Source organism: Podarcis vaucheri (genome assembly GCF_965113315.1).
Source record: "Podarcis vaucheri genome assembly, chromosome: 7".
NCBI lineage: Eukaryota > Metazoa > Chordata > Lepidosauria > Squamata > Lacertidae > Podarcis > Podarcis vaucheri.
The window spans coordinates 46,773,554-46,917,732 of NC_138765.1; positions in this window are offsets into that span (position 1 = coordinate 46,773,554).

Below are 144,179 nucleotides of genomic sequence, written 5' to 3' on the forward strand. Positions count from 1 at the left end.
CATTCCCCTTAATATTAAGTACCTTAGTGAATGTGATTCAGGTAGGTAGCTATGTTGGTCTGACACAGTCAAAATAAATAAAAATTGTCCAGTAGCACCTTTGAGACCAACTAAGTTTGTTCTGGGTACTGTATACCGTAAGCTTTCATGTGCATGCACACGAAATCTTATACCCAGAACAAACTTAGTTGGTCTCTAAGGTGTTACTGGACAATTTTTATTTTTTTATTAGTGAATGTGAGTGAGACAAACACTGTTCAGTAGATCACAGGTCTAAAGGACCTCCATATCTCTATGCAATAGCAAAAGGACCCAAAATTCTGAGTGAGGAGGTGCATCTTAAACAACCAGGGAAACTGGAACATTGAAGATGCCTGATGTAACTCCAGAAGCAGAGAGTTCCACAAAGAAGGTGTCACAGACCCTAGCTTGGATCAGCACCCTATGATCAGAACCCAGAAGCAAGACCGAAAGAAGGACTGCCTCTGAAAATCTCACCTCTTGGGCTGGCCCATACCAGGGGCAATACTACATCACACCATGTTCTTGATCCTGCATAGGAGACACCAAGAGGGCTGTCTATGCTGATTTCAAGGCATGGTTGAAGATGTTCTGAATGTACCAAGTCACATATACTGACTTATAACATTCAGTTTTATGGTCTTTCTTGCCGTGAATTTCTATGGTTAATAGTGACTACCTTTAGATTTTGATAAACTATCAGTGTTTAAATTCAGTGATTAATGCCTCTTCATAAGAAAGGGGGGACTTGAGATGCCTGCATTCCATAACTTTCAGCAGATATATATTTCCAAATTGTTTGGGGCCAGTCATTATGAGACATGCTCACTGCCTTCCCTCCTCTCTATCACTGTGTTGGTCTCAGTGGGCATAATTAATAGCAAAGCTGTTTTTAACAAGAATACTTTTATACCTCTCAAAGCACTTTTCTAATTAATAATTCCTTTTCAAAAATAGAGAGAAAATTATAATATAATGATATTTTTCTCTTCCCAAATGACTGGAAGGCAGCTGTCAAATACACTCCCCCCCCATGCTTTCCCTAAGTTTCACAGCACTGTCTTCTTCATTGAAACCCCACTGAGATCCAGGGTTGCATCTGTTTGTAACAGTTTTGAATCTGACCTGCATTTTTTAAAGGACATTTCAAATATGGATGAAGCAGAACAAAATCATTGTTCCTGTTGCTGTTGATTTATTTTTATTTTTTATTCCCCCTCTTTGGTCCCCTCTCCCCATGCCTCTGGAAGCCTTGATTACCCTAAACAATAAGCTCAGGACCACCCCTTGGAGTATTTTAGTTTAAATACATTTCAACTGTCCCTGTTTGCCACCAATAGTCTCCGTTTCCTGAACATGTGCTCCTGATAGGAATGCTGGAGAAAGTTTGCTTTTAAACATGCATGTGCTTTCTTAAGTTTTTCAGTATCCACTACCCACCCATTTCATCACAGTTAGTATATCCTACTTCCAGAGGAAATAAAAAAAAGCTTGACTTAGGAAAAGGGGTAAACTGTACTGGAGGACAGCACAATGAGCCAGGAGATGATGATGATGATGATGATGATGATGATGATGATGATAATAATAATAATAATAATAATAATAATAATAATAATAATATTTGTACACCGTCACTCTGGGCAGCTTCCAGCAAAGATTAAAAATACATTAAAAACTTCCCTGAACAGAGCTGCCTTCAGATGTCTTCTAAATGTCAGGTAGTTGTTTATCTCTTTGACATCTGATGGGAGGGCATTCCACAGGGCGGGCGCCACTACCGAGAATGCCCTCTGCCTGGTTCCCTGTAGCTTTGCTTCTTGCAATGAGGGAACCGCCAGAAGGCCCTCGGTGCTGGACCTCAGCATCCGGGCAAACAGCTGCATCTCAGTTCAAAATGATGCTCCATGCATCATTTATTGCCAGGATCACAAGTACTGATTACAAGCCAGTAATCTCTGCCTAAAGTGATAAGCAGAGCATGTCAACGGACCTCTTCAGTCTTGCAATCATCTTGTTGACCAGTCTGATTGCCTCATCTCTTTAGGTGACATTGGCTTATCTTCTCTGATGTTAAAGTAAGCCTGTGTTGGTTGCAAGGTCACAGCCCCTCTGGCTGCCAGGCTAACTAGCTCAGACTTTCCCAGTGTGTTGCTCTTCAGATGTTGCCCTACAGATGTACTACAACTTCCACCATCCCTGTCCACTGGCTATGATAGAACGGGGTTGATGGGAGTTGCAGTAAAAAGCATCTAGAACATACCAGGCTAGAGAAAGATGGCTTAGGTGCTTTGAACCATGATGATTTGAACCATGCGGTTGAGTGTCAAGTGTGAATGGGGACCCAACAATCTGAATTCAGCATTTAGAAAATTAACCACATAAATCTTATGTGCCAACCACAGGCTTTTGGCATGGTTCAAATCACTGAAAACTTCTGGATCATTGGTGTGTGCATTTGTAGCATGGTACTGCTACTTGTGGTATGTTTCCTTTAACTGGTAATAAGAAATAAAAGCCATGAGGATATCATGTCATCCCTAATGGATGAACGTATTTATTATATTTTGGATGAATGGATGTATTTATTACATTTACACCCCCCCCCCCAATAATTGAAATAAGTGTAGTGTTTGTGCATCTTCCCAAGTAGTCTCCCATCCATGCAGTGTTTAGCCTCTGGCTCATCTTTGGGATCTCTGCCAACTAGGATAAAGTAGATGGCAAGCAGAGAAAGGTGCTTCTCAGTCATGGCACCACATTTATGGAACTGCTTAGTCAAATACATTTGCTTGGAGCCAGCTGTCTTTCCAAAACCATGTGAATAAATTATCCCCAACAGGCTTTTTAATGCATTTCTATTTCAACAAGCTGCGATTTGCTGATTTAGCTTGATTTTTGTATTTTATTTTGTCTACTGATCTGGAAGTGCAGCTTAAGGGTGCTTCCTATATATCTACTTCAGGGATAGGGTATCTCAGCACAGGGGGTTGCAATTAGGTCTATGTATGTCCCCTATGAAATGATTTGGGGCCCAATCTGGTATTCTGAAGTGGTCCCAATTTGGGATGGTCCAACCTCGATCTAGGCCCCAAATCAATTTGGCAACCTTGTGTGGTCAGGAGGTGGGAGAAGGATATACACACAGGCTGCCAGTGTGCATCTTCCACTTCCCTCCTTGTCACCAGACAACTCTTCTCTGAGAGCCCCAGATCACCCTAGGTGAACCAAAACTGACCTGGGGCAATCGAGAGCTCCTTAATTTGGTCTGATCAAATGCTAGGCCAACCTGAATTGGCTGGATTGTTTGGGATCCAGGATTCAGCTGAAACTGGTGCAGAGCCCTACTTGCATCAGCTAATTACAGCAGCAGCAACAACAACAACAACAACAACAACAACAACAACAACAACAACAACAACACATCTTAATAAGAATACATAATGTAGTAAGAACAGCCCTGCAGGGCCATTGTAACTGATCAAGAATCTGAAAGACATCAAAGTCCTTATGTTAAGTCTCAACAACAGACTATAATTGCAGAATGAAATAGCATTTAAAATGGAGGGGAAATGTGAAGGTTGGCTATAATAACAAAAAACCTTAGTCTTGCATGAACTCACAACTGGAAAATATTTACTGAGTACGTTTAACAAAATGATTTTTAAGTGCACCTAATCTATTTACAACCATAATCTGGTAAACTGAGCTCATTGTTTGAATGCCTGTTTTTGCAATCGAACTGTAATCATGTGTAAACTATGTGCAATCATGTGCAGCTCATCTGCAATTACTAACAAAACAGTTCTCACAAACTCCAATTGTATCTCTAGGGATAATGAACTTCAGTGGAGAGGAGTTTGGAGAACATCTTTAAAATGCACATGAAAGGGATAAAATAATTCACCTTTGCATTCTAGAAATGTTACTAGGGCATATTGCTACAGTCAATGAATCAGTTTTGGTATGCAGGTGCTAGGGATGTTTAAGGACTTCAGTTTTTGTATGTAATTCTAAAACAAGCTGACCTTATCTGCACCTCCCAGACTAACATGTTCACGTGCCCAATCTATTCTGTTTTCAGCTAGGAATGTATAAGGTCTGTAGTCATAGCTGCTTCTGCGAAGTAGCACACTAGATTGTCTCCATTTTCAGTCCCCCTCAGAGTATACCTATTGAAAATAATGTCAATGGGGAGCTCATAAGAAACAACTGCCTTTGATTTCCTGAATTTCAGCTTCCTTCCCAGCAATGCATATTTTGCTTCCAGAGCTTCATGACTGCATCACCCCACATCACTGATCCTGAAGTGCACAATGACTGCTGACTCCTCTGCAGCACTATCAACCAGTATATCTGGGTGAAGTATGGTATCTGCTACCTTCACACTATGCATGTGGTCTATATGCCCATCACAAACCCATCACTCTCTGTTTCTAATTATTGAACTGCCAAATACCAGGAGCCCTTTGCCCCCAGAGGCATGTTTTTGGTGTGAGAGATTACCTGTTACTCCCCACAAGGAATGGATCCCTTCCTCTCCTTAGAGCAATTCTTTCTTTTCCTGAGACATTCATTCTCCCTGACAGAAGAACTGTCATCCTATCACATCCTTGAAGGGTTCAGCCACACATATCTCTACTTCTCTGAGTCTTGCTCCCTTGGCCTCATGGTACTGGGGACAGTTGCCCATTGGCCCTTGTAGGGTGGAAGTCAGGGAGACCAACAGTTGATGAAGAGAGAACCAATGACAGGCAGAGCCAATTTATTTTGGCTTTGTCATTCTTACTGCTGAGCTCCACAATGGCAAAAATTGGAGAACTGGGTGCAAGTTTAACTAAATATATTTCAATAGGGAGAAGTAGAAGTTTCTGCACTTACGCAAGAAGAACCAGATGCACAAATATAGGATGGGGGACACCTGGCTTACTAGCTGTACCTGTGAAAGGGATCTAGGGGTCTTGGTAGTTCACAAGCTTAACATGAGTCAACAGTGCAATGCAGCAGCAAAAAAAAAAAAAAAAAAGGCTAATGCTATTCTAGGCTGCATCAACAGAAGTATAGTGTCCAGATCAAACGAAGTAATAGTAACATTCTATTATGCCTTGGTTAGAGCACACCTGGAATACTGTGTCCAGTTCTGGGCACCACAAGTTAAGAAGGATGTGAACAAGCTGGAATGTGTGCAGCGGAGGGCAACCAAGATGATCAAGGGTCTGGAAACTAAGCCTTATGAGGAGTGCTGGAAGGAGCTCAGTATGTTTAGCCTGGAAAAGAGGAGACTGAGAGATGATAGCAATCTTCAAATATCTTAAGGGCTGTCACATGGAAGAGGGAGCAAGCTTTTTCCCCTCCTGCTCTAAAGGGTAGGACTCAAACCAATGGATTCAAGGTACAAGACAGGAGATTCCAACTAAACATTTGAAAAAAACATTCTGACAGTAAGAACTGGAGGAAAAAGAGGAGCCACAGCAAACGAGCTCACCCCCCCCTCAAACATCTGCTGCTTAAACTTCTGATCCTGTGGTCTCTGTTCTTCCTTCCCCTTCCAAGAAGTTGCTGACTTGGTAACATGGGAGAGTTGGGATTTGCATTGTACTAGTGTGATGATGCTGTTAAGGTGCTACACTCAATATGCCAGCAAGTTTGGAAAACTCAGCAGTGGCCAGAGGATTGGAGAGGATCAGTCTACATCCCAATCCCAAAGAAAGGCAGTGCCAAAGAATGCTCCAACTACCGCACAATTTCACTCATTTCACATGCTAGCAAGGTTATGCTTAAAATTCTACAAGGAAGGCTCAAGCAGTATGTGGACCGAGAACTCCCAGAAGTGCAAGCTGGATTTAGAAGAGGCAGAGGAACCAGAGACCAAATTGCAAACATGCGCTGGATTATGGAGAAAGCTAGAGAGTTCCAGAAAGACATCTACTTCTGCTTCATTGACTATGCAAAGGCCTTTGACTGTGTAGACCACAGCAAACTATGGCAAGTTCTTAAAGAAATGGGAGTGCCTGGTCACCTCATCTGTCTCCTGCGAAATCTCTATGTGGGACAAGAAGCTACAGTTAGAACTGGATATGGAACAACTGATTGGTTCCAAATTGGGAAAGGAGTATGGCAAGGCTGTATATTGTCTCCCTGCTTATTTAACTTATATGCAGAATTCATCATGCGAAAGGCTGGGCTGGATGAATCCCAAGCCGGAATTAAGATTGCCGGAAGAAATATCAACAACCTCAGATATGCAGATGACACAACCTTGATGGCAGAAAGTGAAGAGGAATTAAAGAACCTTTTAATGAGGGTGAAAGAGGAGAGCGCAAAATATGGTCTGAAGCTCAACATCAAAAAAACGAAGATCATGGCCACTGGGCCCATCACCTCCTGGCAAATAGATGGGGAAGAAATGGAGGCAGTGAGAGATTTTACTTTCTTGGGCTCCATGATCAGTGCAGATGGTGACAGCAGTCACGAAATTAAAAGACGCCTGCTCCTTGGGAGAAAGGCGATGGCAAACCTAGACAACATCTTAAAAAGCAGAGACATCACCTTGCCAACAAAGGTCCGTATAGTAAAAGCCATGGTTTTCCCAGTAGTGATGTATGGAAGTGAGAGCTGGACCATAAAGAAGGCTGATCGCCGAAGAATTGATGCTTTTGAATTATGGTGCTGGAGGAGACTCTTGAGAGTCCCATGGACTGCAAGAAGATCAAACCTCTCCATTCTGAAGGAAATCAGCCCTGAATGCTCACTGGAAGGACGGATCCTGAAGCTGAGGCTCCAATACTTTGGCCACCTCATGAGAAGAGAAGACTCCCTGGAAAAGACCCTGATGTTGGGAAAGATGGAGGGCACAAGGAGAAGGGGACGACAGAGAATGAGATGGTTGGATGGTGTTCTTGAAGCTACTAGCATGAGTTTGATCAAACTGCGGGAGGCAGTGGAGGACAGAAGTGCCTGGCGTGCTCTGGTCCATGGGGTCACGAAGAGTCGGACACGACTAAACGACTAAACAACAACAACAACAAGTGTGCTGCCCAAGTTTTCTGTGGTTGTTAGGGGGGTTGTTTTGTTTTTATGGTATAATGTATCCATGTTAATGCTTCATATGTGTTGTAAATCATTTGGAGACTTCTGAATAACAAGCAATTAACTACCCAGAATAACATCACCCCCAGCACCATTTAGACTGTTTATTTCTGCATTTTCATTTGGAAGTAGTTTGTTGGGGGGAGGCTTTGGTGCTGAAAGCTATGGTGGGTCTGTCACCAAATAAATAAATCATTTTGTCTGAGGAAAGCGCAGGCAACGCTCCCAATCTTGTTGCTCTTTATAGGCTGCGAAGTGGACGGCAGGGGAAGGCAATGAAAGTTTAACATGAATGCCATTTTATTTCAAGGTTTTCTCTGTAAAGCACGTAACAATAAAACTTCATAAGCTGATGGCATGCTACAACAGTTTTACTGGTTTTCACTTAGCATGACCCAAATAAATCAGTTCGAGCTTCGCTGCATGTGTGGCATATAATCAGCTCCCCTGTTCCCCAATAAAAGTTTTATGCCGAATCACACTTTTTATGTAGTCTCTCTCCTCCTCTTTTGCACAGCTGTGTTCTGGCCCACTGAGCTGCACAGCTACCACACATACCATCTGCAAAATGGTATGCAAACCTACTGAATAATCCATCCCTTTTCATGCTAGCAGAAGTGGTCATTCTCACATGCCTTATCCAGGTGTTCAGTTTCCCCACACAATTTGAATCATGCAGGAGAACACAGGAACACACAGTTTTGCCTCTCTCCAGCCTATCTACCATGTCCCCATGCCCAGCTCAACACTCTGCATGGATTGGAGGGTAAATGGGTGCAGTTGGGATGGGTGAACCTGCCAATTTCAGTTTCTCCTATTCTTCCAATCTTAGCTTCAGTGTTCTACATTTCCATATCGGTTTGGATTTTTTTTTTTTTTTAGTCCTTATGAAAATCCACAATTTCTCCTAATATACACAGTTTTGTATGCGGTTTTTGACCAATGTTATGCAGTTTGCATAATGCAATACGTTATTACGTAATATTCACCGATGTATGTATTTGGTTTGCACATTTTTCCATGTTTATATGTATTTTTGTACATATTGATTGGAAAACTGCATCACAAAATTTGAAGAAATGTGAACTTCGGAGGACAGCTCTATTTTGGTTTACATATTTGTGAACCAAGCATGAATTGCATAATATCTCATTAAAATGAGAACAAAATCTAATATCTCTGCCATCCTTAGATATTTCATTGTAACTAAATAACTTACTATCACACACAGAATTTGGAAGAGGAGAGTTAAACCAAAGGCCTCACTTCAGTCAATCTATATTGTCCCTAAGCTGGACTTTTCTCTCTTTTTTTGGGGGGGGGTGTATGTGTGTTCCTGTTCTGCTCCTTCTCCCCTGAACAAGTAATTAGGAGTTGTTTCTTGTGAATGGAGAATGTTACAGTGCAGTGGTCGATTCTATTTTTTAAAAATGTCAAGGTATAAAGCAGCCATGTATCAAATCTGAGCTCTGAAGTGGGTGGGGGGAATCAAAGGGGAAGTTATTCATCAAATATTATATCCTTCTATTACAAAGGCTTTATATTTCTATACTGTTGTGTGATTGATGGGGTCTACATGTAATCATTCTTTTCATGTACTAGGGTATCAATTGCTCACTGTAGCATTGTTAAATAGTTGCCTTTTGATTAACTTCAGCTAGAGTGTTTTGTGTGTTGGCTGAGCAGGGAAGATGATTTCCCCTTCTCATGCTAATCGGATACACACACAAACACACACAATATGTTTACAAATAAATCAAGGCCCCTCATAGCTATAAAAAGAGGCCTTCATAGCTAGATGGTTTCTAACATAGCCAAAGTGGGGGAGGGGGCACAGAGGTGTGCTGAGATCAGCAGAGGGGGCCATCTTGATAGCTTCTTAGCCCTCAGAGGCTTGCGGGTTAGCAACCCAAGAGAGGGCATTTTCTGTGCTGGTCTCTAAACTATGGAACTCCCTCCCCACAGAGGGGCACCTGGCTTCCAGAGAATGCTGAAGATGTACTGATTTATCTTGACGTTTGCCACTTCAGGTGTATGTTTTTAGAACCAGCCTTATTTTTATGATTTTAAGTTGTTTTACGTTGTTTTAAATATTGTGTTAATGTTGTAGCACCCTGGGTGTTAGTCTAGGAGTGAGGAGGTCTGGGCTGGATTCAATTGCTCTCTCAGTTATGGAACTCCTGTGTCACAGGCTCCATCTGCAATATTAAAGCAGGATTCTAGCACATCAAACAGCCATACCCTAACCCTCACCCCTCCCAAGAAATCATGGGAACTCTAGTTTGTTAAGGGGGGTGAGAATGGTTAGGAGACCCCTATTCCTCCCACAGAGTTACAATTCTCAGAGATCCCTGTGAGCCATGGCTGATAAGTTTCAAAGCAAATGAACAGGTTAAAATTACATGCCTAGTAGGTTTGCTAAACAAAAAAAGTTTTTAGCAGGCATTGACAACAGTACAATTTGTTGTTGTTGTTGTTGTTGTTGTTAAAAATCTGAAAAAATAAATATAATACAAAACGCTTATCATACCCTATAATGCAGTTATACAAGAATCATCTATATCACATAATAACATTTTAAAGAGCTTACCATATTTAACTCATTGAAATACTCTACATTTAAATAAATATTTCTCTGTTTCATTGAATACTAAAACACGGTGGCAAAAGGAGAGAGAAAAGCAAGCAACATGCTGAATGTAACTAAGGAAGATACTAAATGCATTTATATCTTTATAATTTTTGTACCCTTCTGTACAGTGAAGGGACTTGCCTAAAATCAATAGTCAGGAAATTCCAGAGAATAGGATCTGTCATGCTAAAAGGTTGGTTTCTTGGAAGTGTGGAGCAATCATTGCATGAAACTTAGGAAAGTGTGGAACATGTGAATATGCCAGTTCCATGGAATGAAGTGTTTGCATTTGCACATATGAGAACATGCTAATCAAATAAACTGGTCCAAACATGCTCCGAATGGCTAAAACACTGAACAAAAGCATTTTCTTGCATGTAACACCTTCAGACTTTTCAGACCCAGGTTCCACCTTCAAGTCCAACATGCATTTGGGGACCCATTTCTTAACCTTTTATCATATATATGTTGTCACCCACCTTGGATCAGGTCACAGTCCACTAGTGGGTCTTGACCCACCAGCTGAAGATCAGTGCCCTAGAAACATTTTTCATGGCTTCTCAAACATAATTATTGGCTAGTTGGTGAGTGCCATGCCATAAATACTGACAGATATGCAAAGTATTTGTAAATTGTCAGTCTCTGCCGAGTTATTACATTCTCCTGTCTTTGTTTTTTAAAAAGTGAACAGGACAAGGAGTCACGCAGCTGCATTTGTTTTATATTCTGTAGCAACAATATTATGCTGAAATGTCAGTTTTGTGTTATTCATTGAATCACACAAGCCTACTTTTTAATTATTTTTAATCACTAGGTGCAAAAGCGGTGTGTTTGTGTATATTGGCAGATATTTTATCTCTTAACATTAGAGTCACCTGTGTGATTAAATTGAAGGGAATAGCTGTTGTTCTGTGAGAAACAAAGATAATTATTTGTTTGTTCCCCACAAACATACACAATGCACACCTCCTCATTTCATATTCTTATATCAGCAGTGGTGGCTGCTTCCTGTTGGACCCAGTAGGCCAGAAAAAACGTCTGTAGGTGGAACCAAAGCCAATAATTTGTCTGAACCAAATAATTCTTGCTCTGTTCCCATCCTCCTCCCTGCTCAGTTCTATCAGGGCAACTCTGAGACAAAGGGGGAGGAGGAAGTCAATAGGCAATGCTACACTCTGGACTGGTTATAAGCAAGAAGGCAAACAAAGAGGTGAGGGCTGTCTGAGGGCAAACTGAGGTTGGTGGGTCAGCGCACCATTTGCCCTAATGGATGAGCCTCCACTTCATGTCATTCCACTTTGTGATGAAGTCTTTTAAAAAATTTAATCTTTATTGATTTTCACTTTGCACTGAATATCCAGATACCAGAAAGACAGAAAGACATACTTAAAACAAAACAAAACAAAACAGAAAACAACTCCCACTGCTAAAAGGACAAGGAAAATCATAACAATAATTCTTTTTAAAATATAAAATAAAATATATTTTCATTGGTTTTTCCATGTATACATCCCCTAACAATATCTCTCTAACAATTTCCCATTTTATTATCCATATTAAATATGGATAATATAACAATAATTATTTAGAATCTTAGCTGTGAGTCCTGGAAGACCCACCCATTGCCTTTAAGGCCTTTTCCCACCTAGCCTGGGAGGGCAGGGCCCATACTGACTCCAGCTACAAGAAGCTGAGGCTGCTGAAGAGGCCGGATACCATCTTGGCTGCTCCTTAGTGGAGACCCATATTATCGAGCTTGAGCTTACACAGCTGCTACCTGCTATGAACCACCAGTGGCAGCAACAGCAGCAGCAGATATGTTCAATACTTATGATAATATTTTATTCTCTTGTTGATGGGTATGATCCCATTAATGATGCTGCTTTGACTGTCTAGTTCATATTTGACGTTCATCAGTAATGTTTTGTTCTTGATTTTTTTAATTTGATGTATTAATATGTTCTAAACCACTCTGAGATTTTCCCCCCTGAAAAATATAAAGCAGTATAGATATGAAAGGGATAATAATGATAATTTTAATGTGCATTTTTCCTAATTTACACAGTTTTGTATATGATCTTGCCAAATATACACATTTTTGTAAAGCAGTTTCCCCATACATAATACACATTACTTAACTGGAGAGTCGGAGAACTGCGTTGCAAAATTCAGAGAAATGAGAATTTCAAAAGACTGCAATGTTTGAGTTCATGTACTGTTTTAGAAAATGTGAATTAGGTTAGTTCACCTTTAGATGGAAATTTATTTAAATTTCTCCCTGATCCCTATAGTTAGGACTCAGGAAAGTCTATTATTATTATAGAGGTTTTTTTAAAAAAAAAATGTTTTAGATGTACTTAAAGTTCTCAATGTTTTTTACTTACTGTATTTTAAATTCTGATGTATTAACACTATGTTGTTTGCTGCCCTGGACTCTTCGTGAAAGAAGGAATGAAGGAAGAACAGAAATTTAATAAACTGGGAGGAAAGTAGGATAGAAATTAAATAAAACAAACAAATAAATTTGTGTTGGATATTACACAGGAGAAAATAAAATTAGTGTCTGTTGCCCTCAAAGGAGAAACACAGATAATCATTATTAGCAACTGATTGCTGTCACAAAATATGAACAATGAATAACTTCCTGTTACATGCTAAAATCCCAAACAAAATGACAACAATATCATGGCACCCTCATATTAATTATTTCACAGTAAGAAATATAATCTTCCAGTTCCATTAGCTTTTTTCTTTATTTTTGTCCCCCTGCCCCACCTTAATTTTTTACTTAATGCCCAGGGAGTCGTACCACAAAGTTACAAGCTCTCTTTTGATTATCTGGATGATTGAGAGACATTTGCTCATTAGCAGCTAATTTGCTAGCCCAGATTCATAGCATCACTCCTAACTATGCAAATCTTGCCAGGAGCATCAAGTCAGCTGGTGCCACTTCTGAGTATTTGTTGTATTGTTCGAGCCACAGCAGGGGAGTTACCTGGTATTATAGAGAAAAGAAATCCAAGTGCCATGCCCATGAGGACTGTGGCTTAATTAAGATGAAGTCCCTTATTGTCAGTGGAAAGTAGTGTCATAAAAAGACTGCATCAGTTTCTTAGCAGCAGCAAATCAAGGTATTTCTCCATGACCTACATGTTTTGTAAGCATCAATTTAGGCTTCAATTTAATAGTTTAGATAGATGCTGTTAATGTAATTTTGATAATCTCTCTTTGAGGCATATGATATGTGTGTCTGTATGTGTCCTGTGGTCTTCTTTTTGGTTGGAAATTGCTGGGGGGGGGTTTTGGGGGGGAATTGATGTTTGTGAATGTCTACACACTTTTAAATTATATTCCTTTGATGTGGGGACTAACAGATGGACAATGAAAGTGAAACCTGTGAGCTCTTCTGCTGGCAAGGAGATTTATACTTCAGGGTTGGAAGAATAATCACCAATCATTCATTACCCAGTGGACTGAAGTTCTCACTGCTGTTTCTGGGTGTGTGCATATCTTCAAACTGGTTTGGACATCTATTTTGACATATGGAGTGCTTATATTATCTATGTTTTAATTTAGGTTAATGGATTTTTCTTATTGTTAGTGTGAGCTGAAATCTTTTTTTTTCTTTGCACACACGTAGATACCCCGCACATTTTGGAACTTAACCCTTCTGCCCTGTACTGCGCCCCCAAGAAACAAAATCCTTGCCATTGACAATATGTAGGGATTCATAATGTGTCTATTGCACAGATGTCAGAAAAGTGAGATGTGGTACAAATAGTTCTGGGCTTTTAACAAAGCTATTTGTTATTATCATGTATTGCACGTATTTGATCATGCACCATACAGTGGTGACAACTGTTTCATTGGATTCAAAATGCCTTCTCTAGCCAGGGATTTTCCTTTTATTACCATTAAATTTAGCATCGCCATATGCTAAATCTGTTTTCTCAGTGGAAAGCACATGCCCAGCTTTTGATAAAGAAAACTGTTAAAGTAGCTCCCATAACAAGAAGTACAAAGAATTGTAGATGTAGCTTGCTATCAAGAGTTAGAACGCTGCAGGAGCTTTCTAAAAGCAAGGATCAGTATCACTGGGATCCTGACCCTTCAAGAGAACTTCTGTCTACCACTGGTACCTTTGGGCCTTGACGCTCTTCTTCCTCAGTGCTGTATTTGACTACCACAGGAAGCTGCTTTATACTGTGTCTGACCTTTGGTCCATTTATCTCAGTACTATCTGCTCTGAAGGGCAGCAGCTATCCAGAGTTTGAGGCAGGAGCTTTTTCCACCCATAGTTGGCTATGCCAGAAATCAATCCTGGGACTTTCTGCATGCAGAGAAAAAATTCCACAACTTAGTTATTGCCTTTTCCAAGCATGCAACAGTGAGGAGATGGAAAACAACATTTACTTTCCTTGCACTTGAAATCCGGACGATTTTATGGATTAGTTTGAAAGGGAGAGGTCTTGATTTGTACAGCCCTAAACAGCTTGGGATCCAGGTATGCTAAGGGTAACCTTCTTCCATATCTTCCTTCTCAAATATTTTATTAAATGTCAGGGATCTTCCTGAAGTTCCCTTGGATATATGAGGTGCAGCAGGCAGTTACTAGGAATAAATATTTCTCCATAGTCTTGTGGAATGCTCTCCCAGGTGGGATCTGTCAAAGCGTATGAACATATTATTTCAGGAAATTGCTTAAGAAGGCTTTTAGTTGAGTACTTTCTTATTGGTTTGTTATACCAATTCTGTTATTAGAATTAAGAGTACAATAAACACACGAGGGGTCAATGGGAACAAACATACTAGCTGGCATCATATGGTATCCAAACATAGCCCCAAACCCATTCCTTCATCTTGGGAACCATCCTGCTGAATTGGATGTGAAATTGTTTGCTCCAGCATCTTAATTCAAAGCAGCATCTTACATCATCCAAACATAGGCCAAAGCCCACTCCTCACTCTCTGAAACTATGACTTTTGGTCTTCCATTTTGATTTAAAATGGCAGCTGGCGTCCAAATGTAGATGAAAACTAGTACAGTGGTACCTCAGGTTAAGTACTTAATTTGTTCCGGAGGTCCATTCTTAACCTGAAACTGTTCTTAACTTGAAGCAGCACTTTAGCTAATGGGGCCTCCTGCTGCTGCCGTGCCGCCACAGCACAATTTCTGTTCTCATCCTGAAGCAAAGTTCTTAACCCAAATTACTATTTCTGGGTTAGCAGAGTCTCTTAACCTGAAGCGTATGTAACCTGAAACGTATGTAACCCGAGGTGCCACTGTAGCTCCATCTCTGAAACAATCATGCCAAATTGTGCAGCAATATCATGATAGAGAACAGAGAGACAGACAAACCACTTTCCACAATATATCCAAAATATATCCCGAATATATATTACACTGAACAATCTAGACAAAGATAAGCACTTCGTAATTCTGTCAATTTCAGTTGGAAAGGTTAAAGCCTGTATGACTGCTCTGTTTGAATCAATTCTTTAATTGTACCCACAATGAATACAACAGTGATATAGACAGTATGAATCAAACTGCTGAAGAACTTTCTGAACATTTAAGGCTTCCATAGCCCTTAACCAGGAAGTTGACCCTTTGTAGATATAAAAGGATGCTCTTTTGCAATTTTTTGTGCTAAGAATGCTTTATCCAAAGCTAGTATGGGAGCTTTCCATTAAATGTTTTCTCTTTGGCTTTTTAAAAACAGTACTCAGATGTCTGTTATGATGATCCTAATCCTACCAATGGTAAATCATTCTTTGTATTGATTGCATGGCATTTTGATATTAAGATGCATAAAATCTGCCAACACTCTTGAAATGAAGCACGAGCAAAGAGGATTATTGGTCTCCCGAAATAATAATGCACCCATTAAGAGGATAACATTTTCCAATTGCAATTACATGCCTTCATTTTAAAGAAGCAATCATTTACAATAATTTGGCAGATTCAGTCCATATTTCTTTCACAAATTTATTTCTTCATTATGCTTCCAAACAAATATATGGCACATTTACGTTGTGGGAGATAATTTGCTTAGTTTATTGTGAATGGGAATCAGTAATTACACAATCCCATTTTCTAGTGACATAAAGTTAATTCATGGTGGTAATTTTACACAGAATATTAGCTTGGGTTAGTTATGATGAAAATGTTGCTGTGGCAAAGGCTCTGTTACAGCATCATTTCCTTGGACTTGATGAAAAGGGAAATATTGGTTTGCTCATAACACTCAGGTTATTTCGTGGATACATTGTACCCTATGGACAAAGGATAGTTACCTGCATAAAAAACCATAATAAACATTCCTAGTATCCAAAGTCAGTTTGGGAAGTACTGACAATCTGAAACAGTGGCTACAGTCTGTTTCTTTTTATAACGCATAGATGGGTTAGCTTGCAGTGGTTATGCAGGCTACACCTATTTAAAATTCCTGTTGAGTTGAGTCCATCATCTCCACCCCAAGACATACCACTTGTTTCATGAAAACTATTTTTGCTTCTACCATGTGGTTAACTCTAAAGATGACTCTAGTCCCAGGTCTTATAAAGACTGCACATTGTATAGACAGTTTCTTCACCATCCCAACAGGACATGCCATGATAGATTTCATCCACAACAAAAGGGACAAAACAAGATGGCAGAGGAAGAACTAGTTGTCAAAAGGATCTAAGGGAAAAAGAACAAAATAACAAAAGGTTGATGCATCAGGCCAATGACCTATCTAATTTAGTACAGTGGAACCTCGGTTTTTGAATGTAATCCATCCCAGAAGACCGTTCAAGTTCTGAAACGTTCAAAAACTGAAAACTCAATAGCCGACAGCTAAGCCTCAGGATCTTGCACTCAGTGGAAGCCGTGTGGCATGTTCGACTTCTGAGGCATGTTTGAAAACCGAAGCATTTACTTCTGGGTTTACGGCGTTCGAAAACTGAAATGATCATCAACGGAGGCATTCGAAAACCAAGGTACCACTGTATTCTGTTTCCACAGTGACCAATCAGATGCCCATGGGAAGCCTGGAAGCAGGACCTCAGCACAACTGCACTCTTCCCTTCTGTGGTTTCCAACAGATGGTATCCAGAAGCATGCTGCTATTGACAGGGGAGGTAGATTATAGATTACATGACTAGTAGCCACAGATAACCTTTACTAATCCTTCATGAATTTTTCTAAATAGGAATTGGTGTCTCTCTGTGTATCTGATGGGCACTGAAATATAGAACTAAGGGAGAAAGATCCATCAGTCATGAAAGTGGTCCCTCTTGCAGTAGTTTTTTTAAGGGATCACGTTCACACCAAAATAGAGCAGAAGAGTCTACCAAGGGCAATTGGCTACTGATTGGGGGTATCAGACATATAATCAGACAAAAAAACAACAATCCTAAAACACCATTGCCATTGCTGTCCATGAGCTTTCTTTTCTCTCAGTGGAATCATATTGTCAGATCATTTTTAACAAGCTAGGTTTATTAACAAGGAGAAATAGCAGAGTTGGGCACAACGCAGAAACTAAAATAAAAAGCCAGCAGAACCTTTCCCAACTCTCTTCTTGCTATATTCAAATACTGTTTTATACTGCCACCACCTCCCACCAATGTCATCCCTTGTTCACTCTAATCAAACCTCTCCTGTTGTTTAAAATCATCACTTTTCCTCTCTCTGTTTTTCCATTCCTGCTTTATTCAATCTTCTGTTGTTGTTTAAAATCACATTTTACCGTTCAGATGCCTTCAGCTCCACTTTACTGTACTCAAACTTCTGCTGTTAAGCCACCACTTTCCCCCAGTCGCTGTCCTTCCATGTCATGGCCACTGGTGTTTGACAACCTGCCATCTCTTTTACTCCACTCTCCCAACTTTGTGCAAATCCAGCACTGTGATACAGCACTATAAATCCTTCAATAGATGACAGCCTTACATTTTGATATATATAGAAGGATATATGAATTGTTCATTACTATGCAGAACTGGGTGTACCTAACCTTTTGAAATCAACATGTTTTATCCCCCCACTGTCACTAATGCAATAACGGCTTCACAAAACCCATGATGTTTAAATTGATGAAAACTGAAGTCTTCCATTTCATTTATTTCTGCATTAAAGACTGTTTACAGCATAGTGGAATGAAAAGCTATCAGCTAGCTAACTTCCATGGGGAATTTGGGTAACCCTACCCTGTCATAAAGATGCACTTACAAGGAAGGGAAAAACTCATGTTCTCCCAAGTAAACAGAAGGATCACAAACCTGTCATTAGTCTTTTATATCACAATGTCTTAGTGTTGTGTGTGTGTGTATGCGCGCGCGCGCGCACACACACACACACACACACACACACACAAAATAAATGAGCTTTGGTGAATTCTTGTTTAGAAACAGGCCATTACAAAGCATTTAAACTGTTAAGATTGAATTACTTGTGGGATGCTTAAGGAGAAATGCTTGACCTCAAGGAATATCATGGAAATTATACTACTTAATCTATTGATTGCTACTTTACAATCTTAGTGGAAATATTTATTATACAGTTAGGATTATGTGTTGTTTAAAGCCAAGGAAGCACATGGGACATCAGCAAACTGGAATACTTTGATTTCAAGAGAGGCCAGAAAGCTATAAAAATAATTATTTCATAATTAACAAGATCTGATATGGGGCTGCACATTTTATATCAATTATCCTCACAACAAGCCTAAAAGATAGACCATTATTATTGTCCAACTGTTGCATGAGCTAGGTGGGCTAAAGCTGAGAGCCAAAAGTTTGACAGAGCATACTTGGAAGGTCCATGGTCACATGGAAACATCTGCAGTCCTGACCCCATCCAGCGTTTTCTGGATTCCCAGCTTAATTTTTAGTTTTAAGGTATAGGGTTGTTGTTTTTTAATGACCCTTTTATTAAGGGGGGGGGGAGACACAGCCTCACATAATTCCTCTGCTAATTCTAGGTTGGAAAAGAAGCAACATTGCTAGACTTCCTCAGCTAGCTTTATGGAGAGGATCACTGAAGTGACTTCAAATGCATCAGGAAGAAGTTCAGGACCATAGACAGCAACCCTGCAAAATGGGGCAGTTTGTTCCAGTGCTGATTTGCTGCCACTGTCAGAGCTTTATAGTCTTACAAGGAGTTTCAGCATTCTGAATGTTGCAGTATGCCAGTTAAAGGGCCATTGTCCTTTGGTTCAATAGTAGGGTTTTTTTTTCAGTTCAAGGGCAGTTGTGCAGGGATCCAGAGGCAAAATTGGGCAGAGCAGTGAGTATGAATTTTTTCCTGGTGAATTTTACACATGTGAAGGACTCTGTTTCCGCCCTTGTTCAAAATCTTGGTGATATGAAGTTGCCTCCTGAAAGGCGTAATAAAATTAAAAAGATAGTTAAAGTATTATGTAAATCAGCATTTCTCAAGGGGAAGATGAAAGCAACTGCTGATTGTAGTGTGGTATCCAAGAATAACTCTGTGTTGCTATTAACTGAAAATTAACTCACAAGCAAGCATTACTTTGAAAAAAAATATTAATTTGAAATTATAATGCTAATGGGCCACAATGGTTATGTGGACTTTAAGAATGGAACCAGTCTGTGTTTTTTTTTTTAAAAAAGTTATAATAAAAACCCATCAGCATTTTAGGGTGAATTTATCCTACTATGCACATTTTTGTTTGCAATTCTGCTTAATATACACATTTTGCTAATTAATTTCCCCTATTACATTTCTGTATGAGATTTTCACCAATAAAGTCATTGTTATGCACACTTTTCTCCTGCATATGCATATTTATAGATATTTCTTGGCTGCAGAACTGCATTGCTAAATTTGGTGAAAGTGCATGTTTTGAAAGATAATAATAATAATATAGCAACAACAACAACAACAACACCTTTATTGTCAATGTACAACCTGTGTACAATGAAATGCATGTGTTTGGGTTCATAGCTGCTTCAGAAAGTTCAGATTTGGTCCATCTTTAAATATGAACTGAACTGTACTCCCCCTTCCCACCTGCATCCCTAGACTCAGCCTATGTGACCTAAACAGGAAGCAATTCAAACCCAAAGCTGCATTCTATCTGCATTCTATTCTTAATATTTGCGATATTGGATCTAATCTATCTACCTAAATACCTTTTAAAAAATTAAGCAGCAGTCCTAAGCCCATGATACTCAGAAGGCAGTCACATTGAAGCCTTTCTTTCAAAATAAGCATGCATAGGATTGGGCTGCAGTTTTGTCAAGGCTATTTCCATAGTAGGCCTAGATTAGGAAGTTAACTACAACTTACCTACCAAGCATAGCTGCTGCAGGTCACACTGCTCTTTGCTTCCTGTCAGCTATAGAAGTTTTATAAAGACAGGCTTTTTACTGTATAAAGATTCACTCTTCCCCCTGCTTTGAGGTCTAGCATCCCTCCTCCTTAATTTTAAGTGTTTTGTTTTCATTGATCCTATCCATTTTAGAACTATGTAGCCTCTATGATATTTCTCTCTCTCTTTTTTCTGGCAGTGAGGAATTCTGTGCCACAGTATAGACCTTGGACTATGTTCTGGGTTTTCAGATCAATGGAATAATGCATCTCAGTGTGCTACCTGTGAGGCTCCCATGAGAAGCAAGAGCTCAGTAACTTTGCTCTCCATTTGAACCAAGTAAAAAAATGTATTCCACCACCAAGAGAAGAAGAAGATATATTTGAAGTCTCTCACAGAAACTACCGTAAAAGGAACAATCCTCTTTTAGTCAAGAAGAGCAAGCTCTACTTAGTCCTCCAATAGTAACAAACTTCGCCAATAATAATAAAAAACAAGACTCTTCAGATGTGGAATGAAAAAGGAGAAGATCAACAAAAGATTCTATGTTCCCTTTCAGCCATATTGATCTACAAGAGCTCCAAGACATCAATGACACAATGGTGTAAGGAAATATTGAGAGTATAAGACACTGTGCACCATCCAGTGAAAGGTTTAAGCTGCACTGAAATCAATGGAAGTTTAATGTCAAGTGAGCTGCATAAAGCTGAAATCCTAAATGCAAATAACATAGAGGTAAATCCCATTGAAACAATAATAATTGTTTCCAAGAAAACATGGCTGGAATTGGGATGCTGTTGGCATAGTTGGCTTCAGTCTGTCTTGGCAGACAATGGAGGGGTGCACCTTTGTGGGTGAAGTTAAACTGCTGTAAGGTTACAGTGCCTGCTGTGGCTGTAGAGACAGATATGGGAGAGATGTTTTGCTTTATCTGCTGGGCCAGATAAAGGTGCCTGGTTGTTTTGATGCAGCTGCACCATGGTGCTTCGTCTCTCTGCACTCCTCCCAGATGGAAGTCCCATTTACAGCAACTGAACTATTTCATTCTCCAAGGAAGGTATTTACAACCCTGTCACTCCTAACAATGCTTTCATTTTATGAAGAAGGCAGAAATCTTAAGGCCCCCAAAGATCAGCAAAGTAATATATATGTTTCTTGGGTGAAATGGAGAAAATAAAGAATCATGTTTTACATTCTTCCTTCTTCGATGGTCCCAGAGCAAAATGTATTCCTGCATTCCTCACTTTCTAGAGATCCTGGTCTGACAAGGACCAGCTCTACCATTAGGAAGAGTGAGATGCTGCCTCTGGTGGCAACATATTAGAGGAAATAGTTCATTTGCCCTGAGCTAGAAAAGAAAGTTTTGACCCATCACCCATATCAGAGTGAGAGTAACAATTCAGTTCAGGTGCTTTTTATACAGAAAATGTGAGGGATATCTCAGGGGTGTCCTTATTCTCAGCTAGCAAAACATATGCGTCAGCCCTGAGGAAGATTGGGAACCAGTAGGTCTTGCTATTTATTATATCCAGAGATGACAACAGCAGTTAGGAAAAGATAAAGTTAATATGTGCAGTGCAGATCTGAATTGCTGAGTATAGAAATTAGTAATTTATTTAGTAGTATGATAGATACCCTCATTGTCATGTGGCATATTTTTATATATTAACTGCTATTCATTTTTTAATGGAGTGAACTTTAGGAGTCTCTTTATTCCTGTCTTAAAATTATGTAGTTATCACAAGGCAAGATATCATATCAAGCCTCATCCGTCATCCCTTTTACAAATAAAGGAAGAAGAGGGAACCATTGGCATGGAGTTGGCTATGCTCTACCACAGCACAGGACCATAGCTCAGTGGTATAGAATCCACTTTGCATGAAGAAGGTCCAGTTCCTGGCATATCCAGGTAGGGCTTGGAGAGACTCCTAGTCTGAAACCCCGGAAAGCCACTGACAATCAGTGTAGACAATACAGTGGTGCCCCGCAAGATGAAATTAATTCGTTCCGCAATTTTTGCCGTCTAACGAATTTTTCTTCTTGCAAAGCACGGTTTAAACGGTTTAACAAAGTCGCAAGACGTTTTCGTCTTGCGAAGCAAGCGCATAGGGGAATTCGTCTTGCGAGGCAAATCGCGAATGAAAAAACCTTTCGTCTAGCGAGTTTTTTGTCTTGCGAGGCATTCGTCTTGCGGGGCACCACTGTACTGAGCTAGATGAACCACCAAAAAAACAGATTATTACATTATTATGCTACATTTGTAGGGGACACTTACAGGAGTGTCTTTATTCTATTTACGCAACATAAAAAGCAAAGGTAGGCACGTTAGTCCATAACGAAAGCTCAAAATTCACTGCTGAGCAGTACCTTCACTAGGACTAGTATAGCTGCCCCATCCCACAAATGTCATTGCTGAACTGTGGACTTGAGGAGTGGAAGGTGTCTTATTTTACTGCCATTGCACATAGAGCAAGTAGAACTTCTTTGCATCATATTTCCCCTTTCTTTCTCTTTGATGCAGTTGCTGCCTTTGTCCCAAGCACTAGCCATAGCAGTCCTGGACATTGTCAAGTGAGAATTTCTCCAAGTTCATTTTTGTTTCAGGGGGCTGCATTGGTTTTTGTAGCGCAAGAAGGGTCAGGTCTGTTCTACTTTGCTCTTGATAAAACTGTTCCTTTAATCTCTCTCTCCCCACCGAAATTCAATAATACTCCCCTCTTCTCCCACACCAGGCAATTAAATGGAAAATATGCTTCATTTTGAAAAATAAGCAGCCAGTAACTTGCTTTTTAGCTGATGCTGCATTCACAGTTTGGTCTAAGCGGGGAAATAAACACCATCCCCACTTTTTTTCCACTGCATCCAGTGCAGTTAAGTATTTAAAATGCACCATCACTAGCTATAGAGTTAGATGGAATGTGCTTTTTTTAATTCAGATGTTCTCTTGTGTGTATTATATTCCCCACTCCAGCAATTCAGCTAAATAGTTTAGTTGCACTAAACATGTAAACACCCATAAAAGCATTTAAAGAGACAGCATCAGGAGAGATAAGAAAAGCAGAAGTTACAGAATATTTTAAATTCATTCATATGTACTCACAACTCACAGGAAATCACAGTAGCTGTTAGGAATATATTAATTTCCATGCCACTTTCCTGTCTTCCCAACTGAAATACTCAAGAGGTAAATTGAATGAAACAATAGTAAAAGCACAATGAAACAGGGTTGAATGAAACAAAGCACACCCCTACACCAATCTATTAAAAGCAAAGGTTAGCCATAAAGATGATGGTGATTATAGTAGCAAGACATTTTTATTGAGAAAAATTACAAAAAAAGACTATAGATAGATGGATGGACAGATACACACATAATAAGTATTCTAACATCTATTATGCTTAATTAGAAAGCAAATATTAGAACACAATATGTTAATACTTTAATATTAATCACATTCATATAACAACTTTTATTTTATTTGAAGAGACCATAATAATATTTTTTCCCCCAATTCATTTTACCTACTTGATCAGTGCTCCCAAATTTTAAAAATATCCCATCAAAGAGTACAATGCCACCACATCTTGCAGTTTGGTTATTCTGTTAAGAAATAAACAAATTCCAATTCTGAGTAAAAGTATTTTCCCATTGTCTACCCCTTTGCACTCTACATAGATTTCTTAATTGCATCACTTACATCCTCTATAGTTTGAATAAGGAGCAGCAATGCATTTCCATTTTGGATATATTGCCATACTACTTACTGGCAGCAGGTGGAAGTCCTAGTACATTTGTTATTATTTGTGTTTTCTTTTTTAAGATCCCACCTTTCCTCCAAGGAGCTGACAGTGATGTACATGGTTCTCTCACTCTTTCTCGGTTTTATCCTCTGCTTATTTCCTTCACGTCTGAAGGAAGGGTGTTCCACAGGGTGGGTGCCACTACCAAGAAGGCCTTTGTCTGGTTCCCTGTAACCTCACTTCTTGCAATGATTGAACCGCCATAAGGCCCTCAGCGCTGGATCTCAGTGTCCGGGCTGAACGATGGGGGTGGAGACGCTCCTTCAGGTATACAGGACCGAGGCCGTTTAGGGCTTTAAAGGTCAGCACCAACACTTTGAATTGTGCTCGGAAACGTACTGGGAGCCAATGCAGATCTCTCTCTGTTATGTGGTCCTAGCAGCCACTCCCAGTCTAGCTGCCACATTCTGGATTAATTGCGGTTTCCGGGTCACCTTCAAAGGTAGCCCCACGTAGAGCACATTGCAGTAGTCCAAGCAGGAGATAACTAGAGCATGCACCACTCTGGCGAGACAGTCTGTAGGCAGGTAGGGTCTTAGCCTGCGTATCAGGTGGAGCTGGTAGACAGCCACCCTGGGCACAGAATTAACCTGCGCCTCCATGGACAGCTGTGAGTCTAAAATGACTCCCAGGCTATGCGCCTGGTCCTTCAGGGGCACAGTTACCCCATTCAGGACCAGGGAATCCCCCACACCACCCGCCCCCTGTCCCCCCACAAACAGTACTTCTGTCTTGTCAGGATTCAACCTCAATCTGTTAGCCGCCATCCATCCTCCAACTGCCTCCAGGAACTCACACAGGACCTTCACCGCCTTCACTGGTTCTGATTTAAAAGAGAGGTAGAACCCTCTCGTGTTAACCAATATATGCATTTCATGCACATTTGACTCTATCAATGCATTTTTTATATATTACTTGGCTGAGCACCTGCACTACAAAATTCAGAGAAGAGCCAATGTCAAAGGATCACTTTGCGTATTAATTCAGGAAGTAAAAAAATATGTAAGTTTGGCTTTAAATATGAGCTGAACTGAATTCCTCCTCTAATCTTAGTTGCAGCCCAACAACATCAGGCTTAAACTATTCATAAAAGTTATATATTTCCTTATATCATTTTTCTCAGATTGATTAGGTAAGTCATTTTTGTATACAATTGTCATTGTTGTAATTCTATACTTGTTTGTATATTTATTTTGTTTTTGGTACTCTTTTGTTTGTTTCCCAGTAATAAAACACTCCCCCCCCCCAAACCCAGCAATCTCCCTAACAAAGGAATGCTTGGCCATAGTCATAACAATATTTAAGTTATCTAGTAGTTTGTCTTATTCTCCCTCTCTGGATGCAAAATTCCAGTATTCTCAAACAAAGTGAAGATATATATTTTCAATTAAGATGGTGATGCTTCTGTTTGCAAATGTCTCTGCTGGTGCTTAATATTACATCTGAAGAAAAAGCAACTGGCATAAATACTGGAAACCTTTTCTACTCTGGAAACAGTGGGGCAAATAAATTCTGTTTAGGTAACATAAATATGTTGCTTTTCCTCTATGACACTGAAGTAAGTGGAGGTTTTCATATCACTGAAATAAAAAGGGGTGGCGGCTAAGAATTGAAAACAGTAAATTCAGTTTGTTTCATTAAAAGGAATTGGGCCCCTAATTCAGGGGTTGCCAAGGGGGGTGGGGACTGAACAGCACCTGGGCCAGAGCTCCAGTAAACAGACAGTGACCAGACCAGAAGGAAGTTACTTCTCAGGTCCACTCCAAACATACTTCTTCCTCCCCTGTGACACCTGGTTTAAGCTGAGTAGACAAAGGGAAGTAATCTGGAGTCATCTGAATGGAAAAAAACCTGTCACAAGACACATATAGCAATGCAAATAACTATATAAAAATATTTATGTGCTAATACATATAAAATTATGCTGTAGAAATATAGTGCCTTATAACATACACATTTTTGTGTGTATAATTTTGCAAGGATGCATGAGCAACTCGGCCATAAGCAGACACTTGATGCAAGAGGTAGTCCTGTGTGGACAAAACTCAGTCTGCTTGGAACTGCCAAATTGTCTGTGCTAATCTGTTTAAAGCAGATTCCTCCTCCATTCCTAATGTCCAGAATCTAGTGGGTTCTTCTAAGAATAGTTTAAATCAATTAAAGAGCAGTTTGAAACTCCTAAAGACAACATCTACTCTCAAACTAATAATTTCAGGGTTGCCAGGGACAGAACTTTCAGCCATCAAATGCCTGAGTAAACAGGATTTTTTTTTTTTGAGGGGAGGAGTAACTTCTCCTCATAATTAATAGTCAGGGATACTGACACACCTCACTAGGGAAGGCATTCCACAAATATAATGCCACAGAGAAGGCCCTGTTAGGGGGGTCACCACCAAACAGGCAATGGACAAGGCAGTGATAAAGATAAATAAATGCAATACGCATCCCCAAAGTCTGCCTGCTGTTGCTCAGATTATTTCATTGGAGGTGCCTGATTATCAGGAGAAATTCCAGAGTTAGCTGTTCTGATGAACTTTGTCTCCAATGAAATCTTGAATTTCCTCTATAGATGCTTTACAGCCCACAATACAATCAGCAAACAGCCAGGTGGGATGTTTTGCCATAAAACCTGACTGTTATTAAGCAATAAATATTATTTAACATCTCAATAACAATGAAAAGTTCAGTCACTGAGCTGTCTTTTCAGATTCATGCAACGAATCCTTGCCAATAATTTGCTGACATGCCCATTATTATAACACGTAAGGGGGGCACAAAACTCCCCCCTTTTTTTGTTTAACCATCAACATCATACCAAAGCCTTGCCAGCAGTACTGGGAAAGAATCCAGAACTCATGGAGCAGCAGGAAAGCATTCTGAACTGAGAATAAATTACTGCCTTAGTGAAAGCATTCATGAGTAGGTAAATTACAGTTCTTTTCAGGAACAAAAGGACATCTCTTTCTGCAACAATTTGGGCATAGATATATTAGTTCAAGGGAACTTGCCCAACGATAATAATAATAATAATAAACCCATCACACAATGACATCCAATGTTAGAGTTACAAAAAATTATCAAAACAACTTTTCCTGGCCTGAACTATTTCAGCGGTGTGGGGTGGGTAGCATTTTCTAATGCTTCCAATATTCCTTGTGCATCACCACCATGCTTAAAACATCATGGGGAGGGCAGAGGGAAGCAAACAAATTCAGATATGCAAATGTTTCAGCACATCAGTGGAAAGGATAGAAGGTTTCACTTCCCTGACACACTAAGGACCCATCAGCACATGTAAATCACATGTAAACTGGCATGGCTTCCCCCACGGAACCCTGTGAACTGTAGTTTATTAGGGATGCTGCGAAATATTAGGAAAACACTGTTCCCCTCACGGAACTACAATTCCCATAATTCCTTGGGAGGAGTGATTGACTGTTAAACCATTTTTTTGAGAATTGTAGCTCTATGAGAGAAATACATAATTTTCTCATATTCCGAACTTAAATTCACTTCTAAACATTTCAGCACTATTTTGTGATTCCACCCCCCCCATATACCCATTTTGTCTGCAGTTTTGACTAAAATAGATATTTTTGCAAGCATTTTGCCTATTATAATGCATTTTGATGTTATTTCCTTAATATAAGTATTTTGTACACTTTCTGACATTATTTGATTAGGTAATTGCTTTGAAAATTTGGAGAAATGCAGATTTCAAAGGATAACCTGTTTCAGTTTGTGTATCTAGAAGTTTGAAATCGTAGAATCATAGAATTGTAGAGTTGGAAGGGACCCTGGGGGTCATCTAGTCCAGCCCCCTCAATGCAGGAATCTCAGTTAAAGCATCCACGTTGAGCTAATGAGAAAACAAGTAGTTTCTCATTAAAATGCAAACAGAGTTGTATTTCTGCACTGTTCCTATGTTGATCACCAGACAGGGAAATGCTTCTTTAAAGACTCAAAAAACAAATGAGATGAAACCTAAAATGAAGTCTCCAGAATTCAAAATGGAAATCTATGCAACCATAATTAAATTTAGGAGGAAAATCTATGGAAAATCCAACGAAAAAGTTCCAGAACTTTCAGTTCTCTCCCACCACTGTAGGCAGTTGGTACATATGATGCCGAAGCTTCCTTGGGTCATAGTTTCTGTGGAACCTTTCAGCATATTTTTCTTTATAAAGTCTAACGCAACTGGCCAATTGATCCCGAACATAAAACTAAGAAGCAGAACAACCGCGAGCCTTTGTGCTCATTACAATAACAGCATGGTTTTGTTCAACAGCTAGGCAGGACATTTGAAATTGAACTTGCAACTAACTGTGTGTATTACAGGAATTACGTTACATTTAGGCTGTCACTGTAACTAATGTTTGCACACCCTCGGCTAGTGGGTAACTTTTGACTTGTTTCCAGGGGTGACTGAAGGGTTTCGTTACAAACAGTAAATGGATGCCCCAGGTAGCTTTCGGGAGGGTGTTACAAATGAAGACAGATTTTGCCTTGGAAATAGCTTCTTCACTTTTCTTTTTTTTTTTAAAAAAAGGTGCATAGTGGTCACAATTGTTATTAACCTACAGAAGGGATTATTTCCTAGTAAAACAAAACACAGTGTGAAAAAGTGTCTTGCACTTAGTACAAATTATGCATATTCTCTATGATGTAGAAACACTGAAAAGCACAGAATGGACTGATTTTACACAAATGAAGCCGCTCTCTCCATTGACTAATAGACTGCATGCTGATATCAGATGCACTTTGGGGCATCTCCCAAGGCTTAAACTGCAGCAGGGATCAGCGGCGTAGCGTGAGTTGTCAGCACCCGGGGCAAGGCACGTAATTTGCGCCCCCCCAACCCCTAACCTGCAAGTTGCCGCTGGCGCTGCCGCCCAAACGACGGCGCTTGCCCGGAGGAGGAGGGGGGCAGAGAGGCGAGGAAAATGCAACGGCCCAGCAGCTGCAGCAGCACCGGCGGAGGCGGGGCTGTGAGGAGGGGCTGCCTGGCGCGTCCTCCGCGGCGAGCGCGGAGAGCCGCTGCCTGCCGGGTGCCTTCAGCCCGGACGCGCGCAGAGCTCGTCAGTTCCGCGAGACATGCGGCTCCACTACAGCCTGCGCCCGAGGCTCTTCGGCGACTCCGGAGGCAGCGAGCGCGCCCCCCCAGATGTTGCGCCCGGTGCAGCCAGCACCCCTGGCACCCCCCACGCTACGCCACTGGCAGGGATAGCATTTCCAACCCCCAAAGCTCCTTGACCATGCCACTTCTCCTGCTGCAGTACACCTGCCATATGCAATTTATTTATTTAATTTCTATCCCACCTTTTCTCTGGGGAGATCAAGGTGACATTCATGGTTCTCCCTCTCCTCATTTAATCCTCACAACATCCTTGTGAGATGGGTTAGGGCTGAGAGTGAGTTACTGGCACAAGGCCATCCAGTGGCTGAGTGGGGATTGAAACCCTGGTCTCCCAGGTCATAGTCCAGCACTCTTGCAACATCATGATTGCTTGCTCTGATTCTGTTCAGAAGCATTTGAATGAGGTGCTCAGGGTTTACTCATGGCACCCCTGATTATTGCCCTCCTACCTCATCAGCTGCACATGTAGACTGGGACTCAATGGAAAAAATCTACTCCCACAGAGGTTTGTCCATATCTGCTGCCCCATGGGCTCAGGTGGGCGGGATAAGTATAAGTAGTGCTCAGGAACCACTTGTAAGATTTGTTGTGATGGGGCACATGGAACAAGCACATCTGAGACCTATTTTTTATTTTTTTATTAAAAAATATTCACAGAAATATGGTAAATCAGTATTTGGAAACCCTTCATGTCTGGATCAAGCAGCCCAGTTAAGGGCAGCCTGAGGGTATTCCAGACTCATGGGACTGGAGGCTTTCCAGCTCACTGTGAAGCAGATCAAGGAGAGTTCTAACCTTCTGCTGCTGCTTAATTCACATTAGCAATTCTTTGAATCTACCGGGGAACTTAGCAAAAACATTATCCTTTCCAATTCACTCAGCGTGAGTGAAGCGCAAGCACAGGGCCTGGGATGAAAGCATTTTCATGTTGTGATTCAGTAACATTTGCATAGGTGTGCAAACAATTTATTAGCATAACATGAAAACATCTCCTAAGAGCCTGGGTTTCCTATTTCTATAGGCCAATTCAACCTTCATAGGGCATTGCAGGGCAAAAATACGGTAGTCGGTCTCCACCAGACAAAAATTAAGTCATCACACTTTATGCCAGATGTGAGCTGATTCAGTGCACAACTCCTTATATTTCTATTTCATCACCGCGAAGTGGAATAAACCATCTCTTGCATTAAGAGAGAGAAATCCCCCTCAGCATCTTTATTTTAGGCACAGCCACACAGAGAGGAATATAAGGCTCAAGTGTTATCCGGCATTAGCATCACTATGCTGTGGATTCATATCAAGCCCAGATGCTGCAATGCTTTTATGCTCCCTAATGTTGCTTTTTCTTGCTTTTGCGTGGCATATTGTGTGCTTTCCCCCCTCTCCCTCCCAAATGTGCACATCTGTTGTAACTTCTTCAAATAGGCCTCCTTTACTGCAATTAGGCCTTCTGAAGATTTGTCCAGCCATAAATCAGATCCATTGTAAAAGGAAAGGATAAAGTTTGTTTGTGTAGCTAATCAGCATCCTTTCAAAGATGGGAAGTTCTCTTGTACAAAGCTGGGAAACGGGTGGCTTTGGAAAAAGAAACTCTGTTCCCTTAACTCAGGGATAGCAGGCATGTACACAACTAGCCAGAGCAATTTCACTCAGGAAAAGATTTGGGGATTGGGGGTGGTCCTTGAGAAAAGTCGCCTCCATGGCCCTCTCCCATACCAATGGCCCTCCCTTCTCAAACTCAGAAGATGGGAAATAGCTGTAACTCAGTGGCAGACCAGCATATCCATGTAGAGCTGAAAAAAGATTTCAGTATGAAGCTCTGAGAGTCACTGCCAGTCAGTGTTGATTGAACAAGATGGACCAATGGTCTAGCCTGATGTAAGGCAACGTCATATGCTCCCATCTTCCTATCCAAAAGAGAAGACAACAGCCACAACAGTGAGAGTCTTAATTATTAGGGTGCTATTGCCTAACCATTAGTCCTAATGATGAAACATCAACTGATCGGTGTGATCAGTGTGGACATTTAACCCACAGCCTTTCTTTTGTTACTACCATATGTGGTGGAAGTTTTCCCAAGTGTGGGAGATTATGGTAAATGGTAACTAATAAACAAGGGAAGGGCAAATTGCAGCCCTCCAGATATTGGTGGACTGCATCTCCCATAACACCTCACCATTGACTATGCTACTGGGGATAACAGCTTACCAGTGATAAATGAGCATTTTCAAACTAGAATAATGATTAACCTATTAATTACTATTTTATGTATACCTAAACTATGTCAGATGCAGGGATTGTACATGTAGTGAGTACCTTTTACTCCTTCCTTTCCACAACTGTCAGTCTTGGTAGGCCAGTATGGCAAGAATCTTGATGGCAACAGAGAATTGTTGCTGTTATAGAAAGATTGGATTGTTTTTAAGATGTAGATTTCAAGAAAAAGAAGTGCATCTTAGTCTAACTTTCATGTGCACTGCTGTCACTATTCTAAATTTTATGAGAATCTATATGTACATATGCATAGTTGTAATGCTAAGGACAGAAGTCATTGTTTTGATTTTTTCTCCACCCAATTCTACCATCAGTCCAATGTTATCCTGCTGAGTCAAATCTGCACTTCCAGAAGTAGTGCCTCTGGAGAGAACAGCAAGAGGCACCTCTATCAGAGTGGAATGAGTCATTTCTGCACAGTGGGGATGAGACAGATTAACACCAGCCTGAGAAGGAACCAGGGAAGAGAGGCTGGTGGTGTCCTTTAGAACAGGAAAATTATAGCACAAAAGACAAAGTATCTAGGTAGATTTATTTCTCACTCTGCTGCAAAAGGATGAGGGTTAGTTGCAATTTGAATTGCTGTGAATTTCACCTAAAGTGAAATGGGGAGACCCCTGGCAAATAACCGAGATGCTGTGGGAAATGCCCCCTCCCCAAAAAGAGATTTAAGTAAAATGAGCTGAAATTTGTCCTGGTGGTCCACACACCATTATATTTCTGATGAGATTCCATAAAAATGAATTCTCAGGTTGAATCTGGCAGTTCCCATTTGGTCAAAACATCACGAGCAAGTTGAGGGAAATGAAAATAGTTTCCACAACACTTCCAAATTCTTGGAAGGGTAGAAGAGAATGTCTGCACACATTTTTGTCCTCATTTTAACAATTGGATAGATTGAGAAAAGAGTTGTGCTGTGCTCAGCTCTGCACTCAACCTCCACCACCTCAACATTGAGGAGGCCGAAGACACCTCTGCTCCGTAGAATTGGTGCTCCTGCTGTTAGGTGTTGTGGTCCATCATCATCTGGAGAGAACCCCACTGACTACTCTAGCTACAGGTATTGCCACCGAATTTTCCACTAGGCAAATCTGCTTGGGCTAAATACCCAAGTTTATTTCATTATTATTTTTAAAAAATGCTTCAATGAATCACTGGCAATATTTCTCAAGAAGAAGAGTTTCCATGATTCTGTTCATGTGCTCTTAGCGGGTACGGTAAGCAGCATCTCAATGTATACTGCAAAATTAGCACTTTCCTGACAATCTCCATGGTTATCCTCCAGAGACATTTGGCATATCACCTGCTACATTCCCTGCAAATCAATACCATGGTGTCTCTTTGGGCAGCTGCCTATTGATGGAAAGTGGAATTAGCATGAAAGAGCAGCCACGGACTGTGCAAGATAATCTGTCTTTATTTATTTTTTTGCCTTCTCTTCCTGGACTCTCTCTCTGTTATGCTTATGTTATTACCAGGGAAAATTGCTTCCCTTTTCACTGCCCTTTTGGAATTTCAAACAAATTACTATCACGCATAATTGAAATGTTAGCCTTCCTGGTGGTGCCGAGATTAAACTTGAATGCTGTCAAACTCATAGCAGTTACTGCAACAAACAACCACAAAAAAGCAGTTACTGGGGAGGTGTGCGGGGAGAGGCATGCTGAATTAATCAAATGTGTTCCTTTCAAGAACTTACAATTCCAGAGGGAGATGCATAGTGTGACAAGGGGGAACTGAAAGCTTTTAAAGCTCTCAGGCATGCAAAAGACTGCCACCTACTGGCCTGTAAAAAATGCAGCTCAAAGCAAACGTTTCAGTTCCAATTCAACATGACGAAGCCAGGAATACATGTTCAAAGTAGCAATAATATCCTGATACATGTAAAATATGAATGAAAGGAACTTGGATTTCCCAAGCACAGACAAATGTCCCTCACTGCTACAAGAAAACTCTCTAAAGGGCTCACTTTCAGTTATCCCCCTCCAATAATCCAGGTGTCTAGTAATTCTAAATTTCTAGACATATGGAATTCTGATTCTGCACAAGTCCTTCATTTCTTAGTCTCTCTCTCTCTCTCTCTCTCTCTCTCTCTCTCCTTGCCTTCTGCAAGCACAGATGCAAGTTTCTAGCTGCTAATGGAAGCACACCCTCCCCAAAATCTTAGTCTGAAGTGGAAATGGGGACTTCCACAGCCCAATATTCATCTCATATGCAGCATGGTTTATCCTATACTTCAGGGACACCCAACGCCCAAGAGACTGCGATCTACTCCGGGGGGGGGGGCGACAGTGATCTACCCATTATTGGGGGGGTGGCGGCAGATCAAAGTTGTTGACCTTTCTTAAACATTAAATGTGCAGAATTAAGAGAAATCGCTCAACAACAACACAGCCACTAACAGACAAATGCAGCACGACAGAAGACAACAAAGGAACGCACACTAAACGCGACACAGGGAGAGACCGAAGAAGAAGAAGAAGAGAAGAGTTTGGATTTGATATCCCGCCTTTCACTCCCCTTCAGGAGTCTCAAAGCAGCTAACATTCTCCTTTCCCTTCCTCCCCCACAACAAACACTCTGTGAGGTGAGTGGGGCTGAGAGACTTCACAGAAGTGTGACTGGCCCAAGGTCACCCAGCAGCTGCATGTGGAGGAGCGGAGACACGAACCCGGTTTCCCAGATTACGTGACTACCGCTCTTAACCACTACACCACACTGGCTCTCTAGGGGGGAACGGGTGGCAGAGGCATGATTCTAAACAACGCGAGCAATAATGATCCTGTGATTGACCATGATCGACCACGATCATCCGGGGATCGACCTGTCAATCACGGTTGACCAGTTGGACACCCCTGCTATACTGGAATGCAGCATGTTTGGTCAGCAAGAAGCAAACATGCCCCATGTTCAGACTTTACTAATAGTTAGTGAGTTGTATCCAGTTGGTGCCCTTGCTTGAGGTTGTTGAGTTGTTGTTGTTGTTTTTAATCCAGTGGGAAATTGCACTAATTGACTTTTTATTATTATTAGTTGTATGGTGTAAAGGAAACCCCGTGCACCATAATTTTGTATTTCAAGGAGATAGGTCAGTTGCTTTGTACAATTCTTTCTCCTTGCTTATTGGCACATCCCAAAGTGTTAAACCTAATGAGACTGTCAGGGGGTTTTGGTTTGCTTTATTGTTTAGATTTACGGGTTGTGCTCCAGTGATGAATATGAGCAGAATGTGGGAAGATCCACTTGTGGGCCAGGTGTAGGCTGAGTTCCTGCCAGCAGTAGTGCAGCTTCAGGCTTAATTAACTATACTGGCCCCTGTATATTGGCATAGCTTAACAGGAGGGAGCAATTTAGATATTAGTCCAGCAAGCATATAGACACTAAGGGTTTAAAGTATATAAATCTCTCAGATTGGGGGCTGACCTTGGAGCTTTGAGACTAGCTCTGCCCAGGAGGGTGCTGCATACTGGCCAGCTGTAGGCTCTCAATTATCAGTCCCTAGAGCTCCCAATAACTGAAGGGGGAAGTAGTTTGTCTTCCTTATGCCTTGTTATTCTACATAAAGACTGTTCTCCTGCTTTTTATTCTGTATTCAAGCCTGCTACTTAATAGAAGCACTGAACTTCACTCCACCAGTGTTGTTACTGCCACTGAATCAAAAAATAATAATAATCCTTGCTAGACATATGGCTACAGGTTAGACTTCTGAGGCAAGTGAAGTTAAAAAGTCTTGGCTATTCTTTCTACCAAGGAGACACTCTTTGCTTTTTTGCTTCTGTTCTGTTGAAGAGCATGAACTCTTGTAATATAAGCAGTGGCTTAAAAATGGTAATTTGCTAATAGAGGATTAGTGTCTAAAGCCCTAAGTGACTCAGGCTTCAAATATCTGGCCCCAATTATCCAGTGGATGCCTGGGTGGAGCCTAGGATGTCACATGGATGGAGCTTAGGACGTCACAAGGGTAGAACCCAGGAAGTTGATCATTTTGAGGTCACCATCCTCTTCCCTTGCTATCTATCTTCTGAGAAGAGAAAGAGAGAGAGAGCAAGCAGAAGAATAGGACAAAAATATTTCTGCCTTACCTCCCTAGCTTTTTCTATGTGAGATAATTGCTTGGGTCTTTTAAAACTGTTTCCACACCTTGAAATCAGGTGATGGAATCTACTGGCTGTGGTTTTTTTATGACTGGCTAATCAGAAAAGATGGACGGAAGCATCTTAGCAAGGGTGGCACAAGATGTTTTGATGCCTGAGGCAAAATGTCCCGTTTATATCCCTGCGATGGGAGAGGCGAAGCTCTGAAAGAGGTTTGCCGCCAGTCCCTCTCCGTCGCTAGGGGTGGGATGGCAGAATGCCTCCCCTCTTGCCTAGTTGGAGAAAGTGACAAAGCTGGGTAGTGGAATGCTGTGCCCCTCTGTAGCCACTCCTCCCTTACCTGTGTGGCTTCTTTGCAGCTGGGGGAAGTGGTGGGGTGGGCAGGGTGCCTGTGGGGGCACCACCTCTTGTTCCCACCAGGATGTTCCCACCATCCTGCCTCATGGGTGACACAAAACATATCAAAATCCCAATGAGTGCCTTGCATTTAAGGGGAAGTGATATTGCTTTGGTGTAATCTGTGCTCAAGAGGAAAGTGTGTCACTGAGTCAGAAGATTTCAGAGAGCCTCTGTGGTCTACTGGCTACAGTGTTGAGAAATCAGGGTTCACATCCCCCAACATGGCCATGAAGCTCACTGGGTGACTTTGGCCACTCATTGTCTCTCAGTCTAACTAACTTCACAGGGTTGTTGTGGGGATTAAATGAGGAGCTAGAGAACCACATTGTTACATGCCACACCAATCGAGAGTTCCAGGAGTGGTTACCTGTCTGTGTTTCCTTTTAGAAAATGAGGCATAGCTTGCTCCATCTTCCATGTGACAGCCCTTTAGATATTTGAAGATGGCTATCATATTTCCTCTGTCTCCTCTTTTCCAGCCTAAACATACCCGGCTTCCTCAATCGTTCCTCATAAGGCTTGGTTTCCAGACCCTTGATCATATTGGCTGCCCTCTGCACACATTCCAGCTCATCAATATCCTTCTTAAACTACAGTGGTACCATTTTAGCTAATGGGGCCTCCTGCTGCTGCCACGCCGCCGGAGCATGATTTCTGTTCTCATCCTGAAGCAAAGTTCTTAACCTGAGGTATTATTTCTGGGTTAGAGGAGTCTGTAACCTGAAGCGTATGTAACCCGAGGTACCACTGTATAGCACCCAGAACTGGATACAGTACTCCAGGTGTTGTCTGACCAAGGCCAAATAGAGTGATACTGTTAGTTCCCTTGACCTGGACACTATACTTTTGTTGATGCAGCCTAGAATGGCATTTTATTATTATTATTTTTTTGCTGCTGCATCATGCCATTGACTCACGTTAAGCTTGTGGTCTAAATAGTTTCCTGCATAGTTCTTTTGTTTTGGAATTTCAAAGAGTTTTCAGTTCAAGAATATCAACATCCACCTCAGGGCTCAAATCACAGCTTCAGTCTTTTTGGAACCCTTTGATTTTGCTTTGGCCTCTCCTCTGGTCGTGGATCAGAGGCTCCAAAATCACATTCCAGTCCCAAATGGTCCCTGTAGCTGTAAGCAAGGCATCATAAAGACACAACTCAAGGAACACATCTGCTTCCTCAATGGCACATTGTGGAGGCCCTTCATTTTTATTCCGCTTGCTGGCCTTGGGCCAGTCCACTTTATCCCCTGCCTTAAACTGCAAATCAAAGTCTTGCTCCAAGTCCTTATCTGCAGGCACCTTTTTCAGAATCAGCTGGCCCAGTCTCCCCAAGTTGGCAAGCCAGGAATTCCCCTCTCCACTTACTCCCAAAATCTCTCGAACACTTCAAGGATGTAAACAAAGACAGGTAAGCTTCCCAGTGGCTCTTGCCCAAAAAACCCATAGGACCATGAGTGACCCCGGCTGCTGGAGCCTGCTTAAGGGCTACACCCTGTGTAGGCTTGAGGCACTAAAGGGGGGAGGTCATTGTTTTGTTTTGGTCTCACCCAATTCAGCAGGAGCTGGCTGCTCTTCTCCTTTCTCTGCTGCAATGCACACAGGAAAACACCACCTTTTCTGTGGGCTCTGTGTGCCCACAGGCACCTCTAAGGCCTCCTGCTCCCCCTTTTATGCAGTGGGCTTCCAAGGGTAGGATAAAACACTTAGAAACAGCTCCTCATTTCCAGGCAGCCAGCCCATCTCCAAAGCACCTTCCTCCTACACCTCTTTTTCCACAGCAGGCTCCTTAGAGAGAGAAAGAGTGTAATACAATTAAATAATAAATGCGATACAATTAAAAAACAAAAGATATGTGTGTGCAGGCAAGATTACACACATGCATGCCCCCACATCTTACACATGCACGCACACACACACATACACACACAGACAGGGAAGAGGAGATGGAAGGGGGGGACATAAACATCAAGCAAACTTCAGTTGTCACTTGTTGGGATCATTAACTAGGCATGTCCAAAATAAAATGCTGAGTGCAAAAGGACATGTCATGCATTCTATAAATTATGTGGCCAGTGAACCTATTAAAGCTGACAGTGAAGGGGGCTCTGAATTGGTGAAGAGTCTGATTACACCTCATTCTTTATTCCCTATTGACTTTGGATATGCCATACCTTTCCATTTCCTGGAGAAATAAATTAAAAGTCAGAAGTAATTTGCCTGATGGAGGGTGCAGGTAGGATTCTTTTCTCTTTTTTACACTTTGGAACATTTGCACACTGAGAAATCCAATTTAACCCCTAGATGGGGGATAGCTTATTTTCTTTTGTTGACAGCTTTGTGGCAGCTAAAATAGGAACCTGATTAAACGGAGACAGTGAGAGATTGAGGTCTTGTTCTAACAGGAGGAGGATCAAGGCCTCTAATCTCATCTCCCTCTACACAGAGATGAACTGCAGGTGCTGGCAGTGAGATAAGCCTCGCCTCTTTCAAACTATCAAAAGACCGCTCAGCACCCACCCACGCCATGAAGTGTTGAGTGAAGGAAATACTTTTTTCGGTAAAGAGGCATGGACATAATATCGCTTACATCAATTCATGGTTCTCCAGGTACAAAAACCCAGCATGGTGCTATGGAGCACAATTGGATCTAGGTTAAAATCCCCGCTTAGCTCTGAGGCTTAAAAGGTGCCTTTGGACAAGTCATGAAATAGGATCGTAGAATTATAGAGTTGGAAGGGACTGCCAACCGTCATCTAGTCCAACCCCCTGAGATACAGGAATCTCAATTAAAACATGCACATCAGATGGCCATCCAACCTCTGCTTTAAAACCTCCAAAGAAGGAGAGTCCACCACCTCTTGTGGGAGTCTGATCCACTGCCAAAGAGCTCTTACTGTCAGAAAGTTCTTCCTGATTTATAATTTTCTTTCTTGTAACTTGAAGCCGTTAGTTCAGATCCTGGCCTCTGGAGCAGGAGAAAACATGTGATAGCCCTTTAGATATTTGAAGCTGCCAATCATATCTCCTCTCAGTCTTCTCTTTTCCTGGCTAAACATACCCAACTCCCTCAACCACTCCTCATAAGGCTTGGTTTGTAGATCCTTGATCATTTTGTGTGTTTGTGTTTGTGTGCACTGGAGGAAATTCTTCCTTCATATCCTTGATTTCATTATGAAAAACCTCTGAAAAGTTACTGGTGTCAATTCAAGCCTTCAAGGATTTGAGTAAATTTATTTTCCCCTCGTGTTAGGCCTGGACCTTTTTGCACAGTGAAAATGTGGATCTGTTAGCTAAGGATCCATAGGAACACAGAAAGGTACCAAATAATGAGTCAGACCACTGAGCCATCTAGCTCAGTATTGTCTACACCAGTGTTTCCCAACCTTTTTTGGGCAACGGCACACCTGTTTAATGAAAAAAATCTCGCGGCACACCACCATTACAGCCCCGTGACGTCAGCGTGCAGCGTCACGCCGGGAGGGACGCACGAAAGTGAAAGTTTTCAATTTTTTTCCCTCCCCCTTTCTGGGGAACCTAGAGGCTTTGGGGTGGGGGGGGGAAGGAGGCAGCAGAGCAACGGACTGAGGGACGGCAGCAGCTGAGGCGGCGGCGGCTGTTGTGGTGGTGGCGGCGATAGCGGGCGGAGGAGGGGCGGCGGCGGGGCCGAGGTGGCCGGCGGGGGAGGCGGCGGCGGGTGGAGCAGGAAGGCGGCCGAGGCCGGTGAGGGAGTAGGGTTGCCCGGGGCTTGAGGAGCCGTCGCCGGGAGTTGCTGCTGCTGTTGTTGCTGCTGCTGCCCGGACATGCCGGCCTCCTCCTCGTCCGCTGTCTCGCGCTCCTCCCTTTTGCACGCGCTGCCCCGCCGCCGCCCCATTGGCTGGGTCCTGTCAGCTGATCCTGTGTTATTTCCTGTGTGTGTGTGTGAGGGGAGAATGGAGAGAGAAACCTCGGCACCACCACCGCGGAGCTGCCCCCGGCTCGACGCGGATCCTCGCCGCCGCCGCCTCTCACCGCCCGACTCGCCCGCCTCCCTCCCACGGCACACCAGCCAATGTCTCACGGCACACTAGTGTGCCGCGGAACACCGGTTGGGAAACACTGGTCTACACAGACAGGCAGTGGCTGTCTTAGGGATTCAGGCACAGGTCTCTCCTAGCCCATCCAGGGATTGAACCTGGGACCTTGTGCATCCAAAGCAGTTGTTCTACTACTGAGCTACAGAGCTTTCTTACTTTGTGTCTTGCATGCCAAATAATGCATCTTGGGGATGTGATTTATCTTATTCATTGACAGAATAATTACCTGGCAAGAGTCTAAATCTAGGATAAATTTCATCAGAGGAAAGCCATTCTTAAATCTAATTAATGCATGAAGGGGTTAAAATAATAAAATAAACTGTTCCACCAGGCTTGACTCTCCATGGGAGGGAATAGGTAATCCAGCCTTTGTTTCCTCAGTATACCTGAGAAGCTCAACATGTGAGGAGGTCTAGACCGGTAGCTCCAAGCTCAGACCGCATGGCTCTCACAAGGCACTAATGAGTTCCTATAACAATAATTTAGGAACTTTCACCACCGTAACAAAGCCAAGTTTTATTGCCTGTGTAACTTTTTCTTAATGCTGTATGGAGAAGCACATGAATCTAACCTTTGGAGAATTTGTAAGTAAACATTTTTTAAACTTACCAAACAAGTGGTCTTTTTCTATGCTAGAGGAAGAGTTTGGAACTCATAAGGGGCAATCTTAAAGGTCTAACAGCCTATCCATCCAGACTTTACTTTGCTTAGTATTTTGTAGTTTTAAATCTCTGCTGGGGCTTTCTCACCAAAGTGTGAGAGGAATTCTCCTTTTATAAGTCCCCCCCCCCCGAACCAACAAAAAGTGGGCTTAGTAGTTGCATGAGAAGGGAAGGGAAAGCCTGAGGGGGTTTATGTGGATAGAGTAGAGGTTCCCAAGCAGAATGAGCAGGGAGGCAGAGACCACCTAATATTACAAATTATCATTAAAACCATAAAATCTATCCAATAACCAAGTTAATGAAACAGCACTTCAGAACAGCTATGCAGTAGCATTAAGAAATTGAATACAATGCTGAAATTTCATTTCATGATCCACAATGGGTGAAACTACCATAATTATGAAATTAATCATTTAACTAATTTCAGTGCATCTCAGTGGAAGTAAAATGTCAAACACAATGTAGAAAATAACAATTATTTATGTAACATTTGCACTTAAAAAAATAACAACAACCAAACAATGGCACTCATATTCACTTGCTCGGATTCTTATTCTGACCTCTGACAAAAATGCAAATTGTGGCACTTTCTGGTCCCATTTCTGTTTGTTTGCAATGGAGTTCTCTGCCTTGCCTAACATAAAGAAGCATGAATTAGGCAGTACAATCTGGGACATTTTTCAGAGCTGTTGTGGTAATGCTATCTGCTGGAAGCACCAGGATAACTGAAGGACCTTTCTTGCTCTGACAAGTAAAGGAGGTAACAACTGAGATTTTTACACTGCAGTTATGTCTGTTAACTTTCAACATATCTGCTCAGAAATAGTTAAGAATTTTTTAAAAAAACGGCTTTTAACAAAGAGAGTTCAAACTAACCAAAGAATCATAACTGATAAGATAAATCAGCTAGTTAAAAAGTTTGCGTGTTTGTGTTTTGTGTGTGTGTGTGTATTTAGAGCATTAGTGACTGGTTTCTTTTATTGGTAATAGATTTCTTTCCAAGGGAGAGAAAGTGGAATATTTGTTTGTTTGTTTACAAACAAGTATTTATATAGCACCATCTCATAAAATATCAGGGCAATGTGCAGAAATAGAAAAACAAAATATTGATTAATTTATCAATAATACATTCTTTTTACACTCCACCTTTCCTCCAGCATCTTTTTCTACCTATGGCACTGAAGAAGGGAACAGTATAAATGTAACCTTCTTAGCAATGTTCATTTGTTCCTGCACCCCTCTCTACCTGTCTTTCCCTTCAAAGAATGAACACAAGAAAGAAATCTTGTTAGGAATTCAGAGTAAGATTAGAGGAGACATTTCAAAGGACATACTTGTAGATATTTATCTAATATACCCTGAGGATAATTATATCAAAAATCCACATAGGACTAAAACTAAGCTGATTATGTTCAAGTAATGGAGCAGTAATTTTCCTCTGCCCAAACTACAGCAATGTTTATTGCCTTATTATTTCAGAAATGGCATGATTATCATAAAACACCCAAATAATCAAGTTTAGAAAAAAGTGCACCCCCATCTCCAGCATAGCTACATTATTTATTTCATGTATGGGGCTGTTTGTTGAGGGGGAGGGGTAATTACCAAAATGCTTTCTTGTTTTATTTTGGGAAGTAGGATGGATGGAAACACATTTGTCAACTTCTAAGCTTAAGGGAAATGTGGATATTGCTCCTACAGATTAATATTAATTACTGACTTCTGCCCTCCCCCTTTGATAAGCATCTGATTGATATTGGGTACATGTACATGAAACCCATTAAACTTTAAAGTAATGCAAGTCTTCAGGTTGAATGCAGAAACCTATGAGGTGGCACTGGAAATGTGACAGCCTTCACCATAATCAGAATTTGGGTGCCTAGTTAAAACTATGGAATTCACTACCATAAGGTAGGGAGGGCCACCAATTTGGGTGACTTTAAAAGAGGATTAGGCAAATTTATGGTGGATAAGACTATCCATGGCTACTAGACACGATGGCAGTATTGCACCCACACTGTCAGTGCCGCTGGGTGCCACTTGTATAGAGATCTGGTTGGCCACTGTGAAAACAGGATCCTGGACTAAATAGGGCTTTGGCCTGATCTGGCAGGGCTCTTCTTATGCTCTTAACCCATATGAAATTATATCAAGGTGAAGCTATGAAATTAGACCGAGAGCCATATGCATCCCTAGGCCCATATGTGGTTGATCCATATGCTGCAGTCACTTATGAGGAACAAGCCTTGTGAGAAATGGTTGAGGGAGCTGGAGATGTTTAACCTGGAGAATACTGAGAGATTATATGATAGTCCCTTTCAACTATCTGAAGGGCTGTCGCATGGAAGATGGACTGAGCTTGTTTTCTGCTGCTCCAGGAGGTGGGACGTGAGCAAATGGATTCAAACTGCAAGAAAGGAGATTCCAAATAAAGATTAGGAACAGCTTCCTGTCAGTAAGAGCTGTCTGACAGTGGAGAAGACTACCTTGGAAGATGGTGAACTCTCCTTTGGGTCCCTTCCAACCATACAATTTTGTGATCTTAGGACTTTTCAGCCCTGCCTTGGACTGAATGAAGAAATGAGAGAATGAACTTTGTGTGCAATACTCAAATATCACTCTTCTGAGCATCACTTTAGAAAGCAACCTACCCCCCCCCCAATTTCTCAAGAAAGAAAGTTTGCCAAACAGCAGTTTGTACCAACTAACCAGCATGGTAGAAGTCTACTGAGTGCCTCCAATTGATGTCTATTAAAAGTGCAAATCTGTTCATCTCTGATCTGACTCCCCATGAAGAACCTACAAAGGAACTTGAGTCCATTAATTCAGCAGCCAGCTGCTTCCACACCACTTAAAATTAAGCAAGGTTTGACCAGATTTTGATAGCATAACTCAGTGGTAGCTATTGAAAACCAATTAAAAAATACGTATGTACTTAGTTTTAAATATTCATGTTATTGAACCATTTCCACTAATGGCACAAATGACAACATAATATCTGACTGTAACAGTTGGTGGAAGCCATTCTCAAGTAGCAGTTGAACAAACAAAGATGAATTTTAATTTGCAATGCCGGCTGAGCTGTAATAAAAAGTTATATTCCAACTGTGGGGGGAAAATGCAGCACAGCTTGCTGTAGAATTATTTACAGATGTGTATCTGATTTTTTCACCCCGTCTTGTCCTTATCCACACCAGATACACACATGCTATCTGTAGTTCTGTGGAATTTTATTTATGTCTTTTATCTTCCATTTCACAAATGATAACTGTTTGTGGGTAGCACTGGAAATCTGAAGTTATGCCTGAGACATCTTCATTTTATGAATCCTGCAGTTGGGCCTGCTGAGAGATATAATATTCCTCTGCCCCACAATCCTCCAGTCCATGTATTCTGACCATAATCCCAATTTCCTTTCTAATGGCTATATCTAACATTCCCTTGAGCTAATGGATGGCAGAGTTTGAAGGCTGCACAAGAAAGGAATCCAATGCAGCTGTTGCACCAGTGGAAACTTGTGCAACATCTGTTTTTTATTGTTCAATCTGATCCACTGTACAACAACCTTTGGTAATGTACTTGTGTTTTCTCTTGTGCAAAGACCTTCTGCTGGTGTGGAACAATCCACAGATGGGGACAACCCACAGTATCTCTTCATCGGTGAATTGATGCTTTCCTCTCCTTTCTTGGATAATCACACCTTTCTTCAGGGTCATCCAAAACATTAGGTAGAGTGAGGTGGCTGCCACATCAGACAGCAGAAACTGAGGTGTGTGTGAGGGCCAACAGTGGTGGTCCACTAACCCTCCTTGAGTCGCCTGGCTTTTCCCTTTGCTGCAAGGCAGAACCATGTATGTGCCACATAATCTTTCCTGTGCCCACTAAGCTTGCCTGCTGCCTTAAGGCACACTGGAGGGTGCTAGCAGAGGCGGATGTAGGGCAGGGTGGCCAGTTCCACCACACTGGGCACTGAGCCTAGGGGGTGCCACAGAGTTGCAGCTATGATATAGTGAATTGAGCAAAATGGAAGGCAAGAGGTATGGGGGGAGGCACAGGGCTCTGCTGACATTTTAAGGACCAAAGTCTGCCTCTGATTCTGCCCTGTTGTCAGTAAGCACAACTTCCATATGTTTATAGTGCTGTAGCGCTCTCTCTCCCTCTGCTCCTCTCTCTCCCCCTCATTCATTCATTGGTAGAACTTTGTGCCCTATCTCATGTATGGGCAGAATTTAAACTGGAATCTGCTGGTAGATCTCCAGGTACTTTGCAATAGATCAGCATAGGTTAAACTGCATTTTCAATCTAGTGTACTGCATTTCTAAAGTGAAAGGTGGGTCATGGCAACTTTTTACCTTAGGGGACATAAAAAGGTAAAGGACCCCTGGCAGTTAAGTCCAGTTGCGAACGACTCTGGGGTTGCGGCGCTCATCTCGCTTTACTGGCCAAGGGAGCCGATGTTTGTAAGCAGACAGTTTTTCTGGGTCATGCGGCCAGCATGACTAAGCTGCTTCTGGCTAAACCAGAGCACACAGAAACACCGTTTACTTTCCTGCCAGAGTGGTACCTATTTATCTACTTGCATTTTGACGTGCTTTCGAACTGCTAGGTTGGCAGCAGCTGGGACCAAGCAAAGGGAGCTCATCCCGTCACGGGGATTCGAATCGCCAACCTTCCGATCGGCAAGCCCTAGGCTCAGTGGTTTAGAGCATAGCGCCACCCGCGTCCCTTAGGGGACATAGATAATCACATTATTACAGAATGTATGCAGAGCTGTATGGATAGATCATGATGATATATGCAAACTTGAAAATCTTGTTGTTGTTGCCGTAATGGATCCATCATCTCAAAATGACCTGGCAACAATTCCTCAGTGAGGAATTCCTGCTCACAAAACCCTGGTTGGGCAGGTTCTTAATGCCACCAATTACAGAGTAACAACGGAGGCTGGGAGTTACTAACTTGCCCTTTGAATGCTTATCTACCCCACAGATAGACTAGGAGTAGGAGTCCAATTTTTAAGCAGCCTAATACTTCAAACCCAGAATTATTCAGTGGCTACGTTTTAATTCCCCTATTCTGTGTCCCACCAACCAGCCTCAAATACATACATTTTGCTGTAATGCCCCTTTTTTATTCCTTTTAAAAAATGTATTTAGTAGCAGACACTGTTGCTGCTCCTCAAATCGTTTAATTTCTCAAAGTGATATCCGTGTGTTTCTCTGAAGATGACATTGTGATGCAGAGAGACCTGAAGTGAGAGGTAATGGAAGGTAATGAAAAAGTCAGCGATAGATGAGATGATGCTATGATGTGAGGACAGGCAAAACAAAACATTTAATAGAAGTCTGTGGAATTAGCCACTGTGAAAGAATGAGCTGCATATGTCAGGGAAGCAATAATCTCATTGTCACTGTGTGAGCGAGTGGAGGGAGACTGCCAATGTGGTGAACATCTCTGACTTTGCCAGCTCCTTTCACACCTTGGGAGGGATGGTACTGAAGCTATGAAAGATGAGTGGGCTTTTTTGGCATGTGTATGAACAATGAAACAAAGCATTACTCAGGGAGTCAGACCATTGAGCCAGCTTGTACAGATCTGATCTACACTGACTGGCAGCAGCTCTGAATGGTTTCAGACAGGGGACATTCCCTGCTGTACCAGTATATGCCAGGATTTTCTGCATGCAAGACAGGTCTACCACTGAGCTACAGCCCTTCCCAGCAAAAACAAACAAACTCAGAATAAATGCTCTGTGCTGCATATAAGAGATGGTGAGCAAATTTCCTCCAGTCTATTCAGGGATCCCATAAATTAAATGCAAGTGTTGAGAAGGGATGGTTGGTGAATGCTACCTAATTCTGAGTGCATTTTTACACCTGTTCACTTAATGGCAAATAATAAAGCTATCAGTCATCTCATTTAATATCGTTGGAATAAGTTACGAACTTAATTCGTTCCGGAGGTCCGTTCTTAACCTGAAACTGTTCTTAACTAGAGACGTGCTTTCTCTAATGGGGCCTCTTGCTGCCGCTGTGCTGCCGGCACATGATTTCCGTTCTCATCCTGGGGCAAAGTTCTGAACTCGAGGTAACTCTTCGAGGTTAGCAGAGTTTGTAACCTGAGGCATTTGTAACTTGGGGTACCACTGTACTTGATTACATACACTTTACACAGATCTCAAATATAGATATTGTGTGTGATTTTTGCTGCCTAAAATAAACCAAATCACAAGTATTCACAGGATCCCCAATCATGAGAAACTCTACACCCCTCTTCAGTTGTTATTGAGCTCTACCTTAAGTAAGGTTCAGGACTGTGCACACCATTTCCACACTCTCAGTCCCCAACTTACATAATTTTGCCACAGCATAAAAGGTAAAGGTAAAGGGACCCCTGACCATTAGGTCCAGTCGTGGCCAACTCTGGGGTTGCGATGCTCATCTCGCTTTATTGGCCGAGGGAGCCAATATAGCTTCCAGGTCATGTGGCCAGCATGACTAAGCTGCTTCTGGCGAACCAGAGCAGCGCATGGAAACACTGTTTACCTTCCCACCAGAGTGGTATCTATTTATCTACTTGCGCTTTGATGTACTTTCGAACTGTACATGATGAATACAGGGTGGAGTGGAAATTGATGCCTTCTTATATCCCTACTTAAAAACCCTTTCAGACCTTCTCACGCAATAGAGGAAGCTTCAGAGTAGAGAGGGTGGGATCGCCACACATAACCTTATTCCATCTCCATGAATACGACTTATGAGTGCCTGAAGGTGACTTACCATCTTGCTATATACTATATAATTATCAATGTGAGCAGAATTATTCCAGAATACCAGATTCTTTCTGGCGTTGAACCTGTATTTGGGAAGTAATTTAAAATAATTGAAGTGGCAGGGAAAGGAATGGACTTTCTTCTAGACTGATTATTATTGCTATTGTTATTACTACTACCACCACCAAATGAAAAGAAAAATCTTCCAGCAACCATTTCTTCTTTCTCTTTCTTCCCGGAGTTCTTCATTTGAAAAGAATGTTATATGTTCCAACTTTCCTCCTGTGTCAAAGGGTCACCAGCATGTATTTGTGAAGCCTCATGGGTGTCCTTTCAGTGTAATAGAGTTAAAATGCATTCAGAAGGTTAAAGCCAAGAGGGGACAAAAGAGAGAGAGAAAATGCCTTTCAAAAGAGAGAAATGTTGTGTACCACAGAAAGAACTGCCTGGGCTCTTAATGCACTTCTAAACATCATAAAATAGCTCTGTTGGCCCTCTCTACAGGGGTTCAATGAGTGGTAAACTAATAATAGAGGATAAAGTTAAAACAATTTGGTGACTAAAAAGTCATTTTCTTTTCTTATTTGATTTTTATCCCTTGTATTTAAAATATCAAATGCAAGGAATGTGAATTATAAATATAAGATATGGATAAATGCAAAATGCAAAAATAAATGCATATCAGACTGAAATCTAATAGAGTATTTACTTAATTAGTATATTTTAATCCTTCAAAGAGCTACACTCTTCCCCCATTCTTTATGCTCACAGGATCTGCTATAGGTTGATTACAGCATTTCAGTGACAACTAAATATGAATTATGCCAGGGGGCTTTTATCTCTCTGTACTAAAAGAGTAGCAAGAGTAGTGGCATCAACAGGGGGAAGACAAAGGGGAGACTTTACCCCCTTGTTGCCCTTCTCCCACCACTAGCAATGGGGACAGAGTGAGCGTGGGAAGGCTTGCAAAGCCTGCCCCGTGCACTTCACTTCACTTCACTTCACTTTCCTCCTCTTCACTTCCCTGCTCAGCCAAACCATGGTCCAGGCAAGCCACAGAGGGAGAGCCAGGGCAGCTCCCCAAAAGCCATCCTGCTCTGTTGAAGCTTCTGTCCTGTATGTTACAGAGGCAGAAACAGCAGCATCAGTGTGATGTGTGCAGTGACAACATAGCAGAATGGTTGCTAGAGAACTGCCCTAGCTTGCCTGGGCTCTTCCTCTGTTGCGTACCTGGGCTGCCACCACCTGCATCACTCCCCTGGGCTGCTCACTCTCTTGCCTAACTGCTTGGGTTTCCCAGTTGCTGTTCTGTTGTCATGTAGTAGTTTACGTGGTCACCTATTGGATGATGCATGATGACATTCTTATAATCTTATTATATATATTTCAAAGGCTTCTAAAAAGACCTGTAACATTTCTGCCTTACTTTATTAAACTCTTCCAAATAAATAAATAAAAATCCACATTTTCCTTTCCATTTAGAACCCATGTAATACTTGGCATATGGAACATAAGAATATATGAGAGATAATAGTTTCTTGAAAGAGGGATTGCCCCTACAGAAGCCACGCTGGTTCTGCTTCAGCAAAGCTTGTTCTTCTATATACAGTGGGTGCTTGGGTTGAGAACGTGATCAGTGCGGGAAGCACATTTGCAACCCGCAGCATCCACAACCCGCAGCGTCATGTCTGCACACACACAGGTCGCAATTCGGCGCTTCTGAACATGCACAAGTGCCAAAACCCAGAAGTAACCCATTCTGGTACTTCTGGGTTCGGCGCAGTGCGCAACCCGAAATCGCACAACCCAAAGCGTCTGTAACACAAGGTATGACTGAACTTGTTAAATTTATCTTTAACAATACTTTCCACCAGTTTTCTTGGGGCAGACACTACCCTGTAATTTCCAATATTCCCCTGGATCCCCATTTTCCAGTTCTCAGGTATGGAGGATGATTTGGGAGACAAGCTACATATTTTTGTTGGAATATCAGAAATTTCACATTTGAGATCTTTGATAACTTGAGTGGATGACATACAGACCTCGTGATTTGTCAATTTTTATTTCACTGTTAGACCTAGAACATCATCTTTTGTCACCAATATCTGCTTCAGTTTAGCAGATTCCCTTCCTGAAAAAGATAGACTGAGCTCTCCCCACTGGCGGAGGAAGGGGGGGAAGCGGCCTGCTCTGGGTGCTATGCTGGGTGGGGTACCATTGCAGTCGCCTCCCCGATGCGCACTGCATACTGCGCACCGCCGGGACATGCACCGCGCACTCCGCACCTCCGTGCCATGCACCATGTATCATGCCCCCACGGGTAGCATGCCACACCCCCAGGACATATGCCACGCCCCCGGGATGCACACCAGCCATGCCCCCGCCTGTTCTCTGCCCCTGATGCTGGAGCATGCAGCTCCACCACTGACTCTCCCCTATAACTTCTGTTGTGGAGGCAGAAGCAAATGATTAATTCAGCTTTTCTTCCAGTCGACCGGGTCCTGGGATGTCCATCAAAAATATGCCAAAGAAAAAGCAGCTCAAAGCATTAAGATGCTGTCGCGCTTCTTTTACACGAAGGGGGGCAGATATATCCCAGCAGCCTTTGAAGTCTTTCAGGCAAAACCTCTGGCGCAGTTACTGTATGGGGCACAAATATGGACGGGGAACCACTGCTTAAGTCTTGAAACTGTTCAGTCTAAATTCCTAAGGCAGATATTCGGTGTCCCCTCCTGTGTCCCAAACGCAGCTTTACGACTCGAGGCCTGCCTCCCATCTGTAGAAACTCAGACCTGGCAAAGAACACTCAACTACTGGCTTCGCCTTAATCTAAATCCACCCGGTCTACTGCCTCTAGTAATGCAAGACCCTCATAAAAGCATGTGGTTCAAAACTGTGCATCAAAAACTCCTTACATGCGGTCTGCATTCGCAATCCCTACTATCAGTGGGCCTTAGTAAAGCAAAGAGCCTAATAGGCCAGCGCCTGAAAGACATTGAACGGCAAAACAACCTGACCATTCTAAAGAAAATGTGTCCATGGTATACTTACTTTCCCCCTGCCCACTTTGACTTCCCAGCTTCATATTTGTCTAAATTAACCATCCCAAAATACAGACGCGCCTTTACATTGGCTAGATGGGATGTTCTTCCCTCTGCCGTACTCGAAGGTCGTTACCAAAAGACTCCATTTGAAAAACGACTCTGCCCATGCAGAGATGGTAACACGGAAACAGTGTCCCACGTCCTTCTATCCTGCCCCCTTTATAAAGACCTAAGGAATGAGATTATTACTCCACTCATTCTCCCCAACCCCGGCCGTCCACAAGACATTATACTGTTCTTTCTCTTATCTGATACAGACAGTCAGACAACAGAGAAGGTCGCAAGGTACATCGAGAGAGCTGTGAAACTAAGGGCCACCATCTGAGTGACAGACGTGTTCACCTGACGGACCTCCTTTTGTTTGTTTTTATCCCCTCTTTATGTTTATTTTATTTTATTTTTTAATTCTTGTATAGCTGTGGCCTGTTGGCTTTGCTAATAAAGTTCTGATTCTTCTGATTCAGCTTTTCTGCAAGTTCCTTATCCTCCTTTAGCTGACATTTGACTCCCCTGTTGACACCCCTTGTCATCCAACGATGCAACCACAATCTCCTGCTGCTAATGTATTTAAATAGCTTCTCATTGGTCTTAACGCTTTTTAGCAATGTTCTTCTTTAATTCTTTTTTAGATCCCTCACTGCAAAAAAAATGTGTTCCTTTTCATCCTTTTTATTTGGAGAAGGCTTCATTTGGAGAAGGCCTGATTAGCTCTTGTAGCTTCTTTGACTCTGCTCATTAACCACACTGGAATCCTCTTAACCCTCATGATCCCTTGCTTGATCTGCAGAATACACCCCACTTGACCTTGTTATTTTGTGTTTTTAAACAACTCCCAAGCATTTTTAAGTCCTCATATTTGCTCTCTATTTATTCACTTTTGTTTAAAATAAAGAAAATAATTGTTATTGGCGGTGGTAGTAGTGTCTCTGCGCACAGTTGACTGTTCAGGTGTTGGAGTTACATGCAATCCTGTAGTTCCACTTCCACAACAGGCTCCCACTTGCCAAACAGAGCTTCTCCTTCTCTCCTTTCTGTTGTAGCCTGAGCTGCAGATCCTCTGGAGCAGATTTTGGGGGCATGAAGGAAGAGGAGAGGAATGGTAATTTTTGATGTATGAGTTGAGCTCCATGCCAAGCTGCATCCCTTGATCTTTAAATACATTAAAAGACATAGGAACATCTGAAGATGCAATATACTATGTCAGGCCATCTAGAACAGTATTATCCATGGTGACCAGCAGCAGCTCTCCTGACCAAGAATCTTCCCAGCCCTATTTGGAGATGCCGGGGACTGAACTAGGGACCTTCTGCATGCAAATCAGATGCTCTGCCACTGAACCTTCCTCATACCGGCACTTTGAATTGTGCCCAAAAACAAATGGTGATAGCAGAAGCACAAGCAGCTTTCACCTGTATGCTTGTTTTGGAAATGAGAAGCAGGAGCCAAGTGTACAGGATGAAATGAAAGCCAGCTTTTTGTCTCCTTTCAATTAGATTTTGCATCTCTTACGGAGCAAATTGCAATAGTCCATCAGGCTCTAACGCAGGTGGGGGAGATATACAAACTGTTCATTAAGATGTTACTCTCTTTTTTTAATTGCTTCATAAAGTCATTCCATCCTAAGATAAATATAGGACAGAAAACATGTCTGTTTTAATTTTAGATCCATCACTGTGTTCAAGGTGTTTGAAAATCATGCAAAGGACACAACAGCAAACTTTCACGCTTATAAGAACTTCAGAAGGAGAAGAGAGAATTTAGGGACAATTGGCTCAAAAATATGTCTGATATTTTTCCTTTGGGATTGTTGTAATGGAAACCAATCCTGGCCTGGGTACACTGGCTGCCAATTAGTTTTCATGCCCAATTCAAAGTGCTGGTTTTGACCTATAGAACCTTAAACAGCTTAGGGTGGCAATACTTAAGTACCGCCCCTCCTCATATGAACCAACCCGGACCCTGCAATCATCACATCTTTGTGTGCCTCTTCCACAAGAGGTCCAGAGGGTGGCAACATGAGAACGGGCCTTTTCTGCAGCAACCCCCCAGTTATGGAATGCTCTACCCAGGGAGGCTTGCCTGGCACCTTCATTATACATCTTTAGACAACAAGTGAAAATGTTCCTCTTCAACCAGACTTTTGGTAATCAACATCCTATGTCCTATTAAGTGTGTTTGTGGGAGGAGGGTTATTGTTTTGCTCTGTTATTGTTTTTACTATGTATTTTGTGCTTGTATTTTGTATTTTTAAGCTGTAAACCACACTGAGATCTTTGGGTGAAGAGTGGTATACAAATTTTAATACTGATAATAATAGGCACTGGCTTTCTTTACTCCTTACTTACCTAGGGGGCAGTGGGTTGCCATGCCCCTTTGCAGTATGAAAAACAGCAACTAAGTTAGCTTTACTCTCACTTTCATATGCTTTGATTGAATATGTAGTGGAGGAACTGTTGTCACACCTGCTGGCTCCATCCTTGCCTTCCTCTTGTACAATGGGAAATTTGAAAGGGGCTTTACACAGTGGAGCAAATGGAACACTGCCTCATCAAGCACAGTCTGCCTCAGGCCAGCCCCCAACTTGTCTGCCTGCTTCTTTGATTTCAGAATGACACTGGCTGTTAGCTGCCTCTTCAATCACAGCGTTGCCTTTGTAGAATTCAGCCAGGAGTAGAATTTGGACAAACCAGCATTTGTTGGCTTTGCCAATTACTGCCTCTGCCTCTGCCTATTACTGGATCTGGTACCACCTTCAGTTGGACTCTCTACCTTCTGTCCAACCAGTCCTGATGGACACTGGTGGCTGAGTGGGGATTTGAACCATCATCTCCCAAGTCCTTGTTCAACAGTTTAGCCACTATACCACACAGGCTCTCTGTACATACCATATGAGTGTCAACCAGTGTATCATGCTCTTTTGATGAGTTCTACAGTATGAGCATATCACAGAAAACACATTTTGCATATGCGCTTAACTTGCAGCCCTCTCTGCTGAAAACACAGACTTCTGCACTTTGAGATAAATTACAGTTATTACGAGCTCATCCAATAGAGGAATGTAGAATCACTCTGGAACTACTGCTTTCATTAGATTAGCTTGTACAGGAGCAATCTGTATGATTGTGAAGATCTATGCCATTCTGTTGCTGAAGGGGATCACTTTATTATTCTCCTCTTCCTGCTGCTGTAAACATGCAGTAAACTACACCTTTGGGTTCCTTATAAAGATTTTCTGGTAAGGTGTGTGGGGTGGGGGGAATCCCTATTCTATTAATACAGATACTAGAGATTTCCTAACAGGAATGGGAAACAGAGATTAATAATGGCTTAGTATTAACAGCACTGACATGTTCCAGGGGAAAATAATGAAATAATGCCCTGCTAGACTACTGAAGTGCTGGGTACTTGGCATATAATATTTCCACATCACTCTTGCAGTGATAGCCAGCCTTTCTGGCAATTATTGCCACAAGTCAGGGTGGGGAACCATATTCCTTTCTAGGCATCCTCTGAGGTCTAAATGCCAGTGATGGGCAGATCCAAAAACAAGAGCGGGTGGAGCAATGAATGTACCCCTGCTTTTGTACAATAGGCTTGTTTACACACACACTCACACATCCCTCCCTATCCTCCCTGAGTGGCATGTGATCAGTGGATTAGGGGGCTAGTCTAGTCCCCTAAATGCCCCCCTACTGCCTCCTTCCCAAAGCCTGGGAAGCTTCTGTTCAGCTTAGGGAAGGAGGCATGATGCTCACACGTGCAATGTCAGGACATCAAGATGTCACACATGTGACATCCCCCCCATCGCCCTCACAAGCTGGCACCTTTAGCCCTAACTGTTCCCCTGTTTCATCACATGCCATTGTCCTTCACCCAGGCATTATCAGGGTTCAAGAACACATTGCAGTCAACAGTAAATATCCTAGGAGGGTGTGAAGCAAGGCGGGTGAGTGGTGTGGCCTGATGAGAGAGATGTGGATGAAATCCCAAGAGCTGTATAGAAAGACCTGGAGGGCTGCATTTGACCCCCATGCCTGAGATTCTCCAAATCAAAAGTATAAGATTGTAGCATTAATTAGCTTCACTTGCCCTCAGTACTATTAATGTGGCCATGTGGTTAAAATTTGATTGACTGTGTGACTTGTTCCTAAGAGAAAGAAGACCTATTTGAAATGAAAGCAGGGGGCATCACAGAACCAGCAACTGTGACTTGACAGATGCTGAAGGGGGAGAATGAGGCAACATAGGTTTTGTTGTTGTTGTTGTTGTTTTTAAAAAATAATATTTATTAGTTTTACAACAAATTAAACACAACACTACAAAACATCAAAAAAGAAAAACATATAATACAATACAAAAAAACAAACAAACAAAGCAAAACAAAACAAAAACCATTTAAAACACAATCCAATTTCAACATCTTATCTTTCTTTCCCTTATTTCCTCGACCTCCTCACACCTCCCTTTTTGTATTCCACTTCTGTTAATTGTTTCAGCAATTCCTTTCCATCTTCCTCTGTTTTCTAACCTATAATTGTCTTAACACATTCTAACCATATTTTCCCCTTTAAAACTCTATTAATCTATTTATACTTAATTCCTTGTAACATTTCTACTAAAGCCATATAACTTCATTCCAACATTTTTCTAACATTCATTAATTTTACAGTATTTCTGTAAATAGTCTTTAAACTTTTCCCAGTCTTCTTCCACCGACTCTTCTCCCTGGTCTCGGATTTTGCCAGTCTTTTCCGCCAATTCCATCTAGTCCATCAACTTCATCTGCCATTATCCAACACTTCAGTGCTTCCAAGAAACAGCCATTCTCTCAGCCAGCAAAAAGCAGATGGTTCACAACAAAGTTTAGGGGTCTGGCAGGGCAGGTCCACCTCCTTCTTTAGCATCCGTCAATATCTTAAATTTTACTCGAGGCTTCCTGCCCTGCCAAACAAATCCAGAAACATCCCTCTGCCACCTCCTGAAACCTCTGCAACCTCCTCTTGTTGTTTTAGGGTGGTCAGGCAATATACCTAACTCCCAAATGTCTCCTTGCATAAGAAGAATAAGTATCAGTCAGTGTTCAGCTCAGTCCTAAATTCTAGCTCTAGATCTATATTTAAGATGGGCTGGAAATATATGTGATAATTGTAATTTTGTTACACTTTCCAATTGGCTTGTGGAGTTAAAAATAAACAAATAAACAAATGTTTGACGTAATTTCCTGCTTTTATAACCACAAATGATTGGGTTTCTTTTTTAGTTCTGCATTTAAGGCATACAGTGGTACCTTGGTTCTTGAACTTAATCCATTCCGGGAGTTCATTCAACTCCCGAAACCATTCAAAAACAAGGCATGGCTTCTGATTAGCTGCAGGAGCTTCCTGCACTCAATCGGAAGCCACGTCAGATGTTCAGCTTCTGAAAAACATTCACAAACCAGAACACTAATTTCCAGGCTTGTGTCATTCGGGAGCCGATTTGCTTGACAAGTAAGCCGTTTGGGAACCAAGGTACCACTGTAGTTATATCTCTGATTATTTAGGAGGCAACTTCAACAACACTTATAAAACACACTGTTGTTTTTGTTGTTGGTTTAATCTTGAATATATCCATAGCAGGCCTTTCTATTTTTTTTCTTTAAATAATATGCCTGACTTACTGAAAACTCATCACCACTCCCCCGCTTTTCTGAACCCATGAATCCTCTCATTGAAAGAAACATATCACTTAGCCAGGCAGTGTTCTGGATGACAATTGCATTTTCTTCCCTCATTGCTAGTTGGAGATGCCTCATTTTTGTACATTGGTTTTCATCGACATTTGTTATGGAAGGTATAATTGTGTATTCGCTAAACTGATTTGCCAGTCTGGCATAGAAGGAAAATTAAAATAAAATGCAGTTGCATTAACACCGAAAGCTTATTCTAGTGAATTTCCAATAAATATAAAAATGGCTATGATATTGTTCTTGTGATTTCATGCCAATATAAGGAGGATTAATATACTATAGGAACCCACTTGGCTATAATAAAGCAGAAGGAATTCAAATCACTCGTCTACATGCAAGAGATAAAACTTTGAAAAGAACTGGAAAATGCAGCCTTAAATATTATAATTGCCAGTGTGTGAATTATTATATTTTTACAGATAATGTTATATGCAGAGGCTTATAATCAGGATGAAACAAAAGCCAGATCCATTGTGTTTCAAAGACATGGGAAAATTACAGAATTAGATGGGGAGGAATCAAAAGGCAGAGAGGCTTTGGCCTACATATGCAACAACACGAGACGGGAATGTAGTGGTAGCATTTGTAATGGGGCTGTGCCCCTCACAGTAGGTGAGGGAATAACTTATGCAGTTGCTACCATATTTCTCTTACACACATGTACACGCACACGCGTGCACACACACACACACACTGAAAGTAGAAAACTGGAGAGGGGTCTGTACTTCCTATCGTATAATAAAATTATAAGATTGTCATCATACTGCAATTCACTTGGCCACCAATAGTTGGCACTGTGAACTCCAGTGTGAGCAGCCAATGTGCAGCACAAGCAAGCCACAGAGAGATAGCTAGAAGAGGCTGCAGAAGCCTTCCAGATCTGCTGGCTCCTCTGCCTGCCAGCTTTTAGACTGACCAGATCCCCACCTTCTTCTTCCATGGCTGGCCTCTGCTGCCACTGCTGATTACCCAGAAGAGCACCAGCAGGAGCTGTTTCCTTTACTCCCATGCCTATTGCTCAACAAATAGTAATAAAAGCACAGTTAAACCAAAAACCCTAAAACAAACAAACCATTAATTAAGGAATGATATCCTTTTAGCACAGCTATCAAACTTCAGCTATGAAGACACACAAAACTGTGTCTGAGGACACTATAAAGAAGGTCAAATGGGTGCAGTCAGATTCAGACCATATAAGGTTCTAATAATCAAAAATACTGATTTGGCCACCAATTGGGAGCCAATGAAGTCATTGCAAAATAAAGGTTATATATTTCATGTACATCATTCAAATAATCCAACAATCCAATTTTGAACCTGTTGTCATTTATGCACACTGTTCAAAGGCAGCTCCAGAGGGAGATCATTCTGTAGTCCAGCCTAGCTGAATGACTGAGGTATGAATCATTTAACTAGGTCACAAGACTTAAGGTAAGCACAGTGATGTTTGTCATTGACTTCAGTGAAGGGCAGCATCTTTTAAATTCAATTTCTAAAAGGGAAGAGTAAGGTGTAATCCGACATTTATTTGATTCACAGGCCCTCTGCTTTAAACCTTCTGTGTTGTTGCTATAAGGAGAATATTACAAAAACATTACCAAAACCCTCAAACAAATTTATTTCTTTTCCTTATGCCTTCCTTTTACCAAGCCCTTCCCTGACGAAGGTCACTAGCACCTATATTCATTCCTTATCTTCTGACATTTTCCAGACAGACTTTGTGCATGATGTTCATTCCATAAGCTTTATATGCCCTCTTCACATCCTTCAGGATGATATACAGCTCTCTTATCTCTCTCTCAAACACATGCATTGGAGTTGGGCAAGTGACTGCAAACTCAGTGAAATAATGGTTCAGAGGAGGTCATACATCTGTGTCATTGTTCTTATTCTTCTTGAGCCAGAAGAAACGCCTTCTCCCCTGGGGTTCTCTTTTGCTGGCTAACACTATGCTGAATGAGTTTAGAATGTACATAGCATAACTAGGATTCTGGTCGATCTCATTTTGGTTTGTGTTCACCCTCAAATTCATTCCCTCCGATTTCCACATTAATCTGAAAATTAAAAATAATCTGCATGAAGAATTAAGTATGCAAACACTTCCTGTCAAAATGCACATGCAAAATGTAGTTTTATATATTTGATTTGAGAACTGCACCAGAATATTCAATGGGCAACTAAATTCAGATACACATATTAGCCTTGGGAGGTTCATATGAGATCAGTTCATATTGGAATTTGCAATAATTGAATCCTTAAGCATCCCTAAACATACACATTCTTATTTTTTCCTAGTTTTATCTGAACTCTTTTTTCCCTTGCCTTCTAATTGTATGAATATTTTCCTTTTAAGAGGAATCTCCAATGTTCCTTAAAGATTTGCTTTGCAGTCCTATACTTGCCTGTCACGACTCACAACCAAGTCCCATTGTATTCATCAGAAATGGCTCCGAAGCAGTGCTTTTTTTCAGGGGGTACTCAATGGTATGCAGTACCAGCACCCCTCTCTTTTTAAGTGTGACACTTGCTGTAACAACTTCATGTTGAGTACCTGCACCTATTTTTCTAGGAAAAAAGCACTGCTCCCAAGTAATTGTCTATATAGGATTGCAGAGATACCTCTACTATTTCAAAATGCTATTATTATAATGTGTAGATGTATTCATTTTACTGTAATGTAATCTCTCCCTATCCACCTCCATCCCATGGGGTTTGGGAACATCTGACATAGTGACAGCTCAGGGGGCAGCGGGGGGGGGGCGGGGATGAACTAACTTTCCTCTTTGTTAAAGGGGGCAAAGATGCTTGCCATGGGATTTTGCCAGAGAATGATTAGGAGAAATACCATTCTTATCTTTCCACCAGAAGCCATTCCTCTTCCATTGCTTTCTCAGATGGAAGGCATTCAAAATTACCCCCTTGACCCTTCTCACTTGCAAAATACAAAATGAGCATCCCAGTTTCTATGGCAACATTTTAATATAGAAACTGCTGGTTCTTGAGAGCAAGACGGTGATCAGAGAGTCCAAGAACAATGATGGGCTGCTGTTGGCTAGCTCTTGCTTTGATCCCACCTTCTCACCCCACCACTCTTTCTTCTTCTTCCCAGTTAATGTCACACACACACTGATTTTATTGGTATACTTGGCTCTATTTCAACAGGTTAAGAGTTCGAGTCCAACTGAAGATGACCGATCATCTATGCTGACTGGCAATGACTTTCTGGAATTTCAAACAGGAGTATCTCTCAGCCTCACCTAGAGGTGCCAGGAATTTAACCTGTGACCATTGGCTTCCAAAGCAGATGTTCTACCACTGAGCTACCACCTTTTCCCAAGCTTCGTCACAATGCAACATCCTTCCATTGCTAGAGGCGGAAATGGTTGGTGCCAATTGACTAGGAGCTGATGCTGGGAAATTGGAAAACAAACTAAGGAAGAAAGGAGAAACTTTAAGAAACCAAAACTGATAGGTTCAGCCATTCCTACCAGAGCCCTGGCCTATCTCTCGCAGATATGCCGATGGATCACGTTGTGTTTATGTTTGTTAGGGAAGGAAAGCATCTTCCTTTCTAAATGCACAGCATTGTCTCTTTCAGGAGGGAACTAGTAAGAAATAAACCCTTGGAGGATTAGAAGACAGTGAATGATTGACATCTGGTACTCACATTTATTCTACTGAGGCTTTGGTATGCCATTCATTGATGGGAAACTACTCTACTGAATGACATCCATATTTACCAGATGGGCCGTTAAGCCATATTGTATATGTCAGTGTCTTCCCAGAATATCAGCTAAAGCATGAGTCCATCCAGTTGTGTCCGTCTGATTTTTGTCATGATGTTCCAAAATGAACTCGTGTACAGTTTCATTTCATCTTTTAGCATGTCTCCTATTGCCTTGGAGTTCTGTGAAGCCTGACCAGTGAAATAAATGGAAACCTGTCTTGTGTCTTCAAATCAAAGCCAGCAATGAGAGGACTGCATCAGTATTAAGGCACTGTCTATATTAAATTACAGTTCTGTGTGTCAAAAAGCAGAGATATAGACTTCCAGGAACAGTTTTAAAGTTTGAGGTTACAATACAAAATAAAAGAAAGTCTTCTAAGGATGTTTCCTAGTACACTTCACATAATGACTAGTGGCTCAGCACAATGAGCAACTGTGACCTTATGAGTAACTGGATTCATCCTACCAGGAAAGAGACCAATTCCCCTCCTGGTGGTATGCTAGTATGGTGCTGTCTTACTGCTAGATACTATTGACCATTGTCCTTTGGAGAAAATCATGTAATTGCAGACTATCAGGAAAGAGCCTTTTGCATCTAGATTGGCCCCTCCCATCAAGTTGGGCTCCCTCTGTTCAGGTTTACTTGCTTCTCTCACTCTTAACCCAGGGATTGCTCAGATGGAGTCCCTGGACTTTCTGTTCATTCCTCCTTCATTGAATATATTAAATGGTTGCTGGTACAAGCATAAGAATTTGAATTGGCTTACTGATGTTACTTTGAAAATGTGGCATATCCATCATTGCTAAGCCTCTTTTACAACTTAGTTTTTTTCTCCAGTTATTGGGATAAGAGGCAGAAGCAGCTTGAGGGGTAAGGGAGAGCCAATCTACTAACTTCCCAGGAGATGGATTGATGTTCGTATCAGGAGGGGGCAGGGAGGTTGCAACAGTGCAAACTCTGCTAGTGTATTTGCACCACATCAACCTACCTGCGGCCTTCCCCTCCTGGCAAGCAACAGTGTCCCACCTCTCAGAAAGTTGGCACAATAGATCTGCCTCATTACAAGTGAATATATGAGTTTGGGAGATTAAGGAAGCACAGAAGAGAATGGAGGAGAAAATGAACTTTGAGGTAAGAAATACTGCAAAGGGACAAGGAGATAGCATGGAGACAAGAGGACTCAGCAGATGCTACTGTCAACTGTCTAATGATCACTAATACGTCAAGCTGTAAATGGACATATGCCTCTCAAAGAACCTAGCTGGAATTCAACTGGTCAGATGGATTTTTTTTAAAAAAGTTGCAAAGCCTGAGGAACAGATCCAGGTTCCTGTTTACTAAAGTCCAAATAGTCAAACTGTACAATTATTGAATTACCTACCGTGGTGTCTTCCATATCAACTCTACAGCTAATAAATCTTCAAGTCAGTTTTAGGATGTTGAAATCAGAGCTGAGGAAATAAAAGAAATGGCACAGTCAGAAACACTCAAAGTTTGAACTTAATTAAGACATGTACTCCCTGAGTGACATTCAACAGGTCATTTTGTCAATACTACCTCCATTCCCAGAGGAGAGCATATTTGAACTGAACTTCCCTCTTAAGACAGTTTTTTCCCCTTCCCAAAAATGTGCAAAGGAGAACGTCTGCAAAATAATACTGATAGTAATGTTATCTGCTTAGTATATTCCTGACCTAACCTCCAATACTATATTTGCTGTTATGTTTGATGTTCATATAAGCAGGGTAGATACTTCATTACAATTAACTTGGATGGCAATTTATCCCTCCTAATAGCCCTATGCTTAATATGCTTTGTTTCTTTTATTTTTTAAAAAAATAGGTCTCCAAGAAAGGCATAACTAGCCACTATTGGATGGAAACCCTGCCTTCCCAATGAACTATAGATGAATGCCATAAATCCTTTGTGTATGCTTCTTCAGTTGCTGTCTGCTTTCAACATTTTGCTTCCTTTTACTTACTTTATGCAAGCGACTGACTTCTGGAGTGGAGTATTTTTCATGGGGGTCACCACCAAAGGGGATTATCTCTTTGGGAAGCAGAAGAGAAAAGAAAACCCACTGTGGAGTTTTTGTTCCTGAACTGAGATTTCATTGTTTGAGTTCTTCGCCGACAGTTGGCAGCCTAGAATTTAGTAGTGTTGTTTTGCCTATGCTGGTGTCAGGACTGCTGAATCCAGCAGCAAACCAGACACAGAGTTGGAGGCTGCAGGACCCGGATCAGATTCAGAGCTCAGAACTGACTGCTGGAAATGACTGTATCTGAGGTTGCTGGACAGGAGTCCCAAGAAGAACCTCCTGGATCACCAGGGCTTGTAGGGCCAGAGTTCCAGTTCCCCATGGATGCCTTCCCCTAAGGAGTCATATGCCTCCCACCACACACCATCCATCCAGGGGCACACAAAGTGTGCCAAAAGGAAGGATATAGAAGTGCCTTTTTAAGGCCATAGGCTCTGAAGTTCTCCACAAGTTTGTAGAGGTTACATATGCTTCAGGTTACATACGCTTCAAGACTCCGCTAACTCAGAAATATTATCTCGGGTTAAGAACTTTGCTTCAGGATGAGAACAGAAATCGTGCAGCAGCGGCGCAGTGGCAGCAGGAGGCCCCATTAGCTAAAGTGGTGCTTCAGGTTAAGAACAGTTTCAGGTTAAGAACAGACGAATTAAATTCTTAACCTGAGGTATCACTGTAGTGTGGAGATAAAGGCTTAAAAGTCTGCAGTACATCACCCTCATAGCATTTTAACAGTCACTGAGAATTCTAAGAACTGTAGTTTGTAAAGGGTGCTGGGAACTGCATCTCTTTGAGGTCAGATCCCGTAACAAACTAGAGTTCCCACAATTCTCTAGGGTAAGCCACGACTGCTAATGTGTTATGAGTGGTATTGTGACTTATGTGCACAGCCTTTTTTAAAAAAAAGCACAGATTATTGCTTTCCATGATTCATCCACATTTGATTAATATTTGAATTCCCAAATTGATGGATATTCCCACTGCTTTCCCCAATAGCTATCAATCACTTTTGTCTTGCCCCGTACAAAGGGACATAAATGTCTTATGCTCCAGGTGGTCCGAACCATTTCTGAGCACATTGCTCTGAATAAAATGTGACAAGCTGCATTTCAGACCTAAATGATTCAGCTCAAAGACAAAGACAAACATATCTCAGTCTATTTACCATTTGAAGAAATCTCAAAACAGCATGCACAGCTGGTTAAACTGCTGTGTATTTATTTATTTTTTAGGGTTGATGTGTGATAAAGAATAAAGAATTGCATTTTCCCACAAATAGTTTAACAGTTTTTAAATTTTTATATCACATTATTTTTGTCTGTTTATTTTTATTACTTTGTTCCTTGCACTGGAATAGAAAGTATTCAATGAAGAACATGTTATAGTTGTTGTTGTTTAGTCGTTTAGTCGTGTCCGACTCTTCGTGACCCCATGGACCAGAACACGCCAGGCACTCCTGTTTACTACTGCCTCCCGCAGTTTGGTCAGACTCATGTAGCTTCGAGAACACTGTCCAACCATCTCATCCTCTGTCGTCCCCTTTATAGTTATAGTTATAGTGTTATAGTTACTGTAACATAAATAAACACATTGTCAAATGCTTCACTATGTTGAGACTAGGGAGGTCTACTCTGTATTAGATACATGCAACATTGTTTCTGTTCTACTAGAGTTCATCTTCTGCCAGAATCTATGTTATTACTCTTGCTGCCCACTGGGTTGAAATAACTAACCTGTGAAATTTGTTATGTAAATTGCACAATTAAGTTTTTATTATGCTATTCCACCTCATTCATTTCAATACAAAGGAAACACTATGCAAATGGGTGGGGTGGTAATCATTTTAGACTGAAAACAGAAATAATAGTGAATCCCAATTGCATTCACTGGATTGATTTCCCTTCTGGACATGGGCATGGGATGAATAAGGGACAACAACAATTTCTGCTTCCATTTACATTTTCCCTGGAATTATCTGATGTCTCTAATGGAAAGAAAGCAGCAAGATTTGACAACCATATGTCAGGAGTGCTCTGATGGTGTTTCCTGCTTAGCAGGGGGTTGGACTCAATGGCCCTTGTGGTCTATTCCAACTCTATGATTCTATGATTCTATTTGCTGATATAGACACGAGTCCAAGGGACGTAAATCAGGACACAATCAATATCAGAATTCACAAAGTTCAAGTTATACAAGATTCCCTAAAACAGGGATATCTGCTGGAAGAGAATTGTCAGCTTTGTGTCTTTATGAACCAGGCCATTGTCTTTTATTTATTGCAACTTGTTGGCAATTCAAAGAAATGAGTTGAAGAAAGTTCAAAGGCAGGGAAAGCTCAAAAGTAGGAGAATCTCAATTTCAGTCTTGAGAGTTCTAAATTATTTTCAGATGTAAATGGTTGGTTCAGAACATTTTTGTATTTATTTTACCATTTTTAGAGGTATGCATGGGTGGCGCTGTGGGTTAAACCACTGAGCCTAGGGCTTGCTGATCAGAAGGTCGGCAGTTCGAATCCCCGCAACGGGGTGAGCTCCCATTGCTCGGTCCCTGCTCCTGCCAACCTAGCAGTTCGAAAGCACGTCAAAGGGAAAGTAGATAAATAGGTGGGAAGGTAAATGGCATTTCCGTACACTGCTCTGGTTCACCAGAAGCGACTTAGTCATGCTGGCCACAGGACCCGGAAGCTGTACGCCGGCTCCCTTGGCCAATAAAGCAAGATGAGCGCTGCAACCCCAGAGTCGGTCACGACTGGACCTAATGTTCAGCCTTTACCTTTACCTTTATGCCTAAAGTCGGTGAGTATATAAGAATAGAACAACAAAACAGTGTTTTTTCTCTTATTTCATTTTTTCCTGCCTTTATTTTTTCACTTCAGAATAAGCACTATAACATCTTAAATACATTTACACAATCACACTGAACCACTCTAGGAACATTCATTCCACTTTATTGTTCTCCATAATGGGCATTTTAAAACATTTATCAATAGATATTTAAACCTCAGACTCGAATGGCTCCTTCAGAGACAATCTGGGCCTGATGCAAATTTATAATACTCTTATTTAAAATACATTAATCACCACAGAAAGACTGGAAATGGTTTCTAAAGACAAATTCTTGTCTCCTAAAATATATTACATATGCCCAGGATTTAAAGTTCACATTGGGGGGGGGGGGTTGCCTGTTAAAACACAATTAGAACACCAAGTTGTGCACATCCCTAACTCATCCACTGAAACAAATTGGAGAGAAAAGTGTATGGCTTTGGATAGAATTGATGCCCTGTAGCTGATGGAGTAATCTACAATCCAGATAAATTTAAAATGATGTTTTGGTGCCCTGGATATAGTACAGGACGTTAACCAGAGAGATCTGTGTTCCAATTACCATTTATGCTGGATGAGGTAGGCCTTTGGTCTGATTCATATTATTGCCCATGAATACTTTTATAAACTCGACTAAAACTGGGGTGTGTGCGGGTATCCATTGTGTTCGTTTTTATATATATATTGCACTTGCTTTACAGAGAGAAATACAATTTCTATATTTGAAAAAAGTTGGAGAAGGCTAAGGCCCTACTCCCAATGGGTCTTTTGAAAGTTTTTGCTAGAACACAGACATTAGACATAGAGACAGAATATAATAGCAAAGAAACAACTAAAACTTTTAAACACACTTCTATTAATATTTGGGGGGGGCGGTGTCGCCCCCATCACAGTATCTATCAAAAAGAGAAAATCCTATCAGTATCAGTAAATCCTCCTTTAAAGGTTTCATTGATCTTAGCCTAAGAACAAGATTATATATATACAAAAGTCTTACATAGAGATAATGTCTAGAGGATTTGGGGGTAATCTTAGCACTTCATTTTAGATTAAATCTAGCAGTTTTCAAACTCAGAGTCATTCACATTGATTGCAAGCATCCATAAATGTTCACTCTTTATTTAAAAAATAATTAAATTTGTTTCCTATGGATGTGTGAGTAAAATCATCACTGTTGCACAATAAGTAATTTACCCTTCCTCTTTTTTATTTGTAAATATTCATAATTTTTTAACTGCAAGAATTAACTTTCTTTCTTTCTTTCTTTCTTTCTTTCTTTCTTTCTTTCTTTCTTTTTTCATTACCATTATTTTCACAATAGAAATCAGATTGTGTTGCAATCTTATCAGGCAATCACCTTCAATCCATTACCAAATATCAGTATACTTGTATTGTGTCTATAAGAGAACTCGTGGTTTAATTGGGAGTAGGAATGGATGGATCTTTCAATTTAAAATTATCTCCATTTCCCATTTTTAAGTTAAGTTCCCCACATTTCTGCAGCAGTGTCCCCATGAAAATATGTTAGCAATTTGGTGCATCTCTCTCCTAATATACACACTATTTCACTAATGTGTGCTTTACTATACACACACATCACAAAAGTTCCATTGGGAAGGATAATTGTTTCTCTGTTCAAGTATTTGTTTGAAAAGAGTGAAATAGATAAATTCTCATTAAAATACAAAGAAAATTGTATTTCTCTGCCATCTCTAACACGGGTGTCAGGGGAGGAAACAGGTGTGTGAAACTGCTTTTCCTGTTTCACATTTTCAAGGAACGGGGGTTAGTGTTGTGGTTAAGTGGGTGCCACTCACGACAATTCCCTAGCCTCTATATGACTCGTGGCAACCTAAAAAAAAAAAAAAAAAAGCTTTATGTGAACAATATTCTCAGAAACATTTGGATGACTTCTCTATACAATCTTACCCATAGATGTAAAGGAAAGGAAAGCATGCCTGCTTCACACCAACCCATGTATCAGCTCTTCCTCTAACTTCCCTGTAGCATTTGAATATGGCCTGTGTGCATCCAATGTTTATAGGCCCAGATTATGTTGTCAGTTTCTGGATTTTGACAAGGAATGTTGAATTTTATGGGTGATATCCATCACTATTCAGAGTAGACCCATTTAAGACATTACTACCTTAGATTATTTAATTCAATTAAGTCTACTCTTAGTTGGATGAAACCCTATGTGTGTAGAATGCACATGGGAAGAGCAGGTGAGTTTGAGACCAAGATAAATCTAGACTGGATTTCTCTTTTCTATATTTGTATTGGCAAATAAATAGATTATGATGTCCTCCAAGCGAACTTTACTGGATTGTCAATAACTCCTGTTCCACATTCTGAGGAGTAACAGCTGCAATATCTTCATGCCCTTCAAAGCAACCGGTGGGCATCTGCCAAATTATGATGTGAATAGACAACATGGCATCTTTTTTCAGGCAATGTCAAAGATCATCCTGTCCTTTTTGTGTGTTCTAAAATGAAATTCCCTGGCTAGTCTTCTAACCTTCTCTAGCTTATTCACTTATCTGGACTTAGAATTGGAAGAAGCATTGACTACCCAAGCACCATCCTTAGAAGATTGGGATGGGGGGTGTCTTACATTTTCTGTGATAGCCCCTAAGTTGTATAATTCCCTCTCTAGAAAGGTGCATTTTGCACCTTCACTTTACAATTTTTGCAATTTGTTTTAAACTGGTACCTAACCTGGGACATTAGGGTTAAGGGTGCATGGTAATAATAATAATAATAATAATAATAATAATAATAATGGTGATGATGTTCTAACCAACTGCTTTTATAGCTATGTATTTGTCTATTATTCATCCCATGTCCTTTGTTGTAATTCAAATGTGTCCTTCAAATATTCTGCTTACACTTTCAGCAAATAAGTTCTTGGCCACTTCAAAGGTAAGCTATCACAAAGTGCCTTTCTAAGAGCACAGTGCCTCTCAGAAATAGAGGCCACCTTTTCATCCCTTAGAAGCTAATCACAACGGTGGAGTGCAATAACAAAATGATCACGGTTGCATAACTAAAGCTTAATGAATCGGTGTTTAGCTATCCCACCACCACCAACAAAACAGGCAGGTCAAATTTTATCCTCTAATTCCCAATCACATGTACTATCTTATTGTGTATTATTAAAGGGTATAATTTGACTAAACACATTCAGAAATGACACACACACGCAGAATAGTTCTCCCTTTGAAAGTCACAACACATGGAATGTAAGAAAGTATGGTTAGTTTGCTGCTGTCATGGATGGGTCGCTCTCTCGCTCTCTCTGGTAGTAACTGATAAAACAGCTTTTGAAGTCAAACTGTCACATAAAAGCACTTAAATCCTGCTTAATGTACCCTAGCCAGGCAAATCTGAATTAACCAGGCTTCTTAGTTTTGCAACAGTAATAAGGTGAAAGAGTGTACACTGCAGAGAAAGAAAAGAATATAATAAGTGAAACAAAAGAGGAAAGGGGAACAATAAAGCAAAAGTGGGATTGGGACTGGAAGGAATGCATCTCTTATCCAGCTATGCATAAAATAAGAAGAGCACTCATGCTGTATTGTTTAGCTAACTGCTGTGGTGCTTTGCCCCTTCCTGCTCCATACTGAGCCTATCAGAAGCCACACAGATGCCTTCCCTCAAACACAGAGCCTTCTGATGAGTGCCATCCTACACCACCACGCCACTGCCTATGCATGTGACCTGTGCCAGGTTTAGCTGTCTGGCAGCTATCTAAGGAGCATCAAAAGAGCTTACAGGGTCCGGTTAAAGGAAAACACAGTCCACTATTCCCTTCTCATAGTGGGCAGCTTGGTGCCTATGGGAAGGCAGCATGCAGGACCCGAGTGCAACAGCACTCTACCCACTTGTGATTCCCAACAACTGTCATTCAGAGGTTTACTACCTCTGGCTGTGGAGGTAGAAGTAGAACGTAGTCATTGTGGCTAATATCTAATCCACATTTAAAACCATCCAAGTTGGTGGCTATCACTATCTCTCGTGGGAACAACTTCCATTGTTTAACAAGGTGCTGTGTAGAAAACTTTGTTTAATTTGTCCTGAATCTTCCAAAAGTCAGCTTTATTGGATGTCTGCAAGTTCTAATATTATGTGAGAGGGAGAAGGCTTTCTAAATTTTATGTCCATCAATGTCTTGTAGCGACACAATTGTGGGAAAGATGCATTAACAGATATTTATTTGCATCAGCCCCCAGCCATTGCAACCTGGGTACAAAGTACAGTGGTACCTTGGGTTACAGACTCTTCAGGTTACAGACGCTTCATGTTACAGACTCTGCTAACCCAGAAATAGTACCTCGGGTTAAGAACTTTGCTTCAGGATCGTGCTTTGGCGGCGCGGCGGCAGTGGGAGGCCTCATTAGCTAAAATGGTACCTCAGGTTAAGAACAGTTTCAGGTTAAGAACAGACCTCCTGAACGAATTAAGTTCTTAACCCGAGGTACCACTGTATATCCATTCATAAACACAATCAAGTAAAGAACAAACTAGTGAGCTCACCATTAGTCTATATGCTGACTCTAGGCTGGTGAAGCCACATTTTGATGACCTCGGAGTAATTATTCTATTTATTTATTTATTTGCAACCTGTATAGGCCACTTTTCAACAGAAGATAGCCTATACCCATTCACAAATACAGATAAAAATATCCACACAAAACAAAACAAAACAAAACCCCAATCAATACTAGGGGTGTACACCAGCCATAATATTACACTAGTGTCTGTCTATAGCTTTGGGTAGCAGCCTGATTTGTTCAGAGCTGCTCTGTGTCTTCCCATTTGACTTGTTATTCAGAGCCAAATTAGATTTGTTAAACACATTTCATGTAAACTGCTTAGAGTTGTACGGCACAGGAGCTGTCATGCCTTTGCCTTGTATTCTGGGAAGAACACAGAGCCAATGTCTCTGCTAATGGCCTAGGAAACAAGATCAGGGAAGAAAACTACATATGGAATCCCCAGGAGAAACTGTTCCTGTACTCTGGAGCTACCACAGAAAAAGTCATGCTGCTAATCGGAGGCAGCATTATTTTTCTAAGAAGGCCAGCCTACTGGCAGCCAGAGTGATGTAGCCACCTCTGGTAGAGTGTACAAGGTTATGTGTAGAGGTGGCAAATTAATGTGTGTGACACGCAACTTTTTCCACATTCTCCAGTCTAGGGTGCTGCAGTGAAGGAGATAGTGGTTCTCCTCTTGCCACAGTTGAAATAAGTTTATATTGTCATAGAGTTGCAAATAACAACAACCGTCTATTCTGAGGCAGAAAGACCAATGGTGTGATTTGTTATGCCATGTTCTCAATCACTGTACAAATCTAATTCTAATGATATAGGTATTTCTTGCAATATTATTTGTGAATGAAGATTTAAATGACTACTTATTGGCAAAAATCCTATAAAGAACATCATAAAAGAACATTTTTATTTCCTTTTAAGGAACACTGCTTTAACTTATCATTTTAAATGTGCTTACATGGAGCATATTCTAAGGGCATATCGAGCAGTATATCATGTTACCCAAAATTAATTTGTTTTTTATAGTTTATTTAATATAGTATTGATTGAATTAGCATTTGAGTTAATGATCTTTAAATGCTCAAGCACTAGAACAGGGTGACAGTTGCAAGACTGAAATTACACACACACACACTACAGGTTGTGTATGCCAAAGCAGTGTTGAAAATTAGAACATTAGAATGAAGTTGTCAGCTCTAAATCAATACTAGAAGGGCATATATTCCATATGGGTAATTGTTCATTATGTTTTTAAAGTGATCAGTCATGGTTATTCTGGGCCACAGAGTCAACTACGAAAATTTTCTTAGAATCAGAAAACTGCAAAAGATAACTGTATTAAGTGGAGACTTTGCCAAGCTCTTTAGAATCATGGCTATCATAGGATTGCTTGGTTCACATATTGTTTCTGAAAGTGTGAATTAGTTAGGTATGTCATTAAATGTGAACTGGGTCAACTTTATCCCTCATCCTTATTATCTTCATCAACATGTGTCTCATTCTGTAAGGCAAGACAGCTACTGAAACTCTGGTGATTTCTGAATGCTCTTTTCCAAGCTCTTGAGAGGTTTTGGCAATAATATGTTACCTTTTTGTGGAGATGATGAGACTGACCCACGAATAAGTATGTCAATCCATAGTAAGGTTAAGGAACTGGGCAGATGGAGAGAAAAACGTGTGTGTGGATTTTTGATAATCCCCAGCTACCATTATTGCAATAACAGAATGTCTTGGGAAGATTAGTGGGGGAAAGGCTCCGGCAAAAGAAAGATTTGTTGCCTCCTACAATGAAATTGGGGGGAGTACTTTTTGATGGATCTGAAAAGCCTTTAAATGATGGATGGATAGGTCAATTTCCCATCCTTAGCAAGTTTCTTGGGAGACAAAACAGCAAATCACTCTGTATTTCACTCACCAGGTTTAAGGAGAGTGCAGACTGTGTGAAAAGGCAAAGATTACCAGTTTCATCTCTGAACAAAGCCAGCACCCTACATTGTGAACCAACCCTGTAATAAATGAGCAGAGTTGTGCCCAATAGGTGAATCAGGGGAAATTCAAGAACTTTGCTAAGAATTCATTAGAGACTCCAGGGAAAGATTCCTTTCACAGTGCTACAATTCCCAGAGCTCCCTGGGAAGAGAGATTTATTGTTAAACCACTCTAGGAATTGTCACTCTGTTAGGGGAACAGAGGTCTCTCCATAACTCTCAGCCTCCTGAATGGATGACATTTCCCAGGATTTTTGGGAGGAAGCCGTGACTTTTTAAAGTGCTTACGTGTACAGTACAGCTGGGGCCCTTGACTGTTAAAAAATAACCCACTTTTATTTACTTGTTTATTATTATTATTATTTTAATGAAAATAGGTTACATAAGGAAGTTACATAACTCCATGCTGGGGAATTATGAGCTGGTGAACTAAGCCCCTTTAGGGATATTTTCAACTGCAAAAAGTCATTTGAATTTGCAGTTATGAGCATTATTATAATCACTTTCCTTCTGTTATTTGGCTTCTTTTCTTGAATTCAATCTGTATTCTGAGTGAAGTGTACCATGACTGGCATTCTAGCATCCTCCATGGTCAGAAGCCCAGTGACTTTCTAATCGTCTGCTTCTGCCAACAAAACATTCAGAATTTTCTAGCCACTGAGCTCACAACTTCCTAATTTCCTATGGAGGCTGGAGGACATGAGAAATGCCTAGAATCTGACTTTTAAGGACAAGGTATTTGTGGTATGATCATCAATATATCTGATAATACACCACCTGCCCTATGTATCCATGGATAATAAAATGGTTCTCTGTTATTTCCACTTCTGTACTGGCTAATATATTCTTTAACCACAGACATTTATTCTGTCCCATTTGGCATTCTCGCTTAATTAAGTGAACAGATGTGGCCGTATTCTAAGTTATGCATGGTGAGAGACAGATGCTACTCTCTGGCTTATACAATCTTTTCCATTGGAAACATCTGGAACTGTGGCTCAATGCCATTTCTGTATTTGCTGCTTAATGGCCTCAGGAGATCTTCCCCTATTAGCCAGTAGCAGAGGCTTTCTTGGAAATCTTGTTGTCCAGGCAACCACTTTTTCCAGAGCCTTTTTGGGGAGCTTTTGTTGCTTGCTGTTCATGTCCCCCCCCCAGTGATACAGTACATAGAACTTCAGTTTCCCTCTCTATTTATAGCAAAATATAGTTAGTTGCCTTAAATGGGTCAAACTGTTGGCCCCTCAAGACCAGTATAGTCTACACCAGTGTTTCCCAAACTTGGGTCTTCAGCTATTTTTGGACTATAATTCCCATCATCCACTGGTCCTGCTAGCTAGGGATGATGGGAGTTGTAGTCCAAAAACACTGGCCTACACTGAGTGAAAGCAACTCTCCAGCATTTCAGAGAGTGTCTCTCCTAGACATGGGGATACTGGGGATTGAATTTGGGGCCTCTTGTATGCAAAACAAATGAAAATGCTTTACCACCAGGCTATGGTGCTTCCACCTGAATCCCCCCCCCCCATGATATAAATATTTTAATGCCTTTGTGTGGGTCAGGCTGTGCAGAATGTAAAGGTTGGGAAATTATCTTCTGAGTATTTCCAGATTCTAGTTTATATGACAGAAGTGAAAACTCTCCCATTTTGTTAAAAACCTTGTCCTGTGAATGTCTGTCCAGAATTTTATATCGTCCTTATCAAAATGAATTAATTTCCTCATTTGTTTGTTATCTCCACCAACCCAGACATTGAAATTCTCATAAAACATAAGCCTTCATTTTGAAAACACCTCAATACACTGTAGTACAAAAAGGAGCGGGGGGGGGGCTTTCCCCACCTCACCTGGCTGGATGCTACATCATCCTAAGAAGGAGAACAATAGGCTGGGGGGGCACTGTCTGTGACTGAATTTTGGCTAGGCAAGATTCCAGACATCCGCTCCCATAAGCAAAGGCTTACCCAATGCCTAACCTTACAAAGTTGTGATGATTGCTACAAGGTAGGTGAAAAAGCCTTTCCTCCTCCCAGGAGGGGAAGGGGTTGTGAGCAGGAGACAATTCCCACATCATGCAGGGGGCTCTCTGCCCCCTGCTTCAACTCCAGGGCTGGCGCCACGCCCCTCCCTGGTTGGGCACCCAATAGGGAAGCTCGCGGGGGCGTGGTTTGCTGCTCAAATGCAGCCGCGCCAGCCATCCCCACCATTGCACACACATTTTCTTCGAGTCATCCACCCTCCACTCCCTTTAGATTAGCTGTTCCTGAGACTTTGCTACGGACCTCTGGTTGGGTGCCCTGTTTAACCAGGGAGCCTGGTAGGAGTTTTTTCCAATTGGCTAAATTGGCCCGGCCTCTTGGTTTTTTTCGCCTACCTCGTAGCAATCGTCACAACCTTCGTGGTATTTGGCGGTTAGGCATTGGAATGTGTTGTTGGTGTTTCGGGGGGCAAGGTGTAACCATCGCGTTCCCCAACGATTTTGGGTATTCCGCTAAAGGAATCCGGTGGTCGTGGATCCTGTCCGATGCCCGTGTGGCGGAGGGCCATGGCACGACCCTCAGTGACATCAGGAAGAGAGCCTATAGTTGGATTAGCATCAACAGGCTTCTCCTACTGGTGGTTAACCCCTCCTCAGACTCACCCCTCTACGAGTGGGTGGAGTCTAATGTTCCGTGGTCCAATGCCTAAGCCAATACCTTCTCACATGCTGTAATCAGTAAAGCTGTGGCTTTTACCTTACCCATTAACCTTACATTCTGTGTCCACGTGTCTTTATTCCCCAAGCGGGGATCGGGTCCTCGAATCACAACCAAATGGCAAGTGCCAATTCGCCATGTGGAAAAATTCCTACCCAGCCCCAACAACAAGGCGGCTGATGTAAGTCCATAGCAAGGTCATCGAAGTTTAAAAAGAGGGTGGGAGGGTAGGGAGATCCAATGTGGAGGCCACGCCCCCTGCTGGCATGGACTGGCTGGGCAGGGGTGATGCAGCCGGGACTGGTGTGGAGGGGGCGTCAATCTCCTACCCCCTAACTGGGTCACTACAAGGGCCCGGATACCTGGCCACAACACTGCCCACCTCAGAAGATGAGCTACTCAGATTGAGTTGAGCTACTGATCGTTAACAATGCACTCCTATACATCTCTACTCAGGAGTAAATCTCTTTGAGTTCAAAGGGCCTTACACCAAGGGAAGAGGTACAGGATTGTACCTGTATTGTACCTGTACCTTAATGATTAGTATCCACGTCATCTTTCTCCAACACAGTGCTCTCTGGCTCTTGTTGGACGAATGCAGATTACCATATTTTTTGCTCTATAAGACTCACTTTTTCTCTCCTAAAAAGTAAGGGGAAATGTGTGTGCGTCTTATGGAGTGAATGCAGGCTGCACAGCTATCCCAGAAGCCAGAACAGCAAGAGGGATTGCTGCTTTCACAGTGTAGCGATCCTTCTTGCTGTTCTGGCTTCTGAGATTCAGAATATTTTTTTTCTTGTTTCCTCCCCCCAAAACTAGGTGCGTCTTGTGGTCTGGTGCGTCTTATAGAGCGAAAAATACGGTACATCTCTCTCTCTCTCTCTCTCTCTCTCTCTCTCTCTCTCTCTCTGTATGTGTGTGTGTGTGTGTGTGCATCTGTTTGTGTGTGTGTGTGTATGTACATGCCTGCAAATGCTAGACACAGATATGCACACACTCCATTGACACTTGAGGGAAAGAACAGCATCATCCCAAGACAGTACGGATAATGGCCAGGAATGATGTGAATTGTAGTCCAAAACGTCTGGAGGGCACCAACTGGAGGGAGACTTCTCTGCACTTTACTCTTAATAGTTAGATAATTATATTCTCCATTTGTCTTATGGATCTTGTCATAAAAATTAATTAATATCAATTTCTGGCTAAAAGTTACAACTTTCTCAATGAAACAGAGGATGAAATGACCGATCCATTATCAAAATGAAATAATTAGTTAACTAGTTTTAAAGGAAAGTGTTCTATTTTTCCCATTTGAAAGTATACCTGTATTGATAGTTACGAATGAAAGATGAGGACACAATGATATATGCAATTAAACACTGATGAACTCTACTTGAGTAGTCACCTTTTTGTACTCTTTGAGTTAAATTCCTTGAAGAAAAATTAATTTAATTAAAGATAAGAGGAGCACCTAATTGAGATCTGGCACCTTATAAGTATTCTTTGTTCTACTTTGGGATATAGCTGCAATTTTCTAACAGTTTCTGCTAAAAAAAAACAGAACAAAAAAAGATCTAAATTTAAATGAATAACATTATACATAAATTTATATAGATCACAGCCTTATTATTGAAACTTCAGTTATCTCAAATCCTCATTACTCAAATTGCATTTCTGCACAACTGTAATAGTTTTCTAATGGAATTATCCTGAGATTGCTGCATCTGTGATTGAATAATTTCATCCTTTCTCTCAAGCCTCAATATGGCATATGTGCATATCTGTGTCTTGTAATGCATGCATGTGTGTGTATGCACAACTAAATATTTATGTAATCTGTAATCTATATTACTTCAATCCAGGAGTTCTCGAACTGTGGTCTATGGTCATTCAGGTGGCTTTGTCTGCATTAAATATTCATATTGATTTTTAATTGTATTTTGTTTCTTTTATTTCTTATGCTGCATTCTATTGTATTGCAATTGAATTCTATGGAATGCAAATTGTAGCACAACACATTTTTTTATTGATAAGAAATATATTGGAAAGCAGAATGAAACAACTCATAGCGGTGCATGATTTATAACATAGAACACAACTGCTTTATAGTATGATCCTAGGGCATCCAGAAAAATGCAGCTACATCATAAGAACTGTTAGGAGTTCAGTCTACACTCGAGTAGTGTAGACCTGGGCATGTGTCTCTGCCACATCCTGTGTCTCTGCCAGAGACACATGCCCGACTGACATGTTCCCTTCCTCCTGGTCGATTGTTTGGGAGCTTCAAAAGCTTTCTTCAGCCCGAACATCAAAGCGACTGATGCCAACCAATACCGGCACACTTAGGGATCCACAGAGTTTGCACAACTTGCGTGACAGACCTCAGCAAATCAGCATTTTGGCTAATCTACTTTATTTACTTATAAACACACACCGAGCACTGCAACATGGCTCCCTCTCTCTCTAGCATCAGACAGCAAAGAGAGAAATAACAAAGGACAATAGTTCCACTTCACGGAACACAGTAACACAAACATCCTGTCTTCGTCATTTCCCACTCTGTGGAGTCAAAACATATCACATCATCTGAAAGACAAAAATCTCATGACTGCAATCATGGAGCAGGAATTCTAACATCCTCCCCCAATTCATGATCTGTGTTGCAGTCATCAGTGTAACTGCAGCAACCATACAGATGTCATACACACAGTATACCTCTGTATCACCCGTTCCTCCTTTGGAACTACCTGCAACTGGATTGGCCTTGGGCCTCACCATTTTGCACTTCTGACTAGTCTTGGTGTCATAACCCTTCTGACTATCAGGAAGCTTCACACCTGGCTTTGTTGGGATTTGAACCCTAGTCTCATTCCTCTCTGAGGAATAAGTGTTGGCACACACAGCCTCTGGACGTGGTCCAGCTCCCTTCTCCAAGGAAACAGTGTCTACCCTTACAGCCTTTGGGCGTGGTTTCCCATCCCTCAAGGACAAACCCTGTACCCCTTTCAAGACTCCGGCTTTCAAGACCTGTGTCGAACCACTAAACCACAGCTACACCACAAACATCCTGTCTGCGTCACTTCTCACTCTGTGGAGTCAAAACATATCACGTCATGTGAAAGACAAAAATCCCATGACTGCAATCATGGAGCAGGAATTCTATAATGTTATAGGAATTCTCACATTATAAATGAGACTCTTACATATGTAATTTATGTATGTATACAAACTCAATAAAAGGTGTGAGTTTGCAGTATCACTTGATGTTCTTGATATTTTGAATATAGATCAATTCATATTCTGCAAATAATAACAATAAAATACTATATAATACTATAATACTATACTATAATACACTACACCAAAGTGTTTAAATGTTTCTTTGACTGTCTTAGAATTTTCCGGCCACACTTGTCATCCTCTCCTGCAACAGCCTTTGAGAACCACTGTACTAGGCCTTCTAGACAAAATAAAAGCTGACAAATTGCCAATTGTGGAAAGAATCCACATACCCTCCAACATTCCTCAAATGAAAATAACAAGCCTTCATACCTGAGGTCTGTAAAGGCATCGAACCAGCTCTCAGAAAGCTTCATAAACAATTGTAAATCTATGTTCTATTTTTTATATATAAAATTTTTATTAAAGTTTCCATAATTTTTATAACAACAAAAGCAAAACAAAACAATACAATAAACACAACGAACAAAAAACAAGTACAATTTCAAAATCTTATTTTCTTATAATTTACTTCCCCGACTTCCTCATACTTCCCCTTTCTGTATTCCAATTTCTAATCAATTATTCAGCAAATCCTTCCCTTATTTTAACTTGGATTTAATCTTACTTATTCTCCTTAGCTTATCCATTACCGCTAGTAACTGCTTATTTTCTAATCCAACATCATTTTAACACTCATTAATTTTGCAATACTTCTTTAAATAGTCCTTGAATTTTTTCCAATCTTCTTCCGCTGTTTCTCTTCCCTGGTTTCGGATTCTGCTCGTCATTTCTGCCTGTAAATCTATGTTCTATCCTGACAGCAGCTTGGATGAATGGGATGAATGAATTTGTCTGCCATCCCTACCTATTATCAAATAAAATGGCAGCCTTAAACATCAATTGGGTCTCATTCCAGGGTGTCTGGGTAATGGAATAATGTAAAAGAGGAGGTAGACACTTTTCAATATTGTTTAGAATAATGTGGAAGGCCACAGATAGTTTCAGCTGAGGTGTTATCATTATTTTAGATGTAGGAGTGTGTTACCAAATATTCAAAATTTAAAAATTAAGCCATGCTGTGCACTGGTGTCTTTTTCTGTCCATCTTCCAGACAAGAACCTTTCAGGTTTTTAAGAATATAAATGGAGTTACTATTTCCTAAATCTGAATTACAGTTCTCAGTTGCATAAGGTGTTCTATTTAGAATAAAAGTGGATATATTTAAATCTATTGTATTAAGATTTAGGAGGTTTGTTTAGCTTTTAGCTTGGCTTCAGGGCAAAACTGTGGGTAAACCATGCTTCCCCAAGGTAATTCATTTCCTAATTGCGATTCGCTTGCTGAAATACAATTAAAGCTATTGCCCTGATATTAACATCAACATCTTAATTGCCATATAGAAATATGAATATGTATTCCCCTTTTCTCATAATGCTTTCTTGCTAACTTTCTGTGAACATATAAGTCTTAATTAAAGGGAAATGTTAATCCCTTTGTACAAAGATGTTTAAGGGAACATATGGTTGTCCTTAAGTAGAACAAGCATTACATTTCAAGCCAGTTCTCTGATATATATTCTAGGAAATGAAACAGGATTGAGGCTTTTACATGTCCCTCAAAGGACCAAATACAGGGTCTCAGCTTCATATGTGCAATCCCTGGTTTTGCCTTCCAGGAGTCATATTGTCTCCACTTTGTAAAATTCAGTTTAATTCAGTTTGCATTGAAAGGTGAGCCTACCTGAGTCACACTTTCTTAAACAATACATTAAGTGAAACACAAAATTCACAGTTCTTCAATGCAGTTTTCCAGGTACAAAAATGCATATGCAGGGATAAACTGTGTGTGATAATGCATATATTAGTGAAAATACCATACAAAAATACTTTATATTTGGGAAATTTCTTTGCAAAAGGGTGTACATTGGGCAAAAATGCATTAAAAATGTGTACATTAACATAAATTTGTACTCAAATGCTTTTGAAATTTCATAAGGACTTGCTTTTTAAGAAAGAATTGACAAATTGGTGCAGAAATTGGGCAAACTGAACCTAAGTTTGGGGGGGAAATGAAATTGAGAGAAACCAGAACTGACAGTTGCACTCATCTATAAACCTGCTTCACTCTTTACAAAGCAGCTGGAATATTCAGGGAGCAAGAGTGGGTGGAGAAATCTCTGTGAATTCCTCTGCAAACTTAGCTACCCACCCTCATTTGTGGGTGATGAAATTCTTGGTTGTTTAAATATATCAAAGAACATTTTTACATACTTCCTCCACACCCTGACAGCGTGCGTGCGCGCACACACACACACATATCTAAATCTATCATCTATCTCTATCATCTATCTATCATCTATCTATCTATCTATCTATCTATCTATCTATCTATCTATCTATCATCTATCTATCTTACAGGTTAATTCAGAAATAAAATTGTTTTATGAGTATAAACATGGAGAATTGATACAGTCTGAAAATAGACATAATTGTCCTTCCCTTAGTAGAGATCAAGCTCAGTTTATATCTGAGTTTATGAAAAGAGTAAGACTGAGAGAGAGCACTCGTCTAATGTGTTCAGAGCTTCCAGGTGGGTGGGAGGTCTAGTACATCCCAGAGACTATGCTATTTAACCTTCCATCACAGAGATATCAGAACTGATGAAGGAAAGGGTGTTTTTAATTTTGCCTGTCTGGGTTACAATCCTTCTGTGTTGATATACTTCTTAATCTGAAACTGTTCTTAACCTGAGGTACCACTTTAGCTAATGGGGCCTCCCGCTGCCACTGAGGTGCGGCGGCACAATTTCTGTTCTCATTCTGAAGTAAAGTTCTTAACCCAAGGTACTATTTCTAGGTTAGCGGAGTCTGTAACCTGAAGCGTCTGTAACCCGAGGTAAAGGTAAAGATAAAGGGACCCCTGACGATTACGTCCAGTCGTGACCGACTCTGGGGTTGTGACGCTCATCTCGCTTTACTGGCTGAGGGAGCCGGAGTTCAGTTTCTGGGTCCTGTGGCCAGCATGACTAAGTCACTTCTGGCAAACCAGAGCAGCGCACAGAAATGCTGTTTATGTTCCCGCTGGAGCGGTACCTATTTATCTACTTGCACTTTGGCGTGCTTTCAAACTGCTAGGTTGGCAGGAGCTGGGACTGAGCAACAGGAGCTCACTCCGTCACGAGGATTCGAACTGCCAACCTTCTGATCGGCAAGTCCTAGGCTCAGTGGTTTAACCCACAGTGCCACCCGCTGTACAAATGACACTTTGCATTCTTGCAGGGGAGATATATGATCCAGTTATGGCAATATAGAAGCATCTTCAATATGCTGAATCTTAGAGTCATCAGAATAAAGAGAATTAGCTATACCTCCATTATTTCCTCAATATCTTAGTTACAGCAAGGGAAATGTTAATATTACTGTTATACTTCATTGCAGGGTCAGTTTCATGGTCGTTCGATTGTGAATATATTCTGACCCATTTTCAGTGTGCTTTTTTGAAAATTGCATTTCAATTGTGTGCATTTCTAAACATGTTGGAACATTTCAATGCATTTTGTTCTCATTTCCCCATAAATTTACATTGCAAAATTTGGAGAAGAGCATAATCCAATTAACTGTATTCATTCTTATATAGGTCTAGGAACTGCAAATTATGCTGTTTCGCTTTACATTGTAGAGTTAATGAAATTCTCTTCCATCCCTAGAATTTGGCATATCTAGATTAAGTTAGATGAAAATCTATTTTGACTTCATTGTGCAGTGTCATTGTGTGGTATTTTACACTCCCCCCCCCAAGAAAAATGACTGTTTGTACTTTTGATGACAGTGTTGTATTACAGAGAAATGGGGAGACTTACTCTTACTAGATTCCCATGTGTCATTCTACTGTTGGGTGCAAACTGTTGGATGCAGACCTACTTAATCCTGGTAGCATCTAAAACAAAATGCTGTTCTGCTGTTTTCATTGTTGGATATTTTAATTAAAAACTCACATAGGAATTATATAACACTGGGTGTCCCCTGTTCACTCTACTTGCCAACCCTTCTCCTTGCCTTAGTTTCCCTTTCCAAGTATTTCCTTCCCCAAGACCACATGTGTTCTTTCTTTCTCAGCTTCTGAACCCACAAAGGGCCTTAATATCCCCCTTCCTGACCACCCACTTTCCCATCAGCTTCCAACCAAAAAGGGCAACAATATCTCTAACCATACCTTTAACCATACCTTTAACCAAAATGGTCAAAGGCCTGGAAACGATGCCTTATGAGGAACGGCTAAGGGAGCTGGGCATGTTTAGCCTGGAGAAGAGGAGGTTAAGGGGTGATATGATAGCCATGTTCAAATATATAAAAGGATGTCACATAGAGGAGGGAGAAAGGTTGTTTTCTGCTGCTCCGGAGAAGCGGACACGGAGCAATGGATCCAAACTACAAGAAAGAAGATTCCACCTAAACATTAGGAAGAACTTCCTGACAGTAAGAGCTGTTCGACAGTGGAATTTGCTGCCAAGGAGTGTGGTGGAGTCTCCTACTTTGGAGGTCTTTAAGCAGAGGCTTGACAACCATATGTCAGGAGTGCTCTGATGGTGTTTCCTGCTTGGCAGGGGGTTGGACTCGATGGCCCTTGTGGTCTCTTCCAACTCTATGATTCTATGATTCTATGATCTCCCTATGCCAGTCTGCCTCCCTCTCCCTCTCCCTGCCTCTCTCACCTGCCACCTCCTTCAATGCCAGGAATTAAAAGATGCAGAGCCTCCCTCTCCTTTTCTTTCTCCTGAGGTGATCCATCCAGACGCTGAGGTGGATTCCTGTAAGCTCTGCATGCCCTAGACCAGTACAATCCCAGTATAATGGGATTTGCTATCTGTGAGCAGCTGTGGGAACATAGGAAATTGCTTCATACTGAAGTAGACAATTGTTCCACCTAGTTTAGTCTTGTCTACCCTGACTGGCAGTGGCAGGATTATTTTTTCACCCTTATGCCAGGAATTAGATATAGGATCTTCTGCATGCAGTACTCTTCTTTTCTAATTGAGCTACAGCCCATCACCTTCAAGTATGCCCCCAAACCACCTCTTCCTTTTTTATAGTTTTGCTGGTATGGGCAGGAGAGTGACTGCCAGAAACTGACAAGAATGGGAAGGTTATTTCTGGCTTTGGGGAAACTATGACCTTTCATCTTCAAGAGAACCAAGCAAATGTCTCATACCCCTTGAACACCAGTAAAGAATCAGCTCTCTTAATGCTCTGTGAAGAGGTTTCCTGATGTTGGCAACCAACAGACCAAACCTCTCAGTCTGCTCTCCACCTTAATTGCAAGCTGGAAAACCTTAAGCACACAGTAGCAAGCTGTCATGCTCCATAATCTAAACATTCCCCATCTTTTTGTGAGCATCTTTCCAGAAAAGAAATTAAAGCAGAGGAGGTTGAATTAGAGACATAAGAAGTTGCAGGCTGGAATAAAAGTTAGAAAGCAGTGTTCCCTTTTGTGGTGAAGTCTTTTCTTCCAAACCTTTCAAGCCTCCCTTGTTATTTGGCTTTTATGGCACAAAAGGTATCTCCCATCCCTAATTTTCATTCCGGAGAATACAGTGATGTCCTGCTGTGTTACATATGAAGGGGGTTTATTTTATAATTTGACACTGCATATATTTGTAGGTATGAAATACAATAACAGAAAATTGGCTCATAGGCTCCAGTGAGTTGTTTGTTCAGTAATGGAGTCAGTGGGTAATACTCAGCACAAATTAATTTGTAATTTCTGCAATTTCTTGGATAATTGTTCTCCATAATAAAATTTTACATCTGAAAAATAAAGTTGCATACTTTAATGATTTTAAACAGCTCCCTGGTTGAAATCTTCCTGACTGATGAAAAAAAAAAGAAGCCTTAGCCTCTTCAGTTTCTTTATTTATTTTAAGAAAAACAAAACAAAACCAGGCATTGTTCTCTCTCTCTCTCTCTCTCTCTCTCTCTCTCTCTCTCTGTCATATCTCATTATGGTATGCCTTGTATCTCACAGTGAGTGAGCAACTTCTACTCTAGTCTAGGTTTTCATAAATTTCTTCATTCTATCTAGAGGCATCATTATGAAACATCCTGATGGATAAATTGACTGTCTCACTGACAAGTGACCTTAGCTACCCAGTAATAGGAGTTACACTGATGTTAGAACCAAAGATAATTGTATTGTTTGTGGGCTTTGTAGCTGTGAACCATTCCAGTCCACCAAGGGACATGTGCTGTACATCAAAAAGAAAATCTTTACATTTATTGAAGCAAAGAAGATGGTGGAAACTAGGTGTGCATTGACCACAGGATTTGGTTTGCACCCCAATTTGGCACTTTGGGAAGCAGCCAACCTTGATCTGAAGGACTTTGTAAGCTACTTGATTAAGATGGGGCTCTGCCCAAATCTGTTTTATTTTCCCTCATTCATTATTTCAATATATTTTAAAAATAGCTATAACTTTTTCTCACTTTTGATGAAAGGAGATGAAATGGGCAGGCTTATTAGCTCCATCAGAGTAGACAGAGCCTGCCATGTTATGGGCAAATGGATCTAAGAGCTTTTGTTCTAGATCTATTTAAAGTGCATTTGTTTTCGAAGGGATATATAAGAATGTTTGTTTGTTTTTTTAAAAAAGGGGGGAGAATTAAATGACATTTTCAGGCAAGGTAACCTCTTTTAAGTTCATGAATCCTGCCAAATTTCATTACAGTTTTGAGGTCAGTTGATCACTAAGGACAAATAATCTGAAAATTTCAGACATGGCACAAAACATTTGCAGGTATCATGTATGAATTGCCATGCTATTCATTAGGAACAGGCAAAATGGTGTGATAATTCTAGGGTAGTTTTCATGTGTACTTTTGTACAATGGGCGCCATGCTTTTGTACAGAGGGACCATGCTTATGTATTCTTAGGCAGGCAGGCTTTCTCCATATGCACAGCTGATATTTTCTCTTGCTAGACAATTTCATCTTTAGAATTGCCAATATGCCTTTTAAGTGAGTAGATGAAAGTTAAAAAACAAAAATAAAAAACTCACCTCATTGATTTCAGTGAACAGTTCCAAGGTCAAATATTGCTCATCTGTAAAATTATCCCCCACCTTTTTTTTTTTTTACTAAGGAAGACCAAATGAGCAGAGAAAGACAAGATAACAGTCCATGGACAGAAAGCAAATGAAGGCAATGTATTAGTATAGCTCATCAACTGAGGATATGGAACTGTGCCACAGCTCTTAACTTTAAGTTTCCCATAACATTCTGCAAATCACTAGCTCATGATGCAGCCAAAACAGAAGAAGGCAATATTACTAAATTAATTTACCATTTCCAACCTTTATAGAAAGGTGTATACCATCCATACCTTGCATAGAAAAAAGTAAAGTGGTTTTCATGATTGTTTTTTTTTGGGGGGGGGGCTTAATAGAATGGGATTACTTCCAATGCTTTGTAATTCTCAGCAATGCATAAAGTTCCCATTTAACTATTCTTTATTTAAATTCTGCTTTTCATCTATCATATCCTGGATGCCAGTTAGATACTCAAAGTCCATGTCACCCCTTATATACACAGTTACTCACTGCACTCTGCAGGTGAGACCTCCCACAGACACATTCTTGTCAGAATCCATTCTGCAATATGTAGGAATTAGTATTGTGGCATCTATACCTCCTGCCCCTGAGTATTGGACAAGCATCTTCTCTGTTGCCTTCATGGCACCTACGGAAGACCTTCCTCTTTCAACAAGTCTTTTAAATAGAGATCTTTCTCAGTCTGTATCTGTATTCTAAGGGACTCTGAGCATTAACTGAGTTGATAATTACCTATTGATGTTTACTGCTAGCTAACGTGTTTTAACAGATCACATGAGAGGTATTGAATTGCAAATTTGCCATCTTGGGAGGTTGGTGGCTGGAGTCCTTTGAGGCTGGAACACAGGCTGTGGGGAGAAACAGAACTCTATTTCTATGTCCTTTGGAATTATTTCATATTTTGTAAGATGCTGAGCCTATGCCTCAGACTGGCATATATTTTATGGAATTGTTTGGATGTATCATTTGATGTTTCTGTTTTGTTTTGAAGAAAGTTCTAAAAAACAAAGTCTTAATTAAACTTTGGTAATGCTTAATTTTTAAAAGGAGTCAGTTTCATACCCTCCAACATTTCTCCAATGAAAATAGGGATGTCCTATTCTATTATGATGATGATGATGATGATGATGATGATGATGATGATTATACCACTATTTATACCCTGCCAATCTTACTGGGTTGCCCCAGCTACTCTGAGTGGCTTCCCTCATATATTAAAACATAATAAAGCATTAAACATTAAAAAAACACCCTTCCCTATACAGGGCTGCCTTCAGATGGCTCAGGGGGCAGATCACTTCATACCCTCCCACATTTCTCTGGTGAAAATAGGGATATACCCTCTAATATTTCTCTGATGAAAATAGGGACGTCCTAAGGAATAGCAAGACATTCCAGGATCAAATCAGAAACTGGAACAGCTTCTGTAAATCCAAGACTATCCCTGGAAAATAGGGACACTTGGAGGGTCTGCAGTTTTCATGCCTCCAGTTGCTTTCAACTGTGCAATGCTAATATCTGCAATAGGTTCTCATTATATTTAAAAGAAAGGCACATTTGCACAAACATGGAGAAGTTTGGTTTCCATACTGGCTTGTAATTCAAATGTGCTTAAATAAGTTGGGTATGCAATTGAACATTTGGGGGGGGGGAATGGCAGTCACTAGAAATAGCTGCTGCAATGAGCTCCGCTTTCATTGCTACTGGAGAGAAGTAAGCTCCCCATACATACCCTCCAGACTATGAACAGGTAAAAATTCAGTCCCACTTGCATTCATTTGTTAGTGTGGCTTCATTTTGGAAGGAATGACAAATGAACAAAATGGGCCCTATTAAGTTCAATGTTTCCTTCATTCCAAAATCAATGGACATCTCATCCAGAGATGCCCTTCTGGGAATTTGCAGTTCTACCTTGGCTGAAAGTGATCAGAAGATCTGAACAATAGGATGAGACAGTTGTACAACTATGGAGAGTCCTCAGTTGTATTATTTTAGAGGGAAGATGTAGCTTGGGCTGATTCTGTTGAGTTCTTGCCAGAACAGGTGATTCATCTTGCTGAGTGCTAATAATAGAATTTAAGCACTAGGCATTTTGTTGTTTTCCATTTTAAGCAACATTTGTAAAACTTTCAAGTGCTTTAGGCTGCTGGATGAAAGACTATATTGTGTACATCTCGGTTATATTTCCACATTATTACTTGAAGAAAGGAATGCTTACACAATTAAATCAATAGATCTGGGCTTTGTGAGTGCTCTAATAGCTGCAAAGATTTGAAATTGGATTTAATGAATGCTCAGCAGGCGAGAAAAACATGCTTTTATGCCCACTCAAAACAAATATACACAAGCTGGAAACCAACTTTTTAAAAAACAAAAACAATGTAATGCAATATAAACAGAGGGTCAAACTGCAGCCTGCCATTAAAAGAGGAACTAAATTATTTGCTCTGCTAAAATAAAAGAAGGCCAACTGTTACATCTGTGCAGGAAATTTATAAAATGCTATGCATTCCATATACATGACCAGAAAGGGTAGAATCAGCTTTTGATTCAACCTCCACAGTATACTGTGGTTGTTGTTGTTGCTGATACTTATTAGTCGCCTTTTGCCAATACAAGCCAAAGCAACTTCCAACAATAAATAAATAGCATACATTAAAACTATCTTAAAACAAGGTGTAGAAAAACCCAAAAAACATTCATACTTTTAAAAGGCAGGATTAAAAATCCCACCCACTGACGGTTGTTGGCATGCGCCTGTCTCAAGAGACAATGGAGAATGCAGCACTGAAGTGACCTCCCCAGGGAACAAGCCTGGGCAGTGTGTATGGAGGTCCTGGGCTGCCCAGATGACAAGACCCCCCTCTCAGCCTCACTGATGTGGTCCAAAGGAAAGCAGAGCAATATGTTTGGCATTAGCTGGGCTGCAGCAGTTCCCAGAAGCTATCACCCTAGATTTGTGAATGGTTTCCTCCTTAGTCTTTTCTTATTCTGAAGATATCCTGCAAGGCAGCAGAGGTTTAGGGTCAGACTTTTCCTTCTTCTAGATGGGTTACTTTCCCAGGTTGACAAGCCCCACCTTTTCCTTGTTTCCCTCTATAGCATGTGCAGAAACCTTCTTTATTACCATTGGACCCACTATTGGTCTCATCCACTCAACCCACAGGAACCTGTCTTTGCGTGCAGGGAAAGTCCCTACCTCACTGGGGGTTTGAGACCCATCAGCTACCCTCACCTGGTTTAGTCAGCCAGTCAAAGCTGTTCCTAGGGTGTGGCTGCTGTCATATGCTGACAGCTTCTAGGAGCCTCAGTTGAGAGTTGAGTGCAGGGTGCAGACCAGAAGGAGCACAACATTCCCCCACCAGACATCCTACCTATCCCCAAACACTCCATACACCCACTGAAGGAGGCCACAGATAACTAAAAGCCAAAGGCCTGGCAGAAAATGCATGTTTCTGCTCAGTGTTTAAATGATGGGTGAACTTCCCTGGGAAGAGCATTCCACAAGTGGGAAGCCACCACAGAAAGGGTCTGTTCTTGTGTTGCCACCTTCCAGACCTCCCATGGAGAAGGGTCTCAGATGATTATTGTGGTGCCCAGTGCTTTTTTTCTGTGCGTATGCACACCCCTAAACATTTTGTGAATCTAAGTTCGGCCTCATTGAGGGGCAGTATTTCAATATGAGTAGGAAAATCAGAGTACCCCTAAATATTTCTTTTTAGAAAAAAAGCACTGGTGGTGTCCAAGTCAGTTCATGAAGGGAGAGGAGGTGTTTGAGGTATTAGGGTTCTGGGCTGCATAAAGCAGCACTTTTAATTGGGTGCAGACACTAATCTGCAGTCAATGCAGTTAAACTAGAATTGGTGTTATATACCCACCCCATCTTGTCCTGGTGAGCAACCTGGCTGCTGAATTCTGCAGTCTCCAAACCATCTTCAATGAGAGCCCCACATGTAATGGACTGCAGTTATCTAATCTAGAGTTTACACAGTATGAGCAACAGAAGTTAGGCTCGTCCTTTCCAATTTACAAGGTTGTGAAACTGAGGGATCTCTGCATTCTAGTGAAAAAACAGACCATGTTTTCCCATGAGACATTAGGTAGGTGGGTGGAGCCAACAGGTCCATCTAATACAGTATTGACCCTCCTTCTTTAAGATTTTATTTTATTTATTCTTACATTTATAAACCACCTTTTCTCCAAAGAGATCAAGGTGGCACACACACAATTCTCCCCTTCTCCATTTTATCCTCACAACAAACCTTTGAGGGAGGTTAGGCTTAGAGGCAATGACTGGCCCAAAGTCATCCATGCAGTTTTCATGCCTATTTGAAGCCTGATCTCCCAGATCCTAGTCCAGGACTCTATTCCTCCTCTCCACATCGTCTCTCCAAATGAACAGACACCCATTTACAGCACATGTAGGAAATAGTCGTCCAGTGATGTTTCCACCAGAACTGATATCCAGTGGTATAATGCATCTGAAAAGAGAGGTTCCATTTAGCTGTCATGGTTAGTGGGTATTGATTCAGTACTTGGTATAATTCCCTTTTAAAGCAATTTAAGCTAGTGGCTGTCACCACATCTTATGGTAGTGATTTCCATAAATTAATTGTGCAGCCTTTTTAAAAAAATTCCTTTTGTCTGTACTGAATCTTCTTCTGACTAAGCTGTATTGTCCCATGGAAAGCAGTCCCACACAGAGAAAATGTTATGGGCTTGGAGGCAGACCTCAGTAGGCTGATCCCATGAACAGTATTGGGCAATGATACCTTAGAAATTGAATGGGAGACACAACTAAACATTGTCCTGTGTCCTTGTTTCCTCAGTCAACCAAGCTCTCCTCAAAAGTGCTGCATTCTACCACTGCCCTATTACCCATTTGTTTTGTTTTCCAACTAACACTCCATAGTTATTAATCCCATTGAACTATTATTTTTTTTTATTTTGGTGATGATGTTAAGAAAGTGGGTGGTGCAGCTTTAAGTTAATATGATAGTTTGGAGGTAATTTTGCCAGCTTCCTAAGATGTAGGTTAGCAAGCTAGAAAGAAGCATCAGACCCACAATTTGTTTGGTGTTTCAGCCTTGGGCTGTTTAAATCAGAGCTCTCATGCTGTTTCATCCAAAGCAGGATACTTTGTTCTACTGTCAGTTGCTAACCAGTATCTTAAACCATGGTTTGTTCCTGCTTTAAAACCCTGGTTAGTAAATCAACATTAAACCAGAGTTGGATGCCATGTGGATCTCTGGTTTAAACAGACTGGGGTTGAAACACCACAGGCAGTATACAAAGGAGGAGAGATAAGGAAAGGATTGTGAGCCCTTTCCCATGATTTAGAAAGCCAGGATATTTGCATCTGAGAGGACCCACAATGTGAATCCTTGCTTTCAGAAGTGCAAGTTATGTAAGTCTCCCCCAAAAGTACATAGAATATTAGAATATTAAAAATATTAAAAATTATTCCCATGCCAGTCTTGATGCTGATTGATTGAACTTCATTTTAGCAATATGAGGGGTTTTTTTGTTCTCATTGCATTTCTAATGCAGCCTTCTTTAATTATTCAGGCCCAACAAAAGATTGACTAATATGTCTACGTCAGAAAAAAGTCCCACCACTCTTTTTCAATGCTATGAAAGATAGATGACAGTGATGTTTTGCCCATGTTTCAAAGTTTCACAGATTCCCATCACAAAAATACAGTTATGAGGACACTGAATATGCATACTGAGTGGCTGGTTACTTGCTGACTATCTGAGCTTTTTGACAGGCTAAACAGACTCCTAACCATACTTCATCTAATGATAAAGTAAACAACGTTGCTATCATTCAAAAGCTGCAGGCTGTCCTTTCTAACACTTAAACAATGTTACATTTAATTGAATCTACTTCCCCTGTTGCTCATTAAGATGTCAAAAACTTCAAGCTTCTGAGCAGTTGTCACCATACACAGAATAAAGGGCTGATTACTCTATTTGTGGGCATGACGTTTATCTGAATGGAATATTTGGATAATATCAATCTATATAGTTTGAGCCAGAGAATATGATAGGAAGGAACTAAATGTTTATCTAGATCAGGGATTGGGAATCTTTTCAGCTCGTGGATCACATTTCTTCATGAAGAACCTAGGAAGTGGTCAAGGAAGTGGTGTGACAATTATCTGTGTACAGTAGGCTGCATCCTAACCACACAAAACTTCTATGCAGTCAATCACATCTTCCCATCCTCCATTGAAGCAGGCAAGGTGTATTAGCACATTTCAATGTCATATTCCAGTAGCTGGGAAACTCTGAAGGAGGATATTGAGTAGGGATTATGAGGGCTGGCCTGAGGAAAGAAAATGAACAGAGAGTGACCCAAGAGGCCAGACAGAAAGAACTAGAGGGCTACATTTGACTCCAAGCCTGACACACTCAGCCCTTGATGATGATGATGATGATGATGATAAATAATAATCTGTCTTTACTGCATTCAACTTGAAACGTTGGTGAAATATGAGGAGTGTATGTCAAAAAGAAGGTTTTTTGTTGTTGTTTTAAATGGACTGTCATGTTTTGGAACCATTCCATGGACACTTATTGTTAAACCAATATTTTTATTTTTATATTAGGTGATATTTAGTCACCAATACATGTGCATCCTCCTCCTCTGTGTCTGCAAATAATATTTTTCCACAAATTGCTGACTTATAGGGGCATTCACAGGCACAAATGGCTGTGAGATGGCACCAATAGCTCTCTTATACTCCCTTGACATTGTTGCATTGCCATGTAAGTTTGCACATTCTGTTTTTTTAAATAAATATTTATTAGGAATTTTCCATTTTAAAAAAAGAAAAAGAAAAAACAAAAAGTAAAATTAAAAAAACATATACAATTTGCAATCCTTATTTTCTATAACATCTTTCCCTGACTTCCCCACACCTCCCCTTCTTATATTCCCATTCGAATTGTAAATTCAACAAGTTCTTATCCACAGTTTTTAACCTTTTTATACTTAATTCATTTTTAAAAAATCAATTTTACCTTATAAACCTCAAAATTTATACCTCAATACTCATTCTTAAATCCTTTTTTCTAAAGTCGACCCAAATTCCTTTCCACGAATTCCCCACTTTTCATACTGATATCAAAACAGAATAAAAGAAAAAAACAAATTATATTTATACACCCTTTGGATCCCCAAACCCCACCCCATCCCCTTTCCCGGTTTCAATCCCCAACAAATATCCATCAGTCTTAGTCTGCTATCAGCCTGGAGATCTCACATCCGAGGCCCTTAATTGTCTCTCAGTTCCTCTCTGCCGGATTTTTTGATAGTCCTTAATATTAAACACCAGATCTCGGAGATGCTCTAATCCAATAGGGACAATGCTTCCTCCAGCCAGACCACCATACTTAAAAGTGGAGCCCAAATCTTGTTTGTTACTCCTTTCAAATCCAAATGTCCCCAAAGCTCCAGCTTTCACCTTGGTCAAATTTGTAATCCTTAGATCTTCAGATCTCCACATACAGAGATCTCTCCATTCTTCAGTCTCCAATTTGGACCAGGTTTTCATCATCCAATTCTTATTTTCCTTTGTAGCCATCATATCAGGACTCTGGCTCTCCTTTGTCATCTGCAACACCACATCTCCTCCTTGCCTTTCCTCAGAAACAACATATGTCTCTTTCTCCACACTCTCAAAGTTCTCAACTTTTTCCTCTTGTCCAGCTGCATGAGCTTCCTGGATCAAGTCCTTATCAAATTCAATGCACTTGTTTACTGTTAAGTCCAGGGTTGCAACGTTAGTAGCCAAAACATCAATTTGGCCTTGTAACTTTCCCAAGAGAAAGAAAATTCTGTCCAATTTAGCTTGAGTTTTCCCTCCTTCAGCCATTCTTGTAATATCCCAAAACCCCCTCTAGAGGGATTTTGGTTACTTAGTATTCCATCCAGTTCAAATCCAAAAATCAAGTTAGTTTGTATCGGTTCTTCCTTGTTTTCAACAAAATATAACCAAATTGTAACAAATATATCCAGCAGAGACAGAAAACAAAGATCACTTTTTCCGTCTTGACAGCTAGTTTGACAGCTGTCAAGCTCTTCAATATCTCTCCAACAGGCTTTCTCGCGGATCACTCCCGGGTCCGGGGGGGGGGTGTGACACTTCAGCTCCAAAAATTGACTCTTGTCCTCCAGTAAAAATTACTTAAACTGCCAAATCGTGAAATTAATATCTTTTACAATAAAAAGAAGGGAAAAATCCTCTCGACCTTAGTTAGTTAGTCCTTGCTTTAGATTATTTATAAGACGGGGAGACGGACTTCCTGTTTACGCCTTCCCCGATCGTGCCTAATTCAACAAAAAAATTTCCTTTGAAAATCCAATTTCCGTACTACTCACGGGTTGCTGCTTTAGAGTCCAATTGTTCACAAGAAGAAGTCAGCGCTCTCCGACCATGGCATGCGGCTTCACTCCGTAGGAGAAGCAGTCAACTCACAGCACCGCGCCGCTCACCCCGTCTCCCTTTCCAAAGCTTTTAAAAAGGCTCCTTCACAGGTCGGGGGCGCAAATGGTGCCCGCCGAGTCACCAGGTTCACAGGCTTCCCCGCCTGTGATTTTTAAGGGTCCCCGCGTCGCCGCAGCGGCAAGACCCGATCCTACGGAGCCGATTCCCTCCGGAGCTCAGAGGGAATCCGCCATTAGTCGATCGTGCTAACCCGGAAGTCTCGTAAGTTTGCACATTCTGCACATTATCTGGTCAGTGAGGAATGTGACATTAGGGCAGAGGTCAGCGGTGTGGTTGATGCCTCATGGTTGGATTTGTGAATGAGCTCCCTGAAAACATAGTGCATGAATTCAATCTGAAAGTTTTCTCTGTGATATTTGGTCTTTGATGGCTCACTGACACATGCAAGTCACCATGTGAAGCTCTCATCACCAACCAATGACACATAGGCGTGAACCAACTCAGAGCAGAGGGATGGGCAACCTGTGGCTCTCCAATTGAGTCTGTTGTCATCAGCCTCTGCCAGCTTAGTCAATTGTCAAGAATGATGGGCACTGCATTCCAACCACATCTGAAAGGCCACAGGTTGCCCATATGGAATACCCTGAATGGAGCTTTTGAGGGCACCATGATTTGGTTCTTACAGCCATACTATATCTTTTTTCTATAGACATGTCATCAAGCAAGGGAATTAACTTGCTTTTGCTAACTCACTGCAGTAAATTAAGAACACTTTGGACTTTTCTGTAGTTTCCTTCTGAATGGGGGAAAGCTACAAAAATGAAATAAGGCTAATCACTGTTGTTCTAAAGTGTTTTTTCACCTCTTGTTTCCCCCCTTTCCCTCTTTCCTGTGGTGTTTTAAGACAAGTAGCACCAATAATGAAAAACCTGGAAGCTCCTATCAGCTTTAAACAGGTATCTAATTAGTTTCTATAATTGATCTTTCTGCTACAGCAGGTGAACGAGGTAATTATCTTGTTTATACTGGAGGTGAGTCAGTGAATGCCAGAGATTTAGTTCTCACTATATCTCTAAAGAATAATGGTTTATAACTTTGCTGCATCTGACTGTCTTAGGGATGTTCAAGGATTTGGTTTGGTCCACCTTTTTAAGCCAACCAACCTGATCTGCACTTCCTGAACTAATTTGTGGATTGGAATACAATTATGCTTTCACTTTTGCACTTCTCCAAATTGTGCAATAAGATTATCAGCTCAAAAACATCCCAAAACTCATTAGAAAATGTGTGCTTTAATTTAACATGCATAACTCTCTCTCTCTCTCTCTATATATATATATATATATGCATGTTTCTAGCCAAATTGCACTCAAAAATTTGTATATTGGGGTAAAATATGAACAAAAATGTGTATTTTGTGGGGGGAAATGCAAAATAATGCAAGTATTTGTGTCTGTGTGTGTGTGTGTGTGTGTGTGTTTGAAAAAATGGTGCAGAAACAGGTGAAACTGACATAAACTGGTAATCAGCTGTTCTGTCTAGTCCCAGACTTTCTCCTGCCAGATAACTCACAGTATGATTTGCATTCAGCTGCAGCAACTGCATTCTGTCATTTTCGTGCACTGGGGCCCTGATGCCAAAGAAACTTTGAATGGAATGTACAGTGAACACATCTAGTAGTGAGATGACAATCATACCTCCTGACTTTGATGTCTCAACCTACCCAAGTTGAGTCGGCCATATGAACATAACCTACTTTGATACCAGTTCTACTTGCATAGAATGGCCTCTGTGATTAGCAACCCTGTTTTTGTTGTTTTCCAGTCTGTATGATTTTAGACTGTGCTGCAGTCAGAGGCGTAGCAAGGTCAGCTGGTAACTGGTGCAAAGTTTTTTTGTCACCCCCCCCCACACACACATTGCAATATTTTGGGAAGGATGCCCAGAATTGTTGAGCTTTCTTTTTTTTAGGGAGGGTACCCCAAGGTTTTTGGGGAGCTTTGGCCATGAAACGGATATGCACGCAGATCACACAAATCTGACCAATCAACACATAAAACCGTGGTGTCAGTGCCACCAGCTGGGGGTGCCAGCGCTGCCCGATTGCGAAAATCAGACCGCCGATCGCATAAAACCACCCACCAGGCATGCAAGCGCTACCCGCTGGGGGTGTGTGCCAGGCTATTTGCCTGGCATATTTGCATGATCAGCGGGTGCATTTTCATGATGGCGATCATGCCAATCGCGAAAATCTGCCCACCGGGGGTGTGAGCACTGCCACACCGATCCTCCTGGGGGGATTTTGTCACCCCCCTAGGCATGACACCCGGGGCACATTGCATTCCCGTAATCCCTCTTGCAACGCCCCTGGCTGCAGTAGGAATTCAAACTAGCCTCAGATACAGGTCAGAATTTGGGTGACATTGCAGATATATTTCATTGATTGTGGTTCTGTAATGATTTAGACAGGTACAGTTGGTGTGCACCAGGATCTCTGGGAAGGCTTAGTGGCAGGAAGAGGACATGACTCCATGATGGAACACATCGTAGGATCTGATGTCCCCTGTGACTCTCCTTGAATGTTCTGCCTAGCTTCAAATGCAGCACCTAATTCTAGAAGCCAGAGTCAGTGTTTTGGGTGCATAGGGCTAGTTCCAGCTGTGAGAAGTAGCTTTATACTACAAGTCACACTATTTAAACATGATTTTTAATTTCATACATACTGGGAAATTAGATTCCTCAGTGGGCTGGATCACTAGAAAAGGAAGCGCAGTGTCTTTTTTACCAATTGGGAAAAACAAAAACAACAAAATGGTTTTCCCTGTTCAAATGTCATGGCATTTTTCACAGAACTGAGCACACTTTACAAGCAAAATGCTGAAATAAAAATTTCAGCAAACACATCTCTCTCTCTTTTTTACATTTTTCAGAGGCTTCTCTCTAGCAAATTTGGTTTCAAGGTCTTTTCTGTCTGTTTCTTAAGCAATTATCCTCTGGGTCTGTTCTTTTCTGCTTTGTATGATGCAGGGCTAATTATTCTTCTGCTAATGAATGCTTGAAATAGATCCCATATGGTAGCATATGTGCCTTCAGATGGAAGCTTCATTTGAATAAAATAAGAAAATTCTCCTCTTGGGGCTTTCTTAAATTTTTCACTCTGTAACAATGATGAGTCAAATCTCTCTCTTGAGGATTGGGACAGACAACATGAAGTTTATTGTACTTATGCACATCGTCTTGTGTTTGAGAATCCTTAAGTCCCCACTGGAGTGTCCTCTTAGAAAGGACAACCATTTCACAGACTAGAATGATCAAATTCCCCCACCCCCGCTTTCTCTTGTTGATTGTTGGGTAATATCCCATTAACTGCAGGGATTCTGTTATCTTCTTTTACTCTTTGATGAGCAAATTGTATACCTAGAGATGAAGGGAATTTTCATTTAGCAAGAATGGATATGCTGCAACCAGTTAGTTTAACTGAAGTCAGTGGAATTATTTGACAGGTTCTTTTTTCCTTTGTCTGATACTCGTTGCCACAGTCTTCTGCAAGCTGTTTAAGACCGACTTTGGTAGGATTCAAAAGATCTCAATGGTTATTTTCCAAACTGTTTTTTTTTTTTGCTCTGTATGAAACAGTAAAAGAACACTTGGCTTATAGAAGCTAAAATGTAAGTGTTTTGGCATTGGACAATTACTGCTCAGCCTCTAATTTGTCATTTGGTGGTGGTGGTGGGGGAGATGTTGGTGCAGCTGGTGACCTTGCAACTTACTGAATACTGGAGAATGGATGGGTAGTGTTCTACCCTGTTAGTTCCCCTAGATCTCTAGGAACTTGAAGTACCATCAACCATGTGGTATCCTTCTGGATAATCGATCAGAGACTTAGTGGGCATTATTTTACAGTGATGGGCATTGTTTTATTATGGTGCTGGAAGACTCTTATTCTGCCTTTGGATCACAGAATGCTTCAAGGCTCTATACTACCCTCAGTGCTTTTTATCATCTACATGAAACCATGGAGGAAGTCATCTGAAAGCTTCAACTGCAGTATTATCAGTATGCTGATGTCACTCTGCTCTACATTTCTTTTCCAACTTTTGATACTCTAAACTGGTGCCTGGAGACAGTTCTTGGAAGGATAATAATAATAATAATAACAATAATAATAATAACAATAATTTATTATTATTTATACACCACCCATCTAGCTGGGTTTTCCCAGCCACTCTGGGCGGCTTCCAACAAAATATTAAAATACAATGGTCTGTTAAACATTAAAAGCTTCCCTAAACAGGGCTGCCTTCAGATGTCTTCTAAAAGTCTGGTAGTTGTTCTTCCTTTTGACATCTGGTGGGAGGGTGTTTCACAGGGTGGGTGCCACTACCAAGAAGGCCCTCTGCCTGGTTGCCTGTAACTTGGCTTCTCGCAGTGACGGAACCACCAGGTATACGCTCCTTCAGGTATACTGGACCGAGGCCGTTTAGGGCTTTAAAGGTCAGCACCAACACTTTGAATTGTGCTCAGAAATGTACTGGGAGCCAATGTAGGCCTTTCAAGACCAGTGTTATGTGGTCTCAGTAGCCGCTCCCAGTCACCAGTCTAGCTGCCACATTCTTGATTCGTTGTAGTTTCTGGGTCACATGCAAAGATAGCCCACATGAGGGTATGAGGGTAAGCAAGCTGTGGTTAAATTCAGGTAAGATGACGGTACTGTGGATTGAGAGATTATTGACTTTAGAAGGAAGATTAGGACTAGTGATAGACGCTCCCACCAGAAGACCAAGTCAACAGTTTGGGAGTGCTCCTGGGTTTGGCATTGACTGTGGCAGCCTGGTAACATTCACAGCCAGGAGTGGGTCCAGCTTCTCACTCTGAGAAACTCATTGCCTAGGCAGAGACTGAGCTAGTCTCCAGCTCCCCAATAAATGGCTTTATGGTCTGACAACCCACCTCTCAGCATGACTATCTGTTTTGCGTACTCATTTGCTTCCAGGCAGACAGGCCTGGCACAAATTTGTATGGCTATATATCTAGGAATCAAATATTCTTTTTAAAGGAGATGCCTTTATTTGCCTTTTTTCATCGGAACAATCATTCTTGCATGCACTAAATGATAATTGAAAAGGATTTGGATGCTTTTAACAACCTGGACTTTTCAGCAGTTCACAATACCACTGGTGTATCTGGTCATTCACAGAATGTCGTGCAGTGAACAGAATCTTCTTCAGATAATGAGATCCTCCTTCAAATGAAATGGATTGCTGTAGAAAAAGAACTAATGATTTTTTATTGCTCTTTTGAAATATGTGAGGGTTTTCCAAAGCATTTGAAATAAATGTGACTGAGATTCACAGCTTCCTTCCCACCATGACCATGCACACACAAACCTCAAGAACAAGAAGATATGGACCCTCTTTTAATACATTTAATAAAATATATTAAAGTTCTACATTCTTGTATTAAGACTGAATCAGACTTTTTGTCCCCTAATACCACTCTTGTTATTTTCAGAGAGGTGGAGAATGAAATACACTTACCATTAAGTAAAATAGAGAAGGACATGATAGAGGTTATAAAATTATGCATGGTGTAAAGGAAAATAGATTGAGACAAGTTTTTCCTCACTATTTCTAAATACTAGAACTCAGGGTCATTTAGTAAAGCTGAATGTTGGGAGATAAAAGACATCCGAAAGGAAATACTTCTTTGCACAACATTTAGGCCTGATTCACTTCCATGAGATGTAGTGCTGGCCACCAATTTAGATGACTTTGAAAAGAGGATTATACAAAGTCATTAGTGACTACTAGCCCTTCTGGATATGCTTTGCTGCAGGCAGAAAGCTACCCACCTGTCAAGCAACCAACATCACTATGATGTCAGGTGATGCTGCACTTGGAAACCCCAATTGGAAACCCCAGCATGGGTTGTTTGAAAGCAGCTCTTTAAACTCCTTCGTTTTTATTTTTGGAAACAAAGGAAACCATATACATCCCCCCTCAAATAGAACCTTTCCTGCTTTGTGTCAAGTGCAACAGCTTTAGGGCCTGGACTGAGACATTTGAATTCCCACTCATATCATATGGCAAAGCCAGCCAGTTCAATAAGATCGAGGTTTGTCCCAGGTCTGCAGGCTTCCTTACATGAATTACACATGCAATCTGTCACTGCACTTTTTGATTATTGAATCCCTTTCTACCATCCTAGCTTCATACTACTACAGCTGTCACTGCCTCTTCAGTAAATGATTACTTGTCAGCATTCCAATAATTTGGATCATTTGAAACAATGAACGCCTGATAATTATGAGGATTGCGAAGTGTACAAATTATTTGAACAATAATCCTTGAGTTGGTTATGTGGCTTTTGAGGCTTGTGGAAATGATTAACAGTAGAGACCTGCATAAGGCTCCAGAGACTGCTTAGTAGCCCTTGTCCTCTACTTGACTTTCAATCACAGAGTTCCAAATAATAACCAAAGGAAACATATCCCATTTAAAGAGATAATAATTTCTCTTTGGCTGTCCTATTGCTCCTGCTGACTTATGTAGTGAGAGTGTGGAATGCTTAATTCACAGCTCAGAAGGAAATTTCTACAGGAACCATCCTCTCTATGGAAACATGGGAGGACATTCTGACAAAGGAATGGCTTCCAACATGAGATTGGCAGAAATCCTATATCCAAAATGAATGAGTGTCAAATCAATGTTTATGGCCCCCTGTCCTCTTGGCACATGCCCAAAATGTACTATTAACCCCACTGCACAGAAGGTCTGCAATGGACCATGATTAATAAATCTTTGAAGAGACTACAATAATAAGAATTTCATTACAAATAAACCATTTGAGGTTAAAATATATCAATCATTTTCTTCTACATTTTAATTTTGTTGTTGTTTAGTCGTTTAGTCATGTCCATCTCTTCATGACCCCATGGACCAGAGCACGCAAGGCACGCCTGTCTGCCACTGCCTCCCACAGTTTGGTCAAACTCATGTTGGTAGCTTCAAAAACACAGTCCAGCCATCTTGTCTTCTGTCGTCCCCTTCTCTTTGCTCCCTCAATCCTTCTCAACATCAGGGTCTTTTCCAGGGAGTCTTCTCTTCCCATGAGACAGCCAAAGTACTGGAGCCTCAGCTTCAGGATCTGTCCTTCCAGTGAGCACTCAATGTTGATTCCCTTCAGAATGGATAGGTTTTATCTTCTTGCAGTCCATGGGACTCTCAAGAGTCTCCTCCAGCACCATAATTCAAAAGCATCAATTCTTCGGCGATCAGCCTTCTTTATGGTCCAGCTCTCACTTCCATACATCACTACTGGGAAAACCATAGCTTTATACAAACCTTTGTCAGCAAGGTGATGTCTCTGCTTTTTAAGATGCTGACTAGGTTTTGTCATCGCTTTTCTTCCAAAAAGCAGGTGTCTTTTAATTTCGTGACTGCTGTCACCATCTGAAGTGATCATGGAGCCCAAGAAAGTAAAATCTCTTACTGCCTCCATTTCATCCCCTTCTATTTGACAGGAGGTGATGAGACCAGTGGCCACAATCTTAGTTTTTTTGATGTTGAGCTTCAGACCATATTTTGTGCTCTCTTCTTTCACTCTCATTAAGAGGTTCTTTAATTCCTCCTCACTTTCTGCCATCAAAGTTGTGTCATCTGCATATCTGAGGTTGTTATTTCTTCCAGCAATCTTAATTATAATTAAAACCTTAATTTCAATTATATACCACTTATTTATCAAAAATGGCAACTAAGCAATTTACAAATGTAAAATCAAGTACACACACACACACACTTGAAATAGACAATAAATGAATTTCATCGAAACATATTTGATCCATAATGAAAATGTACAATAAAACAATCCCATTAAAACCTTATAACAATTAAAAGTATTAACAGAACAATTAAAATGATTTAATCTGGAAGTTTGGATCAGGAGATCAGAATGATGCTTGTCTAAACTAGTTCATCTTTAAGAACTGGTGGAATGCCAATGCCAATGATGCCTCTCATATTTCAGCAGGGAGGACATGCCACAGCAATGCTACTACCAGTGAAAATGCTCACTTCTGTGTTACCAGAAACACACAATCATCATCTTAATCCACATTACGGTGATCTGAAGTGTCTATGCCCCTGGTTGAGATGAGATAACATGAAACTAAGCTTTGAATTTGGTGTAGAGTAAACTAACCCCAAATAGCACTGACATATTTATGTGGCTTGTTAAAATGGATAGATTTAGAACCTTGCAACAGTATCCAAATGTGTGTCAGTCACAATCATCGATTAGCCTACCCAAAAGGTTGTGCTTGCGAATTTAGACACTGCTACATTTAGCAGTGGGATAAACCACTGTGCTGCTTGGGCTTGCCGGTTGAAAGGTTGGCAGTTTGAATCCCCACAATGGAGTGAGCTCCCGTTGTTCGGTCCCAGCTCCTGCCAACCTAGCAGTTCGAAAGCACACCAGTGCAAGTAGATAAATAGGTACCGCTCTGGCGGGAAGGTAAATGGCATTTCTGTGCACTGCTCTGGTTTCGCCAGAAGGGGCTTAGACATGCTGGCCACATGACCCGGAAAAACTGCCTGCAGAAGTGGACAAATACCGGCTCCCTCGGCCTGTAAAGCGAGATGAGCGCCGCAACCCCAGAGTCTTTCACAACTGGACATAATTGTCAGGGGTACCTTTACCTTTACCTATCTACACTTCCCACACCCAATTTTATGAGGTAGATCCTCCTATGACTCTGTGAACTTTCTCCTCAGAACCTTTTCACCACTCTCAATCAGTTTTAGACAATACTGAGCTAGATGGGCCAACAGTCTGACTCAGCATAAGGCCACTTTCTATGTCCCCGTGTCCCAGTTTGTAACAGTGTGCTTCACCTTTGTTCATTATTATTTTTTTTGCATATAAGGACTTTGATTCAGTAAAGAACTTTATCTCCATCATACTATAAGCATGAATTCATCAACACATTATATTGAACAATAAGCCAGAGACAGAGTAAACTTTGAAAACCAACATAGTTTTCTAAAGACACCATAGTCTAAAAGAAAAGAAAAACACACCGCTTCTGACCATCTGTTAAGTAGAATTTTACAAAACAGAGGTGGAGTAAGCTTTGCAAAACACATGGTTTCCCCCAAAGTCCCTATGAATAACCCCAGCAATTTTGCTTTACCTGATGCATTCAATTTGAAAATTAATTCTCCTCAGTCCCTATGAAACAAAAATCTATGGGATATTGATTTGCCAAATCCCAAATAAAGCTACCTAGATGACTCATTGATCAAAAAATTGGGTTCCATCCATGGGAACATTAAGTCAGCTGTCAGCTGTATTCATTTATTTATAAGCTTTGTTTTCGGTAAAACTTTTCATAGGTTCCCTGAAAAATTAGAAATAATAAATGGCTTGCTAGCTGTTATTCCATTGAACATAGAAAACAGAAATTCTGGTCCTTCCAGAAAAGGTTTATTTTCTCCACGTCTCATGTAGGACAGCCCACTAATTTATGGAGTGAAAGAACAGCACTTTTTCTTTTTTGCAAAATACCATTCTCAGAAAGAATTCGTACTGTTTTCAGAATGGGAGGCATAGTTCAGTGGTATAGCACCAGTGCTTAAACTAGTTTGTGGTATAAAAAGACAAACTTTAGTTCCTTTTTTGACAAGATGAACTTGAATTAGAACTAGTTCCTTTTACAATGAACTTTCCAAGAACTGCACAGTACACACTCTACATGCAGAAGGTCCCAGTTTAAAACTTTGACCTCTACAGTTAAAAATAACTTGGATGAAGTCCATGGAAAGACAGTTCCTTAAGAATCTGGAGAGATGCGGTCAATCAAGAGATGGAGAATACTAGGTTAGATAGACCAGTTATCTGACTCAATATGTGATAGCTTCATATGGAAGTATGTTTTGGTGGATCTTTATAAACTTTTATTCCAAAAGGCTTTTACCTGCCCAAGATTTTCAGTAAAAGTCATTTTCATCTATGATTTGTGTATATCTAAATGTATTTTTAATGCTGTGCATTTTATGCCTTTTTATGTTCTTTAATATATATATTTAATATATGCTAAATACTTGCTCCCCTTCATGAATCACTGTGTTATCATGGCGAAGGGGCTTGAATAACTCAGAGAAGCTATGAGTTATGCCGTGCAGGGCCACCCAAGATGGACAGGTCATAGGCGAGAGTCTAGACTAAATGTGATCCACCTGGAGAAGGAACTGGCAAACCACGCTTGTATTTTGCCAAGAAAACGCCATGGACATAAAAAAGAAGCTTTGAGAAGAAAGTGAGAGTTTCCAAGGCATGCTCTGGTTCATGGGGTCAATGAGACTCGAACACAACTAAGACAACTAAACAACAACAAAACTATCAGTCCCAGCAAAGGGTGGTTGTTTTTAGCATCAATCCATTTTCTGACTCCTTATGACTCCAGATGCTAAAAAACAACCATCCTTTCTGCATCCTGGGTTTTGATTCTTAGTCATTCTAGACTCTAGACCCTGGTGGGTGACCAATGGCTGAGAACTTTGATTTTTATAGATTAAAACTGAAAAATCTTAATGAATTTGTTTCAAAAGACCAGCTGTTCAATTAAACATTTGCTTCTGCCAGATGCCCATTGACAATGTTACTGGCCATATGTAAATATTACCATGTGTTATTTAGTATAACTTCTTTTCCCATACCCAATGACCTTAATGAATATCTGTTTGAATATTAATAACTTCTTCTCCTCCTCTCTTGACTGTAATTTTGCCTGCTGCACTGGAGTGGGCAACGGTTATGCATACAGCTACTGGAGAAAAGAAGATCAACAGGAATATCTGTTATGAGCCCACTTTGTGCCAAAGCAAGCCTTCAGCAAGCTTTTAGGTTTCAGGAGGTCCTTCCCTTGTGTCACATTGTGGTGCTTAGGGGTGGATGAACCTGTCAGCTTCAGTTTTCTGTTCCTCATTTTTCTCAATCTTACATTCAGTTTCCACAACAGGTTTTTTTTTTAAAAAAAAAAAATCCTGATGAAAATTCATAAACACTTCTTTGTATGCAGTTCTGACAAATATGTTCGTTTTGCAAGGATCTCCCTCTAAGATAATGCATTTTTGCATGTTATTTTTCACTTACATAAGTGTGTTTATGCACATTTTTATCTAATGTATGCATTGTTTTACATATTGTTTGGTTGTACAACTGTATTACAAAATTCAGAGAAGTTCAGATTTCAGAGGATAGCTCTGTTTTCGTCCACATAATGATTCCACAAGTGTGAATTGAATAGTTTCTCCTTAAAACACAAGTAAAATCACATTTCTTCTCCAAGTCCCCCCCCCCCCCGACCAACCATTTAAACTCTTGATCTGGTTTAAAGTTTAAAAGTGTAGTGAGACTTGCAAAAGCTTTAAGAAAGCCCTGTATTTCTTTTTCAGTCTGAAACGGGAGCATAGGGCTATCTTAACACACTTCTCAAAAGCACTGATCCCCTCCTTCATTTAAAGTAGAACTTAGAAGGCAGCTTCAAAAAATGCTTGCCCTTTAACAGTCCTACACCTGTGATCTTTCCACAACAGTGGAGGCACACAGCCACAGCACAATTTAACTCCATTACGTCAGCTGTTAGGTGCATGGGCACGGTTTAAGAAAAATGGCCTTTGGGCCAAATTGAACCCCCTGGCAGGTCAAGATTGACCCTCAGGCTGTATTCCCATTACACTTGCCTACTTGAAAATTAAGTCCATGAAAATCAATAGAATAGATAAAACAGATGATATCCAGCAATGTTAGTCATATTCAGAGTAGAACAGTTTGAAATCGGTGGGCCATGGTAGCTTAAATACATTAATTTCAACTATGCATATGACTTTGCTGGATGTCACCCAATATGTTTAGGATGGAAGTGTTGAAGAGAAATATGCCATTCCTTCTGCTTCAGAAAGCTAACATATTGCCTATTGAAAGATTTCACATTTTCCTTTCAATATCTGTGCCATCTTCATTTCCCTTCACCTGGTGCCATCGCTGCATGAATAATAAAGGCACAATGTCAGTGTGGGCTTAAGGGAGGGGGATCTGTAATTCTCCAGATGTTGGATGACAATTCACATCATCCCTGATCATCAGCCATGTTCTCTAGGCAGGGACCAATTTAGGGCAGTGTGAGCAGTGCAGTCGCACCAGGCACACAGCCGAGAAGGGTGCCTTCTCAAAGCCCAGTAAGTGAGGGTTCTCACAGGGTCCTAGAGTCCTGCTTCATCCTTCCCAAAGCTGGGCAAGGATTTACCAGGCTTTGGGAAGGAGGTAGGAAGGCTCTATGACCCTGCCAGAGCCTTGCGCCTCCTTCCCAAAGCCCTGCTTAAACTGGCACCATGAGGGCTGGGGGGAGGACATCAAATGGCCTTGCACAGGGTGGCATATTACCAAGGTCCTCCCCTGCTCTAGTGCTGTTGGAAGGTGGAGTCCCACAAACTCTGAAAGGCCACAGAATCCCCATTCCTGCCACTTCTCTTGCTTTAGTTTCAAACAGCATCTCTCTATCCCCATTTAGCTAAAATTTAGCTAAAATTGTCCCACTGGCCTTCCCAACAGCAGGGAAGATGTTTTAGCTGGAAGTAGTTCTCATCTTGCATTTTCTATTATCAATCCCAGTCATATTTATTTCCCATGGAGACATTTCATTACAAATATTATTCTCTCAAAGTTTAATTTGATTCTTTTTTTTGTTTTAAAGCCCCAGTGCAATTTGCATTTTGAGAGAAAGAGAAGCAGTCCCCCCTCCTCTTTCTTTCTTTTTCTTTTTGGTTATTGCTTGTAGTACAAAATGATATATCACAAATATATACAGAATATTCTCACTCCATGTGTAACTATATGCATACACAGATATAGTGCAGAGTGAAACATTAAAACATCTCTAAAATATTAATGGCATATTTGCATTTTCCCTCCTCTAATGAACATGTTCCTCTCACATCTTCTCTTGGTTAAAATAAAAATAATAAATAAAGAATGACTGAATACATGCCACAGGAAAACGTAGACTGTAAAGAATAGTTACAATGGATCATTTCAATCTCAGTACAGAAATATGAAATAGCTCTTTTCAGCTTCAGCCCAAACACATATTGGTTCAAAGCACCCCATAAATTCATCAGTTGGATGAGTCATGTGGAAAATGGATTTAAATAAATCTATGTGAAAATTTAATTTAAGCTGAAATGCAGAAGGAAATAAGAGGTACCTTATGCACCTAATTTGTTGTAATAGAACAAATTGAGAGGAATGCAAATGTTTTTTTAAAAAAGCTCTGTCACGTGATTTGGTCCTGTCCTAATGTCACAGTTTTTTGATCAGCTGCTGTCAGCTGCATGAATAAGGTTTTGGAGGCCTCCTTAAGATTTACAGGTGTTAATGTTCCATTGAATTATGTACCTGTCATTTGGCACCTAGCAGTGAGACGATTTATCTGGCTTCTAAGGGCACTCATGATGGCTTAATATCTAATGCTTCTATACTGGAAGGAGAAGACTACTTACCCCAATTGTTCACTTGACAGAGGGGGGAAACTCAACTGGGTGCATATGAAAATGTGTCTATCTGTAAAGACAGGGAAAATGGAAAGTTTTCTGATATATAGACTCCTTATACTGATCTACTTGCTTGGATGCCTGAGCACTCGGTTGGTCTGGACTGCCAGTCATCCTCCACTCCTACTTTAACCCTCCTACCCCTTACATGTATGCACAGAACAAATGGTATTGATTTTTTTATAGTTTCTTGTTTGAATGCATTTGTTTTTCTTTTCAGAAAATTAAAAAAGAAGTAATAAAAAGGTGTGTATATAGCTCTATCTCTATCTCAACCTACCTATCTGTCAAACGGTGGCTAGATAAACTGAGGGATTTTTTAGTTACAGTAATAAATGTATGATTTTGGTGATTAGTTTCATTTTTCCAGAATCCAGAGCAAACTTCTCTTAAATGCTGCTTGATACTTTGCCTGCACACACACACACACACACTTGAATGAAATGAAGCTTCTTCTGTCAATACAGCTTCAGATAAAAATCATCTCTCAAAAATTCAACTTGCAAATTTTGAATAGGCTTCTCAGGGTTTAGAAAATGATTTGTCCACCGCTCTTTGCCAGCATTTTATTTACAAATGGCAGAAGCATCCCTGTGTCACAGCCGATTACTGCCTCCTGGGCCTGTTTTTCATTCCACTCCATGCCCTAGCCTTCTCTACCAAGTACTGAACAGAATCAACCAAACACCCTCATAGGAATATAAAAGAAATCTCTTTTCTTCCATGGAATCAGCTGTCTAAATGGCTTCAGCCAGTGGCTGATAGTCTTTTGCTGATATGATAATAACCCTTCTTGTGTTCAATGCCCCTTCCATTTGATATGTATTATGCATAACTTAAGTGGAAAAGAGATTGCTGCATTTCAGAGTTGTTGCTCTTTCAGTTCTGAGACTCTTTCTGAGAAGGAATGAGGTCGCTGAGGAAATGTGGGAGCTGAGAATTAAAGCATTAACTTCTCTGCTGCGGAGAGAATTAACAGAGCTGAGGCAGGGTCTCTTCAGCAATGTGGCGGGGGCACTTTTCTATTGGTAGCCCCCCTCCGATGAACCCTGTGGTAAACACAGGGTAGTTTGGAGACAGCATTTAAATTTCCCACAATGTCCTGGAGCTTCTATGGCATAGTGTCATTCTGGGGCATTGTGGGAAATGCAGAGTGTCTCCCAGTTACTGAATAGAGCATCAGAAAAAGGGGCCCTGGGTAGGCATCAATGGGGCCCCTTCCTAGGTGCCAATGAGCCTCTGAACCATACTACACAGAGTACTCATTCCCTCCCCCCCCCATTCCAGGCACTGAATCTAGATCTGCTTAGCATGAACAAGGTTGCTACTTTTTTTGTCTTCAGAAATGTCTTGCATATAATTGTGTTTTTTATTTAAGCAGCTATGTACCACAGCTTTTAATTGTTGTATCTCTTAGCCATAAAGCTCAAATAAGCAACATTTTGCATCCTTTGTTTGTTTCTACTAGCATAGCATTTGCTGCTGTTGACTTTTGTGGCCTCAGCATTTCATTTAATTCCTGTGACGAATATGAGTGAGCTGAATGGTTGCATTGTGGCATCTGTTGTGCTTACTGTTTGAGCCACCGTAGAAGATCCTCCTGCTGGGACATCCTGAGCTATGACAGTTCCTGGGTTGTTGTTGTTTTTTTGTTGGTTTTTGTTTTTGTTTTTCCTGTCTTCTATTCATTCAGGAGAAAAAGAGAAAGAGTTCCATATTTCAAACCTCATAAAGGAAACTGAATCAAATGTTTCCTGTCATTGTGGATTTACGTCAGCTAGCCCCCTGCCCCCTAGGGCCACCCTGTATCTAACATAGCCTTTATGGGGTGGATGAGATAAGCATCCTATCTGCCGGCCAGATCCAATCCTCCCCCGCATCATGCAACCGGGTGGTGGCAGCCAGTTAAGTGGTGGCCGCAAGCTAAGTAAAATATGATTTGTGTGTCCCTCGGTATTGTCCTTGGCCCTTGAGCTACCACCTAGAGCTCCAGAGATACATTCCCATGGAGGGTTTTGTTTTGTTTTGTTTTTGGTGATCTGAGAACTCAGATCTCATTGTTCAGTTGCATGCTGATATTTAGATGGCAACTGGCCTTTCCTTGATTCCTTGCAAACTAATGAAATTTAGCAATTACTGAACACATATTTGTTATCTTTAGTGGCAATTCCTTGTCCCGTTAAATTGTCTCTGGAGTTCTCTTCTTCCTGCTTTTGTGTAAGTAATAGTTTTGTTCCACCTTTCACTGCAGCTGAAACCATGAGATCAGCAACTTCTATTAATTGTTTTCTGATTTGTATCCTTCCCCCCCCCTCCAGTTGTTGGTTTCCTATTAATGTGCCTTTGGTTTGTACTCAGGAAGATATTTGGACATTATCTGCATTATTCTGATTAAGCAGTAAACTCAAACCCAGTCAAGTCCATTATGAGAGATGCATTGATTGGGCTGCAGTCTGACACAATCCACATCCAGAGATGTGTCCCAAACTGATCTAATCCTGGCTCTCGGCTCCTTCATCAAAATGCATCTATACATATCAGGCTCAGTCACTGTCCATCATCAAATTGGGGTGTGTGTGTGTGTGTGTGTGTGTGTGTGTGTCTGGGTACCTTCCCAGATGCAGCATGGTGGTCTGTGTCCTGGTTCTGTGCAATAAATATTTGGTCTCAAAACCAGGTCTGCTGTATTTTAGCCAGTGCTTTGTTTTGGAATAAAAAGAACACTTCTAGAGGCTCTTTTGGTCTACTTGGGGTCCCTCCAGACATCCTTTTTCTTGTGCATTAATGACGAGGTGTTAGTGATGGAATGGTTATACATAATCCTGCTTCTAGTACTGTTTCCATCTTCAAAAATTCATTTTATTTTTCCAAATTTCTATCTTTAAACATGCAGATATAAAATCATCAAAACACTCCAAAGATTATATATGTATATATGAACCGTGCATCCTCATTATACATTATACATTTTGTGAATAATATATGATATCTCTAAATGCCAAACATATAAGATCAATTACAGCAGAAGACTTGCAAAGTTAACAACCTTCTTTAAACTTTGGAGAGAGTCAGTGACATGATATCTAAATAAGAAAACCTGGCACATTGAGATAAAGTTCAAGATAACTTACCTCTCTAAAAAGAAAAGTGAACCGAAGGTGGTCTAGGTTCTTCTAGACCTGGTATCTGAAGAAGTGTGCATGCACACGAAAGCTCATACCAAGAACTAACTTAGTTGGTCTTTAAGGTGCTACTGGAAGGAATTTTTTTATTTTGACTATGGCAGACCAACACGGCTACCTATCTGTAACTAGGTTCTTCTGGTGAGGGAATAATGAAAGAAATGAAGGGAGACTAGTTATCATAACATGTACCTCTGGTTACTTCGCAATGTTGTGTTAGTTTGTTTACAAGTGACACTTTCCAAACACTCTCATACCAGGCTAGGATTTTCAACATGAACAATAAGTCTGACGGGCATTCCCTCTAAACCTTGGTTCATGTTTTATGGCTCCTGGTTCTTGCTCAGTGGCTTCCTGTAACCCAGGTCTGCTAGATGCAAAGCTCAGCTGTACAGTAATTGCAAACTTAGTTCCCAGTTTTCTGCAATGCCTCACACAAAGTCATCACTGAAACATTTGTATCGTTGTCATGGGACAAACATGTCATTTAAACCAATTGCCACAGCTGTCAGATAAGCAGATGACTCCCTTAGGCTGAGTCACTTTGTGCTCTTCTATCTACCTCTGCTTATCAGACTCTTTTATTCCTCCTAGTTAGGAAAAAAAGAAGATAAAAGTTTATAAGACCCTGGTGAACATCTTACTCAAGCCATAAAACATGCTTGTCTTAAGTTGACATTGTAAACCGTTTGATTTTCCATGAATGGGTCATATAAGTACAAGAGAAGGACTTTGTGCTTGATTTCATTGGCATTCTGGAGTCAGGGATGCAAAGTAAAACGAAAGCCATTCTGCTGATATAAATGTTTTTTGTTTGTTTGTTTGTTTTTGTTTTTAAGGAAGTCTACTTAGTTCCTAACGAAAAGGTGGTAGATTTACAAAGCTGGTAATGAATGATGGCAAGAATGAAAGCTTTCTTACGTCACTTATCAATTCACTTCCAGCCTAGCCTGAAAAGTTGTTAGGACCATTGTACACAATCTATGAAGTAAACTGAGCTTTGCTACTAAACATACTCTCAGTTGCAGCCAGTTATGATCCAACTATTATGCCATGTTTACACTAGTGTTGCACTGCAAGTTTCTCCTGTGCCCTCCTCCTGTACCGTTCTCTATCAATTTAAAAGAAACAACAGCAATTTGTCACCAATACTTTTGAGTGGTTTTGCTGTTTAAGTGGTTCTTAGATTTATTATCACCCCCCACTTTTTAATAGAATTATTATTATTTTAATTGTTATTTTGTTCCCAGCACTTTGCATACACCCACACCCACCCACACCCACCCACACCACAAGGAATATGGCTATTTAAAGCAGCACTCTGATATTCAGTTGGTGGTTTTATTGTTTGCATATTTTGAATACAGTGGTACCTCGGGTTAGAGATGCTTCAGGTTACAGACCCAGAAATAATACCCAAGGTTAAGAACTTTGCTTTAGAATGAGACAGAAATCGTGCAGCGGCGGCACAGTGGCAGCGGGAGGCCCCATTAGCTAAAGTGGTGCTTCAGGTTAAGAACAGTTTCAGGTTAAGAACGGACCTCTAGAATGAATTAAGTTCTTAACCCGAGGTACCACTGTAAATGTTTTATTTATTATATTGTATATACTAATTTTTCTCCCAGGAGCTCAAGATGGTGTGCATGGTTTTCCTCTCCCCAATTTATTCTCACAATAACCTCATGAGGCAGAGAGAGAGAGAGAGATCCAAAATCACTCACTGAACTTGATGGCTGTGTAGAGATTTGAACTCTGGGCTCCCAGGTCATATTCCAGCACTCTAACCATTAAATCTTACTGGTTGAACCACTTAAACAGTAAGTATTTGAAATAAATATTTGAAATAAATGGGAAATGTCAATGGTTTTTGAAAGAAGCCAGTGTTTAAATGTGATAACCCCAAAAGGGGTTGCTGCAAACAGTCTATTCAGAAGTTTCACTGAGACAGACAGTGCCATTTCCTGTGTACTTGCTGAGCTCATTCCAGCATGGTGAAAAGAAGGGGTGCCACATTTTCTTTCTATATACTTTTTCTGCCCTGGCTTTTTTGGGGGTCCCTCCCATTGATTCAATGAGATGAAAGCAAACGCACATAGTCTCCCACTGCCCCCCCCCCAAACGCCAGGATCATCATGAAAACCCTTAAGCCATCATGACTTCTCACTTTGACACACAGAGTGTTAAGTTGTGGGTGAACATATCAGACAACACAGCAATTCTTCAAACAGTTCTTGTTTATTCACAGGCCAGAACAGAACTGAACTGAAGGGTTCAGTCAGCCTGCTTATAGAGCTCCAGTACAACGTAACTGTAACAATTTTCTAAAACTATCCAATCACTGAACATCACTTTCAATCCCTTATTTGCATAACTATCTACAGTATCCCCCTGCTGGCGCAGGGTGAGAACTTCAGTACATAACACAGAGTCTCGAATTCCCATCTTTTTTGAGGTACACCAGCTGGCCAGCTGGTGGAGTAACAGCAGCAGCTGTAGCTGGGAAGAGGAGGAGGAGGAGGAAGTGGGAGGGAGGCAACGGGGACACCGACACCACTGCCACTGCCATCCCCGCCATGGGAAGTTGCGACTTTCTGGTCTGGTAGGCCACGCCAAATAAAAAGCAAGAAGGAGAAAGTGATCCAGGTCAGGTGTGAAGAAAAGACAGCAACTGGAGGAGACCTTGGGATTGGGTGGGAAGGGTGGAGCAGGCAGGCCTGTGGGGAGCTGGAGCTTGATGGGTGGGAGGCAAGGAGGTTGAGGTTAGGGGTTGAGAGTGGGTGCTGGAGCTAGCTGTGCTTTGCGGGGATTGTTTGTATCATGAAAAACTTTAATAAAAATCTTAACGTGCAAAAAAGGCCCCCTCCCAGCAATGATACTGTTGTAGAATAGAATGTCCCTCTTTTCATTTGAGGAATACAGTGGTACCTCGGGTTAAGTACTTAATTCGTTCCGGAGGTCCACTTTAGCTAATGGGGCCTCCCGCTGCCACCGCACCGCTGCTGCACGGTTTCTGTTCTCATGCTGAAGCAAAGTTCTTAATCCAAGGTACTATTGCTGGGTTAGCGGAGTCTGTAACCTGAAGTGTATGTAACCTGAAGCATATGTAACCCGAGGTGCCACTGTATTAGAGAGTATGGATTCAGTTTATGTGTCCTGATTATCTACTGACTCTCTCGGAATAACTCTAGAATGGTTCTCTTTCACCCTTTCCAACATCAGAGCACCAGCATCATATGGGCACAAGCTGTGGGCTTTTCAGTGCTTCAGAGAGGAGGTGGTCAGCCCTCTTTCCCTCTCTGAGGATCAACTTCTTTCTCTGCCTGTGGAGGCAATGTTCTGCCTTCATGTTTGGATGTAGTGCACATCTGAATACCAGTTGCTGGAAACCACAGGAGGGGAGAGTGCTTTGTGCTCAGGTTCTGCTTGCAGGTTTCACAAAGGAATTTGGTGAGAAAAGGATGCTGGTCTAGATGGGCTATTGGCCTCATCCAGCAAGTTCTTCTTATCTTCTTGGCAATGTTAGAGTATATTGGTTTATAGTATTTGTGTGTTTGATCACTGTAAATGTTTTTTGATTATGTAAGGATGCACTGGACTGGGGTTGAGTGAAATGTATTTATGCTTGTACCTAGATTAAGTTGTGGTTATCATTGTATGGGTAAACTAGGAATTTAAGTGAATTCACTAGTTTAAATTAAATGCTTGATTGGGCATATGGTGCAGTGGAAATATTGAGTTTATTCTCTTTTTTCTTAGTTGTCAATTATATTTTTTATAAAGGCAGATTTGTTATTATATTTCTGTAGTTGATTTTCATCTGTAATGCTTTATATTTTGCAACATTTGTTAATATTTGCTTTTTAGATATATTGAAAATGGTTTAAAGATACTCCCTCCCCTCCCAAAAAATAATTTGTAAGTGATATGTAAGGTGCCTACAAAAACAAGTAAATAAAGTAATTTCCATAATTTGTAGATTTTTTAACTGAGCACTGATATCAGACTATTAGTTTCTGTGTGTTCTTAAATTGTTTGGTTTGCTGTTATAATTAGTTCTTGGCATTTCTCTAAAGATTAGGAAATATCAGTTCTTAAAAGATCAGTGAAAATTAGGCTGAGATCAAGAAGCATGCCTGGGTAAGAGAGTGAGAATTAAGGAACATGAACATTAGCAGTTGTTTACTCTGGAATGTAATTAAATGCAACTGCCAGAAGAGTTCTAAATTTTGAGCAGATGTCATAACGTAAAGCTAGCATCCCAACAGAGTATTCAAAAAGAAGAAGTTACTGACATAATATTTAAATCTAAAATAGCTGAGGGAAATGCTATTTGCTCATTTTATTTTTTTAATGTTGCCACTTTCCCAAGAGCAAGACTGGCTAGCATCAGTATCTCACCTCTCAAGAAAGACTGCAGGCTTGCTAATATTTATCTTTGAAAATTGTTTTTTTGTTTTTTGCATACTCACAAATTACTTGTGTTGCAGGGATGTTTCATTAAGAGACAATTAATGGAGAACTTCAGTGGTATGAATTGTCATGTCCACTGGGGAAAGTTGAACTGAAAAGAAGTGCTTCTAGGAATGCCCAGATATATAGTACGAGGATATCTCCAGAGAGAAAAACCAGGTCACTCTGGTCCAGAAGCACTGAAGAGATTTTATCTGAAAGCTACAACCTCTGCTCAGTAGTATTTGCTCAAGGCCTTTGAGAGGCTTATCTTGATCTTAAAATTGTCATTAGTGGAATACCTCTGGGCACCTTAATTTCCAATCCCAGAGATGGGGGGGGGGAGAGAGAGAGAGAGAGAGAGATGGGGAGAGATCTAGGTAAACATGCGAAAACTTGGTTCTCATCAGAAAGAGGGAAATGGCTGTTATTTCCTTGTTGCAATTCCACCCCACTCACCTACCCATCTACCTATTTTCAGTAGCCAGATTGAAACAAGGAAAATGTACATACAGTATGTTACATTTGAAGGACTCCTTAAATCTGAGAAATGCAGTGTACTGGAGGCTGAACGAGGTTGGCTTGGATTAGAAAACTAGGACTCCATTATGTAAAGATGTGGCACGTATGTACACAGCACAGTTAGCGACAATAGAAGTTACCGTTAGCTTGCCTAGGCATTAGCCATAAGGATTCAGCGAAAGTAGAAATGAAGTAAACATGCTTAATGTGCAGGCATCTAAAGTTGAAATAAAAATACTATCGAGTATCCATATGTGGTGTAGCTTGGCCGTGGAATGTCACAATTACATTACACAAATACAACCCTTCCAGTACATGACTTGAAGATAAGAAAAGCCTCTAGTTTAAAGGAGAAAGTAGATCTCCATGTGAAAAACAAAAACCTTTGAAGACACCAAAAGTGAGAGGATACAGTACCTCTCTCTGAGAATCTGACTCAGGGTAGTAGACCTGCTGCCCTGTAGGACTGCCTCCTCCCCACCCCCCACTTCTTCTCTTTTTTTCTACCTCTAAATCAATGGTACGGAATTTCAAGCTCGTGGACCAAATGTGGCAATTCAGGATTCTTTATGTGACCCTTGGAACTCTTCCCAGGTCCTGCCCCCTCTTCCCATGACCATACTCTGCATTCATGTCAGTGGAATGGAAATTCCATTTGTGTCAATGGAAAGGAAACACAATGCAATGGTCAGGTGGTTTAATCAAGTACATATTATTTGTGGGCTGAAAACCACAATAACAATGAATACCAATCATGTAATGGATAAATGCTCCTATTTCTGTTTCTATCAGAATTCTCCAACCTTCTTAGCAGTCAAACCAGAAAATTATTCCTGAATGCACCCTTGACAACTTAATTCAGATCTAATATCATTCCAAACCAGCCCATAACAAAGATGAAAGACCAGTTCTGTAAATTCTGTGTACAGAGAAACTCTGTGCATCAGAAGATCTAGTACTTTGTTAAGGTCAAGGACATTAAGATGTTGATTTCAACGGTTACGTTGAAGTAGTTTCTAACTCATTTATTTTCTCCCTGGAAATATCCTGTTGGAGCCTTTAAGGAGGAAAAGTGACACACTTTAAATGTCACATTTCTTCCTGATAACAGAAGGCATTTAGCATGTAGTGACAGGGTTTGCACTGTGATGCCAGCACAACTCTACTTGCTAATTTGATGCTGATTTGGTCCTGATATTTAGACTGCATATTTAGATTGCATTTCCAGTTTCCACGTTTGATCTATTCAGTGAAACAACATTACTTGTGAATAGCAGCTATAGATTAAGCTCCAAAGCCATAGTTTTCACTACAATGAGATTTTCTATATATAATATTTCCCTTTTCCTGTCTTTGGCACTAGAACTCTTTCACATTCTTATCCCAATTGACACTGTGCATGACACTGTGCATCACAGAAGGATTGCATGTGGTTATAAAACCAAACAGACAAAATTTCCTAGAGTAATAAAAGATTGTGGGTGCTTAGCATTCTTTAATGGAGTATTCTGCTTGCTGTCAGTCATCTCAGGAGAGCTGCCAGCTAATTTTAGCAGCCTCAGTGGACTGACCTATTGCTTGAAATGTACAGGAATCAGAGATTAAGCACAAATTAAAACAGACTAGACCATGATAGATCCCTCTCCCACCTATAATCTGATAACTAAGAATATCCAATGCAGTTGGGGAGTCACTGCAGTTGCAGTAGGTCCAGAAAACTCACTCAGATGGTCAACACTGTATTGCACTCACAGACCTTCCAAGTATCCCTATTTTCCAGGGACATCCCTGATTTAGAGAAGCCATTCCAGTTTCTGATTTGATCCCAGAATGTCCCGCTTTTCCTTAGGATGTCTCTATTTTCATTGGAGAAATGTTGGAGGGTATGGAGTTATCCAACCCCCTCCCCCAAGCTATCTGAAGGCAATCCTGTGTAGGGAAGCTTCTTAAATATTTAATGTATTATGTTTTTATATATGTTGGAAGCTGCCCAGAGTGGCTGGGGCAACCCAGTAAGATGTATGGGGTATAAATAGTAAAATTATCATTAGGGAAAGGGATATCCCTTTTTTCATTGGAGAAATGTTGGTGGATATGCAGCTGGGTTAATTTGGCAAAAACCCAAGGGTGAAATATAGAATTTCTTGTCCTGTGCCTATTTGCTTGTGGCCACCAAGATCTGCAGGTCCAACAAGAAGGGAGGAACTATATATCTGGACCTGCTTGCAAATTCTGCTTTTCATGAAGCTTGAGACTGTGTAATATAAAAGGGTCCCAAAGTCATCTGATTTCAGTGAGCCTGCAGTCAGACCTACAAAGTATCATTTCAGCTGAGTAGCATATGGTATTGTAAGACGCATGACAGGACATATATTTTGCCTGAGCTGCCTCAGCTGCCACTAGTTGCAGGCTCATAATCTTTTCAGGATTCTTTGGTGTGGTCTTGGATTGCCCTTTATATCAAACCTTCTGTGAATAGATACTATGGCACTGTAGAGGAGGGAGAGAGAGCTTAGGCTGGTATTGAGTCAAGGGTTTCCTCACCTCTTTATCTTGTCCCCACCTCTTCTGCTCCACTGTCTCTCGGGACCAGGCAAAAATTGAAGCAGGAGGAACAGAAGGTTACACACAGGTTCTGAGAAGTGTGTGTGTGTGTGTGTGTGTGTGTGTGTGTGTGTGTGGGACTGGGAGGCGGGGGAGAGAGAGACTCGTTAATTTGGAAGGCTAGGACCTGATCATCACTGGGAGGGATGCAGCTGGTGCTGAAGCTTAAAGGGTGGCTGTGCTGCTCATCTAATTACTGACCAGAGATTTTAAAAACAACAACCACACCACCACCAACAAGCAGCTCTGGTTCCATTTGGATGTTTAATTAATTCAACTAGATGCCTGATATTTATGCATAAACACAAACATCCTAAAATCTGAATGCCCTAATGTACATTCTCTCTCTCTCTCCTATACATTTGCTTGTCCATGAAAAATGCCACATTAATGAGCAGCAAAATAATACTAACAGCTTGCTGATGAACTGTTTATGGGCTGTTTTAGAAAATGGTACCCCATTCAAATAGATTGCCAATGCAATTTTCCTTTGAATCTAGGATTGCCTTTAGGACTTCCCTTCATCAAACTGACTGGACCTAACTTTGTGAAATTTAATGACTTCACAGCTAAAAAATAGGGGGGGGGGGTGCCTTGATATGCTGCCAAGCAATGCTCTTCATTTCAATTTCACCTAAGAGGCGCCCATGCAGCAAACAGATCTACTGGTGGATGTGAAAATGCACAGACTATCGGTGTCTCTTTCTGTAGTTGTGAGGAAAGCCTGAGATCATGGGGAAGAAAACAGAAAACAGAAGGGAAGTGATAGCACAGGTCGAAGAGGGAGATATTGACTGGCAGGTGCATTTTCATGAAAATGCGGATTGATGTTAAGCCAAACCTCCCCCTTCATTTTTAGAAGGATTTTTGTTTGGTTGTCTTCATAGCCATCAAATAATCAGCAGAGTAAAGAAGCCCTGGAACTGTTACCAAGCACAAACAAAAACAAACTGGCACAGCTGGTCAATGCCAGCAAATCTTCAAAATTTTAGTTCAGGATTTTGTTGTGTACAAGATATCAGACAACTGTTTCTGAATGTATACACCCCTGGTCAGCAGCTAGATGTCCTACAGTAGTCCTAAGAAAATCACGTCAGGTGTAAAGGCAAAGGCAAATGCTGTTTTCATAGATGCATTCATGTAACTTTTCTCTTTAGTGTGTGGATTAACAGCTAAGGCATAATCTTAACCATGTCTGCTCAGAAGTAAGTGCTATTGAAAACAGGGTACAGGAGAAAATAGTCCCTTTAACATTCTCTTTTACTGAAAGCCCAACTACACTTTCTTTTTTCTTGTCATGATTATTATTTTTACTTTTCCACATGAGATTTAATTCAACTTGGAAAGTCTTTCAACTTAAGGATCTCATAGAGTTTTCTTTTTCAAAACACACAGGCACCAAAGAAAGCCCTGTTCTTCACAAACCCATAATCACTCACTAGGAGGATTTCTTTGTCATCTTTTCCCATCTTTTGAAATCATTCTAGGTAGCTACATCTCCGATTGTCATTTGGTTTGATGTCTGCCTTTAAATGATATGATGGGATCAGCAGATCATAGGCCTGGAGTGTCATTGTCATGTTGCTGGTATGAAAGATAGACTTCCTGCTGGAAGGGGGGGAAAGATGGTTACTGCCATCATGCATTCAGATCCAAAGCATTGTCACTCTATCACACAAAAAGGAAGGGAGAAAAATACAAAAAAGGCAAGGTGGAAGAAAGGACTGTTCACTCCCATACCAATATCAAACCTATAGAGCTGTGACAAAATAAGTTAGCTGTTTAAATGGTGTTTTATTTTATTTCAAAGACATAAATAGAGTTATTTAAGCTCCATTTAGGCAGTAGATTTTGGAAACACATTATAACATACAGAGTGAAAGTATGTAGAAAAAAATGCAAATATTTGTGAAAATAACATACAAAAATGCATTATATTGGGGAAAATTGCTTGCAAAAAATTGTATTACACAGTACTCAAAACTGCATACAAAAATTCTTTTTAGGAGAAATTTGCACTGAAATGCTTACAAATTGGGATTCTTTGATTTTAAAATTGCAAATTGCTGCAGGAATGTAGAGAACTGAGTGTAAGGCTGGCAAAATGAGAAATTGAGGGAAACTGGAATTGACAGATTTGGCCACTCCAATGGGTGACTAGGCTTTTGGTCAGCAATTTGGTTGGTTTGTGGGCTCCAGCTTACAAAATGTCCCAATGACAAATCTTATTGGCACAGATGCTCCTTCTTCATACTCCTCTTTACACTTTGGGGAGGGCCTGTCACTGGGTGCAATTGATTTCACTCCCAACTAGAGTTTTCACCTGATTAATAAAATCTAAGTAGGTTCTTTTGTTTGTTTGTTTCTAAACCATTAACTTTTAAAATTCTTAAGCAATATGCAAAAACAACATTAAAGCAATAATAGAATTTAATAAAACAGCATTTCAAAAAGAAAGAAAAAACCAGGAACATGTAAAAACAGAAATTCAGTGGGAGAAACCCCAGAGTTGGATTTTATAGACTGAGGATGCCTGGACATAAAGATATGACTCACCCTTCACAAGACATCTGAAGCAACTAATAGATGATGTATGGCTAAGGGAAGGGCATTCCATACTGCATTCCCATTTTGGGCTCACCGCTCTGCCATCTTCTCTAGGGTGTGGTGCCACAAGTAAAATTTACCCCGATTATCTAAGTTAGTGGTTCCCAAAGTGGATGGTCCTGCCCTCTTGTGGGGTGGTTAGATAATATTTGTTGTTGTTGTTTAGTCGTTTAGTCGTTTAGTCGTGTCTGACTCTTCGTGACCCCATGGACCAGAGAACGCCAGGCACTTCTGTCTTCCACTGCCTCCCACAGTTTGGTCAAACTCATGCTGGTAGCTTTGAGAACACTATCCAACCATCTCATCCTCTGTCATTCCCTTCTCCTTGTGCCCTCAATCTTTCCCAACATCAGGGTCTTTTCTAGGGAGTCTTCTCTTCTCATGAGGTGGCCAAAGTATTGGAGCCTCAGCTTCACGATCTGTCCTTCCAGTGAGCACTCAGGGCTGATTTCCTTAAGAATGGATAGGTTTGATCTTCTTGCAGTCCATGGGACTCTCAAGAGTCTTCTCCGGCACCATAATTCAAAAGCATCAATTCTTCGGCAATCAGCCTTCTTTGTGGTCCAGCTCTCACTTCCATACATCACTACTGGGAAAACCATAGCTTTTACTATACGGACCTTTGTTGGTAAGGTGCTGTCTCTACTTTTTAAGATGCTGTCTAGGTTTCTCATTGCTTTTCTCCCAAGAAGCAGGCGTCTTTTAATTTCGTGGCTGCTGTCACCATCTGCAGTGATCATGGAGCCCAAGAAAGTAAAATCTCTCACAGCCTCCATTTCTTCCCCTTCTATTTGCTAGGAGGTGACGGGACCAGCGGCCATGATCTTCGTTTTTTAGATAATCTAGTGCGGTGCTAAGAGGCAAGGGAATGGCGGGGGCGGAAGCACTGGAGGTATAAATGACTATCAGACTTTTAAAAGCTGGCATCAATTTTGTTGAATTTATTGAATTTTCAATAAATGTGCAATAAGTTGTTAATATTTTGAATTTCCTTGTTATTATTTTCCTTAGTGGGTTGCACAAACGGTTGCTCTGAATAATACTTTTGATAGGGCAGGGGCCCTAGGAATGAGCTTATGGAAGCAAGGGGCAGTGGCCTAAAAATGTTTAGGAACCACTGGATTAAGTGATCTTACATGTCTACATAGTCTTTCAAGTAACCTGGTCCCAAGTTTTTCAGGGATGCACAGGGTAGTAACAAGACCTTCAACACTGCATGGAAGCTGATCAGCAACCACTGTGGTGTCCCCAAAACAGATGTAACTTTTGCTCATCCAGGTGCTTCATTCCAAAACCTGGCTGCAGATTATTGTAATTGATGGTGTCCCCCGCCCCCAAGAATGCATCTGTGAATTGTGCTACACCACAACCACCACATCATTTTCAAAATCTGCATTGGCAGCCAGGCTTCCTTGTCCTCCGAAGTGGATCTTACCTTTTACAGAGTTTATAAAAAAGAAGCTTAATAAAATGACACAAAACAAAAATTGGGAGGGGAGAAAACTTTTGGACCTCCTCGTAACGGTAAGTGACTAAGTACCTTTTCCAAGAATGCAACTTATAATGAACAATATATTTAAACGGAGGGCTATATTCATGTGATATGCATGACACTGTGAGACATTAGGAAGCCCCTGGGAATGATGCTATGTGGTGCCATAGCATTCTTAATTAATTAAAGACTTTAATTACTAGGGATGCTTGAGGAATTCATTCAGCCTGATTTTGAAGTGAGCTGATGTTATTCACATTTCCCAGATTAATAAACAGTTTGGAAGGCAGCTACCTTTTGGTTTTCACATTTCTCAATACAGTTCTTGACTCAAAAGGTATGCCGAATTTGAATATAGAAATGCATATTTAAAATTGCAATGCATGCACAAATGTATACTGTAGGAAGTAATGGGTATAAAAATTAACACTAGCAAAATAATGTCAATTTTCATATGTTTTTTCTAAATTGAAGATGATGCAAAAAGGGGGTGAAATGGATTTCTGCAATGAACACATGCAGAGCTCTCACAGATTAGAAATGGACTTACACACACAAATGCACTTAGAATGGCACCATGTACAACAGTTTCCAGAGACATTTCAGATTTTTGTTCAAAGCACTGAGTGACAGCAGGGTTTCCTAGCCATTTTTAGCAGTTCTTCTGTATAACAAACTTTTACAAAAGGGGGGAGGAGCTCTTAGCTTAGCTTGTAGCTGTAAGTTTACTAAATCCTCCACACCCACCCAACCCTGAAAGTGAAATGGATTTAGACACACAACCAACCCATGTCCTGAAATTTCTTCTCGCCACACGGGGGTAGAATAAACTTATTGCAATCAATGGGTCTTAGTAACTATCTTAATTTTTTCATAGGACTAGTATTGGATACAACCCAATGAGTAACATTCAACTAAGTCCTGCTCAGAGCAGTCCCACTGAAATTTTTGAACATTGCTTACAACACAATCCTAACCACGTCTACACAGAAGTAAGTCCTATATTATTCAATGGGACATACTTCCAAGTAAGCAGAGGTAGGATTTCAGCCTTAGTTATGTCCATTAACTTCAGTGGATCTACTCTAAGTAAGACGTAGTTGAATACCATAAAATTTTTTGTGTGTGTGCGCGCGCACATGCACACGGGCATGCACACACGCAAATTGGCAAGGGCTTTATTGTTTATTAATTGCAGATCAATGTGTATAAAAGGGATGGAATAGACTGAATAGCCACCTCATGAGAAGAGAAGACTCCCTGGAAAAGACCCTGATGTTGGGAAAGGTTGAGGGCACAAGGAGATGGTTGGACAGTGTTCTCGAAGCTACTAACATGATTCTAGTTACAGGTAGGTAGCCGTGTTGGTCTGCCATAGTTGGAACAAAATAAAAAAAAAATCCTTCCAGTAGCACCTTAGAGACCAGCTAAGTTAGTTATTGGTATGAGCTTTCGTGTGCATGCACACTTCTTCAGATACACTGAAACAGAAGTCACCAGACCCTTACATATAGTGAGAGGATGGGGAGGGGTATTACTCAGAAGGTGGTGGGAATGGGTGATTGGCTGATAGGTGTGGTAAACCTGTTTATTACAAAAGAATTTCAGAAATAGACTGGAAAGAGAAGTTGCTGAATTGCAACTTATTACCAAACTTAAAACCATGGAGAGACCTGGTCTGAATAAAGACATTGGATTCTTATCTCATTATACATGATAAAGCTATTTTTAGCCATCTCACCCCTTGCTTTTTTCTGTAAGAACAATTGCAGTCGTTAACAGTCATCAACAGGTTTACCACACCTATGAGTCAATCACCCATTCCTACCACCCTTCTGAATAATATCCCAACCACTCATTATATATAAGGGTCTGGTCACTTCTGTTTCAGTGTATCTGAAGATGTGTGCATGCACACAAAAGCTCATACCAACTTAGTTGGTCTCTAAGGTGCTACTGGAAGGATTTTTTTTATTTTGTTTCAACTACTAACATGAGTTTGACCAAATGGTGGGAGTCAGTGGAAGACAAGAGTGCCTGGTGTGCTCTGGTCCATGGGGTCATGAAGAATTGGACACGACTAAATGTCTAAACAACAACAAAGACTGAAGTAAAAAGATCTGGAACTGGGCTGATTTATCTATCCCTAATAATATCGTAGGAAGAAAAAGAGTTTGTAGAACAGTGGTAGTGGCTATTTTCTTCCTGCTTGTGGTTCTTTGGATCCAATCCATTGTTTTGTATTTATGAGGGACCTGGAACATTTTGTCAGTGACAAATAGCTTTAGTTTCCCTGACTTTTCCCCTGCCATTTGTATTAAAGTCATTGTCTCACGGTGTCATGCCTAGCACACAAATGCAGCCTTCCTGTTTAAATATATTGTTCAGAGCAAGGTGCTTGGCTTTAAACAAGATTCTTCCTTATGGTCCAGAGGCTAATATGTGCATTCTTGAAGCATTCTTGTTATTGATAGCACTGTCTTTGGCACACGTTATATTGAGATATTGATAATGTATGAAGCGTAACATCCGATTTCTAATCTAATCAATCAAGTGACATACATATGCAGTAGATCTCTGGCTTTTACCAAGATTAATTACTATGAGCCATGAAAACTAGCTTTTGATGAGGTGAACTATTGAAAGAGCAATCTTGTTTTTGTGTTGTTGTTTTTTAAAGGAAGGCAATCCATGCAAAGAAATGGGTGCTCTAATAAGTTAACAAATATTCTGTCACTCAAAACATATGCACAGCCTTTAAGACAACAGAAAGCAAAGATTAAAAGCAGCTAAATCAGCTCTCTATTAAAGCATTTAGAGCTTTTATCCAGATTTTACATGAAAATTATGCAATCTGTTGCAAAATGAAATGCTCATCTTCCAGATGGTATTCTAAGTCTAAGCAAACATTTGCATGCTTCGTGTAACAAACTGTGCATGTATAGATATAGATGTATTTCCCAGTGTGCTTTGTCATGCAGTTGAGGATGTTAGCACAGAATGTGCAAATGCAGAGCGGATGCAAATTTGCATTACAATGCTCAGTGATGTCCCGCTAATGTGTACTTCTGATTGGGCTCACAAAGTGTGAGATCCTGCCATTTTCCATGATAAAGTGTCCCCAGTCAAGTCGGCTGGAAGTTAACAAATGGAACCTCTTTACTGAACGTCAGTAAATTCTCACAGGCCACTGATAGTCTTCCATTAAATTAATTAAGAGCTAATTGCATTGTTGGATTCTATTGTAAAGTTAAGCTGCTATAGCAGAATGTTCTTAAGGGCTTCAAAGTGCTCATTAGCAAACAATGGAATGAAGGATAAGGAAAAGACACATTGGGTCTTACCTTTACTTAAAAGTGGTACAATTTTGCATGTTTTGTAGGTTGTGCACCACAATATTTTCATTAATTATTGGTGATCAGTTTTTTTTTAAAGTAATGAAACACACCCCTCTTTTGAAGGGTCTGATTCCCTCACAGGGAATAAGGAGGCAGGATAGAGCCAGTGTGGTGTAGTGGTTTAGAGAAGTAGACTCATAATCTGGGGAACCGGGTTCGCGTCTCCGCTCCTTCACATGCAGCTGCTGGGTGACCTTGGGCTAGTCACACTTCTTTGAAGTCTCTTAGCCTCACTCACCTCACAGTGTGTTTGTTGTGGGGGAGGAAGGGAAAGGAGAATGTTAGCCGCTTTGAGACTCCTTCGGGTAGTGATAAAGCGGAATATCAAATCCAAACTTTTCTTCTTCTTCATTGCCTGGGTCACGTTAGCTAAATGTAACAACTGTGAGCAAGTCAACTCTGTTAAGGAGAGGTTCTTTCCTTTAAGCCCCTCCCTTTCAGGTGTGTAGGGAAGCCTCCTGCTCCACCCCCTCCTAGAGCTCCAGAACTCTGGGTGTGCATTACAGGTTTGCTTGAAAAGTGATGATTTCCATTCCTGTGAATCCCACAGGCCTGAAGGCAAACTTCAGGAATACACTCTTGACCCTTCAGGGTGCCTATGTAGCCTGAAGACTTCCAGTTCTTATCCACCAGTGTGACCAAATAAACATATTTGTTTATTTGGTCACACGTATTTGCAGCTGCAGCTGCAACTAGGTAACCCTGTATCTTTAATGCAGTGCAGGCACAACATTAGGGACACGGGTGATGCTGTGGTCTAAACCACTGAGCCTCCTGGGCTTGCCGATCGGAAGGTTGGTGGTTGAAATCCCCCCACTGGAGTGAGCTCCCGTTGCTCTGTCCCTGCCCCTGCCAACCTAGCACTTCAAAAGCATGCCAGTGCAAGTAGATAAATAGGTACTGCTGTGGTGGGAAGGTAAACGGTGTTTCCGTGCGCTCTGGTTTCCATCACAGTACTCCATTGCACCAGAAATGGTTTAATCATGCTGGCCACATGACCAGGAAAGATGTCTGTGGACAAACACTGGCTCCCTTGGTCTGAAAGTGAGATGAGCACCACAACCCCATAGTCACCTTTGACTGGACTTAACCATCCAGGGGTCCTTTACCTCCTCCCCACTTCTTCTAGCCTCTGTTCCCTGATCTCAGCCCTCTCTTAGCTGCTGCAATGTCGTCATCAGCCTGTTCCCCCATTTTTACTGTCTCAGCCTACCACTCCACTCCTGAACCTGGTGATGCACCAGGACTTGCAACAGGCATCTGTGTCCAGGTAGGTTTATATGGAGAAAGGCCATCTTGGAGATACTGGGGTCATGAGCTGCATAAGACTTTATTGGTCAAAAACAGCACTTTTAACTGAGTCCAGAAACTAACTGGTGACCACTGCAATCATGCCAGTGTTACCTTCCATAACACTGCTATGTTCCAAAAAGCACCTATAATTTTCGAGAAGCAATAATTCATTCCTTTAGTCAGCAACAGGATGATTAACTGGAAAAAATTCTTTAATTTTGTTCTGTTTAGCACATCCACCCTCAATTAATTGAGGCCTGTCTGATAAGCCTTAGTGGAAGATCCATTTTTATGTCTCACAGAAGTAAGAATAAATACCCTCATATAAATTAGTGGGTATAATTATTTCTTAAAATTGATAGCTACTATGGGTTTCTTTCAATTACTCTTCCAGTTCCAATGATATTTGAAACATGGCAAATATAATGACTCCCAATGCATTCAAGCCCACAATACGTTACATTTATATCCTGCTGCAAAAGGAAATAATTAGTCTTTTCAGTATAACGGATGGGACACTGGAGTAGTGATGCAAAAGGCATTGGCTAGAATTCGGTTTTATCTGTATTGCTAATAGATCATTTCCAGAGATCATATATCCTGGAAAAGTTGGGCTCTGCAACTGGACTATTTCACCCCTTCAGATTGAGGGTGTGAAAGTTTGAGCAATCAGTCACTGAGCTTTATAGCACAGACCTGTGCCAAGACATAGGGCACAAAAGAAAGTTTGGATGAGCCCTGAGACTAAGGAGGAACAAGCTGGTAGGCAGTGTCATCCCTTTGTCTGGTTTTAAGCAAGAAGGCAGGCAAGTGGAGGCTAGCTGAGAACCAACTGAGGTGGGTGGGTCAGTGCCCAATTCATCCTAATAGATCCGCCTCCACTGCTGCACTGGCAGTAGCTTCCCAGAGGACAGTAGGGCATTCCCATCCCTACTGGGACTGAATCTGGTATTTTCTGCATGCAAACCATGTGCTCCGTGACTGAACTACAGACCTTCTTCCAAGGTACACCAGCACTCTTTAAGACCACAGGAGAGAAAAGGGGAAATTTATTCCCCTCTGTTAATTCTTTGACCCTGCAGAAAACTTGGCTGCAAGATGTATACAGTGGTACCTCGGGTTACATACGCTTCAGGTTACATACACTTCAGGTTACAGACTCTGCTAACCTAGAAATAGTGCTTCAGGTTAAGAACTTTGCTTAAGGATGAGAACAGAAGTCGTGCTCCGGCAGCGCGGTGGCAGCGGGAGGCCCCATTAGCTAAAGTGGTGCTTCAGGTTAAGAACAATTTCAGGTTAAGTACGGACCTCTGGAACGAATTAAGCACTTAACCCGAGGTACCACTGTACACTCTTCAGCAGCATTTGGTTTTAGCAATGGAGTATTTGTTGTCAGTACTTTTCTCTCTCATCTCCCCACTCCTGCACTAATTTAGGCTGCTTGATGAAAATGTCCCTCACAGCTTGGAAAGCAAAAGTGTCTTGTTTTGGGGTGGGTTTTTTTAAACACAGCAAAGAGAATGTGAGGCAGTTACTCTAGAGACTTTCAAAGGGTCTAGATTAGTGGAGCCTGATTGCTAGCACTGATAGCTATGTGTGATAAGTCTGACTTTATGTCTCCATTTGCATATTAATTGTAATTCAACTATGGTATAATTAGAAAAGTTCAACACACAGTTTTATCAAGACTTCGGCTGCATCAACAAGGAGTCAAAGGCTTTCTGAGCTTTTCCACAGTTCACTCAAACTGCTCAGAAAATCATTTCGCGTTCCATTTTGGCTGGGAAATAATTTTCTGATTTATATACTGTTTTCTTGTTCAGCCTTGGGGAGTCATTAATGCAAAATATCTCCTAGCAAAGGAACTTCAGGCCAATGATCCTGGGTACAAAATATTCTCATTTGGTAGGGTCTCTATACAGGGGAAATGTGGCAAGCAATTCCTGGAATGACGGGCAGATTTCAGTTCATGCAAAAAATTGGCACAGGAATTCATTGCAGGAACTGTTGTAGGAATAGTAAAGCATGGTGGCAGTGAATCAAATAAAAACCAAATATATAATGAAGCAAATAAAGCTCTGCAATGGTTAACGTTAGTTTGCATATAACTTCAGACTGCTTCAACATATTAATTGGAATTGCCTTCTTCCCCCTCTTTTTGTGTGTGTGTGTTTGTGTGTTAGTGTAATACTGATATTCATGAGTGGCTAAGATAAATAGATCTTGAATTCAGCTGAATATATTTGGCAGTTTTTTAACCTTTCCAATTTTGCAGAATGATGCACCTAACCACCACATGAGCCTCTAGTAAGTCCCATTAATGAAAAATATATTCCACTAAAAAATGGGCACCTTGTATTCTAAGTGAGGTTTCTGGGACCACTTTAATCCTGGGGAAAGCTTATTTCCATAAGGGTGCCACAAATGGGCAATCCCACAATATGTGTGCTAAATTAGCCTGCAGACGATATACTTAAGAGGGACTTAAGAGAAAATAATAATATTATAATGGTGTCATTTTGTTAGCATAAAATGTGATATTCATGCTGTTTATTGTAATGCACTAGCTGTTTTATCTGTTGCTTTAAAAGGTAGGTGCTTAACAACCAAATAAGCAGAAAATACATTTTGTAATACTCTTCTGGCAATGCTACTATTACGGCAATGTGCTTCTTGACCTCTTGCAAATTACAGTGACTTATAAAAAATAGACACACTCAATGAAATTCTGTACGTATATTTCCTTAAGCAAAACATTTATTGCAACTGTAAAATGGAAAATACCTTTTTTAAAGCCTTTGCCACAGTCTGAAGGTCTGCCCAACCAACCAAATAGGATTTTTAAAGACAAAAAAATAAAAACAAAGGCCATTTATTTTCTACATTTATTCCATCTTTTCTACATGTATAAACATTATACACGGTCCTTTACCCCTCCATTTCGTCATCACAACCCTGTGAGGTTGGTTAGGAAGGCTGCTTCTGAGGTTTCCAGCAACTGGTATTCAGAAGCATACTGCATTTGACATTATCAGGATGTGTTGGCCGTCCATAGAATGATCTGGTGCTGGAAACAAGGGCTAGAGTTCTGGAATGTGGAGTTAGGGAGCAGGAAGTGTGTGACTCTCTGGGAGAAGCAATATGGATGGGAACAAAACACATGGTGGTTTCCTCCTTTACGTGAACTGCAGAGATATCTGGCCAGGTCCTCCTTCTATGATAAACTCTACTGTCCTACAAGAGAAGAATAGAGATCCCTGAGAGGAGAGCAGAAAGGGCTGTCACATGGAAGATGGAGTAAACTTGTTTTTTCCTGCTCCAATCAATGGATTCAAGTTACAAGAAGAGATTCTGACTAAACACCAGGAAGAACTTTTTGACAGTAAGAGCTTTTCGACAGTGGAATGGACTCCCCCAGAAGGTGGTTGACTCTCCTATCTTGGAGGTTTTTAAGCAGAGGTTGGATGGTCATCCTTCAAGGATACTTTATTTGAGATTCCTGCTTTGCAGGGGGTTGGAATAGATGACGCTTGGAGTCTCTATGAGTCTATGAATTCCAACTGGGGAAGGATGGACATTTAAACATTGATTACACCTACAAAATAGAATGCAATTTACTTTCATAATGGGTGGACAAATATGTTAATTTCAGATTCTCTGTTTCTTATTTTTTCAATCTTAAATTTAGTCACCCAAATTTCTATAACAGTTTGCATTTTTTAAATGTCATCCTCAAAATTCATTTGCATTTCAGTTCTGATTTCTCCTAATATACACATCTTTGCAAAGCAATCTTCCCTAGTATAATGCTATTTTCACTAATATATGCACTGGTGTGCATACTGGGATACACTAGTATATGCATTTTTGCACATGTTACCTGGCAGTGGAAATGCACTGTAATATTCTGAGAACTGCGCATTATTTCAGAATTCGGAATGTTCAATTTTCAGTTACGAATTTTCAAATGAATCAAATTTCTCCCCTATACCTACTTGCCTGGTTACTTGTAGGAGCCATGTCTTTGCCTCAAGAAGATGTGGATACCTACAATGTGGACACACCCTGAATAGCTATGAAGGCGAGAAGGATGTATCAGTCCTATAAAAGTATCTTCTTTTCAAGAGCCATTCTAGACATGTCTACTGAAAAGCAAGTTTCAATGAGTTTAACAAAGCATAGGATGACAGCCTCAGTGTCTTCTCCCTGCCTTCATTTGTTGCCCTATGCAGAGCTACATACCATCCAATGAAGACTGCTGGTGAGAAGAGATTTCCCTTGAATGTAGGTGGAATCATCATTTCTGGTGAAGTTATAGAGGCATTCCTGACTGTAAGATGGCAGGTGTGGCCTTCCAACTCATTTGAGTTTGACAACTCTGCCATAGATTCAACTCGCGTAAAAAGCTGGCATCATCAGTTGAGTAGATCAGACACTTTCATCCGTTTGCTTTCGAGTTTTCCAGCTATAGCAGAAGTTTTAACCTCCATTTACATTTACATTTGCCCTCTATTTCCTCAATTCAAATGATCCTTCTGAGAAGATTGGCTTCATGCAGAGATGGGGAAATGTTTGCTCATTTCTTCCTGAACCCATGATAGTCATAATAACATTTCTCTCTCTCTTCGTAGGTCAGTAAGAGAAAGCAACAACAGTACAGATGTTAGAGACTTCTGAATATGGAACAACATTTCATTGTTCAAAAGCTTGCCACCCAAAAACACTTTTAAAATAATGAAAAGAATACTTCTGTTTAACATACTCTGGCAGGAGTAGGGAACCATTGGCTATTCAGATGTTGCTGCGCCAGAACTACCTTCAGTTCCTGCAAGCATAGCTAATGGCCAGGAATGATGAGAGTTGTAGTTCACCAACAACAGGAGGGACAAAGGTTCCCCACACATGTGCTGTAGGCAGAAGATGCAGAGCCCAAATTCAGGTCATTATCCCATTTGTGAGAGCTTGGCCCTGGGTTTACTTCTGTATAATCCATATAGAGAGACTCTGGAAATCAAGGCATTCAGTTCAGACATTTGGAAGAAGTAAATGGATTTCCATTCACCTCAATCTCCTGGGAATGGTGGGTTAGCTTCTGCACCTCAGCTTGACAGCTACTGTTGAATGTCTGTGTCTTCAGGTCTTATACAGAACAGTTTGAAATATTCTTCTCCCCACCCACTTGCCCCCTGCCTCACTTGATGAGATGAAAAATAACTTGGGCTGTAGTAAAGTCTCCTCCAACAAAATATCCTATGCTAAGGATATTTAGAAAAAAATTTTTTTGAAAAAACAAGTCAAAGAAAATCAGCATTCAGGGAGACCAGGCATTCTATTATCCATTTAACCACCTAAGTGACTCAGACACAACTGCTGAATCAATATGGAGCCAGATGCTACAGCTAGGAAGCTATTTCCAACAGCTTAGCATCTGGGTGCTGCAGTTTTTCAAGAAAAACGAGGCCTGTGTGATCTGATAGCAGAGGAGATTTGCCCAACTGCTGCACTGCAGAATGGTGGTTCTTAATAGCAAGTGCTTTGTTGATATAAAAAATAAAAATATAGATACATTAGCCAAAAAGAGAGAAGGAGGGAGAGAACACTGTTCATGCAGCTCTGTTTGATTTCTGCAAGGACAATCAGGATGGGCAGTACATCCACCAATGAGTGTGTCAGCTGCCCCAATTCTGCTCAACACTTCCAGCCACCAGCCTATTCCCAAGAGGAGAAAGTTTCATACCATGTAGACAAAACTGGATCACCTGGTGTCATCGGGATGTCAGTTTACTGACAAGTGGAAGGCCCCATGCACCTGTCAGACTTGGTCCATGGATGTGGATGAAGGATATCTTCCCAATCCCTGCCCCAGCATGACACAGGAGTGGCCAAACCTGCCACTGCAAACCCGAAAGCCACAGAAGAGGCTTGAAATGAATTGCCTATGAACCACAATCTCCAAGCAGCGAGATGTTTCCATGGTGTAAACTCATGGTTTCCTTAGAATTAACGTCACTTCGGATGGTGGTACCTTTGTAATATATGGTTTTATATACAGGTTTAGTATAAGATGGAAGGCTCACAGCATTAACATCGCAACCAATCTTGCTGCCCCATTCAATTTCTTGAGGATTTCTGGGTGCATGTGTGTGCACACAAAGGTCCAATTTATATTCACTGGGTTGTATTCAGAGTAGACCAACTGAAATGAACAAACCTACAGTATGTTACTTATGTCTATTAACTTCAATGTGTCTACTCTGAGTAGGAGTAGCATTGAATACCACCCACTGCTTCACCCACTTTTGCCCAGAATAAAATACAGCTCTTGGCATGAAAAGGGATCCTTTTATGCCCCTCATTTACAGCTAAAGGCCTTTGGGAAAAAAATGCATTCAATAAATACATGGGACAACAAACACATTTGAAAACACTATCTTTTTCAAGTTAAAACAAATTTCATTGATACTATAGGATTAGCCCATATACATTGCCTTCTATCTCCTCTAGACACGATCCTACGGAACATTTTGCATGGCAGCCAGTCTAACTACAGATGTTGTCCTTTCATATTTGAGCATTACCCATATGCCGACATAAACACATACTAATTTCCCTCCTGGTACTTCCAGGCAGAAAGGAGATGACAAGCACAGTAAATCTGTCTCCTGATCAGCTCTCTGAGGGTTTGCTAAAGGTGTCACCCCCGGTCAGCACTTGGGTTCGTTCTACTTTCTACAGCTTCCCTCAAGACATTGTAGAGTTATAAAGTACTATTTCTGGCGCTGCCCTCGGGGTCACTGTCTTTTATCTTCTTTCATTCCCTTTGGTGGTCTTCCCTGACAGGCAGCAGGATCTGAGGCTCTCTAGCATTTTCAGCTTTTGCCAGCTCTGTAGTATTCAGCCCCAAATTAACTGCCTTTCAAACTCTTCTTTTGTCAGATAGGTTTAGAGGCACGGCACCCTGGAAGGGCTTTTGTTTTAGATTAAACTAGGCAGGGGTTAGAGCGTTAAGAGGAAATGGCATGTATGGAGGGGAGAGAGTACAGGAACACCCCCACTGGTTACATTTAAGAGACCAAGATGAAACTGTACCACTAACTGGAGGAAATGAAATTGAAGGAATGCACAAGGAGCCTTTGGCAGAGCTGGGAAGGCAACGTGATCATGTGAAATGAGGCAATAGCTGCCTGATAAAAGAAACTGAGCTACTTCCAAAGGCAATCCTAGAGCAAAGAGGCAACATAAAGTTAAATGTCTGTGTAAAGGAGGACCAGATTTAGGTTGGTAGGAGCCCCATGGCAGGGTGAAGGAGGAGCAACTTTCTCTCCTTTTGAAGTACAGATCTACATGGTTCCGTTCAGTAGCATCTCTGCTCCTTTCATGATCTAACTGTCATTAAGGTTGAATTAAAAAATGTGGATACATCCTGCAAAGTCACTGACACTGCACTGTGCCCTTGTTTAATGTGCTTTGGAAGAAACCAAAGAGCAGGCAAGGCCTAATTGCATGAATATGCTATTGCATTTGACTGGTTGTTTTAATAAAAAAAAAACTGTTACAGAGGGGCCTCTGGATCTCACCCACCCTGAATAATGGACATAGGAATAGAAGAAATTCAATTCAGTTTGAACTTAAAAGTAAACCTATCTAATTTGCACTTTGTGATACAACATGCAAAACAAAACATTCTTTGAAATTCGTGCTTCTCTGAATTTTGCAATGCAGTTCTCCACCAAATAAGTGTGTACAAAAATGCATGTCCTAGAGCAAAGCATGCATGAAAAAATCAGTGAAAGTAGCAATCAAAATGCTATAAATAAGAGGAAATTGCTTTGCAGAGATATGGTTAGTATGAATATTTTGCACTAAAATCATAATGAATTTTCACGAGGGCTTTAAAAACTGATGTGGAAATGTGGGGAACTGAACTTTGGATTGGGAAAACCGAAAGAAACCCAAAATTGACTGATTTATCCATCCCTGACCAAAGGGAATTATCTAATGGGAATCATCTCTCCTGCCCTTTGCAACCCAAAGTTGTTATTTGCACCAGGATGAAAGCTGCCATTGATGACACTAGTGCCAATGACATGGGACCTTTTCAGCCAATAGGAGCAATTATCAAATTGCTTGCCAAAGGCATCTTTGCTTTGTATGTTGTTTTAGGAACATTAGAGGTTTACATAGCACAGGAGCATACTTAAACAAACTTTTCTGCAGACATTCACACACACCCCAACACATGAAGTTGCTAGAGCAGTGATGGGAACATGTGCAAGAGGGCAATGGGCCCATCTTTGGTAAAAAGAACTTATTCCTTTAAAGCAGGGATGGGGGATGTTTTTGAATCCGAGAGCCCATCCCCTTTTGGAGAACCTTCTAAGGGCCACATCCCAGTGGTGGGTGGAACAGAGGCCATAGAAGGCAATGTAACAAATGTAAAGTTTACCTTTTGTATTGTAGGCAGCTTTATTCCACTCACATACCCTGTTCTGCCATAAACCTAGGCAGACGAAGAAGCATTACAAAAGTTTAAGAACACATTCCTATCAAGCAAAAACACTTGAATAGGTTGCAATGGATCAGATAGAGAGGCCCGGAGGGCTGCATTTGGTCCCAGTGTGTCACGTTCCCCATTCATGCTTTCAGGGGCAGACTTTAGTAAGATGGCATCCTGAGCAAGTACAAGATTTGGCAGCCCCTCAAGTATTTTCACAATAAGTCATTTGGGTACAGTTGCTTTTTAATGGGTCTTCTCAGTAGGTACCGTATAAACATAGGGTTATTATTATTATTTTGTGACCCCTTGGCTCGGAGCCCTGTGTGTGGGAACCGCCCACGCTGCCCTAAATCCAGTGCTGATGCTTTAAGTGATGCATAGCTCATATGCCTTGGTTTATTATGCAGCCCAATTCTATGCATATTTATTCAGACGCAAACCCCCACCCTTTGCCCGCTAGTTCGGTGGGCTTTTCTTCCCAGGAAAAGAGCATTGAATTGAAGTCTAAATTAGTTTAAATTCCTGTTCAGTGCTACTGGAATAAAATGCCTCTCTAGAAATCCTTTAAGCGATTTATAGAAGGCTTATTTAGATTTTGCATAACTAGGTTCCTTAGTAAATCAAGTGAAATCAATGCATGACTGGCTGAAATCAATTTAAGACAGGAAAAATGTTCTCAACCCAAATTGGCATGATAACAAGGTTGTTTATATGGAGTGCAAGCAAAGTAGGGGCCTCATGCTAAATAAGGTGACCAGATGCAGAAATGGGCACAGCACCTAGACCTTTCAGTTATGGGGCAGCAGAATTTGAGCAGGTGTAGCTTATAATGCATAATGTTCCTGCTTAAAGTCCCACTTAAAGAATGGGCTGACTTCAGTCTTGTGGGAGCTACTTCATTTTTTACTAGAATAATGAAATCTACCCTGTAGAGTCGGGTGCAAAGGAATGGCTCTGCCAGGTGGGCATACCCAGCAGTAAAGAACCATGTGCCTCTGAGCAGATACCCAGTCCAGGACTTTGTGATCAGCAACAGAAGTAAGCTAAAAAGTCTTTTCATGCAAAAACCCATACCTGGTTTTCCCCAACCCTTCTTTTTCAGCAACCTAATTTAGGAATTTTTGTTGTTACCGTTGTTAAAGGATTGGGAATTCGGGGCGCAAGGGTCCCCCTGATGTGACTCTAAAGGTTTTTGTGGATCCCCTGACAAAATCCCTCATTTTTGTAACTGCCTCAAACTGCCCCAGAATTTGCCCTTTTAAAAATAAAATAAAAATAGCCACCCCTACTTTGGCTACACCTACTTTGGGCATGTGGCCCTCAGAGTAAAAAAGGATTAGCCAGCTATATGTACTGACCTATTCAAGTCAAAAAAGATTAGCCAGTTATAAGTATTCAAAGTCTTCACTCATGTAGTTCCATACCTCACTGTGCTCTGCAGGAGAAGGCCTCAAGGGGTCTATTTGGCACAGTACAAGAATCAGGCATTTAGCGTTGTGATGGCTACCCTTTGGAATTCCCTCCCATTAAGTATTATACAGGCACCATCTCTGTTCTCTTTTTGGCACCTGCTAAGGAACTTTTCCCAACAAGTCTTTTAAGTAGAGATCTTTCTCAATCCACATCTGTACTGGAATTGTTTTTCAATTTTTAATTGTTTTGTCTGTTATGTATTTGCCACCGAGGGTGGAATATAGATTTTAGCAGCAGTAATGAGAAAGAGAGAAAGAGAGCTGAGCTGGAAGTTCCCTTTGTTGGTTTTTGTTTGGTTAAATATAAAATATAGATATAATAAAATGAGAATTCCCTGGATGCCTAGAGGCAAGTTTAGAATAAGTACTCTTTGGTGAGGGAACCCCAGCAGAAATTTAAAATCACAAAATATGCAAAAAAGTAAAGGGTGGGAATAGAGGCTGTTAGACTTTTAAAATATTCGCTTCCAAGTTGCTTCCAAAGTTCAACGTTTCCCTTAGCATATGTAGAAAGAGACCACACATTTGGTAAGTTAAAAATGATTTACTTACAGACTCTTCAAAGGTCAAATACATGTGCTATTCCATGCAGCAGCAAGAAAACACAGGCAGTAAAACTTGGGTTACAAAGTGGTAAATGTTTCTACATTATTTGTGCCTTGCTTACTGGTAGGGATCTGGAAATGGAGAGCATAAAGGCTTGATAACCCTTCATTCTAAGGTGAGGAGTGACCTAGTTAATTTGGCAGGGCCCCTTACTCTATGGTAATAACCCCTTCATGTATTAATTAGAGTTAAGCATGTTAGTTATATGAGTCAGGTTATTCCACCTCCTTCGCCTGATCCAGCAGGTCTCTTATCTTGTTATGAACTTTGACTTGAAAAGTAAGCTTTACTGAGCAGAGTAGGACTTACTTCTGAGTAATCACAAGAGTAGTCATGCTAGGCTTGAGCTGCAAGTTTTCCTCCCCCAATGCAAGGATTAGTCTGCTCACAAATAAGATAAACAGGTTTCCCAGGACGAGAGCTGGAGGAAAACGATGTGAATTAAAGCTGGATCTGTTACTGCCTTGCAATACGACTGTTAGGCTCCTATATTTGTCACTATATCAGAGATACAAAGTATCTCTGATTTCTCCTGATGGAATGCAGCTCTGGGGAACCTAAATGAGGCTCCAGACTTCAAAGATTTAAGATGTGTAGAATGGAAAAGAGAGAGGGGTGGGGGGAGAAAGAGATCACGAGAATGAACCATAGTAAAATGCAGACACTATTATGTTTTGGTTCTTAGATTCATGTTTGCATATATTAGAATTAGATCCTCTTCTTTCTCCCTTAATTTCCCCCTTCACCACCCTTGTTCTTTTAACTATTTATAATTATAACTATTTATAATTTATAATAACTATTTATAATTATAATTTCACTGTGGGGTCTATTGGAGGGAGTCGCTCCCAGGTCAGCATTGGTAAGCCAATGTGGGCAGTGCTGTCATGACAACTAAACATAATTGCACCCAATCTGGCTTCCCAAAACCTCAGTCAAAGAGACACAGAAAGGAGCAAGCTGGTAACCAATGTCCCAGTGCTTCTCACCCCATCTGAGATGCTGACCAGACCTCTGTATGGCCTGTGCCACTGCAGCATACAGGGATGGAGTGGGGGGGTAGGCATCAGAAAGTGGGTAGGCATCAGAAGGTTGGCATAATGCAAACACACCTGTAAAGCCAATCCAGCACTCTTGCTGGCATGTTTGCACTGTAATGACCTCACTACTACTGCTTACCTTCCCCGCTCTATTCTATCCTCCAACATTTCATTGGTGAAAAAAGGGGTGTCCTATTCCATTTTATTATTATTATTATTATTATTATTATTATTATTATTATTATTATTATTATTATTTTACTATTTATATCTCGTCCATCTGACTGAATTTCCCCAGCCACTTTGGGCATCTTCCAAAATATATAAAAACTTTAAAAAGTTTACCTCTACAGGACTGCCTTCAGATGTCTTCTAAAGGTTGTATAGTTACTGATCTCCTTGGATTGGGGTGGAGGTGTCGCATAACTCCATGCTTGATGAAAATAGTGATGGCCTAAGGAAAACTGGGACATTCCAGGATCAAATCAGAAACCAGGATGGCTTCTGTAAATCTGGGACTTTTGCTGGAAAATAGGGACACTTGGAGTGTCTGCTCTCAGGCTGGGGCTGAAACCAGCAAAACAGCTTGAAGCAAGGAATACCAATTCCCAGTGCTTTTTTTCTAAAAAAAATAATAATAAATATTTAGGGGTACTTTCATTTCCTACTCATATTGAAATACTGCCCCTCAATGAGACCAAACTTAGATTTACAAAATGTTTAGGGGTATGTGTACCCCTGCATACCCCTCTCTAAAAAAACACTGACAATTCCAGGCAAAGGATCCCTGTTTGACAGCCAGGAACTGAGAAGTGACAGATATATTGTGAGCAGGGATACTTTAAGGACCAAACTGAAGTTGGAGTGGCAGTATTTCACAAACAGGTTCACAGTTCTAGAAGTTTTTGTATCAGGCTGTTAGATGCAGGGACATTTTTCATAACAACAACAACATAAATTAATGTAGGATATTCAAAGAGAAATAGGCAAAGTTGCCTTTAAAAAGAAGAGAGAGGTAAAAAAGAGAGAGAAATATGTCTGAATTCTTTTCTTAGAGATCATGTCTTCTGATAAATTCCAGTTCATTTCTACAACCATTAAAAACAAATTTAATGTACTAGTGTTGGTCTTGATAATATTTAAAATAAAATACTAATATAAAATTTCCAGTGTACAAACATTGAAGCACCTATGAATAAGCTCAGCTCTACAATGGACTGGCAGTATGGGCACCATCTTGTCAAAATTCCACCACAGAGGAACTACAGTTATTTCCCTGCTCAGTCACTGAGATCATCTGCAGGAGCAGCAATGGTGGTTGTTCCCTTAGTTGGTAAGACAAATTTGACAAAAAACTGAGCCTTTACTGCCATTGGCCCAGTCCTGTGGAATACTCTGCCAATGGAGATTCAGCAGGTGCCTTCTGTGCCAGCTTTTAAATGCCTACTAAAAACATTTCTATTCTGTCATGCCAGCGGAGTCATTTAAGAATACGTTTTCCCACAATAGTTAATTGATGTCTGATTTTAACTTTTTATATGTTTTTTATTGTATGTTGTAAGCTTCTTTGATATTATTATGAAGTACCAGTATACAATTATTATTTTTATAAGCAAACTCTGCCTGTTGCATCTCCAACAGCAAGTGGATAATACAGAGCCAAAAACCTATGTACAGAATTGCTACTTTCTAATTGTAGTGCAGGTGCAAATTAGATATAGAGCTGAACAAGAAGAGTGGAGAAAATTAGATACCTGGGGGAATGTTTTTCAAAGGCCTGCAGCACAGCTGAACTGCACAAAATATGTGCATAGAAGGCCTCTGTGAACTCTGAGAGGTTTACGTCTTATAGGAGTCTTTTCTGTATGCCCCTTGATTTGCCATCAAACCTAGTTTCAAAACAGCTGGGTCTTTAAAAGATTGAAGTTCGTAAGATAATGAATTACGGAAGTAGCAGCATCCCACCAGCAAACAATGTCAGTTCTCCAGCTCATTGCATAAATACAAATTACTGCACATAGGTAAACCCTATGCAGTGCGTAGGCCATTCACGGTAAGTGTTTCTCTTAAGAGGCCACAGCAGCCTAATAATGTGAAGTCAGGTAGGAAGCCTTCGATAGCATTTCAGCAACTGGCTCAGTGCCGCTGCATAGCATGCCTCGGTTATTTACAGAATGCTTATACACTAGGTGGTCAATCAGGGGCCAGCCTTTCCATTATAAATATTAGGCCAAAAGACCGCAGGTGCTGATTTCACTGAACCATTTCTGCTCTTCAGTATTATGAGTGCATAATACTTACACACCTATGGAGAGAAGTTGCCATTATTCATTCAGCCATTGATTCATTCATTTCATGCAGCAGATTTTCATTTGTAAACAGCAGTGGCTATGCTGTTTTCTGTACTGACCATCTCTAGGCACCTAATATGAGGAAAATAAGAGCAGGGCTTCAAAATGGTTCTTTGATCAGGGATGGGGAATTTGTGGCTCTCCAGGCTCCCACTCCCACTAGCCCTAGCCTCCATAGCCTGGACTGGGATGATACTTGTAGTCCAGCAACATATGGTTGGGCATAGTTTTGCCCATTCCTGCTTTTTTAAAAAAATACTTTAAAAATAAATTCACGCTAGGGTTGAGTGAGAATTGCTTCTGATCATTCTCCACCCTATTTGTTGAAAATGTAAAAATTAAGGGGGAGCTTTTTCTGAATATTCTTCAGGGGGTGAAGGTAGTTATTTTCTTTTTCTTTTTCTATCAGCTACTGACTCAGTTACCAACAGCAACAACATCAAAACTCCTATGTTGATGACCTGGCCACCTTTTCTGTTGTTTTCCAGTGTCATTCCAGGAATATTTGTACAAAATCAGTACAAAGTTTCTCTTCTTTTTCAGACAGGCTTCTGAAAAAAAGTAAAGTCCCAGGAAAAGGTTCACCCCTGCCCCCTGCAAATACCAGGAAACAAAATTAAATTTTACATTTTGTTTCCTGGTGTTCGTATCTAGCTATCATCCCATGGTCAAGTTTTTCTGGTGTGTTTACTCAGAGGTAATTCCCATTCTGAAAAGGCTTCCTGCATTGTTAAGCAGATTCTTATTTATTGTAGCTTCTGCTCCTTTGTTTCAGAAGTGATGAACCGTCTGTCATATTGCTTTTAATATCAGTTTAAGTTCCTGCACTTACTTGTTGTCTTTTAATTGCATTTAACTCTCTTCTTAAAGAAGCAAAATTGCAAAATAGTACTCACCATATGGGAACAGGGATATTAAGTGACAATCAAGAGGCTGCAAGTGGAGTTCTGTGAAAAAAAAATCTCTTCGGAGAGAGAAGACCACAGGGTGAAAGACTGATGGATACAAGAGAACAAGTGAACTTGTGGTTATAGGCTGGTAAAAGAACAAGTGCATTGAAGGGTGTCTTAATATCTATTCCACTATCATTCTTTTTCAGTCTTTCAGTTCCATTCCTCCCTCCTCCACAATTTATAATATTTCTCCTCTCAACAGCAAGTCAGAATTTCTTGAAATCAGAGCATACTCAGACATCACTGGGAGTTTGAGGGAGTTTACACCAGTTAGTAGTTGTCCCCCTCCAGAACAATAATAATATTATTATTTTTATCTTCTAAGACCTCAAAATTACCCTGAGTTTACTGATGCCTCCCTCTTATATGTGTGTGTGATGCTTTTGTGACTGCATCTGTGCCTGCACTTGGAGAGCAGAATCCAGTTCCCACCTACCTACCTCCATACTTGTAGCCATCCCTGGGGGAGGGACTAGCTGTCAGCATCTTCTTCCTCCTTAGTCTCAGTGCTTCCCCTGCAGAACTTAGCAGGGAGGAAAAAGAGATGCAAACAAAACTAAAACTAGTTGGCTCTGCCTGTCATTGGTTCTGGCTCCACCTACTGTTGGTCTTCCTGCCTACCACCTTACTGGTCCCCAAGGACAATTAGTTTCTGTTAAATTCCCAAACACATATTATCAATATGTAAAGAGAATGAGCACATTTTATGCTAAGTTTAGAGATGAATTAGCTATTTATGGGATTTTGTGAGCCTTCTTTAAAAATATAGCATTCATAATATTGATTTATTTTTATTCAAGGTCTTTCTCTTTTTTTAATCCAAAACAAATATTTATTGCACAACACAAATATTCTGTAAAATGTTTTCTGGCAGATTATTCCAAAGAGAGGTCAATAAAGAAGGAAGATCACTATATTAGTAGGGGTGGTTTTTTTTATTTTGAAACAGCAAAGTCTAGTGTCAGTAAATATATGCCAGAATGCTGTTGATTAATTAAATGTTGGATTATGGGTCATCACATTAAAAATCAAGCTCCATTTAATGTGTGATTGCTGAATATTAAAACCGAGGGTTTGTAGCTTGTTTGTAGCTTGTGAGGTCTAAACAAACTAAAAATAAAAATGCACACTAGAATTTACATGTGCGGTAAGGGAATCTGGAGAGCCTTAATTAAGTATAGATAAGATTGCAGCAGCAGCATAGAAAGCTGCCATGTACCAAGTTAGACTATTGGTCCATCTAGTTCAATACTGTCCACACTGACTAGCAACCATTCTCCAGGATTGCAGGTGATACCATAAACTGAGCCACAGCCCTTCCCCAAGGAAGACAGCATACAACAGGACAACAAAGAAAAAAAGAAAAAGCCTCAGCAATGTGATTATGTCTGTTTACAGATGCTGACCATTGGCATGGGAATAAAAGCATCGCATGTATGCAAGAATACCTGTTTCGTCTTTGACATTTTGAAAGTCACCAGGTCCTGCTTGCAGGCTTTCCGTAACCATGGTACTTGGTTGGACATCGTGAGAACCGGCTGCTGGGACAAACAGATGGGCCTTTAGCCCAGCAGGGCTCTTTTCGTGTTCGTTTACAGTACACGAGAACAGACTACCCCAGTGCAGCACCCTGCAGACACTATAGCTCCTATCAGCCCATGCAAGGGTGGCAAATTGTCTGGGAAGATGGGAGTTGTAGTACAACAACAGATGGAGAACGTGGGTTTAGAGAAGGCTGTATTAAAGCTTGGTGAGGATGCAGCAGTTTCCAAGTTCTTAATACTTTACTTCCCTCTCTCCCTCTTTGGCAAGGAGAACCTAACTTAATTTTTGCTTTGTTTTTTTGAGCTATAAATATGAACATAGATGTGATACAAACTTCAACGTAAAGCAGAAGGGAGGAGACCACCCGTCATTAATGGATGAGAAATACAACACAGGCAGCTGAAAGCTAAAATGATGCATCTTATATAAGTATGTTTTTGGAGATAATTTCCCTGCTTTTTGGTAGTCTCTTCCTCTTCCCCCACCCCTCGGGTTTTCAATACCAAGGGAGAAAAACACGAGTTTCTCTTGCTGCAGTGTCTGTGAATAAAGTGCAATATTATGACAGAGAAGGTTTCTGCACTCAGGCAAATTAGACTCCCTCTATAATTAGTTGATCCACGGAAGCTGAAACTGCGTTTCTGAAAAATTTCACTGAGCTTTTAGTGCAGTGCAGCACATTATGTCCCCAACCCTGCTGGAAGAATGCTGATGATTCTGGAATGTTTTCTCTCCCTTGTTATACAGCTGGGTGTTAGTATCCAGCAGGTGTGTAATGAGGGAGGTATTGGACACACACACACACACACACACACACACTATACAGGCGGAGAAAGGCTATGCCCTCCCACGTGAACAGCTGCCTGCTTCTCACATTGTTTGCTAACTGCTTTTATTTCCTTTTCCCCTTCCTCTCACAATCTTCATTCCCCCCCCTTGTTTGCAATAGAGATGGATAAATCAGCTTATTCCCAATGCATATGACTTTTGTGTGCTTTTACCCATAATGCTATTCCATTTCATAATTCCCCTGATATACTGACTTAAATCACATGCATCCATTGCCGTTTATTTTTTCAGAAAACCAAAACAAAGCATTGTTTTCTTATGTTACAGTGAAACAAATAAAACTGCCCTCCTTGACTCCCCAGGAGATGAAATTACAGGTCAATGTGAGTTTTCATAGCTGTTGTAACTGCTTTAATTCTTGTGTTGTTTTACTTGGCTTGTTTTATTGCACATTTTAATTGTGGGTGTTCCATAATTCTAATCCATTTCATCATTAAATTATGTTTGAAATAAATATAATCTAAAAACACACACTAACTAATTAACTAACTAACAAAATATTTTAAATTCTTATAGAAATACATTTTTAGCTTCTACCTTTGTTAGTTGTTCTGATAAAGTATGGAATGCTCAGAAGACATTCATGCATTTCTCTGTGTAAATTCATATTTTGATATATACAGAAACTCAACGATCCAAATCCCAACGTTTCCCTAGAATTTTATTTAATTGTCCAAAAGAAGAAACCATAGTGTATTTGTACAACATTCAGATGATTATCTAAAATGGTTTTCAAATTAAATCCTGCAATTTTTGCACTCACTAGATGCATCATAATGCCAGAACGCCCATAGATGGTACTTCTCTGTCCTTGTATCAATTCCAGAATTGTTTAAATTGCATTTATACAATTCCTAACTGTTATTCAAACACCGTGGAAAATTACAAAACAAAAAATTATATAAAGACAGAACAGTAATATCACAAAATACGTGCAGTCTCTCTCTTTTTAAATGATGCTTCTTTACATTGTACTGTGTTCAGAATCTATTCTTGGCAGATATG